The sequence below is a fragment of the Eupeodes corollae genome, chromosome 2, assembly GCF_945859685.1.
Source record: "Eupeodes corollae chromosome 2, idEupCoro1.1, whole genome shotgun sequence".
NCBI lineage: Eukaryota > Metazoa > Arthropoda > Insecta > Diptera > Syrphidae > Eupeodes > Eupeodes corollae.
Window position 1 is genome coordinate 7152674 of NC_079148.1, and position 144179 is coordinate 7296852.

The following is a 144179-nucleotide window of genomic DNA, read 5'->3' on the forward strand; positions in this document are numbered from 1 at the left end:
TATTTCTCTGTATATTTCGATGCAATTTGTGTAATAAATTAAAAAATCAATCGACACATTATTTAATTTAAATTAAATGTAAAAAATTGCGGCCAAATTTTTTTAATAATTGTAAAATATTATAATTTAAATATCAATTAAAAAAAAAAAACAAGAGAGTGAAAAACAAATAAACACAAAATGTTTTAATATTAATTTTCAAGTTGTGTACTTGTTGAGTTTCTTAATATAAACAAAAAATATAAATTGTATAGAATTGTTTTGTATATTTAATTTGAATTAATTAATTATAATTATAGAATGGTATTTAAAAATATTTTTTAGTTTAATTTTAAAAAATAAAACAAAAAAATGTGTCATTTTGGTTAAATTAAAACCTAACATTATTATTCTGTCCATGTCACTCTCTTATACAAAAAAGCCAACATAAAAATAAAAACTAAAAAAAAAAATTAAATTAAATTAGGACAAAATAAAAATGTGTTCTTTTTCAATGTTCACAACTGTTTTAATTATTTTTATTTTTAATAATACTTTTTTTATTAAACATAATGTATTTTGTAATATAAAAAAAAAAGAAGATTATACTGAAAAGTTAGATATAAAAAAAAAAACGAAGTTAATATAAGAAATTTAATTATAAATATATACATACAAACAAATAAAAAACGAAAGAAAAATAAATAAGAAAAATTAAAAAATTAAAAAAAAAGTAAATTGAATAAGTTTTAAGTAGCTGTTATATTCTTTTTCTGTGTTGTAATAATTTAAAATTTTTGCAATTACTTTTTTTTAAATATTTTTTTTTGGTAAATTAAAAATAATTCATCTGAATGATTATGTTTGTTTTATTTAAATTGTGAATTTTTGAATTCATGAATTCGATATCGACGATTCCTGTCAGTTATTAATAAATAAAGAGTAACTGTCATTTTTGATTTTGATTAATTCATAAGGCAGGCACTGAGTGCCGCCCGTTACAATTTTCAAATCAAGAAAAAACTTATAAGTTGCTCTGTTACATGCTTAACGAGATTTTTCCTACAAGCATACAGTGTCCAAGTACACGAAAATGGACCATTTGAATTGATTTTGTTGGTATTTGGGGCAGTTCATGGTTGCAAAGTAAAAAAAAACGATATCATGTATGTGTGCACTCAGTGTCCATATGAGTTTGGAGTGTTAGATGAGAATTATTCTTTTTCAACGGTTTTTATGTTTTGACAACGGTATTTTCATCAAGTTTGCTTTGATTCTTATTGTTAACTTCCCATAGGAAGTTATTGTAATGGGTCCGATTTGTCAAATTGAAAATTTTGACATTTCTCGACGTTTCAAGGTCCCTAGAGTCGAAATAAAAGATTTTTATAAAGATGTCTGTGCGTGCGTGTGTACGTACGTACATGATACCAAACATGTATATTTTTTGAAAACAATCAATATAACGGTTTTTTTATAAATCAATAAAACTGAAAAAAAAAGTTGTCACCTCCAAAATTTTACTACTGTAATATGATTTCATCTCTTAAACAATTTTGTGCAACGAAGAATAATGTTTTTGACACCTGATAAAATTTTGAGAAAAATCGAATTGACAGTCTTTTTTATAAAAAATAAAAATCTAAAAAAAACATTACTCAAAGTTCGTTAAAATTGAATATCGATTCAAATATTTTTACAAAAACTTGAAATTTAGGCTTTAAGCTTATTTTATCTTATAAGAAATATTTTTTTTTAACATTTTAAAAAATGTTGAGAAAAATCGAATGGACAGTTTTTTTTACAAAAAATAAAAATATAAAAAAAAAATTCATAAAAGTTGGTAAAAAATGATTTTCGACTCAAATATCTTTTAAAAACTTTGAGATAATAGGTTCTAACTAATTTTTTCTTATAAGAAATATTGTTTTCAACATTAGGATAAATTTTGAGAAAAATCGTATTGACAGTTTTTTTTACAAAAAATAAAAACCTGAAAAAAAAATGTATAAAAGTTGGTAAAGATTGATTTTCGACTCAAATATCTCTTCAAAAATTTTAAATATTGGCTTCAAACTAATTTTATCTTATAAGAAATATTGTTTTCAATATTTGATAAAATTTTTAAAAATTTCGAATTGACAGTTTTTTTACAAAAAATAAAACTAAAAAAAAAACAATACTAAAACTTGGTAAAAATTTACTTTCGGCTCAAATAGCTTTTCAAAAATTAAAAATATTGGCTTCAAACTTATTATATTTCACTGAAAATATTGTTTTCGATATTCAGTAATTTTTATATAAAATTCCAAAATTTCGTTTTTTTCATAAAAAATAAAATCTACAAAAAATACTACGCAAATTTGGTAAAAATTGATACAAATCGACAGACGGGATGGGAAGTTATCAGTGTGGGTCGCATCCCAGCCTCTTTTTTATTATAGATTTAAGGCCCAACTATAATAGACATAAGCAAACATAAGCTTATGTCAAAAACCCAACAAAAATTCATTTAAGGTTGTGAAATTACTGCGGATAGCCATAATGCAATTTTGCTACAAGTCAGATTTTACTTATGCGGCGAGCGACTGGGATCGCTCTTGCTTAAATTTGCTTAAGTTAACGAAACTGAGAAAAATTGAACGAAACGGAGCTAGACTCCATTATGTTCACTCGTATTGAGATTCTTTGTATTCGCACGTTTACTTATGCGCACATATGTTTACAGTTGGGCCTTTAGGTAGGCTGCAAATAAATCAGTCAGTTAGTTGTTGCTATAGTAAGAAATCGACAAAAAATTGTTTTACGTTTTTTTTTATAATAAAGTGATTTTTTTAGATATCTAATAAGTAAAAAAATTGTGTAAAGTGAGTTCATTATTAATGGAATATTTTTTGAATATGGATGATATGAGTCGCATACTATCCCTGCTAAATGCATCATCAAATCGGGATTTGACTGATGCAGAACAGGAAATTTGACAAAAATTATGGTCGAGTAATGGATGAAGAAGTTGATGAAGGAGAAGGAGTTTATGCAAATAACTAAATTCAATGACATTTGGTGGTCAATGCTAGATGAAATAGAAAAAGGAAGAGCAAATCGAGATCGCAATGAACAGTTGATTCATGAGGGTGGTACATGTTCGAAGACATTTTCTTCTAAAGCTGATTGTTTCAAGTCCTTGGTGACTCCAGCCATTGCGGAAAACATAGTCTTGGAAACAAATAGAGAAGCAAAAAGAGTGTATGAAGAATATCGATTATCCAACGAACCGAAGGTAATGCGTCGGTTGTATGATACAAACTGAAGATGAGATCTTTGCCTACATTGCCATACTGCTGTACGCTAGAGCTGAAAAAGCTTATGGTTTAGATGTAAAGGCAAAAGATCTTTTCCATGAGAGTAATATGGCCTTTTACCGTGCAGTTATGTCTTTAGAGAGGTTTGAGCAAATAACCAGATTTATTCGATTCTATGACGGAAGAACCCGAACTTTTCGACTCCAAAGTGATAAGCTAGCTGCGTTTCGGCATGTGTGGAATTTGTTTCAACCTCATTAGTTTTTATCAATCTTTGAAAGAGCTTACCATCGATGAACAACTCGTTGGCACAAGGGGAAGATGTCCATTCAAAATGTACATGTCCAATAAGCGTGGGAAATATGGAGTAAAAATATTTTGGATTGTGGATGCTAAAACCAACTACCCTCTTCAAGGAGAAATATATGTTGGCCAACAACCCGGTGAAAATCGATCTGAGGGAATATCTCATCAACTAGTGATGCGACTAGCGGAAAAGTATCTGGACAAGGGTTATAACATAACGACGATAATTATTTCACCTTTGACAAGAAAAACAACAACAGTCAGTACAATAAAAAGCAATAAGCCGAAACTACCTAAGATCTTTACACCAGCTGATAAGGATTTCAAAAGGACCAGGGACAAATTTTCTTCAATTTTTGTTAGTCTCAGTGCATTCAATTATATATTATATACACACTAAATGTGAGAATGTGTTTGGTTTTTGCATCATTTCACGCACACTTTCTCACATTTAGTGTGAACTTAGCTTGTAGGCAAACCGAAATGTCATTCTGAGATTCCGATCTTGGTAATGGAGTATTTTTGCTCATTGGTTACGAGATTCAAACAGTAGATAACTATGTTACCCACATCTCGACCAAATACTCCAAAACAACGCTGCGAAGTTTGTAAAGTTATAAAAAAAGATAACAAGACTACAGCAGTTTGCGATTTATGCTATACAGATAATATGTAAGAGTGTGCGAAAAATGCAATGTGGCTAAAGATAGTCATGGTGACGAAGATGAAGATGGTGGCACTTTCTACCTTTGACCTCTGCTGGACAATCAGCAAAATGGCGAAGAACACACAGTCCAACTAAGTTATACACATTTCAATTACACACATTATTATTATTATTCTTATTCATTATTCTGTTCATTTGTAACATGTTTATCAAAACAACTTGTAAAATATTAATTATCATGCTTATACATTCCATTTGTATTATATATTTCAATTAATTTTTCAATGAACTTTATCAATTAATTAGTTTTTTTTTTAAATTAAAATCGGCTTTTCAGCACAACTGTCTCACATTTTGTATGAAAATTACACTTGGGCACACAGTCCCCAAGTGCACAATAAGTAGAAATTTTATAGAACACGGGTCTAGGGTTAAGGGACCAGTTATAGCTATCATTGAAAACGTTCCGGAATTTTTGAATCGATATTTGACGGCGTTTGCCTTTGATTAGAAATTAAAATTATATACAGATGGATCGGAAATCACACAAAGTGTAATTACGCATTTATTTTTCTCTGAAATGTATTTTTTCTGTTTTCCGGACGGACATTCATTTTCCTGAACAGCTGATACTTTTATGTTCAAAAGTGAAACGAATCATTCCACTGATTCGTGTTCCAATTTCACACAATCCCAATAACAGATTTCTGTCAGTAAAAATTTGTGGGTGGCTTTCAATCAGGAATTTTTAATGAAAGCTATAAACGACCTGCCAAAAAAATTACAATGTTTGTTTTCAATGATAAAAACCAATGATAGCTATAACTGGCACCTTAACATGGGACGTGCGTTATTTCACCGCAGTGGGTGCGTTCAATAGCGTGTTGTATAGATTATCCTACATAGGCAAATTTCTAGATACCTTAACCCTGAGGCTCCACAAGAGTAAAATCCAATCCAGCTTCTCTTCCGCAATCTCATCCGCAATCCATTGTTTTTTTACTGGCTGCGTTCAATCTCAGACAGATAGGGTATCCGGATAACTTTTTGGTTCTGTTTTACGTCTAAAATAACAGCTGATCAAAAACAGGTGCGATGCCAAAAAACGAAACCAAATGGTATCCAAGAATTTCTGGGGTATGTAGGTATCTGACAGCTGATTCAACACATGGTTAAATTTCAAGAAACTTGAAAATTGATTTCAGCTTTTTGTATTTGTTGGTAAACAAAAAGACACAAAATGTTAGTTGAATTTGTATTTGAGGATGTTCTGTACATAATAGACGATGAAGAAGCTATTTGCCTGCGAACCTAACGAGGTAATTATGATCTATTTTGAATCTATTTGATCTATTTTTGAATCAGTTGAATTATCCATTAAATGTTTTATCTTACAACAATTTTGACTTCGAAGCTTAAATGTTTCTCTGCTTTTTGGGAACAGCTGAATGTTGTTTTTATTTTTCGACAGCTATCTCCATGCAGCTATCCAACTCGTACAACAAGGTATCTTAAAATCCATCTATCCAAGATAACCTATCCAACACGAGATTGAACGCAGCCATTATGTCTTGCCATTAGCAACTTCAAATGTCACAATTGACATTGAAAACAGTTAATCTCTGTTGTTTACTTTTTTTTATTTAACTTTAGTGTCGTTAGTTATTGATTTTGGGTAAATCAATTTCTCGAAGTAAGGGAACTTTATGATTTGGAGGCGCACCTTCTCAAGGATTTACTATGGGAGGACGGTGCAGACTATACAAATGTTCGTAGGATGTCGGTCGACAGCTTTGAAGCTGTTCTGTGGCTAGTAAAGATAACTTTTAATTAATGAATTTAGGCACTCTACGACATTTTGAATGAAATGAAATTTAATTTCAAAAAGACTGTGGAAAATGAACGCTCACTACTACATACAACCAGGGCCGGCCCAAGCCAAACTTGCGCCCTGTGCAAGATTTATAGAAACATAGCGAAGAAATGAGCAGAGGGAAAACGTTTAAACTTGGAAACTTACTTTTCTGGTCTTACATTTTGCAAATTCAGAAATGAGATACTTTGATGATCTAAAGAATTTAATAATTCCTTTTCAATGGACATTAAAGAAAGGCCTATCAATCTCTCTTGAGTCATAGTTGTCCTAAGATAATTTTTAATAATTATAAGTTTAGAAAAACTACGTTCTCCTGAAGCTACCGTGACCGGGATTGTATTAAGGATTTGGAGAGCAATTACTAAATTCGGACCAAAATCTTCAAGGTTTTAACTAAAAATAAAATTTAACACATCTCAACTTGAGCTTTGTGGTGTAACAAGCGGGGATATTACGGTTAACTCTTAAAACAATTCTTCTCCATCTAAATCTTTAAAACTACATAATGTTATAACAATCTGCAAATTAAGGCATAAAGCACTGCATATAATGAGCATCGAGCAGCATCATTAACCACTAAATTTAGGGAATGCGACCAACATTTTTCGACCAAAATTCGGATCAACTTCCAACGGCATTTTAAGAATAATGTTTTATCATTTGCACGAATTGCTCGAACTTGCCAAGATATCTTTATCTTTAGTGACTGATTAAAAAAATGGTATTTTGTAAGAAAGTAAAAGAAAAAATATGGCCGCCACGAGCTGTCAAAGTCAAACCGTCCCAATTACAAACGGAGAATATTATGATCAATTAAGTCATAAGTTTTTCATCGTATTATTAAAATGTGCGCTGAGATCGGTCCTCTCTAAAGTCCATGGATATCTTGGGACGTCTATTTTCTAATATCATGAAAATAATATTGACGCAAAAAAGGGGAATGTTGTGTTCAGTTATTCTTGAAAATACAGGCCAAAACTTAGAGCTTGAGGAGTTAAAAATAAATTTAGACTTATTTGGTCACTAATATCTATTTTCTTTTTGGTCATTTCCAACGCTATAAAAGTCTTTAGAAAGGTTTCAAAATATTCGCAAAACTACATTAAAATTGAGATAAATTTTATAACATAAAAAATCTGTTGTTTTTTTTATTCCTAACATGTCTTTTACCCTTCGGATGAAATGAAATTGTATTTGTTTTTATTCTTCACGGCTCTTATTGAATTTGGAGGAGTACGAAACAAGACAAAGCAATTTAAAACGGTTAAAACCGTCAAAAATAGTAAAGAAATCTGCAAAAGTCAATCTGAGTGACACCCTTTTTTGATAAAGGGTGGCCCAACCATAAACCTGAAGTAAATTATAAATAAAAATAGAGCTTTCAGATAATTATCGGTATTAATGTTCTGTTTTAAAACTTCTTTTATTATCACAATGATCCAATACAGATTACATAAAGAAAATAAAACAGCTCGAATCATCATATTACCCGTGTTTTGTTGGAAAATTTATCCATAATATAGTAGGATCTTACACGAATAACAAAAACAATATCCAAAGTATGAATAACACCGATAAAAGTTAGAGTAGATGGATGGGTTTTTGGCATTTATACGAGTCTCGAATGGATCTTATGTGATTTTGTTCTCAAATGTTGGTACGATTGATATTACATCTGTATCTCGATGGCTGTGTTCGTTGAGTAGTTTTACAATTGGAATCATGTGTGTTTTCCATTGGGGAAAAAATCAATCTATTGTTGTTGATATTATTTAGTTTTGTTAGTGAAAATAGACTAACTGGGCTTATTTTGCAAAAGAAAACATTAGAAAAGATATTTATGTTTTGCTATGTTTTCACCAAATGTTTATCTCAGCTTAGATTAAATAAATCTTTTTGGTGTTTTCACCGCATAAGAAGATTTAAAAATTATAAGGTATCACAGCACTTTCTAAAATACAAATGGTGTTTCGATGTGTAAAGTGCAAGTGAGATACATAGTTTGATTCGTGTTAAACAATGAAGAACTGATTAGTTCAGCACCATATAAGAATATGCTACCTACTCCAAGTCCATTTTTTTTGTAATTTGATTAAAACAAACATGCAAATAAATAGACCATAATGCATTATCTTTTAAACCAACAGGTTTTTCTTCTAAAATGTTGACTCGACTCGAAACCTTACAAGAAGTATGTATGTTTTGAATCACAAAAAAAAATCCAAGCATGAAGCAAGATTTCGATTTGTTGTTGTAAAGCAAATAAGTTGATGAACTGATCTGGATCACGGGGAAAATAAAGCACGGCTTATGATAGAAAGATGTATGACATTTATGTTTTAGAAAAAAATATCGCCTCGAAGGTGAGTAACTCTGAGGCATAATTGATGTATATTGTCGTACTAGTTTTGAAAATGTATAATCCTTATCATAGTTTTACATTAATTTCTACTCAGGGTTGTTCTGTAATTGACTACTACTTAGCCAAAGGTGACTGGCTTGAAATTGTCTATGATTTCGAGGTGATTACTGCTACCTATTCATCGCATCTTTCTTGCAAATTTAGGACCCCTGAATGCGATTTGCGACAACGAATTGAAAACGGATGCAAAAAGCTTTATTGCATTGATACAAAATCTGATATCTATAGAAGTAATCTACTTCAACACTCAATCAATCCTTCAAGTCTGGTTTCAAACACAGTGGGTGTCTCAACATATTTGATTTTTGACACCTCATCAGAATATCATCTGTCAGGAGTTCTCACAATGGAGCAAATAACTATAAATCTTATTGGTATAACGAAGAATGTAGGAAGTTCTAAAAAAAATTCCAGCTCACAATTTCTAGAACAAATTTTACTTTTAATAAATAAGTTGTTTCCAAGCTGAGTTTCGAGCAAATCTCTACAAAAGATCAAATTTTTACTTTAACGAGTGTTGCTAGACGTTTTTTTGATAAAAAAAGTATCTCTATGCATTTTTTGTAGATTTCAAAGCCGCCTTTAACACTATAAACAGAAGGTTACTACTTTTCAAACTTACAGATAAAGGTTTGTCTACAAAGTTCATAAGAATATATGACCAACTTATATCTAATACAAGTTCAGTAGTAAAAATTGGTATGAGATTGTCAAATCATTTGCATTTTGGTTGCATTTTGTGTCCCTTGATTTTTTCCCTCTTCACCAATGACATGGAAGATCAAATTCCAGGTGGTGTTAAAATAAAAACTTCAAAGTCAAAGATAATGATTTTTAGATCTCAAAACCGCAGTAATAGGACTAAATGCAACTGGCACCTTGACGGCTCACACATAGAACTAGTGACTGGTTACAAATACCTAGGATTTACTATAACACATAACTTAAATCTTGGATTTTAAAGACAAAGTGAAGGTAGCAAAAACGGCTATCAATTGTATGTGGTCAAACTTCTTCAAAAGTAACTCTATAGATGCATCGACTAAATTTAAAGTATTTGACACAGATATCAAAAGTTCTCTCTTATACGCTAATGAAGTTTATGCATACAAGAAATTAGAAGAAATCGAATTAGACCAACGGTACTTTTTGAAACGTATTTTCAGACTCATTGAATCAGGCCTGCCTCCAATTTACTTAAAAAAACTCAAAGCTAACCCAGACTATATTGTTAAAGTCATGCGTAGACCTAATAATAACATTTAAAAAAATATTATTTTGATAGCTCTTCGAGGTCGGTACTCACCTTTTGAAGACTGGTTTGATTTGGCATCAGAATATAACTATCCGTTGTCACTAAGTATTGATAATTTAGAAGCACTTAGAAATTAACTTTATGACCTTATTTCTATAATAGATGAAACAATGTATCGAAAATCAATAACCCGGGCAAGAGAATCTGTTACAAGAACAACTTACTCTTAACTCAACTTATGTCTCGGGTATGACAATTATTTCCGAAACGACTTTACTGTCAATGAGATAAGTCTGATCTTTAATATGCACGTTGAAATGCTTGAGCTCAATTATAGACCTCACAGAAATGATTTGAATCCGAATTGCTCACTATGTTACCTTAAACAGATTAAAAATACTTAGCATTTCTTAGCTTTTTGTCCAATAATAACTCCGAAATCCGAATTTTATATTTTAATAAAAGTTTTTTTACAATTGAAATTTTAAATAAATAAAGTGGATGGAAAACTCTCATTAGATTTGTTTCAGAGGCTCTAGCATATAGTAACATGTTAATAACTATTAATACATGATAAACTTTGTTTTAGCCTAACTAAAAGCCCAATTTGTGTATTAAAACACTTTAACCTATATTTTAATATATAAGCAAAATCCTTAAATAATTAATTTTCTTAATGTAAAAACAACTGAATGTGGCTAACGAATTATAAAAAGCACATAATTTAACTCTCTCAAATAAATTATCTACCAAGAAATGTTGCCAAGGATAATGAAAGATTCCATATGGATTTATCAAAATGCTAAAAGTTAAACTAAGAACTCCGTTATTTTCACATTATCCCATTTGACATTTAATTCCTTCAGTACTCTTCTCATTGTATTATGAACTCGGTGCGACTAAAATTATTTCAAATGTTATCATTCAAATAATGATTTATAGTTTGCAAAATCATTTCATTTTTCTTCAGTGTAATCTAACCTCAAGTTTTCCATTGTGAATTAACTGCCTTATCTATAAAAACTCACCACACCACTGTGTTGACTTGAATCTCGATGACAAAAATATTATGTCAACATGACATTTCAGTTTTACGTGTTGCTTGCTTCAGTTTTGTTTTGCATTTTCTGCTCTCCAAAAAAATAAATTTCATCAGTTTAAGTAATTTTTGTGTGTGTTTTGCATTTATAATCAGATGTTTAAACTTCTTAAACAAATAAGTACGAGTGTTCCAAGAGATTTTATAACAATATACATAGTTAATTGATAAGTTGAATCATTTTAATTAAGTTAAAGGTTATTTTTTTAATGTTGAAAGACAAAAAACCAAAATCTAAAAATAAATAATTCCCCGTGATAAAGGACACGTTTTGCTATCTTCAATTCAAAACGGGAAGTGTTCATTAATTTAATTCTTTATTTCTTTGAAGAATCTCCTTTTGGTAAGTCAAAACAATAATGATTTATCTTTTTTCTAACAAATGTTTTAATCCACATTTATGTAAAGTACATTTGCTTTTTTTTTTGTAGACGAATAAATTAAAATAGTTTCGTTAGTTCAGAACTATGAACATAGTACTCTTGACCATAATCCAAAATCCAAAGTCTTTCCATACTCGAGGCTATTCTCAGTTGGTTATGATAGAATTTAGAACGATGGTCCTTATATGGAAGGTAATAGGTTTTGTCCGATATGGTAGATAATAGATAGATCCGAAGAAGGCCATCAGCATGTCTTTAAAAATAAATTAAAAACGACCGAATTTCTTTAAACTGACTGACTACACTGGGATTTCATTTATCACGAAGGCTTTTTGTTTGCTCTTGGCACTTATACAGATCCAAGTAAATGAAATCTTTGGATAGTTCCCAAAGTGCTGGATTTTTTTGCGATTTCTTTAAATATAATCGTCCGTTGGTTTAAATTGAAACACAGATTTTATACAGTTAAATGCAGAAAAGTGCCTCTCGCTTGAGTAGCTTTTATTTTTCAGAAACGCGTAGTTGTACAAATAAGACACAAGTGTTCCAAGAGATTTTATAACAATATACATAGTTAATTGATAAGTTGAATAATTTTCGTTTTAATGCTACACCTAAGTATATTAAATTTCATTTATTTATTGAATTGAAATACCACCAACCTTAATATCGCTTTTGTTACTTCTCTCACTCAGAACCATTAGTTTCATTTTTCTGATGTTTAATTTATGTTTATTTCCCATAAGCCACTGATTAATATGATCTAAGTCTTCTTTTGATTTATTTTTTATATCAACCTCGTTATCACTGGACATATTTAAAACCGCATCATACGTAAACAGAGAATTTGCCCATTCTTACAACACTCTTAAGATCATTAATATAAATAGTTAATAAAAGCGTTCCTAAAACCGAAGCTTGAGGGACACCATAGTTTCCTTCAATAGCATCAGAGTATCTGGTCTAAATTCTTCACATTTCACTGTATTTACTATTTTTTCTATTGTTGTTAGCAAAGATTCTTTCCAGAAGTCAATGAACTTGCTTGTGAATAGAAGGCGGTTAATCATTTTGCATACAATAAGAAAAGAGAAACATTATGCAATCGGGCAAGTTGAGTCCATTCCTTACATGGCGATGCTTGTGTTCGCAAAAGAATGATGTGTGATTGATGTGTGAAGATTCGAACTTGGTGTACTCTTGTTAGAAAATCTGCATGCAAATTTTTAATATAAATGGGCGCAATTACAGACTCAACATGAATTGTAGGCTGGAGTCGAATTAGGTAACCGAAAAAATCTTTTTAAAAAGAGGCGTTGTTTCATCTCAACGAGACGAGCGTTGCTGAGAATTGTAGGGGCATATCTATCCTAAATACGCTACGAAAAGTTTTTAGATCAATTCTCTATGAAAGGCTTATCAGATGGATTGAGTCAACAAACCGCTTAAGTATTTTTCAAGCAGGGTTTCAGTCAGGATTCTCTACTATGGATTATATCTCCGCGCTATCTAGTATTAAAAATAAATAAATTGGGTCGCGCAACAGTCCGTTTGTGAACTAGGGCCTAGTGACTTACAACTCTCAACCATTCCTGTGTGCGAGTACTGTTGTCAAGGATTTATCTAGTATTGCATCAAAGAATTCTAAGAGGTTCTACGTTCGCTTTATAGATTTTAAAGCGGCCTTTGACACGGTAAATAGGCAAGCATTGATCTACCAGCTATCATCTATAGGTGTATTCCTGGATTCAACAACTGCGATAGTTTGGAATGGAAGCAACTTATCGGAATGGTTTGAGACGTCTACTCGTGTTCCCCAAGGATGCATTCTGAGCCCAATTTCGTTTGCTCTTTATATCGATGCTGTCACTGACATTCTTCCGGGAGGTGTATTTTTTGCGGGCTCCTTAGTCAAAGTCTTACAGTTTGCTGATGACCTGGTGCTATTGGCTGATATACCATGTGCTCTGCAACTGCAAATGAAAAGACTTCAAACCTACTGTTCAAGACTACGGGGGCCTAAAAATCAATACAAGTAAAACAAAAGCTATGATTTTTGAATCTAGGCACCGAAGAAGGCTACCTAAGGAATTATGGACAATCAACAATGAGCGCATCGATGTAGTAAAGGAGTTCAAGTACCTGGGAGTGTTGATAGCATCTAACCTTAACTGGAGTAAACATACAATGGAGAAAGGTAGGGAAGCCAAACTAGCTATATATCAGCTAGCTATATACCGAGTGTTCAAAGCAACAGTCATACTTGTATGTGTTATGAGGTGCAAGCATTTGGGTACGCACAACATGAGGAGTTCAAAATTATCCAGAGGTTCTTTTTCAAATGACTATTCCGATTACCTAACGCAACACCAACGTATGCTTTACATTCAAAATCTTAAACCGCATGCCAAATATCTGACTACAGAAGTGAAAAGAGAAAACGGACTACATAAGTCAATTCTGTTAAGGCAACTTCGAAGAAACGCAACACCCCTTTCAAAGAATGGAACAATCTTGCTGCGGCACAAAATGTAACGCTTCCTTTAACTGAAAATGACGTTATTATTGCATGGCAGAATTTACTTGATGAACTGATTGCTAAAACTGATAATGCGATATATTTACAATATCTAGAAAGGGCATCCTCTTCAGAAAGTAGAAACATTTACAGGAATCTGAACCACCAATTTTATGACTGATATGAGTTATTTTTGGAAGGAACTGACTGCAGAAGCTATCGGTATCATCTTTAGGGCTAGAGTCGAGGGCAGTAAGATGCGTTGGCCTCGTTTCACCAACGCCTTAGCGAGAGAACTTCGTTCGAGTGACATAGCCCCACCAAACAACAGAAACCTGACAAATATAGAAATTGACCAACATTTACAACAGATGGACGAAACAATAAAACGAACGATGGAACGGACAATCCCAAAGTACAAAGAACGGGACCAAATTGACGCTTACAGAAACGCGACTATTGACGCACTACGTAGGCACAAGAGTGGCTTACTAACAAGACTCAAAAACTTGTACAGACGACTTACAGACCCACACGACTTGGAGGTTAGGACACTGAAATCGTCAATAAAAAATGTCAATCTGTTGATTAAGGAGAACTACAGGCTATCAATTAACAAGTACTGGGATCGCAAGATCCGGTCAGTTAATTCTAGTGACCCTAGTATATTCCCTAAAATCAACAAGATATTCAGGAAAAAGAACGACAATGACCTTCCGTGTATGAAACTCCAAAGAACCGAAGAAAACAGAGACGTACTCATGACAGCGCAAATGGATCCAGAAGAAGCCATCTTCGACGATGACTTTTACATAATTGAAGATCCGAAGGAAAAAGTGGAGGCGGTGGGAGCTGCCTTCCAGCAAGTGTACAAGGTGAATGTAAGCATTCGCCCCAACCACGACCTGGAAAACAGAGCCCTACTTAATCACTTTTACCTTCAAAATGATATGACACAATGGCGATCTGAGAACCGCGGTTTCATGCGGTTCAATGACGATTCCTTGGCAAATGCCATAATCGCCGAGCTAACGGGAGCAAGTCCCTTGTTAGTGACGAAGGTTGAGCTGCAGCTCATCTTCAATTCAATAAAAAATAAAAAGTCAGCAGGTGTCGATGGTATATCCAACGTTGTACTAAGACATTTACCGATGGAAGCAATTGACATTTACACCACGCTCTTCAATAATGCACTGAATAATGCATATTATCCAGTGCATTGGAAGACCGCTGTGGTTCATCCTCTTCCGAAAAAGGGAAAGGACAACTCCAACCCGTCAAATCTTCGGTCGATAAGTCTTCTTCCGAGCATCAGCAAAGTTTTCGAAAAGATCATTAATAGGGCTCTGACTAAGTGGGCTGCGGACAGCAAAATAATTCCGGATAAACAGTTCGGGTTCAAGGCGGGTCATGACACAATTCATGCTGCGTCTAAACTCGTTTCTGATATCCAATGGAATAAATCAAAACAACAATGCACAGGTGCTGTTCTGGTTGATTTGGAAAAGGCCTTTGACACCGTATGGTTAGAGGGTCTTTACCTAAAACTGAGCAGGCTTGGTATAAGCAAGCCACTATTGTATATACATTATGATATGCTTAACGGTAGAAAGTTTGTTGTCAAAAGTGACAATGTAACTTCTACCACAACTTTCTCAATTAAAAATGGTCTTCCACAAGGAGCGGTGAATTCGCCGATTCTCTTTAGCATTTACACCAGCGATCTGATAGGTAGTCTTACAAAGGCAATTGCGTACGCCACCGATCTAATTGCGTACAGAACGGCCCGAAAGGTTGAGGTTATTAGAATTCTCTTGCAGCGTGATTTCGACAAGATTCAGCGATATTGCGACGACTGGAAACTGAAAATAAATGCCCAGAAGTCAGAGACAATTCTGTTCCGGACTCCGTTGGCTAGGGCCACAAGGGATACGTGTAAGAATTGGCGCAAGATGGTCATCGTTGATCTTTACGGGCAGCCTTTAGCGAGCAAAAGTGTAGTGAAGTACCTCGGTATCTGGTTAGATCAGTATTTATATTTCGACAGACATATAAATGCTGCTCTGACCAGGGCCAGACGAGCCTTCGCTCTGACGAAACGGCTGTTTTTTAGCAGTCGGCTTGACCCCAGAGTGAAGGTAATTTGCTATATGGCCCTCATACGGCTAATGATTGTTTATGGATGTCCTGTGTGGTTCAACGTTGCCCCTTCCCAGATGGAGAAGTTTCGGGTGTTCGAGCGGCAGTGTTTACGACGCTGTACCGGCTTCATTCCCCCAGAGGCATTCCTCTTTTCAGATAGATGCGGTCTGATACAGGATAGATTGGCTGTTCGACGAACCGTGGATAGGCGACTCCTGTACAATCGGGACGTCATGGCACAAGGCGGAGCGGAGCTCCTTCGGTTCAGTAGGGCTGTGTCCGAACGGGACCGAACTGATAGGGTGAAGCAGGAGAACCAGTTTTGGTGGCTTCAATCGGCACTTGATAGTGGGTAGTCTGGATGGGGTTTTAAGCCTTGGCCGGCTTACATACTTGTTTTATAGTTTTTGGGTTTAGTTTTTAGTAGAATAGGCATGGTGGCACAAAAAGAAATGGAAAAAAAAATACAAAAAAAAAAATTTAAATAAAAAGAACATTAAAATTAAAAAAAAAGAAAATATGGAATACAAAAAAAAAATTAAAAAAAAGACAACAAAATATGAAAAACAAAAATGTTAGATAGTTAGATTTGCTGTTGTGGTTGTTCTAGTTTTAAGTAGTTTATAGGTAGAATAGGTAGTTTAAGTTAGTTTTAAGTTTTATATTAAGGACCTTATTTTAAGTAGTTTTTAAGTAAAAAAAAAGGATCTTGATATTAGTTTTTTTCAAAATTTTCTAATAAATACAGAAATAAATAAAATATAAATTGAAGTAAAATAGATCTTAGGGCCGAAAGGCATTAGTATTAAGTGTTATAGTTTAACTTAGAGTGTCCGTATGGGACCATTAAGTTAGTTGTAAGTTATGGATAATTAGGCTAGTTTTATGATTTTTTGTCTAGCTTTAAGATAGGTTTAAGATTGAATAAATAAAAATGAATTTAAAAAAAAAAAATAAAGGGCTAGATTCGAAATACTTAATCTTAACTTTGTGCCTTATAGATCCGATTTATCACAAATCTGCACTCTCTGCAATTTAAGAGAACTTGAAGGTACTCACCATTTTAAAGCAGTTTGCCCAATATTGCAAGAAATAAAGGGATTATATTTCCAAGCCAGTTTTTTTACTTTGAACGAGCATATTGATATTCTCAACGGATCAATTGGTTGGGTAGATCTCTTTAAATTTTGTAAACATGCGTTGTCATATCTGAATAGTTTTTGAATCTTAAGAAATACTCTACCAGTTAAAAACAAATACAAAGATTCAATTTCCAATATTTGTGTTTCAAATCACATGAAAATTGAATACAAGCTATTTAGGTATGCTCCAAGTCATTAAAATTGCTTAAAAGTGTAATATCTTTAAAATTTTAAATATAAAATGTATCTCAACATTATCTATCATTACTATAAACTAATTGTATTTTAAACAAAAACTACTCCTTTTTTAAGATTCGCTTTTTCTTTAAAAATGTTATCTTTAAAAGTGGAATAAGTTGATAAAATAAATGGAAAATGTAAGAAACTGTTTATTGAAGATTTAAAAACTTTTATATTTTACTTATATGTATTTTAGTTTTAAAAAATTACGGCAGCTTTGCCATGTCCTTATGTTCTTAGTTTTAATAGAAAGTAAAACTTATATATATTGTAATAAAAAATGTATCTATCTATCAACTCAAATTCATCAAAATAGGTGTGACCAAAAACTTGAATACCGTAAGACAAGCAAGTATTTAAATCCTAAGTCTATGTTTTTGTTTAAGAAGAAAGTTGGTCACATTACGTTGAGAGCTACTTTAGCTTCTTTACTCTTACGCTGAACATGTTTATTGAAGCTTCCGTTAGCAGACATCAACACTCGTAGATATTTAAATTCCTGTACTATTTCAAGAGATTGGTTGTTAAGGAACCACCTTTTTTCTCTCAACATTCTACAATTCCGTGCCTTAAATACCATTATCTTTGTTTTCTCTGAGTTTATTTTAAGGTCCCAGATATTGCAGTACGTTTGGACCCAATTGATTTGTAGCTGGAGAGAAGATGGGTTATCCGCATTTCGCAAGCATAACCAAGTCATCCGCGTAAAGAAGTACTTTTATACGAATATCAGAAAAACAAACTCCACCGGGTTAATTATCTGAAATATCATCAAAGTAAAGGGCAAACAATCCTTGGGGAACACCTGATGTCGTTTGAAACCTGGTCCCCATCCCCAACTGTAGCATAAGTTTTACATAAACATTTTTCGAAGATATTTAGAAATTTTCTAGATATACCAAATGAAAGCTTTTCGATTGACGGTATCAAATGCAGCTTTTAAGTCGATAAAGCAAGCATACATCTTATAAATTTGTTATCAAACATATCGCAAGAAAAACCAACCAAAATTATCTTAGACGGCATTAATCGGAAGTTATCAAGTTATCAATGTGGATCTTAGCCTTTTTTTTATTAAATTGCGAAGGTCTAAAAAATCAAACAAATTTTTCAATTGGTGCACACAAATTTTTCAATTGGTGCACACAAATTTTTATTTTTATTCGGCTTCAGTATGGTAGATTTAAATCTCAGAGCCATGCAGCTAGTACCAAAGGTTCAATTGAGATGTGTCAACTTTTTATTTTAGGAATTTAAAATTGTATTCAAATTTTGATAAGAGTTTTTCTTTTAATTATTCACTAGCTAATATAAGTTTGAACAAGTGATAAAAAAAACAATAAAATTTTATTAATTCTGTACATAATACCAACATAATAAATGTATGTTTGTAAATATTTATATTTCTCACTTGTTCTTTAAAGATAAGGTAAATAATCTTGTTGATAGATTAAAAACTTATATTTTGACTCAGAAGAGAACAAAGTTAAACATACTTATGTGTATGAAGATATTGAAAATATTAATCACAAAAATTTACTAATCAAGGTTATCATAACTATTTTTGCTGAATGTCATTTGTATATATGTATCTACCTATAAAAATATACAATAATTATTATTACTTGCATGTTTTCATTTTGTTTTTGTAAATGTCAATGTTCGGTTATTTAGCCAGTTCAAGGTCTTCCAAAATCAGCTTTATCATCATGATTACTATCAACATAATGTGAGAAATCAATATTTTGATACCTGTAGTTTTTATATATGTACATATATGTATAAAAAAAACGATGACAAATTTCTGTTGAAGTAGCTTGGATCGGTTGTTTCTGTAGGGCAAACAAAAAAAAACTATAGTTCAGTGAATCACCTTGATCAACTTCTTTTACCACAAAGTAAAGTTTTAAATGCAAATTATTTCATTTTAAATGCAAATTATTTTATTATTGGTTTTTTTACAATGGTCAATCTGAACCAATAAAGACGTTTTTTTATTTATTCTTTTATTCTTGGTCTAAAAGATTCTTCAACAATCACACAATAAGATTTAAATCTTTTAGAGTATTTACAATTTAAGTAACATAGTTTTCGAGAATTCAATTGTATGAAAAATATGTATTTATTAAAATTTCTTAAGGCTCAAATGAGAAACTTATTTCACAAATAAACGGTGAATTTTTAAGAGCTTGAGAACTTTAAAAAAAAAAATCGCATAAAATTTGCAAAATCTCATCGATTCTTTATTTGTAACGTTAGATTGGTCCATGACATTTATTTTTTGAAGATAATTTCATTTAAATGTTGACCGCGGCTGCGTCTTAGGTGGTCCATTCGGAAAGTCCAATTTTGGGTAACTTTTTCGAGCATTTCGGCCGGAATAGCCCGAATTTCTTCGGAAATGTTGTCTTCCAAAGCTGGAATAGTTGCTGGCTTATTTGTGTAGACTTTAGACTTGACGTAGCCCCACAAAAAATAGTCTAAAGGCGTCAAATCGCATGATCTTGGTGGTCAACTTACCGGTCCATTCCTTGAGATGAATTGTTCTCCGAAGTTTTCCCTCAAAATGGCCATAGAATCGCAAGCTGTGTGGCATGTAGCGCCATCTTGTTGAAACCACATGTCAACCAAGTTCAGTTCTTCCATTTTTGGCAACAAAAAGTTTGTTAGCATTGAACGATAGCGATCGCCATTCACCGTAACGTTGCGTCCAACAGCATCTTTGAAAAAATACGGTCCAATGATTCCACCAGCGTACAAACCACACCAAACAGTGCATTTTTGGGGATGCATGGGCAGTTCTTGAACGGCTTCTGGTTGCTCTTCACTCCAAATGCGGCAATTTTGCTTATTTACGTAGCCATTCAACCAGAAATGAGCCTCATCGCTGAACAAAATTTGTCGATAAAAAAGCGGATTTTCTGACAACTTTTCACTGAAAATTCGACGTTGTGGCAGATCGTTCGGCTTCAGTTCTTGCACGAGCTGTATTTTATACGGTTTTACACCAAGATCTTTGCGTAAAATCTTCCATGTGGTCGAATAACACAAACCCAATTGCTGCGAACGGCGACGAATCGACATTTCACGGTCTTCAGCAACACTCTCAGAAACAGACGTAATATTCTCTTCTGTACGCACTGTACGCATTCGTGTGGTTGGTTTAATGTCCAATAAAGTAAACTGAGTGCGAAACTTGGTCACAATCGCATTAATTGTTTGCTCACTTGGTCGATTATGTAGACCATAAATCGGACGTAAAGCGCGAAACACATGATTTTGGTAATAAAATTCAATGATTTGCAAGCGTTGCTCGTTAGTGAGTCTATTCATGATGAAATGTCAAAGCATACTGAGCATCTTTCTCTTTGACACCATGTCTGAAATCCCGCGTGATCTGTCAAATACTAATGCATGAAAATCCTAACCTCACAAAAATCACCCTTTATATGGAAACATGTATTTATTAAAATTTCTTAAGACTCAAATGAGAAACTAATTTCACAAATATAATAAAACATTATGTAAACATCACCGCCATCCAGGAAATACGATGGGATAGGCCGGGCAAAAAGAGGATAAAAACTGTAACATTTACTATGGTGACTGCTACCGAGAAAACCAACAGCGCTTATTTGGCTGCGGGTTTGTCATTAGAGCCAGACTTAGGCAAGAAGTCTTGAGCTATAGGTGCATCAACAAGTGCCTCATGATCATCCGCGTCAAAGCTAAATTCGGCAACATTAGTCTGATATGAGCGCACGCCCCCACAGAAGAGAAGGATGTCAACACCAAAAATACACTCCGCTGCACTTGAATAGAAACCAACTGTTTTTTTACTATCAGACCGTGCAGCGCTTTGGTAAATATATAAATTCACCTTTTTGTTTTAGTTCTTATAAGATGGGTCTATTGCAAATAAAACTACATACACAGAATAATTCAGGAAAATATCATTAGATGATTTTAACCACTTTTCTAATTACTTCATTAAAAACACTGTTTTTTTTTGCGCCACTTGAATAGAAACATTCGCTTAAATAAGGAAACAAATATTGAAAATAATGCAGTAAAGAGGGTATTTTTTTTATTAAAAAGGATATTTTAATGTGTGCTACCACCTTTATTTGAAATAACTTTAAAAACCCTGTTGGGAAGTGAATCATACAGTTGTTTTAAGTAATTTAGTGAAATTACACTCCATGCCTCTTTGATAGCAGCTGTAAGGGATTCATTGTCATCATACCGTCGTCCAGAGTCGTACACTCTACGAACCATCCATCCCCATACGTTTTCTATAATATTTAGGCCCGGGGAGTACGGTGGCCATTGAAGTTAGGTAACATTTTTCTCAGCTATCCAGCTTTTAATGATTCTTGCGTTGTGGATTGGCGCGTTGTCTTGTTGAAAAGTCCATGGTATTGGTCCAAATACATTGGTAACCTTAGGGAAAGCTTTTGGCAATATTTGCTTGTAGGTGTTTGCCGTCATTTTCAACGTGGGAAACTCCAGATCAACTGTTTCAAACCAGAAAATTGCTCCCACACCATTACACCGCCTTCTCGGCTAAGGTGGCGCTCCAAAAACCTTGGTTCCTTTCTCATGTCATGAAAATTAAATTTTTTTTGTCAGAAAATACCACTTTTGTCCACTCTTCCTTCCACGTCATATTCCTTCTGCAAAAGTCTATTCTATTTTGTCGTCGTATTGGATTTAATGGTAGTTTTTTCTTCAATATAAGGCGCTTCAAATGTTGTGACCTACGAATGACACGTCTAATAGTGTTAAGGCTAGCTGCAATACCACTGTTCGCCTTGATTTTAGCAGCAGAGTCGCTTGAATTGGAGGCCAGTCTAATTATCTTTCTTCTGTCTGCTTCTGTTGTGCTCTTGTTTGCCTGCCCTTCATATTTGTTCCATAGCTGTCTTTATTTTTAAGGTACGACCAAACAATTTTCACACTTCTTTCTATTTTGTTGGCAATTGTGCGTATGGGAAGCTTGTTTTCCGCGTATACTTCTATTTGTTAGCCTTTTCTGCAAGGTTTAATGGTTTTCCGCGGCCCATTTTTGCTTTGATCGAACAATTAATGCTTTTAATCTAAATTTCTATTACTAAAATAAGAATTTTTGTCGTAACCGTAACCAATAGAAACAAAACGCACACTGTTTCTATTCAAGTGGCGCAAAAAAAAAAGTGTTTTTTAATGAAGCAATTAGAAAAGTGTTAAAAAATAACCTAATGGTATTTTCCTGAAATATTCTGACCATGCAGTTTAATTTGCAATAGATTCCTCTTATAGGAACTAAAACAAAGAGGTGAATTTATAAATTTACCAAAGTGCTACACGTTCTGATAGTAAGAAAAAAGTTTGTTCCTATTCAAGTGGAGCGGAGTGTATGTTCTTCGAGTTCTTGGACAAAACATATGAGCAGTGTCCTAGCTACGATATTAAAATTGTCCTGGGTGATTTTAATGCAAAGCTACGAAGGGAAGACATCTTTTGTGGAATAATCGGGAAAAAACAGCCTGCACGACAACGGATTCAGGGTCATAATTTTGCTGCGGGGCGAACCGTCATGGTAGCCAGTAGCGTTTTCCACACCTCAACATCCACAAAGGAATTTTGAGTTCTCCAGATCAATCTAATGTATACCAGATTGACCATAATGGGATCGACGCTAGACTCGCTTTCTAGCATGATGGATGTCCGAACTTTTCGAGGAGTCAACATCGACTCGGACCAATACCTCGTTGTAGCCAAGGTAGCACTTCGGATTTCCAGACCCAAGGCAAGACAGGGAGGTGCTGGGAGAAGATACAACGTCGAACGGCTACAATCGCCAGAGATCGCCAAATCCTTTTCCGACCGAGTTACAAGTAACCTCTCTCGAAGTTCTCTGCCGCCAACACAATGTATCGAACACTAGTGGCAACATTGCCAAAATGCAATCAGAGAAGCAGCCTCTGATGTGCTGGGTTTCAAGCAGCCACCCACAAGGAACCCCTTGTTTGATGAGGAATGTCGGCAGGCAAATGCAGCCAAACAACAGGCACGCAAGGCGGCACTGCACAAAAGAACGAGAGCTGCTCATGAGCTCGATGAGCAGAAGAGGCGAGAGGAACACCGACTTCTCAGAAGGAAAAAGAGAGGGTACGAGAAGCGTGCGATCGAAGATGTTGAGAGGTTTCAAAGCGGGAATGAAGGTCGAAAGTTTTATGAACAGGTGAAACGAAATTCACAGGAACATAAACCTAGAACCGAAGGCTGCAAAGACGAAAGTTTAAACATCATAGTGGAACCGCAGTCAATGGTGAGGATATGGAAGGACCACTTCTGCAGACTGTATAACGGCGACGACGAACCGAATTCCGCTGTCAAGCAGGATGATCCGTTCAACATAGACGACGAAATCCGATAATCCCGTCCTCCCGACTTAGAGGAAGTAAAGATTTCCATATCTTAGTTGAAGTCTTACAACGCTCCTGGAGCAGATGGCTTGAATGCCGAGCTCTTCAAAGCAGCTGAATATAATTTGGTTAGGAGCATGCATTAACTTATCTGTAAGATATGGTTGGAAGAAAGCAATGCCTATGACTGGTACCTCAGTTTTGTTTGCACGATCCTGACAAAAAGGAGACCATCTAAACTGCACCAATTATAGAGGAATCAGTCTACTTAACATCGCCTATAAAATCTTCTCTGCCGTAATATGTGAACGTCTAAAGCCCATCGTCAACAACCTGATAGGTCCTTATAAGTGTGGTTTTAGACCAGGAAAGTCCACAGTCGATCAAATATTCACATTAACGACAGATCCTGAAAAACCCAAGAGCACCAAATTGACACCCACCATCTTTTCATCGATTTCAAGGCCGCTTATGACAGCATCTACAGGGACGAGCTGTAAAGAGCCATGTTTAGTTTTGACATCCCTGCCAATCTAGTCCGTTTGTGCCGGATGACCATGAAGAATTCACGCTGATCCATAAAAGTTGGAAACAACTGAATAGAACCTTTCGATGTCAAAAAGGGTTTTAGACAAGGTGATGCGCTGTCATACCATTTTTTTAACATTGTGCTTGAAAGAATAGTGCCAAGCTCACACGTCAACACTAGAGGCACTATCTTTTAAAAGTCTGTCCAATTACTAGCATATGCTGATGACATTGACATTATCGGAAGAACTTAGCGTAATGTCAATGGGGCTTTTGTGACTATTGAGGCAGAGGCGGCAAAAATGGGTATAACGGTTAATGAGGGCAAAACAAAGTACATGCTGTCGTCTAGAAAGGACCTACAACACCGACGTCTTGGTCAAAACATCACCATTGACAGACGTAACTTTGAGGTGATGAAGGACTTCGTCTACCTAGGCTCCGCTATAAACGCAGAAAACAACACAAGCGCTGAGATCAAACGCAGAATAACTCTTGCTAATCACTGTTTCTTTGGACTAAGAAAGCAATTGAGTGGTAAAGTCCTCCATCGAGGGACCAAAGTGTTGCTATATAAGTCCCTTATCATCCTTCCTGCTATACGGCGCAGAAGCATGGAATATGACAAAACAGGATGAAAGCACCTTGGGTCGCTTCGAGAGAAAAGTTCTTCGTGTGATCTACGGTCCCGTATGCATCGAAGGGGAGTGGAGGAGAAGATGGAACGACGAACTGTACGGGCTGTACAGCGACGTAGACTTAGCAAGAAGAGTAAAAGTCCAACGACTAAGATGGCTGGGTCACGTAGAGCGCATGGAAACCAATGTTCCGGCCCGGAAAGTCTTCGAACCCACACCCTCAGGACAGCGCAGTAGTCTAAGACCGCGGGTCAGGTGGCGCGCACAAGTGGAAGGTGACCTCACCCAACTTGGGGCGTGAAACTGGAGACATCTAGCTAGGAACTGAGCTAGATGGAGAAGTTTGTTGGGTGAGGCCCTAGTTCACGCAGGACTGCCCCACCTTAAGTTATTAAGTAAGTCATCATGTAGGATGTTAGAGTAGTGAGTGAAAAGTTGTTTTATTATAATGAACGTCCTTTAATCATCATCAGTTCTTGTTTGATTGTACTTTATCCAAGCTTTGTTCCTTTTGTTTTTTAAAAAGAGCATATGGTTCCAGAGAAAAATAAGAGACCGAGTATTTTTCCAAAACAGTTCTTCACACCGTTAAGTTGACTTAAGCCGCATGAAGACAAACCATCTGTTAATAAAAACTCGTTTGAAGATGACGCGTTTATTGGAACGTAGAAGTTATCGTCGTCAATTTGAATCCAATGAGATTGGGTAAATAAAAATCACCAACAACCGTCACCCAGACGCATTTTTTGTAAGTGAATTAAGCGACGTTTTGCATTATGACCAGTTATCGGCACCAGCATTTTCGAAACATGATCTTATTTATTTAAGATTTGATTTTAGGAACCATACAACTGAAACCCCATATGTGTATCGTGATTTTCACAGGGTAGACTATACTAGCCTTGAACTAAATCTGCAGAACATTGATTGGGACAGAGTCTTCTACCTCCCCTCACCTAGTGACCAAGTTAAGTTTTTGAACTCTAATATTTTAAACATGTTTAACAACCATATACCAATCCGAAGAAGAAATGCTATAAATTATCAACGTCCTTGGTTCTCCAATGAAATTCGTAGGCTTCTATTTCAACGGGATCATGCTTACCGTGAGTGGAAGAGATATAGACTTGTAATACACTTCGAAACCTATCGTACTCTTCGTAACCAAGCAAATGCTAAAATTAGATCCGCTAAAATCGAAGCGTACAGTTCAAAGTTAGGAACAGCCAACAAACGCCAATTATTGAAAAATTTAAGGGAATTAGGGGTAGGTAGATCTAATTTTGAGTATAATGGGAACGTAGATGTAGATGTATTAAACCAAAACTTTGTTTCGCTTCCTTTTCCACATCTCTCTCATAACTCATCTTCATCACTTACTCGGGAATCTCTTAATACTTCTCACCAAGGTATGTCATTTGACTTTGTTGGTATTAATAAGACAGATATCGTTAAAAGCTTATTTCACCCACACCTTCAACACTATAATTATGACAGGTGTTTACCCTGATGATTGGAAAAGGGCAAAAATCATTCCAATTTCCAAGGGTCGAAACACAGATGAATTCAGGCCCGTCTCCATATTACATTTCCTGTCTAAGGTTTTCGAGAAAATTCTCCAAAAACAGCTCAATGTCCATATCAGAACACAGAACTTGTTGTCAAGTAAACAATATGGCTTTCGTGAGAAGCACAGTTGTACTACAGCAATAGTCAATGTAGTTGAAGAAATAAGATTGGCATTAAATGATAACCTTGTATCTTTTTTAGTATTACTAGACTTTTCAAAAGCCTTTGATACGGTGGACCATCACGTTTTATGTCAGAAACTTTCTAGTTATTATGGTTTGTCTCCATTGGCGGTTAAGTTGATAAAAACATATCTGCAAGATAGATTTCAGGCGGTGTCGGTTAATAACAAAATGTCGTCATTCCTTCCCACAACCAGAGGAGTTCCCCAGGGTTCTATTTTGGGTCCCCTTCTCTTCTCTCTATACATTAATGAAATACCAACTCAGATTTCGGGATGTGCGATTCAAATGTTTGCTGATGATGTACAGTTGATTTATAGCTGTCCCCTGGGGCTAATAGAAGATGGAGCTTGTACTATCAACCAAGATCTCGAAAAAATATCAAACTGGTCTCAGAATAATGGTCTTTTTTTAAAGCCTACCAAGTCAAAATGTGTTATCATCAATAAATCAGCAATTAACCTCAAGTATTTTCCAAGCATCTGCTTGAATGGTATACCAATTGAATTAACATCGAATGCGCGAAATCTAGGCATGTTGTTTAGCAGGAGACTTACTTGGGACAGCCATATCAATGTGGCGGTGGGTAAGGTTTATGGGGTTCTTAGAATGTTATGGTCGTCAAAACATTTTACACCCTTGAACACTCGGATGATGATTGCCAAAACGATTGTGATCCCAATATTAACTTATGGTTGCGAAGTTTTTAGCAACTGTGATGCCAACAGTAGAAAAAAATTGAATGTCGCCTTTAATAACATTCGCTACATTTTTGGTCTACGTCGTTTTGATCGTATTTCGGAATTTTCACGCCAAATTTACAACTTTTCCTTTGATCATCTCATGCGGTACAGGACTCTACTCCTACTCTGTAACATAATAAACACGCAACAACCTTCTAGTTTATATAATAGGATTCAATTCAGTTCCTCAAGCAGATCCTTAATGCTTATGCACCCTCATTATTCCTGTCGTACCTCTGAACAACAATTTTTTGTTTACGCTATTCGTCTGTGGAATCTTCTGCCTAGAAACTTGAAAACTTTAAATGGAGAAACTAGGTTTCGATTAGAACTCCGAAGTCATTTTCAAAGTGCCTAATTTTTAAAGAACCCCGCATAAAGTTGAGAGTTGAGATTAATATGTACGAATTTTATATTATATGATTTTAAATAACGAACTGAACTACTAAAATTTGTACAAATATACATAGAGTACCGAGCGAAAAAAATGCAACCGAAAAAGTATGGTACTATCTTTAGCAAGAACTAAGTCATTTTAAATTATAATACTTTGAAATTTAGCATAAAATGTTTAAATCATTTTTTTTTTTAAACAGATTTGATTTTTACCCAATCTTACTCCAAGAAAATAGTTATTGTAAAAAATGTTCCTAAACTTGGATTTTAAGCCAAGCAAAAAAAATGCAAATTCGTGGAAAATTTTTAAAATAACGGATTTATTCATCTTCTTTGAAGAAATGTTGTAGGTTAAATATTTAATTTTTTTGTTGCGAACCCTTTATTGGCAATAATGGCGGCGCGTCACCTATTAGGCATTGAGTCAATCATCGACACCAAAAAGCTCGCAGGTATTTGTTACTATTCAGTCCTTATTTGTTCCATCAACTCGGTACGATTTGAATGATTTCGCTTTCTTATCTCCCGATCTACATGATCCCATAAATTCTCTATGGAATTGAGGTCGGGAGATTGTGCTAGCCAGTTCAAAACATGGACCATCTTCTCTTCTAAGAAGTTTCTTACCAAACGGCTGGTGTGTTTTGGGTCGTTGTCGTGTTGAAATAAGCTGCTTTCAGACATATTCGTCCGCAAATGTGGAAGCATTATGGTCTTCCAAAATGCCCTTATACATTTGGGCATTCGTCCGGCCGCTTACTTGACAAATCGAGCCCACGCCTTGACGAGAAAATGAGCCTTTGAAAAAGCCAAACTACAAATTTGATTTCATGAATATTTTAAATTGCTTACCCCACACCATTACTGACCCTCCCCCATGTTTAATTGTTGGAACTTGATATCTAGGGCTGTACTTTTGTCCCGAGGGCCTTCGCACATACCTAATGCCATCTGACGAGAACAAGTTGAACTTGCTCTCATCACTCCATAAAACTCTTGTCCATTGCTCACTTGTCCAATGCATATGGCGCTTTGCAAAGTCTAGCCGTTTCTTCCTATTGATGGAACTGATGTATGGTTTTCTAGCTGGTCGTCTTGCATTCAGTTTTGACTCCACTAATCGTCGCCTAACTGTGTGTACCCCTACGTTAACATCAAAATGTTCATTCATGTCCTGAGTAACTTCCACTGCAGTTTTAAAGGGATTAACTTTAACCTGTCTTATGATCTCACTATCTAATCTGGAAGTTGTTTTGCGTGGACGGCCACTTCCCACTTTGCGATTGATGTCCCCTTGTTCCCGATACCGGGATATAATACGCGATATTGTTGATGTTGCTACACAAAACTCCAAAGCGATATCCTGCATTAATCTTCCGTTGTTAGCAGCGTTAATTATTGCTTTTTTGCATCCAATCGATAGTTGCTTCTATTAACTGCATATTCTAATTAATGGAAACCAAAGAATAAATTTTATGTACCAACCTTCCCAGTCATATTTGCCATTTGCATTTTTTTTTGCTCTCAGTAAAATTATGTTTTTCTTATTAAATGTAAATTTGCAAATACTAGAGGGAGACCAATTACATATTGCTGTTATAAACAGAATGCCTACACAATGGGTACACATATCCGAAACGGAAAAACAAAATTTTACCGTTACGAAAGATAAAGCAATAATAATTGAATTAGGTGTGACCGTTTGCACTTTTTTTGCTCACTACTGTATGTACATAAATATTATATACTAATTGTAATTTTAACTGAATAAATCAATTTGAATTTAAAGAATGAGATTATTAATTAAATTAAATTACATTTTGCATAAACTCAAAAATTTTATATAAATTCACCTTTGAAGTAGTCTGTTTACTATTTTATGTTTTGTATTTTAGCATATCACTAATATTATAAGATGTATGTCTTACTGTGTATGCATTCAATGAATAAATCTAAATCTAATCTAATCTAAATCAATCAGGTAACCAGTGAGAGTATTGTTGATATCGACAAGAATTCCGCCAACAACGGCGTTTGAATCGTCTATATCGTACGATCACGTCTAAATACTTGATAAGAGATAATTTAAGAAAAATATAAAACAAAGCAAAATTGTATTATTATGTTTCGCAATTAAAATATATGAATTATACTTCTTATAGCCTCGTACGTGTTTTACTCTTTCCGGTTCGTGATGTCTATCCTAATAAGACTTTTAAATACAAGGTAACAACGTTAGTGGCGTAAATGAGAATCATATTCAATATTTTGTTGGAAAAATCTAAGCGAAAGAACAAAATGTATCTTAAAATATTAACTAAATAAGAATCAAAACACAAAAACTTTCAAAACCAATCATTCATAAGTCAATGAAATTGAAAGTTTTATTTTTTTTTTCTTTACGTACCCTTACTTAATTCAAGACACGGTTGCATAATTATTTGTATGTTTATTGTTTTATTAGATTTTAAGGTCAAGATAAAAAAATAAAAATAGTAAATTGATTGCAAATATAATCTTAAGTACCCAATTAAAAAAGATTTTAATATTAGATAATCATTATTCAAGTATTCAAGATTAATAAAAATAAAAACAATAAATTTCAACAACTTTTTCTTATGAAATATTTTATCTTTTAGAGTAATTGTCTTACTTCAAATAATTATAGTGAGAATGATTTTTACATTCTTGTTTATAACAAATTAAAGTGATGAAATTTTTGTGAAAATGGAGAAAGTAAAAATTCAGAAAAGATCAGAAAAGGATCTTAAATCTAATTTTGTCTATAATCATAATTTTTTATAAGACAATATTTTCTGAATTTGACTGAAAAGCTTGATATCTTTTAACAGATTCGGTTGAATAATTTTTCTCCTTTCCCTCAAATTACTGTTTCCGCAATACGAAGTGCCCATTGCCATGACATTAAAACAAATACTGATGGTGAAACTTAAGTACATCATCACTCGATTGTAAGAACTTTTAGAAGGCCTAATTATCAGACAACTATACACATTTAGACTTTTCATTTTTCACTATCTTTATCTTGAGAAATTATACATAATCACAACTTCTCTGATGACTTGAAGAAAGTGAAAGTCTAATTATCCAATTCTTGCAATTAGGTGACAAATTGTGAATGTTTGTGTTAATTTTAAGTCAAAGAGTTCTTTTCTTTGTTTTGACAGTTCTATAATTTTTGGTGATTAGAGATTTATATTGTGGACGCCATGTAAGAGTTACAAGAAAATTAGAGAGTTACCTAAAGGAAATGCAAGCTGAAATAATTTAGTGATAAATCTAAAAATTCTTGAGTATTTTTTTTACAACTCTTTAAGCACTCTTAAGGCTTCAGGTCATAAAGGCCCCGAGGACTTCAAAAACGATATCCCAAAAGATAATGGCTGGGAAACAAATTTAAGGACAGGACATTTGTTGACCTGTCAATAAAGTCGTGAAAAAAAGAGCTAAGCCAAAAAAATAAAATAAAAACTTAATAGAAAAATAAAGTTTAAGTTCGAAGTGAATAATTATAACCTCTGCTCTAGTAGTATATAAATATTCTGAGTAAGTTGTAGAGAATAAGACTAAAAATCACTTAAATAAATACTACCCTGAAACTAACCTATAAATGAGCAAGAGAAGTATAGAAGACATCTCCCCAGAAAAAAAAACACTGAAAAAAGAAGCTCTAGCTATTTTAATAACAAACCCAACGAAAATATGAGTATTACGCCAGAATTACTGAGAGAAATCCTACGGGAAAATAAAACTGCGCTTATCAAAGAACTCCCGACCAAAAACGACTTCCAGCTCTTAGTCACGGAAATATCAACACTAAAAGCCAAATATGAAGAAATCACAACTAAAGTTGCTCAATTAGAAGATCGAAATAAACAACTAGAATCACAAATGGATAAAATACTGCAGAAAAATTCTGAAAAAAATTTGGTTGTCCGATTACCTGTTGAGAAAGATGTTGACATGACAAACAAAGCGAAGTCTGTTTGCGCAGGCCTTGGCAATTTGGACTCAAGCAGTGATATCGAAAGTGCATACACCATTCGAAGCCAAGATCCTCGTAAATCATCAGTGATCGTCCAAATGAAGACGCGCGACATACCATCTAGTGTACTCCGCAACTGTAGACAACTCAAGAATTCAGGTACATATATCCATCAATAAAGACCTGCCATTGAACGTTCGGCAAAGGAGATCTAAATTGATCAGGCTGATGAAACCGCTGCGAGATGAAAATCCGAAGAAAAAGTTTGTTTTGAGGGACGATCGGTTGCATATAGAAGACAGAGTTTTTACGTGGGATGCTTTGAAAGGTTTGCGCTGTGGGAATGAAGATGGAACTCATATTCTGTGCCAAATTCTTGGAAAAGTCTCAACAGGTGTTAAAAATACTATTTAAAATTTAATGAATGAAATAAAAATTAGCAATACGTCAGAACAGCTGTCAAACTATGGCCAAGCTTCGAGTTCAGGCATGGCAGGAGTAAACAATACATCACAATCGCAAAAAACATCCGCTGTAAAAGCTAATGGGAGTTCAGATGGGCACTTTTTCTGAGGTTCAGCCGTCTACCCAAATCAAGAAAATAAATTAAAAATTTTAAGTTAAAATAAATTAGCAATTGTTGAATTTTTTAACTATTAAAGAATTCCACATATTTTCACTATATGAAACACATTTACTTAATATAGAACATAATAGGTACACTTATATTTTTAAGAATTATGAACTCATATGGATAACTGGTATTAAAAGAAGTACTTTTGGAAGAGCAAGTGGAGGAGAACTATTAGCATACCGTGGAGGAGTAAAATTAGAATTTGAAGAAAAGAACGATTCATATATTGTAAAACTAGTAATAAAAATGCAAACTTTTTATATAATTCCTATCTTTCTCAACTGCAACTACTGGCAACGTGACTTTGATACACTTATCGACCTTCTAAATAATATTGATTCCACCAACTTGATGCTTATTGGTGACTTCAACGGCCGAATAGAGCTTTCTCAGAATAATTTTGTGTCGGGTATGAATACAGAGCTTTTAAATCCTCAACGCCAGTCGAAAGATGAATTTTGCGACACTAAAGGAATTAAAATACTGGAATTAACAGATTCTTTCGATTGCTCAGTTCTAAATGGAAGTTGTTATGGAGATCTTAGAGGCGAATATACTTTTTTGAGAGGGACATCATGTTCAGTTATAGACTTCTGCTTCGTCGCTGGAAACTGACAAGACATTATTTCCGACTTTCGAATAGGGCAGCAAACGTTCTCGGACAATATGCCGTTAGAAGTTCAATTTGAAGTGGGATTTAATGAAAATTCAAATAATTATAATGAGCTTAGTCCAATACCGAAACTTTTCTGGAACCAAAAAATGGCAAATACTTACCGCACCAAGGACTTATGTATGCTGACGATATTGTTTTTCTTGCTAGTTCAGTTACAAGTTTGCAACTTATGATCAACAGACTTGAAAAGTATTGTAAAGCCTGGAATTTATCTGTGAATCTTGAAAAGACAAAAAGTCTCGTATTCAGAAACGGTGAAGGCAGATTCTCTAGAAACGAAGCATGGACCTTCCAAGGGCAATCTATCTAAGTTATAATAGAATATAAGTATCTTGGAGTTCTGATAACAGCTAACCTGAATATGGAAAAACACCTTAAAGTTAAATTATCAGAAGCTAAACGGGCTACTAGTTCAGTCTGGCGTCCCTGCATCCAAAACAAATTTGTATCCCATAGCTCTAAGCAAAAAGTCATTCAAGCTACAGCTCAGTCGATTCTTTTGTATGCTGCACAAATTTGGGGACAAAGCTATTTTGAGCCAGTAGAAAAATACCGTTACGTTACTGCATTAAACGAATTTTTGGATTACCTAATAGCACCCCTAACTACATGATTCATCTGGAGACAGGTTGCCCACCCCTTATCTTAGTAACGTTGAGGTTACACTTCAAATATGTACTTAAAGTGATGGAAATGGAAGAGCACCGCTTACCAAAGATCATTCTAAAGCACATGATAACAACTAACTCACACTACATTCAGGAGTGGCAAGAACTTGCTGATTGCTATGGATGTGACATAATTTTTGACCGTTGTGAGGGAGCCTCTTCACTGAGGGTGAAATTTGAACACATTCTTGAAAAAGGTGGAAAATATCTATACAACAAAAACAAGAATGAGGCACAGTCTTCCCAACACAGAATGTACTAGAGTAATGTGAAATATGATCTTCAAGAAAACACTTACTTTCTGGATAAGAATAAAACTGGGATGATAAGAACAATCTTTATGTTAAGAGGTGAACTAATCCCACTAAATTACTTACCACATCGACCCGAACTACCAATCTTATGTGATATCTGCAACCGCGCTGATAGAGGATATTTTTCATTTCATTTCTGTGTGTCCGATGCTTAATGAAATTCGAACGATCTATTTTGGAGTAAATACTATACCAAAAGACGATATAATGAGTATTTTGAATGGTGAGAGAGGATGGGAACCAGTTAATTAATTAATTTTGATTCAAATTACTTATTTATATAATTAATAATGTTTATATAAAAAACATAGTAATATTATAACACATTGTATTAATCAAGTTAAATCAAAAAGTTATATAAACTAAACTAAACTAACTACTCGGTTTTGGAATTTTAGTACAGTCAAACTTCCCTATAACGAACTTCTACATAACGAAGATCTCTCTATTACGAATTGATTTTGAGTACATATGTTTTTGGTTACGTTTTTGGTGTGTTTTGATCTCCTCATAACGAATTTCCATAGAGCGAATTTGTTTCTACAACGAATAAATTTAGTTGCTGGAAATCCAAATCTCATCAATTTTGTTTCCACATAATGAGTGTTTTCAAATAATTTTCTGTTAAAAACAACAGCATGAAGAGAAAAAAAACCTCATAAGGGGATTTCTCCAAGATTTTAAATCCAAGCGTTCTATGTTCAGGAATATAATGGAAAATGGCTCGAAGAAGCATTTCTCTTGAGAAAAAGTTGTTGATATTTAATAAACTTGAAAAACGATTAACTACAAAAACAGATATTGACGTGTTTGGAACCTTTCTGGAGATGAAGAGTAACGTACCGACTAATTTATTTGAATCCATCAATTTATTAGAAAACAAAAATGGAAGAATTTTATCCAAATCAATGACTTCTTTAAATAAAAGTAAAAACAAACATTTCTGTATAACGAATTGTCTATAAAACGAAATAATTTTCTGGTCCCGTGCAAATTAACTATAGGGAAGTTTGACTGTATTCAAAAGTTGAACTTGAGTTTCTACTGCCCAAAAATTTCAATGTGTTTATTTCAATATTGCCGTTTTTAAGGTCTCCGGCCTTAAAGCAATGACAATTCTTAACCGATTGAATTGAAATTTTGAACATATCTTGAAAAACACTAGATTTGTCGTTGTTTTATACAATGCCCGGAAATCTATGTTGTTTTTCTTATGATTTGGAGCTTAACCCTTTGCTTCCTAGTAGTTTCTTTGTGAAACCAATGAGTTAATATTCTTGTTCGAATTTTATGACGAAACCAAGTTTATTTTTACCAACTACAATGGCGACAAAATAAATAGCACATATATATCTGTTTAATAAAAGTTTTTCGCACTTTCTTAACTTCAAAAAACTGTTTATTATTGATAAAGTAATAACAAAGATATATTTGATTTATTAAAAAAAAAACGTTAATTGAACCCTTATTTTTAATCACAGCAGCACACCAGCGGCGGTTCATAGATTAAACAAGACTCCGGCATCGTTCAACAGGTACTGAGTACAAAGCTCGTTGAACTTACTGCCAAAGTTTGTCCAAATTTGAAATATCAGATCTATTTATCGTCTTTTCCACGTCACTCAATAAGTTCTCAATAGGATTGAGATCTGGGGACTGGGCTGGCCATTCCATAGCAATGATTTTTTGGGCGGGTAGCCATTGCTTAACAGACTTAGCCGTATGTTTAAGGATCGTTATCTCGTTGAAATGTCTACTTTAAGGACATATCCTCCTCAGCATTGTATCCCTTAGGATTTCCTTGTATTTAATCTGTTCCATTATACCGACCTTGACGAAGTGAAGATAGGTATATCTAAACTTAAGTCAAACAAAGCTGCTGGAGCTGACGGCATCGCTGCCGAATTATTCAAAGCAGCAGGCGATGACTTAGTACGGAGCATGCACCAACTCATCTTGAAAATATGGTCGGAAGAAAGCATGCACGATGAGTGGAATCTCAGCATAGTTTGCCCGATACATAAGAAAGGAAACCCTCTAAACTGTGCCAACTACAGAGGCATCAGTCTCCTTAACATTGCGTATAAGATCCTCTCTGCCGTATTATGTGAACGTCTGAAGACATTTGTCAACAACCTGATTGGTCTTTATCAGCTTCAGACCAGGAAAGTCCACTATCGACCAAATATTCACTCTACGGCAGATCTTGGAAAAACCCCAGGAGCTTCAAATCGATACCCACCATCTCTTTATCGATTTTAAAGCCGCGTATGACAACATCTATAGGGAAGAGCTCTACAGAGCAATGTCTGGCATCCCTGTCAAACTTATCCGTTCGTGCAGAATGACGATGGAGAATGCACGATTGCACGCTGCTCTATCAAGGTCGGAAAAGATCTTACCGATGCATTTGATGTCAAAAAAGGTTTTAGACAAGGCGATGCACTGTCATGCGACTTCTTCAACATCGTTCTGGAAAGAATTGTGCAAAACTCAACCGTCAACACTAGAGGCACAATCTTCCAAAGATCCATCCAATTACTCGGATACGCAGATGATATTGACATAATTGGAAGATCAGTGGACCGTTTTTGAGCATTGCGACGGAAGCGAAGAAGATGGGTTTAGTGGTCAATGAGGGCAAGACCAAGTATATGCTGTCATCAAAAAATTACACTGAATGACGACGTCTTGGAAAAAACGTCACCATAGACAGCTATAAATTTGAAGTAGTTAAGGACTTTGTCAAACGAAGAATAACTCTTGTAAATCCCGCTTCTTTGGACAATTGTAAAGTCAAGAAGTAAAGTCCTCTCTGGAGGAAGTAAAATCACCATAGAGCGGATGGACATCAACGCTCCAGCCCGGAAGGTCTTCGAATCCAATCCCGAGTTACGGCGCAGTAGAGGAAGACCGCGACTCAGGTGGCGCACCCAGGTGGGAGAGGACCTCAACCAACTTGGCGTTCGAAACTGGATACAGCTAGCTAGGGACCGAGCTTGCTGGAGACGCTTGTTGGTTGAGGCCCAGGTCCGCCCCGGACTGTACCGCCACCTTAAGTACGAGTAAGTAAGTAAGTATTATACCCTCTATACGATGAAGTGGCTTAACACGCTTTATGGTATATTTAGGGTCACATTCTCGGTTGATTTCGCCTCGCACATATTTTTTACCATATGACCTGAAGTGATTGAATTTGGACTCATCGGTCCATAAGATATTTCTCCACCAATTTCGATCTATTGAAATATGCACCTTTGCAAACTGCAGTCGACGAGAGAGATTGACATGTAGTTTTTTGCTCGCAATTCGTTCAAACAATTTATTTTCACGCAAACGATTTTTAACTGTACTTACTTACTTAAGTTGGCACTACATTTCTGTGTGAACCCAACAAACTTCTCCATCTAGCTTGCTTTTGCAGAGGAGCCTAGGTAGAAGAAGTCCTTGACTACTTCAAAGTTACGTCTGTCGATGGTGACGTTTTGACCAAGACGTCGTCGGTGTTGTAGGTCTTTTTCTGACGACAGCGTGGGCTGTTAAGGGACCTAACATTCCACGTGCATATCCGAAGTTCGTTGTCCTTATTTCGTTTGCGTGGGTTGTCAACAATGAATCCGTCCGTATCCGAGGCTTGTTGGTGCTTCGCAACTAAAGGTATTTTTTACGTGGCCAGGAAGTCACCCCGACGGCACAACCCCCAACCTGGAGGGCCAGATCCTTAGTATAACTCCAAGGAAGGGGACCCGGATAAACCGCTCCTTACAGGCCTGGGCTCCGAATATGTCGAAGAAGCCCTATAAGGTGTTCACTAAGTAGTTCAACCTGACTGGAACTGTAGACGCCACCGTTGATTCCATCTCGAGAATTCGTCTGCTGCCGCCTGGATAAGGAGAGGTGCCTTAGTGGAAACACCTCTCCCCCCTCTCTCATTTGTTGCCCCCAACGACTTTCCACTGGGGTTGGAAGCAATCTCCAGTTAAAGTACTAGGCACCCGATGTTCACTGCGGGAAGGTGAGAGTAGGAGTTGATAGACAGAGGTGGGTTTTCAGAAAAAACTGTAGATGCTTGTGTCCTCTTGAATGCACATGTCTACCATTTGAACTTTCCAACTATTAAGCAAACAATTGATGTTAAATTTCCTCTTCTTTATATAAATCTGAAATAGAAGTCTTAGTTAAATAATTTGTATTCAAATTCTGAAATTATTGTAAAGGCTTGCAAAACTTTATAAGACTCATGTCCTACCTTGTAAGGGATTTTTGAAATAAATAAAATACAAATATTGCCATCCAACTACGTACTAGGTCTTGAGCACAATTAGTCTAATTAAAAAATACATAATGTAAATTTCACATTTTCAGCAAGTCATTTTTAATACTCTATTACAAACTAGCAGATCAACCACCTAAGTAATATCTACCCCGTTATGAATAAATATGAATATCAATAAATCAATTCATCTTTCTTCCTTGGCCTTGTCGAACCATTTCAAAAATTCTAATAAAATATACTGCATACGTGTTCTGTGGATGACGTTAATTTTTATTTAACTGCAAATATACCGACTTGCCTGTTTAGTTATTCCAATGTTAATAGTACAGTACTTGCTTATTACTTGAACATGCAAAATAAACTTAAACTTAACAATAAAAAAATCAATCTAAACAGTCACGTAGTCATTCCGGGGTCAATGAAAATTCAAACTTATTTCTAACAAAAAAAAAAACGTACCTACACAGAAACCAATACAATAAAGTAAGGGACAGAAAAGAAGGAGGTAATTTTGTGTAAAATTAGATAGTGAAATTGATTACATAACTAAAAAAAACATGTTCCAATACATAATAGTAGGTTTAAAACGGGATACAGTAAAAATAATATGTACCCAATATGTAAAATAAAATATAGGTAGGTTAGGTACCCAAAGAAAGTCTAATTAGTAGTCCAAAGTCAATGTGTTTCTTATTTCCTTCTCATGATATTGCGACGTTGAAGTTGAAGTCTCGTCGGTCGCTCGGTCGACGACGATATGGGATTCATGATGTCGTGAACATGAACCCTACTCTGAATTTAAATAAACCTAACTAGGTACACCAAAAAGTATAAAAAGTAAAAAGAAAATAAAGCAAAATCCAAGAATAGATCTTTTTTCTTTAAAATAACTTTTATCAGGTTTATGAACACAAAATCACTTTCAGACTATCAATTACACCAAAATGAAAATCCAGTGAGAACAACTGAAAATCAACAACAGACGTTGGAGCTGCGTGGTGGAACGACAGAATGATTGTGGAATTTAAAAATAAAACCTGTTCAGAAGAAGCAATAAATCGTTAGAATACATAACACCAAAGAAGCAACAGAGATGAAAAAGATGAACATAAAGAAAGTGGACACTCTCATTCTCCATCACATACTGTCAGTTCAGTCAACAATCCAGCCAGTCTAGCTCATTGCTGAAGTTTCCAAGCCTACATATCCGAGAGCTGAAACTGAGAGCTCAGCTACGACCACGACGAAGTAGACACACGACCCAAGCACCCAAGTAGCTTCTTTCAAATGGGAATCCAAATCAGTATCAGTCGTATTTCATCATTCCGTCCGTAAACAACTCCTAATACCCACCAGAAGTGTAACTTAACCAAAGCAGCCTTATTTCCAATTCACATTCTTGAATTGTTCAGATTGGCGTCTCTGACGTGGATTTGTATTCGAATTCGAAAATTCGAAAATATACACAAGCTTCATTTCAAAATATTATAATAATCTATTATCTACTTTTTGTTGTTTTTGTTTTGTTACAAAATCCCAGAATATTGTATACATACCTACTAGTTTGTGCTGTTTCACTGATTACACTTCTTATCGGGCGCGGGAGCTCAATTTCTAAAGCTACTTCTTCTCTTCTGCCTGCTTACCCGTCCCCTAGCCGTCGTCGTCGCGTCGTCTGTCTGCCTTACTGACTGTGTCTGTGACTGCCTGTCTTACCGCCTGCCTGCAAAAATAAAACACAACGATTAAATTCAAATATTTTTGTGCACATCACGGTGTCTATGGACTTTCTAAGCGTATTCGAAGCGGCCAGTCTCAGTTGTTCAGTCGTTGGTGCGTTTCCGAGTCGGTTTGACGTTGGTCCTCCTTTTTATTTCTCTTCAGTTTTGTGTTTTTATTAAGTGAAGTCTTTCGGGATTCGGTGATTCAAACGTCGTCGGTCTTCTTGTCTTGTTTGAGACCAATTTTTATAACTTTCTTCATGTGCGGTTAAAAATATACATATCTAGAAATATTAAAAGAAAATTATAAATAATTGCAATAAATAAATTATTGTGTATCAGCAAACCCAACTCTGGATATCGTGTCGCTTTTATTTTGTTGGATAAAATTACATTAAAATTCCCCTTAACCTTCTTTAGGTAAGTGTGACGTTTCTCTTTTTTTCCTGTCAATCAATAACCAAGTGTCAAACAAAACTTCTTGATCTTTTTTTGTCCAATTTTGCAACTTCAACATATGAGTGTAGGTACCTAAATTATAGGTTTGAGATCGTGACCACAAAAATAAAAAAGACGACGACAACGTTCGTTTATTTTGTAAAACAAAAAAAAAATAAAAAACTAATTAACAAAACAAAGGTCAAGGTTGCTGCGAGTAAAGTTGATTGCTAAAAAATGATTTCATAATGTGGGTTGTCAGGTTGAGGCTAATTCGTAATTCGGCTGCACGGAATAATAATTTGTGTGATTTTCGTCTCAATACTGAATTCTTGTGGTGTGTGGTGGCAAGTTGGCGCAAGTTGGAGAGTGGTTATGGTTTTGATGTTTCTTTTTTTTTCGTGCCAACATATGACTTAAGTAAATTCATTGATATTCTCTGTGTTATCATTTTTGTACACCTTTTTACTCTCTTATCGACTTTAAGTACCTTAACTACTTACCTGTTTTATTGTTGTTGTTCTGCTTGGTGCTGCGTATGCGTCTGAAGCTGGTACATGTGAATGGAATTGAATTTGATCTTTGATTTATTTTTTTTATTAAATAATTTATTCGAGTTTATTTCATCGTCAAGTGGGTAATTTTGTATTTGCTCTGTTACTTCCCTGTTTGGGTACATATCAGGTACCTACCTAAGTATTTGATTATGGATATCTTTTTTGATAACACAGGAAGATAAATATTTTTGTCCTTGAAATTAATGAAACCAAAAAAAAATATATAGAATACTGATTAGATGGGATTAGTTCCTCGTTTCCTAAAATCTACATATTGATGGTTAAGTAGCAGCAGGTACCTACATTATTTAAGAGAAGATTTCTTGTAAGTTTGGATCTCTCGAGAAATCTAAGGAAGAAACAAGTTTTTACTTTTTTTGTTGGAATGTTAGAGAATCTACTTAACTTTTGATTTGTAATTGTTACAAAACAGGTATTGGAAATTTTTATAAGGATAAATTAATATTTAGTAGAAAGAAATTTAGAAATAAATAAAATTGATGACATGACAACTTGAATTAAAGAACCAAGGTCTACTTTTTTTGTCTGGGAGTTTTTAGAAGGAATAATTTTCAGAACTTGCATTTGTCTTTTTGTTGAATTAAGATGGTTTCGATTTGAGCAGCTTTGTAAGACAAAAGAGTTTGTGGTAATTATGTGGAATTGTAATCGTGGAAAGAGCTTAAACAAAAAGAACTTCTCTTTATACAGCTACTAACTGACCGAACGAACTTTATTTTGATTTCATTAGGATGATTGTTTTAATTATTGTTCATGTATTTTGGTGTATATGGGTTGTACTTTTTTACCACCTAAATATTTAAAACTATTAACGAATTCGATTTCAAAAAAATCATTGGAACAAGGAGTGGACAACTAATTGGAAACACAAATTGAATTCACGTTTAAAGCAGTGTCTGTATTTTTTTTTTTGAAAAATATATTTTTTAAATTTAAAACAATATTTCCCAAACATAACATTTATTTCATATGGCAGTTTCTGCGAAAACAGCGTTTATTGGTGGAGAACTTATTAGAAAAAAGAGAAAAATCATATCATTAACCTTATATTTATCTTTAATACCTTGTTGCGAAACCTTTTTGCTTCAAAACTTCCCGACATCTTCGTTCCATTGATGAAATAAGCTGCCTGCACTGCTCTTCGGGTATAGCCTTCCAAGCAGCTTATTATTATCTTTAATACCTTCGAAAGAACATCATTGCTGGAGTTATTTTTCAGAACAACATCGCTTTTAACATCCCCAGATGCTCTATCGGATGTACGAGGTAGGTCGTAGGTCTGCACTTGATGATGCCAATTCCAGAACTGTTATCGATTGGTCCCTGAAGAACTGTTTCGTAATGCCAGCAGTGTTATGGCGTCGTTGTCTTGCTGAATCTTCCATATCACTTGCATGTTTTCATCGGCCGAATCCACTAATCGTTCCTTAAGAATGTCAATGTATTTAACGGCTGTCAGCGTTCCATCGATTCGATGGATTGGGCCAACTCTACACCACGAGAAACAACCCCAAACGTTAAGCGAGCCGCCTCCATGCTCAATTATTGGCAAAACGTATTTAGGGTGGAATGCTGTTCCTTTTGGCTTCGGACATAACATGCACCATCTTGGCCGATCCTATTTATTTTAGTTTCGTCACTCCACACTCTGTACTTCCATTCGTTTGTTGTCCAGTTGACGTGTAATCTTGCGAACTCTATTCTAAGTCTACGTTACCTTGCGGTTACTAATGGTTTCTTCCAAGAAACACGACCATGCAAACCAACTTCCACCAATCTTCTTCTGATTGTGCGTAGCTCTATCGGGACATCGAATGCAACCGAGAGTTGGTGTTGTATCTCTGTGGAGCTAATTTTTGGCCAGCCTACTAATTGCTCGATCTATTTGGCAGCTTGTCTTACGGCAACGTTTTTTACGAGGTACATTTTCAGCAGTCCCGAAGTTTTGAAAATGCTTAATTGCATTGAAAACTTTCTTTACAGAACAGTTCATTTGAGATGCAATTGCTCTATAGGACATTTTAAGCTTCCAAAGCTCAAGAATCGCTTTCCTTGTGGGAGGATAACAACTCTTTACTTATTCCTATTGGAATTACCTCCAAGATTTAAAATTATTCTTAAAAAACGTTTGGAGACAATTCAGAATTTTCTACTCAACAATGCAAAATAAAAAGATTATTTTTATTTCACCGAAATCAAATGTAATTTAACTGTTTCTAAATAGGTGACCAGTTGAAACGAACACTTTTTACTCTCTACCTTGATTGTATTGTGTACTTTGCAAAGACTTATGCACAAATTATGCTTTTTCAAACAATTATGTAATAACACTTGCATTACACCGTTTTGGATACCGCTATTCTGGTCTCACTTGATAAAGTGAATGTGGAAATGAGAAGCAAGTAATGTTTTTAATTAGTTGTCCACAGCTGTATGTTCAAAGCTGGATTTTCCACAAGAATGTGTAGCTAAGCTAAGTTTCTTACATGTTCCTAAATGGAAGATAACATTACAGTCTAAGATTGGAACTGTTTGTTTTAAATTGCAGACCATTTTTTTTTGTTTTTTTTTCATTTAAAATGAGCTTATGCCTAGAAAACAATTGTCTTGTTACATTTAAATCTTTTTGTAACATAGCGATCATTTCAAGTAGCGAATTGTTAACATATGTCAGAGCCATATCATCAGCGAACGCTGTTATTTTGCTAATTGATGTTTGTTTGAAAACAGAGTTTATGTATATCAAAAACAATATTGGACCTAGCACATATCCTTGAGGAACACCGGTAGTAAGCTCCTGAACGTCGCTAAATATTCCATCCATTCTAACTCTTTGATATCTTGCGGATACATACCGATCGAAAATCGGACCTCTAAATCCAGCTTTATAAATTTGTCCTAAAAGGATCTGATGATTGACCAAATCAAATGATTTAGTCAGATCAATAAATAACGCTAGAACACTTTTATTGTTGTTGAAACCTTCACTCACCTCACTGCCAAACTTTAATATGGCATCGTCAATACCCCTAACTTCACGAAAACCAAATTGGTCGTTGCTGAAAAACTCATTTTTGTCAACAAAAAAAAAAACACCATACCATCCTTTATGAGTGTTTCAAAAAGTTTAGAGAACGTTGGTAATATGGAGATTGGCCGGTATTGACTCATAACACTACGACTACCCTTTTTAAAAAACGGAATGACTTCAGATTCTTTCAAAGACGATGAAAAATTCTAGAGGTCATTGAATATGAAGCAAATCACGTCAACTATATAGAAGGCAATTCGCTTAAGCAGGCAATTGGTTATATCATCAGATGTACTGGAGCATTTGTTATCGAGAGATACCGTTTACATTTTTACCAAACCGAATTTTTCTTTCTAATTAAAGTCACTTAGTTCTTGCTAATCCATGGCCTAAAACGTGTAAGATTCCAAGCATTGTGAAGATTAGTACGAGAAGAGGTTGATTCATTAATATGTGCTTTAACAATGCTTATAAATAAGTCATACGCATCCGAAGGATAAGTTTCATTGTAAACCTGGTCCCCAAATTCGAGCTTTAATGCCTCCAAAAGAGTTGGCAAATTGACAGCTTGTTTTAAGTTGACAAACTTGTGTTATACAACATTTGTTGTTTTATTATCAGGTGCAAAAACAAACAATTCAGATGTTCTTCTCGTGGCGTGAACTTTCCACACATAATTGACGACCATGAGGAAAATATTAATAGTCTAGATTCAAATCGCCATGACTAATGTAAGATGGATAGGAAATTGAAAGCTGTCTTTTAAACTCTTGGATCTTCTTCGCCTTCGAATTTTACTTCGGGTATTGTCGCGTAAATCACATTGTTCTTCAATTTATTCACCATGCAACGCGTACTGTTAAACAGTTTCACAGGTTGGAACAGTTATAGCTTTCATTGAAATCGATCCGGACAAATTTTCGAATCGTTATTTGACTTTGATTAAAAATGAATATTATATACTGATCGATCGGAAATCACACAAAGAATTTTTTTGAGAAAAAAAAGTGTAATTGCACATTTATTTTTCTCTAAAAGTGTATTTTTCAATTTTCCGGATGGACATTTATTTTCCTGAACAGTTTTGATGTTTAAAAGTTAAACGTATCGTTCCAATTTCACACAATTCCAGTGACAGATTTCTGTCAGTAAATATTTGTCGGTGGATTTCAATCAGGAATTTTTTCCAATGACAGAAATTTATAAGGAAAGCTATAAACGACCTGTCAAAAAAATTCCAATGTTCTTTTTCAATGATGAAAACCAATGAAGCTATAGCTGGCGCCTAAATATCTTGTTGTGCGTCAAAAATTATCTACTTGTTGATTTCCTCAACGATTTCGCATTGTCAACCGACTGGAAGAAGTACCAAAGACTATTGAATTTGCCTCTTTATTATTTCATCATCCTTAGACTATACTTAGGGTTGTCACTTAGAATGATAAAGAAATGTTTTGCCATCAGGTCCCAAACGGTTAAGTTTTGTTTTATTTCTACAAAGATGTTTCTTACTAAAGTTATTCGATCTCTAGGCTTGCCCATCCATACAGCTTTTCATCATTAAGCCCCCTTCAAATGACTATGCTTGACACGTTCAAACCGAATCCCTTCTGTAAATCAGGCATAATGGTGGAAGATGACTTAAATGCTTATTTAATTTACTTTTTTAAGAACTGGAATGAACCTGTGAAACAAAAAAAGAATTAAATAAGTGCAAGAAAATACAACCAAGATAACGGTACTTCCGAGACTTGATTGTTTCCATTAGATAAACTAGAGTCTAGCTTCTAGACAATAATCAAGACAAATCTTACAACCCCTTCACTTAGCCCAAATTTGAAACACATGGTTAATCTAAATAGTTTGACATTTCTTTGTCAAGTCTTTTGAATAAAATCGTACCATTTCAACGCGTATGTTATCATGAGGCATTCATTTTGAAGATTATTTTAAAAATTTTAAATTGATCATATAACAAATAAAAATCATTAAGTTAAGAGATTTTAAATCAACAAATTAAAACGGAGCCAAACTGACATTTTGACTGACAGATCCAAATAAAAAATAGTTTGATTTATTTTGTCAATGAAAATCACATGTGGATACTATCAGTTATTTGCAAAAATATCATTGGGAATAAAAAATGTTTATGTTTTAGTTAGAGTTATTAATTTAATAACATATTTACACAGTGTATGAAAAGTGTAAGCGGAACTTAAGTTACTAATTCAAATCAAGTATTATCTTCAATACAAAATTGTATGGCAAACCTTTTAAGTTCAATTTTCTCGTTCAATTAAGCGGATTACTTTGGTATAAAATAAGTGGCAATCAAGAGCGATATACTGTACCTTTATGTACGTATTTGAAAGGTTCCCTTGTAGTCTATTTAAAGAAATAACAAAAGTTATCATTTATTATGACGATGCGCGAAAAGATAAATGTAATTTAACTTCCGTGCTAAAGTTAATAATACATTTTTGTGTGCTTAAATTAAAAGTGATATTTCATCAGAAAAGCCTTGCAAAGAGTTTTTAATTTGTTTAAAGTGTTTTGTTTTTGTTTAGATTATGAATTAAAGTTGTTACTTTTTTTTAGATCGCTTATTTGTTTTTTATTTTTGTGCTAATAGGTAGTTATGTGTCATTCAAAACTTTATGTAATTTAAGTGCCCTTTTATTATTTTTAATTGTAAAGCTATTGTACGTGAAATAGTTTAAGTATACAAACAATAACAAATAACTTATCTGTCAAAACCCTAACTAACATGGGGCAGGTAAAGACAACCAAAGAAACTTAAAAAGAAAGCGAGTTTGTGGAGTAACGAGCTGCCAAAAAATGCCTTCCAATTAAGGCAACTAAATTGGAAAGGTAACTGAAAAGTTAATTGAGAAAAATCTTCCTTACTTTCAAGCCAAGTCTACTTATGTCAAAATGACAGTTGATCATGTTTATTCATTCAGCTGAACTTTATTTCTCTACTTTATAATTTATTTTTATTTTTCTTCACTATTCCATTTAATGTCTTGTGTAAAAACGTTAATTTCCAAAGGAATACTATTTCTTAGGCGTTTTTTTTTTTTAGTTCAGAGCTGAGCTCTGAGCAGAGTCTGAGCGAGCAGAGTAGAGTAGAGTTCTGAGCATAGTATGTGCAGAGCTCTCTGATTTAATAATGAGACAACTTGAGCACTAAACTGTCATGATTTAAATGTCGTCTGTTTGAAGGCGTTCAAAATTTTCTTTAATCAAATTAATTAATAAAATAGTCATAGAGTTGGTCCATTTGACTCCTGAAATAAATTTGATTCATAAAAATGCTATATGCAATTAACTTTTTCTAAATTATTTTCCCTTCTACACTAAAGCAACTAGCCTCTTCCGCTACTTTTATTGTTTTGACGGCTTTCAAATATCAAATTGTTTGTGTTCAGCATTTTACTCCGTTTACTCTGTTATTTTATTCTGAGCTCACAGAGCGTGCTCTGAACATGTTCAGAACTAAAAAAGAAACACGAATTCGAAGCTCTGAACGATCAGAGCTCAAAAAGAAACACAAATATTTTTTTGACAGTTCGAGCTCTGCTCTGAACTAAAAAAGAAAAAGGCCACTTGACAATACATTGGCTTGGCAGCCTTCAGTCAAGAGTTGCTATGCGGATTTATATGTACATTATTGCAGAAATTGGATACCTAAATGGAAACAGACAAATATTTAGATATCGAGGTCCAAAATTTGTGTACCATAAAAAGTTCAATGGATAGTTTTAATAACTCACAGGATCTTTACCAAAAAACATACAAATTTTGAATTAATTTTCGGAACTCTTTAAATTTAACTATGTATATGTTAAATCAGCTGTTCTGTCAGATACCCATAAATTCTTGGATACCATTGAATTTCTTTTTTAATAGTCCAGTTGTTTTGGATCAGTTCCTCGTTACACGTAAAACACAACAAAAAAATATCCGTATACCATATCTATTTGAGATTGAACGCAACCATTGCTACAAATTATTGAAATTGGTTACAATTATTTAGGAACGATCATTGTCAAACACTGTTAATCTGTCAATATACCAATGTGAGAAATTTAATATTTATTTTCTTCTAAGCCACAAAAAAAATAAACAAAAATCACTCGTTTGTAAACAAATCATTCACTTTGACAGTTCAACACAACAAATCTCCCAGAGTTGAGTTGTGGATCGTTAAAAGATGGTTTTTATAGATTCGAACCGCAAAAATATTGTTCTTTTAGAACAACAAAAGTTAACCATTGTTTACTATAGTTAACCTGCATAGTGCACTCAAACCATGTCTTAACAAAACATCAAACAAGAGTATTGGCTTCAGTTCAAAATCTTAATTTACGATTGGTTGTCAAAGCTGAATTTATTTTAATTTTGACATTGTTAAAAACGTCAAGTAACAAGTATGCAACTGGTATTGGGCGCATTCACAAAGCTAGTGACTACGTAGTCAAAATTCAACTAGCTTTGTGAATGCAAAATTGCACTACAAAGCTAGTCAATCCGGAACTGTCATATTAATGACAAATACAAATATATAAAATAAGAAATATTTGTGTTTTCAGAACCTTTAATAGTTTTTTTTTTCTTTTTAAATTCAATAAAACCAAATAGAAGATACAATATAAATGATTTGTATTTAAATACCGAATTTTGAATTCTTGTGTCGTTACCGAGCAGCTGATTTGGAAACGTCAAAACCAGTGTGCTTTGTTACTTGGTAGCCGAAATTTATACACTACGTCGGAGGGGAAATCTCAACTATATAAAATACGCTTACTTTTTGACAGTACAATAGTAGATTTTTCTTGACTTAACTTCCTAGTCAACTTTCGACAGTAAGTTGACTTAATAGAAAGCAATTTTGTACAACTAACCGGTCAAATAATAAAAAATTACATTACATCAACTATTTCATGTCTTCTAAACCTTTCCAATAACAAAACATGTAACTGAGATCGTCTAACAGTTGGATTCAAGCTGCCGCTTAACATTATAAATACTAAGCTAAATCTATTTGAATTTTGACATTGTTTATAACGTCAAGCAGCAAGGATCCCGCTATACTTTTGACACAAGGAGATTTGATGTCCTAAAAGTGGATTTACATGTACCTATATCTGCATAATGCAGTAGGAGACAGATTTATGTCCAAACCCGAAAGTAGGTTACTAGTTGCAACTTTTTTTTACTTCCTATAAAATACTATGACTTTTTAACAGTGCAGTCAAATATTTTAGATTTCTAAGATAATTTTCCAGTCAACTTTTTAAAATAAGGTGCCTCTATTGGAAGCCATTTTTTGACAGCTTACTAGTCGAATTAAAAAAAAAAATTTGCATTACCTTCAACTATTGTACGAGTATATCGTCTAAACCTTTCCAATGACAAAACACATAATTGTCGTCATTCAGTTGGATTACAACTGCCGCTGTCATTTTGACACAAGGAGATTTGACGTTATAAAAGTGGATTTACATACATACATGTACCTGCATATTGCAGAAGGCACATTTATCCAGATACGCGAAAGTCGGTTACTAGTGGTGAATCTTTCTTACTTCCTATAAAATACACTGACTTTTTGACACAGTGGGAGTGGATTTTTCTTGTTTAACTTTCCAGTCAACATTCCAAAATAAGTTGCCTTTGTTGGATGGCATTTTTTTGACAACTATAACCGGTCAAATAATAAAACTTGCATTACCTTCAACTATTGTATGTCGTCTTAACCTTTCCAATGACAAAACACATAATTGTCTTCTATCAGTTGGATTACAACTGCGGCTGTCATTTTGACACAAGGAGATTTGACGTTATAAAAGTGGATTTACATACATACATGTACCTGCATATTGCAGAAGGCACATTTATCCAGATACGCGAAAGTCGGTTACTAGTGGTGAATCTTTCTTACGTCCTATAAAATACACTTACTTTTTGACAGCATAGTGGGAGTGGATTTTTCTTGTTTAACTTTCCAGTCAACTTTCCAAAATAAGTTGCCTTTGTTGGATGGCATTTTTTTGACAACTATAACCGGTCAAATAATAAAACTTGCATTACCTTTAACTATTGTATGTTGTCTGAAACTACCAATGAAAAAACCTTATAACTGACGTTGTCTATCATTTGGATTAAAACTGCGGCTGAATTTATTTTTATTTTGACATTAATCAAAAAGTCAATCGGCAAATATTGGTTTCAGAGTCCAGAAGTATAACATTGAAAGTTATTGGAAAAGAAATAAATAATCAAAGCAAAAAGTCAGTAAAATGACTCACTTTACATCTTGATAGTCAAAGCCCTCCATATCGCACATAAAAAGAAAAAACACAATAAATCAAACGTCAAAATGATAACCCCAAGTTATCGTTAAACACCTCTAAATTATGACATCTCCTTGAGTCTTGAGATAATTTACATACCTACTTAAAAATAATATCATTTAAAAGTTTAATTATTTTAATCAACAATTAATTATGACATTGACCAATAATACAAAATAAATAAAAAGAACGAAAGAAACAAAAAACTAAACACAAATTATCACGGCATTCACATTGAACTTCGTCTCAATGAAAACATAAATTTATTCATTAAGTTGCTGTAGGTACGAAATTTATTTAAAATTTTTTATTATTTTTTTATTAAACTAAAGCAGCAACAAAATGCATAATATCAAACTTGAAACATTCAATTTATAAGTTTCCGCATTAAATTAAAAAAGAAGAAAAAAAACTTACAGGTTACTCGCATTACTAGAGTACTACATGAGTATAGTATAGTTTAGTTACTCGTGCACAACTTGTTTTTAGTTTAATAATAAATAGTGACTTGTTGTTGTTTTTGTTGGCTTGATAGAGTAATATAAGTATTTTTGTTAAATTAAATAATTTCACCGCACGATCAAGTTATGTAAGAGTTCATATTACTCGCACGGCTGGTTTTCATTATAAGATTCGTTTTCAATCTTTAAGTTTATTTTATTCGCATTTAAGATGCGAAAGATTCACCACATCAGAATATGATTAAAAAACAAACACTTTTGTAGGTTATTAATTATAAATTTTGTATCATCAGCTGATTAATGTATTTTTGTTGATTTAAAATTGATGATATAACAAAGAAATAATAAATAAATAAGTTGTTGTCTTCAGGTCAAGAGTACAAGGTTCATTTGGACTTGGTGATTTTTTGAGTCTTGCCTTTTGTTTGGTCAAGAAATTTGTATTCAAAGTGGTTGAATAGGGGGACCTTGAATATTGAAAACTTCAATTATAGAAGGCCACTGGCTTCCGGAAACAAAAAAAATACAGAGATCAATTATAATAAGAAGCAACCTATTTCTGACTTTAAGCTATTTTCTAAACTTATAGGTAAAATTAAATAAGTTATTTTTGATTGAAATACGTCAAAAATACAATCTTTGTTTGTGTTTCATTGGATAATATATTGAAAATGATTTGTTTTTGACTTAAGGTTTTTACCATTGCATCCAAGCATTGGAACATAGTTAAAAAGTTGGCTGCAGCCAGCGGCCATGGAACATTTCTATCACTGGAAATATAATGTTTTTGGTTACAATCAAACATTTTAGGTTACAATTGTACATTAAAAGCAAAAGTGACAGGTGTGTAAACAAAGATAATTGGCCGCTGACAATTTGACATTAGTAAACTTGACTTTATGGCCGCGTTCAATCTTAGACAGATAGGGTATTCGTATACCTTTTTGTTAGTGTTTTACGTGTAAAATAACAGCTGATCAAAAACAGCTGAGATGGCAAAAAAGAAATCCAAAAGTATCCAAGAATTTCTGATATTATGTAGGTGTCTGACAGAACAGCTGATTCAACACATTGTAGAATTTCAAGAAAATTGATTTCAGCTTTTTGTATTTGTTGGTAAACGAAAAGATACAAAATGTTAGTTGAAGTTGTATTTGAGGATGTTCTGTACATAATAGAGGATGAACTAGCTATTTGCCTCCGAATTTTATCGAAATTCGAATGAGATCGAAATTCTTCCAAACTATATCGAGGTATTGTCACTTCTAACAGTCCTCATTTCTGTTAGGATAGTTTTCTGTTAAAAGTAAATCCTTTAAAACCGGAGATTTCGCAAGTAAATTATTAATCGTATAGAATTCCAATTGAGCTTAGAGGAAATTTAACATAGATTACAGATTAAGGTTATCTCTTATTTATTAAATTGTTAAGCACCTATCAATTCATCATCGTCCGACGAATCAGTTGAATTATCCATTAAATATTTTATCTTACAACAATTTTGACTTCGAAGCTTAAATGTTTGTCTGCGTTTTGTGAACAGCTGAAAGTTGTTTTTATTTTTTGACAGCTATCTCAATACAGCTATCCAACTCGTTCAACAAGGTATCTAAAAATCCACCTATCCAAGATATCCTATCCAACACGAGATTGAACGCAACCATTGTAATGGAAATTTGTCTCGACTAACTTTCCAGTCAACTTTCCAATTAAGTTGGAAAGCAATTGTTTGGCTTTAAATTATAGTTCAATTCAGATTTCCTTCAAAAATTGATTTTTCATGGGGCAATTTTATGTGTTTAGTGTAACTTTGTGTACGTATTAATGAGTGTGGTAGGGCTGTCAAATTCTCAAATAATAATTTTATAAAATTGTATTAGTATTGTGTTCAAACAGAGGCAAATGTACCGAAAAATCCAGAATAGCAGATAAATACATAAATAATCAATTTATTTTGCTCAATGGATTTCGAACACAGGGGAAATGTGTGCTTTGACAGATCAAAAATAAATTGATTTATTTTATTCATAGAAAACTCCATTAAAGTTCCCTTGCTATTGAATAAACTTTACTTGTGTCAACTATTCTTGTTTTTTAACTTAAAGTTTAGAGTGAAGTAAAGTTTGAAGTTTGATATTAATGACAACTGAAAAATTAATCTAACTGCCTTGGTTTTATGTTGTCTGGATCTGCCCAATGGAAAGTCTTAAGTAGAAAGATTTTGTTCCGAATTATAAAATCAAAAATCAGTCGTTTATTGAAAACGATTTAATCATTAAAGAAGCAATAAAAAAACCTTGTTTTGTTGGAAAATCTATCCATTATATAGTAGAATTTTACACGAATAACAAAAACAATATTCATAGTATTTTTTTGACATTTATACGATTCTCGAATGGATCTTATGTGATTTCGTTCTCAAATGTTGGTACGATTGATATTGCATTTGTATCTCGCTGGCTGTGTTCGTTAAGTAGTTGTGCATTTGGAATCATGTGTTTTCCATTGGCGAAAAAATCAATCTGTTACTGTTGATATTATTTAGTTTTTCTTCACAAATTTCGATTCAGTTATATAAAAAATTGATACGAGCTTCAAGCTCGCTTCAATACCACATGTTAATGTAGTAGTCTACGAATAAACCCCCTTCTTGAAGTTTTTTTTATTTCAAAGCTGCAATAAATTGTTAAATTAACTTTTTTATAGAATCTTAATTTCCAGATGTTTTCTTACCATTTCTTCTTGAAAATTGTCCATTTTATTAGTTTAAGTTCGTTTTTTTTTTTGCTAAGTTAATTTTAACATTTGATTTCCACAAAACATTCTTCTATTTGTTGTTTTTTTAATTATTATTCTGACACATCAGATCAGTTTCAGTTGAACCAATTTTCAAATACAAAAATCTGTGTACTGCGGATCGGTTTGTTGGCAATTTCTTACTGTGGTATGTATGAAATACCAAAAAAACGCACTTAATCTCAAGCTAACCCAAAATTGGCGGTTTACTCAGCTATTCCATTTGACAAACAGCTGATTATGTTCTTAGTTCATGTACGTGGTTTTGGTCGTTTACAAAAATATGCGATACTAAAGTGTCACAAATAGAATATCGGATAGCACATGGAACGTGGCCAATGATAGTTATAACTGATCCCTAAGGCTCCAGTTATAGCTAGCATTGGTTTTCCTTATTGCAAACAAACTTTGGAATTTTCTTCACAGGTCGTTTATAGCTATCATAAAAAGTTTCTGTCATTGTAAAAAAAATTCCTGATTGAAAGCCACCGAAAAATGTTTACTGGCAGTAATCTGTCATTAGAATTGTGTGAAATCGAAACCTAAATCAGTGGAACGATTTATGTTTCACTTTTGAACATACAACAGGAAAATGTATTTCAGTCCGTAAAATAGGAAAATACATTTTTAGAGAAAAATAAATACGCATCTACACATTTTTTACCCAAAACAAAATTCTTTGGGTGATTTCCAATCGATCAGTATACCCTTTATATTCATTTCTAACAAGGGGAAACATAGTCAAATATCGATTCAAAAATTATCCCTATTATTAGCCCCTAAGAAACAATTTTGAAGATCTATATTTTTTGACACTTGCACTACAACTTCTGCCTGTCAGTTTGACGAATTTGGAAAATGGTTTTATTCCGTTGCAAAAGTAACACAAAATATCAAAATTGTTCATGAATCTAATTTTCTTTTTCCGAAGTGCATTAAATAACAAGTTAATAATATTAACACTCGCAGCGATATTATAAAAAAAATAAAAAAAAACTATTAAATACCGTAAAATGGATGAAGTCTTCTATGGATTTTATAACCAGATTTATTTTCTTCGAAGTTAATTTCTAAAATTTGGAATCTTTGTTCTGGCGTTAAACAGTTGCCAAACCTTTAAAACAAAAATGTGACATTCTCAACTGTCAAACCACAGACATCGAAACTACACATGCAGTTAAAAAACACTCTTTAGGTAGGCAACTTTGAAATTTTAAAACTTCGATAAGTAAAAAGATATTTTTATCACTTTATACAAGTATAAACCTACTTGCAATTTTTGTCAGGAGATAAACAAGTCATCTGTCATATTTGTCATGCTGAAGTGAAAAAAATCGCATTTCACTCTTGTTTTAGTATTCTAACTCTACAAAACATTAGTCATGTGGATGTGCTAGTACTTTTTTGCTTCTGTAATATATTTAAATTTTGACATTTCTACCATAGTAAAAGTGTCAAAAAGCAATACGAACTTAGTCATCGAATTTTATAATCGACATGAATTACTAACTCCACAAAAAATGGACCAAGGTGGTTATTATGGTATAGTTACACGGCATTATGTAAAAACTTGGCTTAAGTCTCGTTTAATGTCTGGCGCACTAGAACATTTTTTAAATTTGACCTCTAATTAAGCATGGGACAAACAAACACAATATAAAATGTCAAATACTATTGTAAAACAGATGACACTGTCCAACTGTCACTTTTAAATGCTTCTTAAGTGGCATGAATATTTTACATTTAAATAACGGATGTTGCACTCAGTTAGCCCATCTGTAAAGTACAATTGGTAGACCTTACATCAAAAACTAAAACGCAAATGTCGGGCATATGCAATTGACCGCATATTTACTTCTTTTCATTTAAAAAGTATACAGTAAGCAATAATAAATTAAAAATCAATCATAACAACGCAACTTTCCACATCATCGTCATCATCATAATTATAAAATAACGTGCGCCTTAACCGCCGTTAACACTACAAAAAAAATGTAAATGTCAAAAATAAAAATAAAAACAAAAATCAATTAAGAAAAATTCTTATTGCGTCAAAACATTAAATACACATGCGTGTGTACGTATTTGTGTGTATGCGTATAAATAAAGTATAAAACGTAAATTCTTTCATTTTCAATATTTTTCGTTCTGTCATTTTGCATTAATTTTATGAACTCGAATACCTTATTGTAGTTTGTATATTGCGGTTTTCGACGCATAAATAAATATAATTATTAAGCTGTAACACAGAGCTTTTAGAAAAAAGAGTAGTTATGGGGGGGTACACAATATCGTACGGTATACCTATGCACCGTACCTACTATATACATATCAAACATAAAGCTTCGATGAGACAATCATTTACATTTTTTTTTCTAGCTATTTAAATATTTATTTATTTGGCTTTGGTTGACCACTATTGATACTTTTTTTTCCCAATAGTGTCGTTTCTCGAGTCTCAAGTTCTAACTGAGAAAAAAACTAAACTTTTTTTCAACTAGAATCAGCACGTATGTATGTTAGGTTAGGAAGGTGTTAAGAGTAGCCTTAGCTTAAATCACATATTGACAAGGTGTTTTTTTTTCGTGGTCACATCTTTGAAAATAAAATAGAATATTTAACAATATCGGTCAAGTTATTCTCCATTAACATTTTTGCTAAAAACAGAATGCTTAAAAAACGTGGTTTGGAATTCCTACCTAAAAGAACTTTGAATTTGATTTGGATTTGTTTGTTATACTTTTAAATTATGTTAAACACGAATTGAAAACAACAGACAGAGCTTCAAATTCAAGTGTATGTATATTTGATAGTGGAAAAATTTGCGCCAAAGTTCGATTCATTCTATGAAGAGGTCATTGTATCAATTTAGGTTATTCAACCATATCTTACTTGGTTCCTTCTTTTCTTCCTTTGGACTTACAATGTAGATAAGCTCATATAAGGAACATTTTGGAAGATTTTTAACTAGGCTAACCTACTTATTCTGGATTTTGAATACTCTACCACATTATAATAATTCAAAATTAATTCCAACAATTTTTCTGACATGTATTTTTATTTAAAATTCTAAAACACCCAACTTTAATTTACAATGCGTAGAATGCCTCCCAAAATCATCAATGAAAACTTCTCGAGTCAGTTATAACTATCATAAGCCTTTTATAAGCTTAAAGCGGACCTTTAGGCTTTGAGCAGAGTTTGTTCAAAGCTTTTTGATTTATTTATGAAACACACTAGAAAACTGAACTGTCAATCATTTTAGAAATTGCCACATGTCTCTTTCATACCACACAAAACAAACGTGAAGTCAACCACGCTCATCATTTTACTCCATTAGCTCGGACATTTTATTCAGAGCTCATAGAGCTCCGAGCTAGGTCTGCTTGAAGAAAAAAATAAACAAACCTAGCGCTCTGATATATCTAAGCTAAAAAAGTTCCATATATCTTTTGTTAACAGTTCAGTTCCGCGCTCTGAGCTTAAAGCCTAGTACATTCTTGTGAACCATCTCGTGAACCCATACAAATTTCAGTTTTTGGTTCACCCGTGAAGCTGAGTGGAGAACAAAGTGGAGAGTTTTCGTTCACGGGCAATTCACGTGCAAAATGTACGGGAACTGTTGGTGAAGCTGAAGTCAAATGTTCACAACGTGTACTCACAAGTGTGTACCAGTGAGCAATGTCAAAAGTTCACTTTCTCCACTGGCGAACGTTCACTTCACGAGGAAGTATGTACCTACTAGGCTTAAGCCTAGTACGCAGCTGAAGTGAAACGAATTTTTCGGCGGTCTCCAAGTGCAGAGCAAAATGAAAACGAAAACCACTGCGGAAAAATATTTGTGGAGAGTTCTGTCAGCTGACAAAAAACAATTGACAAGTTCTGACAGTCTGCTGCTGGTAAACAAAAGTGGAAAGAATTCTATTTATTGACATTTTGTTGAGCAGTTAGTACATAGTTTTTTCATTTCTGCAGCTATATTACTTCAGAGGCTCGCAACGGCTGAATTGTTTTTGCTCCAACTTTCAAATAGCTTCTTTTTTTTTTCCGAAGAGAAATCAATTATTTTTTCTTCCGTTATTTTTTTGAAAATTGAAGTTCACTGCTCGTCTTCATCACTTCTTGCACATCACCAATAACAAATGACATCTTCAACATCCTGAGTTTCCGATTCAGAAATGTATTGTTGGAACACATTAGACAAATTCATTTTATTTGAAATCAAATATAAATCAAAGGCAAAACGACGAAAGTCACGAGTAAACGATTTTTTCTCAATAAAAAAATTAAACGTCAAAATTTCGCAAGCAATCAATATGCCGGGCAATTAAATGACACATTCGTCGTTCAGCAGCGTTATGATTTCGTCATGTCATTTTTGTATGGGAATTTTCGTTTCGCATCAGCAGCATACTAGGTCTTGGAAGGAAAAGCCCTATTGAAACCAATCTTTGGAGTTTTTTGACAGGTAGTGTATAGAGAAATGTCTGTCAATGATTAAAATCTACAGTAAAATTTTTCGTGACAGAACTGTCATTGAGAGCATTCACTAATCTAGTGGATACGCAGTGCAACTGCGAAAGTAGTTATAAATTCCCTTCCAACGTAGTGTAAACATTTCGGATAAAGTTAAAGTTAGTGCACACTGGTTTTAACGCTTCACAATCAGCTGCTCGGTAAGGACACAAGAGTTCAAAATAAAATGAATCTTTCGGTATTTAAATACAAATATAAATCAATCATATTATATATTCTATTTGGTTTTATTTTATTTAAAAAGAAAAAAAAACTTTTTAAAGTTTTGAAAGCACAAATGTTTCTTATTTAAGACATTTGTATTTGTCATTAATATGACAGTTCCGGATTGACTAGCTTTGTAGTGCAATTTTGCATTCACAAAGCTAGTTGAATTTTGAGCACGTAGTCGCTAGCTTCGTGAATTCGCCCATTCTGCATATCAGTAGAATGATTCGCTTTATATTAGAATCAGCTGTTCAGGAAAATTAATTTCCATCGGAAAAACAGATTGTAGGTATTCAATTACAGCTATAACTAGCCCCTGAGCTGAATTTATCTGTAAGGATCTCCCTATCAACTACTCCCATTATGGTAGGTAATGAAATCTTTAAGGGTGTAAAACTTGTTTGCAAGGTATTTTACTGATAACATACTTAGGTGCTCTGACCTGTCACGTTAGTGAAGTTCCCTTTACTGGGTATAATGTCTTAACTACTTCTTCGCTCTATCGTGTACGATTTCTGAAAATGTATGTAACTAAGCTCTTTCCAACTATTCCTCAGTAGTGCAAATTCCTGTTCGGTCACCTTGTCTGCCCTCCTGTGTGAGTAGATTGCACTGGATTGCTTGACCCACAATTTCGCCTTTTCAAGGTGTATACCGAATCAACTACCGTTCCTTGCCATACGATTGGGCCTACAAAATGTTCAATAAGTTTCCGTACTGGGGTGCCAGCACGTAACTTGATACAACCGAGTTTAGTCGATACAATTAAGCATTGGCAGGACACATTTTGGTTCAATCGAGTGTCCTCGATTGTTTCGCCATATTTGGCAGCACACAAACTTCAAATTGACGTTTGAAACAAAAGTTTTCACTTCACAGAAATTAGTTATCTTCAAGAGTGATTTTTGTGTTAGAAAAATTGAAAAACAAAATAATATATCAATAAATAAAAGATAGATTGAGATTTTGACCAATTTTATGAGTTCTCACGTTGATTTAGCGAGGGGAATTCTTAAAACTTCAAAAGGGAGGAAAAATATGACTACCATCAACGCAGCCAACTGTCGCCGGTATTTTAAATTTAGTATAGTAATTATCCTTGCTGTCTCCAAGTTTAGAGCTATCAAATTTATTCCATTGCGGACAAAACTTATTTTCCAGGAGACTCAACGTTCGGCGAAAGAACTTGGAAACTGTTGTCTGTGCCATACTTAGTAACACATTTGTTCCAACATTGGTTTGTCCCCACTGGCTATGAGATTTAATTTTGCACAAAGCTGTAGAACTGGTGAAACTGATGTTCTTCTTCTATAAGATCTAACGAGCTGAGTATCTTGTGAAAACATTGATGTTTGAGTCCCATTCAGTTTGGGATCCCGTAGAGAAAATACTCTAAAAATATTGGAAATCTTCTACAATCTCTACTGGTTGTACAAGAATATTTACTTGGTTTGGTAAGGAAGTCCTTAGGTCGATCATTTTAGTTTGTGCTGAGTTTTCATGTTTGCTTCTTTCTCCACCACTGTTGATGGTGATCCATAGAGTTCAAAAGTATGAGGTGAAAATGCAGTGTTCACTGAATTTATCAAGTTCCATTTTGACAAATCTGTTGAGAATAAGAGTATTCAACTTTGCCTAACTCCACACTATGAATCACTTATTTGAGGTGTAATCAGCATTTATCAGCCGTATAATCTGGTTTGCAGATAGCAATGCATACTAACTTGGCTTCTGCCAAAAAGTAGTTGATTTCTTTTACCCAGTTTCAAACTGGATACAAACTTTAGGATGTGATTTTTTAGTGACATCAAATTTTTCAACAAAAAATGTTATGTCGAGCGATTCAGAACTTATAAGTCTAACAGTCATACAATATTATAAAACCTACGTAGAGTAAAATTGCAAACAAGTTAATCCCAAAAAGTCATCTTAATAACCTCCACTTTCAATAATAGAAGTTCGTACTTACTTTGCTTTTTTTCCGGCCTTTCAAACAATGGACAAAACTAAAAACTATTTATAGCATTTCCAACGTAAACAATGATTCGAGGCCGATCGAAATCGAATCGATTTTAAGGAAGCAACAAGGTGCAAAGTGTAACCTAACAACAAATTTAAAATTATGCCTAAATAAATAAAACTAATGAATAAAACATTATTCGATTTAGTCTTATCTCAATCTTCAAATAATATTGATCTTATTTCTAAAGACTCCTAAAACTTCAGCTAACAATTGCTCTATTGTATTTCTCTATTATAGCAAATATGGAAAAAGAAATTGAAGTCGATGCTGCCGCTGCTGCTGCTGGTGCCGCCGCGGCAATTGCTGGTGGAGACGAACCATTCCTTGGAATATTAGACATAATTCTGCTGGCAGTTTTAATGATGGGTGGAGCTTGGTATTTCATGAAAAACAAAAAAGAAAAACCTGAACCACTTCATACATATTCCATACAGTAAGAGTCAATTATATATTAATTTCTTTAAATTAACTTTTAAAATTTTATTTTGTTTTAACCAAAAATAGACCAACAACAGTGACGACAGCAGTTGCAGCAGAAAACTCATTTATAAAAAAATTAAAAACTTCTGGACGTAGTTTAGTTGTATTTTATGGCTCACAGACAGGTACTGCTGAGGAGTTTGCTGGTCGTCTAGCCAAAGAGGGTATAAGATATAAGATGAAGGGAATGGTTGCTGACCCCGAAGAATGTGATATGGTATGGACATTATTTTAACTTATTGTATGTATCGTGAACTTTTGTTTAGATTTGTTTTTGTTTGCTATTTTTGTAGGAAGAACTTTTGAAAATGAAAGACATTCCAAACTCATTGGCTGTCTTTTGTTTGGCAACATACGGTGAAGGAGATCCCACAGATAACGCAATGGAATTCCACGATTGGATACAAGGCGGGGATGCTGATATGACTGGTCTAAACTATGCAGTAAGTACTTTTTTCTTCTTATTATCTTGGTTTGTGTTCAAATATTTTAACTTAATTCCTTGGGGAAAAACAAGAGTATTTGTCGATTGGTTTGAAACTGGATTCTAATTGGAATTGAAACCGAGAAAAGGAGTTATTTAAACCATTTGAAACCTAGAAAAAGAGTTTAAAATCGTGTAACAGGGTAGAAGGGTATAAAATCTATACATTCCGTGTCAGTGAGCAAAATTGCTTGTATAGTCTAAAGCTCCAAAAAACAACATTAAATGTTAGTTCTTCATAGGATATCTTTCGTTTAAGCCCCTCGCTCTAAAATGTTATAAATTTAAAACAAATTATCGCAAAATCCTTGTCACATAAAGAACACTTTATTTATTTTAGTACATACTTAAATCGAAATTAGTTTTGGACAATAAATCGCATTTTATCGTTAGCAGCTATTGATAAATTTAATACCGATAAAAGTACCTTTTATCTTTTTATATGTGGTTTAATTAAGCCAAAGTATGTACTTGACAGTCCCATTCAAAATTTCTTCAAGTTTATTTTCGAAGATTTAAATATTTTTGATTTTTTTTCGTTATCAATAGCAAGTCGAGTTGCTATCACTAGTGAACACACTATTTGTCACCATTTGCTTGGCTATCATTCATTGAAGTAAAAGACCAATTAAATGATGCATTTGGAACTACAGTATGGCTTTCGGGGCAATAGGTTCACTAGTGATCTCGTGGTTTATCTCACCGAACAGTGGAACTAATCTTTACATCGTTTCGGAGAAAGTAAGATTATTACTCTTGATATTTCAAATGCATTTGATGAAGTTTGGTATTAAGCTCTCTTATCGAAATTGTGTGGATTTAGTATTGACGAATCTCTTTAAAGTTGGATTATAAAATTACCTTTCGGTTCAATTCAAATTGTATTGCACGGGTTTACTTGATGTCCATGAAATAAACACTGGTGTGCCCCAGGGCTCCGTTTTGCCTCCGTCACTCTTTCTAACTTTTATAAACTTTTTTTTGTAATTCCTAACCAACTTAATTGTTTCGTTGATGACAGTATCCTCAGCTTTAGATTATCAGTCCTTTCGACACAACGACAGCTTATGATAATCTCGTTAAATTCTGATCTTGATAGTATTGTCCGATGGAGAATCATAAACTGTGTAGAGTTTAGTGCTTCGAAAACTCAATGTTGTCTTCTGTCGCAAAAGCGAATTCTCCTCCAATACTACCATCAATGTTTGGTACTTACATCGAGTTTTAAGTATGTGCATCACTAATTATCTGACATCGCCAAAAATGCTGCTAAGTATTTAGGTCTTACCTTTCCTGATTTGGCTATAATTTACAAAGCTTTTATTAGTCCAAAACTCGAGTATAATTCTAATATAACGTACTTGAGGTTTTTGGATATAATTGAAAAGAGAGCTCCAAAAGCAATCGTACTCATACTGGTTATTTGCTGCTCATGAGCATGGCCCTAAGGCCTAAGGTCTCATGCCTATTATTGTCTTATTGTTATTTTCACAAAAACGGTCTAGTGAAATACCCAGTTGCATTCATTCTCTCAAGCAATTCAAACGTAATACCCGTACTTCTCTTGAGCCCAATTTCTCAAGTACTGTTAAGTACAGGGATAGGTACTTTTTTACTCATTATGAAGGTATTCAAAACCCCTTGCGCAAAATATAAAAAAATATGTGTTTCATATATCTACTTTATTTCCCGTTGTTTTGATGGCATTTTTGGCACTACTTTTACTCGTTCCGCTGAAACCTTTATTCATGTCCATTGTCACTCTTGTGGTACCCCATCGGAAATATTTCTATGGCTATGGCTTATATGCAAGCACATTTTTTCTTATCATCTTTATGTCATCCTCCACAACCGCACAATGTCTTTTTTATTATAAATTACTATAATAATAATAAAAAAGCGGCATTACACATACAACACATGCAATGAAGAGAAATAGATATAATTTTGAAACAATTCTAGGGCCATCTACAAGTAAATTAAAGTAGCAAAAATTCCCATTCCTTTGGCATGATAAAGAATCATCATGGCTGAGTGGTCGGTTCAGGAATATTCGTATGCCGTTAAACAGCTTATTCACCATAATCAGTGGCGTCTTTAGGCATGGGCCCGGTAGGCCAGGCCCAGCGCCCCTCAATTATTTGGCCCCCAAATCCACCAAGAATTATACAGAAAATGAATATGGTTAGTAGACAGTAACAGAAAAACAAGTTTCATTTTATTCTCCGTTCCGTTGAAATTCTCCTCCTTAATGAAAACTTCTGGCAACATGAATCTTTAATCATACACCTGCACACGCTGTCAACATGATTTTAACAAGTCTGCTTTCGTTCTACTATACAGTTCTGCACACGTGTTGACTTTTCAACTCACTCCATAAACAAATACAAAATTCTCCCATGATGATTCATTCATCGCAGATCATTTAAAAAATGTGAGAACTCAGGAAAGGGATACACTTCCTATTTATCAGCAACGATTTGCAACGAATTCATTGATATAATGGGAAAACAAGTCCTAATGAAAATTGTAGGTGAAATTAGATCGGAAAAATATTTTTCCCTAAGTGTTGACAGTACACCCGACCTTTCTCATATCGACCAGATGAATTTTGTAATTCGGTACGTTAAAAATTGTGTTCACATTGAAAGGTTCTTAAAATTTATATCTATTCAAGAGCATAAATCTGCTTATTTGGCTGACACAATCTTGACATTTCTAGAAAATCATGATATTTCAATAGGGGATTGTAGAGGACAATGCTATGATAATGCGTCTAATATGCCGGTAAAATATTCTGGTTTGCAAACAAGATTAAAGGAGAAATGCGAATTTGCTGCCTTTGAACCTTGTGCAGCACATTCTCTTAACTTAGTAGGCCTTCATGCGGCTGGTTATTGTGCAGGAGGCAACACATTTCTTTCAAGTAGTTCAAAAAATATACAACCTTTTTTCTGCCATCGCTACCATCCTACCCATCGCTGGAATAAATAAATTGAATGTATTTTTAGGTTCACATAGAGTTTTTAAAAGCCTTTCTTAAACAAGATGGTCTGCACGAACTGATGCAGTTAACGCGCTCCATCATGGTTATAAGCAAATTACTCAAGCCTTGACATCTATCTCTTGGGTTCCAGAGCAATCTCCAGGCACAAAAAGCGAAGCACTAAGCCTGTCTAAGAAAATGTCAAAACTAGAGTTTCTCATTTTAACAGGAATTTGGAGCACAATTTTAGAAAAAAACCATAAAACCAGCAAGAGCCTTCAAAAAGAAACAATAACCATTGACGTTGCTGCCATTTTGCTTACTTACTTACTAACTTAAGGTGGCGCTACAGTCCGGGGCTGACCTGGACCTCAACCAACAAGCGTCTCCAGCCAGCTCGGTCCCTAGCTAGCTGTCTCCAGTTTCGCACGCCAAGTTGGATGAGGTCCTCTCTCACCTGCGTGCGCCACCTGAGTCGCGGTCTTCCTCTACTGCGACGTCCCTCGGGATTGGATTCAAAGACCTTCCGGACTGGAGCGTTGATGTCCATTTGCCAATTTGCTTTGTTCTTTCATAAATCATATAAATTTGAAGCGTGTGCCAAAATTCAGAATCTGGATGCTAATTATTAATTGCAAAAATTATTGCAACGAAAAATAGTACGTGCCACATATTTTGATGGGCCTGCACCATCTGTCCAGCTAATTGGGAAAAAAAGTCTAAAATATAAATCATTGACACTATTACTTTGCAATTAAAAATACGATCCAATGGATATCAAGAAATTAATGCTTTGTTTGGCATTTTTTGTCGATTGCAATATTTGACTTCAGTAGATTTGCAAAATTCTTTCGAACGATTTTCAAAAAATTACAGAGAAGTTAATGCAGAAGAACTTGAGGTAGAATGCCTGCACCTCGAACAGTATTTAGAAAATCGAGTCAAACGAAATTCTAATACAGGTGATAATGGTAACCGAAAATTCCCTTTTTTATTGTCTAACTGAAATGTCCATTGACAAAATCTTCGACACTGGAGCCACGAGAATCCTTCTCTTTACAAAAAGCCCGTTCCGGATTTAGCACGCATGCTATTTGATGGAAATGTCACTATTTTTAAGATCGATAAACTTTCAAAATAAATTAATTCCTACAAAAAAATGTTCGTATTCTAACTTCATTGCATTTTCTAAAATATAATCTTTTTCTATGCCGATCCCCCGTCTATAAGGTAACATGAACTTTGGGCAGATATTTCCGATCGAGATCATCAACTAATATCAAGTCGATCCAAAGTCTTTTTTTCTTATTTTTAATAATACTCCTTCAATAAAAATGTCTCTTCCCAGACAAGAAGCGCACTTTGCTATTATTTTTGTCTCTATCTCTATTAATAACAATATAAATATTTTAAAGGCATACAACTTATTTATGTATATTATGTGTATCAGGAAAAATTATTTATTTAAATTTGTATTATCTTTTCGCAAGGCGAGACGAGAGATAAGAAGAAATAATTAAATTAAACAATGTTTAAATGGTTGTACATATTTTTGTGTTTTTTGTTATCGTATCAATTTGGCTAACAACCTTTTTCGATAGAACAATTTGCTATTCAATAAGATTAAGATAAAATTTAGAATCAAATTATTAGAACACGTTTAGGTAGAGTGAAAGTTAGGTGATTTAGAATTGATAAGAAAATAAGTAAAAGTCATTATCATAAAAAGATATAAAAGATAAAAATTACTATTTTTCCTGTACGCGTAAAGAAATATTGTTCGTTATTTTCTATAATAGCATAACCCATTTAAAGAAATTTGTTTTAATTTAAATGTCAATCTTTGTGTAGTTAGTCTTTTATTATTAATTGCATGGTACTCTAATAGTAATACTTCGTTAGAAGTTTCACTAATTTTTCTTAATTGAAGAGTGAACAAATATTTCAAAATAATGTCATACTTTAAGTTTTCACCGGAACTTGCTGGTTGTATTTGTTTTTCAATTTAGAGCGAGTTGTGATGTGAGATATGACAAGGTGCGCGAAGTCTAAAGTCTCCGCAATTATTCTTAAGTTTCTAGGCTTATCAAAAAATTATTTACTTCCGATTTCCTTTGTCTTCTAAACAAAAGCAGGGAAATTAAGTGATTAAAGTCTACAAAGCTTTATAATAATATAGTCTTACAGTTTTAATCACAAGTTTTTAAATCGCATTCATTAATTTTGTATTGGATTGATCGAAGCATGCCTACAAATTAAATAATGTTGATAAGTCTATCAACCATGAAACTCTCAATACCGGATAAAAACAATTTAAAAAGCTCTAAATGGAAGTTAAGGGTAATAAGTAACTCTTTAAGCGATTCCATAACCAATTTTATCAAAAATAAATTTGTTAGGTTTTGTTTTCTTGTAAATACGTGTTAAAATTTACTTTTGTTATGTTTTGAAATATTAACACATAAAAAGTGGCTTTGATTACCAAATTATAATTATTTATAAAAAAAATCACAATCAATTGAGGAACACTATTAAAAATATAATTATTTATTTTGTTAAGAGGCCATTAGGCTTAGCTGATATAGTTATCTTCGTTTAGATTGGAAAAGGCGTTTCTAGCGTGTTTAAAATTACTTCCTTTATATTTGTTTATTAATTTTTTATGTCATTAATTTCTCATCTTAAATTTTTATAAATAAAGTTTAACGAGGGAGAATTGCAATAAAATTAATTGGTAATATCAAAAAATCTAAGGTTCCTCGATTTGCATGAACTCAGAACAGAAATAAGCATTCCAGAAATTCCATGAGATGGTGTAATCAAAAAATACAATTTCGAAGAAAATTTTTAAACAAAGTTAAGTTTAAAGAAGAAAAAGTGAGCAGTTGAAAATGTAAACGTCGCTCACAATTCAAACATTAACATGAAGTGGTAAACTGATATATCTAAAACATCTGAAGGTACTGGTAAGAGTCCTTGGGTATAAAAGCAAATTTTCGTTATCTATAGAGTAGGCTACTAACATCTTCTAGGCAAGAGTCAACGTTTTAGAAAAATTGTGAAGAATTTAATATCAAAATACGATACAAAATGGCGGACTGAGTGGACAAGGCAAGTACAATGAAGACTCACTTTATTAGGTACAGAGGAAAGTTAGGGTCCATGGAAAAAGAATAGCAAGTTTCTTAGCAGAAGAAGGAACAACTACACCCATTAAAGGGGCCAGGGACATATATGAAAAAAATGAAAATATGATAGAAGCAAGAAGAATTAGTAAAGAAGGCCAAAAGGTCAAAACTATGGAATAAACTGCCCATACTTAGCTTAGGCAGGCAAAACTAGTACTTATGAATAAGTACAAGAAGTAACGACTTTTATCTTGTACCATTTGGAGTAGAAATAATCTAAGATGGGTAACATGTCTCCTCACTGGTCACTGCAAGCTAAATAGGCACCTTAATAACTAAGAATTGGAGAGTTTTGTCATCTGTAGGTTTTTTAAAGGGCACGAAGATAGGTTTGGTTAGGCGATTGAGGAATAATTTCTGCCTGAAACACGCTTCAGTGATTGAAAATTATTGTAGTTCAGAGTACACTCCTCCACCAACCCCCTCATTAGTTTTTGAAGTATAAAGTATAAAAGTTCATTGACTCGTTTTGACTCGAACGCCAGAAAGATCTGGAACGTATAGAAGTCTGGAAATTATATGGAAGTGGGGGTAGTTGGGGAATGCTGTGTGCTTTGAAATTGATTCTAAATAATTGAGAAATTAAAAGCAGAGCTTGCAGATATTTGTTTGCTGAGCATATCTAATGGCGTCAGAAGGAGTACGATGTCTAACGCCGCAGATAAGAGTGTTACGAAGCGATCCGCTTATACATACACATCTGAGTGCTGGACCTTGTTAAGTTTGTCGCCACACTGCCGTACATATGCAGCCCATTGTGTAAGCTTGTTTAGAGCGTTTTCTAAGAGTTGGACACACGTTGTTAAAGGCGCCTTCAAGGCAACCATAGTGTATTCTTTATGATGGAGGAAGTATTCGATGGTGCATACTAGACTGTGTAACGACATTTCAACCGATTTACCATTTCAGTAGGCATGTTGCGATAGAAATCTCATATCAATTTTCGCTCTGAGGTGAATATACATCCGTATTTCCGAAGCCTTTACAAGGAATAATGAAAGACTTATAGGTCTTCGATCTTAAGGGTTAAATTAAATGCATTTACCCACCTTGGGTATAGAGACAATGGGCAGGTTTAGACGAAATAAGAGACTTGAAAGTATGTCAAGTCTCTAGCATCTGATTGGCCAGCTGTCAAAAAATTGCATTCCAATTAAGGCAACTGTGTACCCGTGGCATGATGGTTAGTGCGATAGACTATCATGCAAGAGGTCTTGGGTTCGATCCCTATGCCACCTAAAGTTTTTTCACGGGTACTGCCTCTTGCAGGGAATTGACAAATTCTACAAGAGTAATTCTTGGATTCGGTTTAAAACTGTAGGTCCCCTCAATCCCTGACAACAGTACTCGCGCACAGGAATGGTTGAGAGTTGTCAGTCACTATTTATTGGAAAGTTAGCCAAGAAAAATTTCCCTAACTATCAAGTCAAGTCAACTTATGTCAAAATGACAATTGATCATGTTTTTCATTCAACCGAAAGCTGAACTTTATTATTCTATGATTTATTTATTTTCTGCACACCTTCATTTAATGCTTTCTGTAAAAAGCTTCCTTGTAAATTTGGAAAAGAAATAAGTAATATTTCCTCACTGTACAAAATACAAATCGTTGTTGAATGAAGTTGACTGCAAATGAAGCCCCTTATGTTGTCAGATTTTTACATTAACAGCTGTTTATTTGAATGTCATTGCTTTGGGATAATATAATTCACCCGATGGATAGCAGAATGCAAAGGGAGTTTGAAAGGGAATCGAATAGATGAATCCAATATACGATCCACGTGAATAGCAGAATAGGGCTGTTAATTTATCAAAGGACACTGTATTATGAGCATTATCATCTAGTCCATTAGGGGAGCACAATAGATCTAAAAGTATAGTAATGAATATAAATATCTGTATTAATAAGGAAGAGCTACTTAGATTTCATCAAGATACAAAGACTAAACAAGGCTAAAATTGGTCTGATTTAGTAAACAACATGTCTTTATATCTACTATACTAATCCAATTTTGTGTTTAGTTGTTTGATATCTTTTATATGTTTTTTACTTGTTCATATCACGTGAAGCTGAATCATTCGCATGATTTAAACCATGTATTTGTTTGATTATCTAAAAATAAAAACAAAAAAAGGTTTAAATTTATCGCCCATCACTCTAAGCGTAAAATAATTCAAACCATAATCATTTGAAAGTTGAGCTTAACAATAATCTAGTTAAACCAACTACTCATGCTCTTATGTTCGGAAACCGCAAGTTGATAAGATTTGAAGTGAAACAAACACTTTGTCACCTACGATTAAATGTGCCAATTAATGACCAACAATAAATTTAAACTCTTATTACAATTAATGATGATAAGAAGCAATTCCGATCAGATCAAGTCATTCCTTTATTTATCTTCTTTTTTATTATTTTGTGTTTATAAAAATCAATCATTAAAAAATATTAAAAATAGCCAACAGAGTTTTTGTATATAGATATGTGCAGTACATAAGTATTTATTTATTGTCTCATTATTCACTTATCTGACTCTGAACTTTTTATTAAATAATAACAACCACGCCAACACGTGTATGCAATTCACATTTATTTCAAAAGCGTAAACAACTTGATTCACAGAATGTGGATAATAGGCTACGCCATTGATTTCGATCAAATTTAAGTACAAGTTGAAGAAACTTAATTACAATTCAACACACATTTTCATTTTTTTTGTTGTTTTCTATTGAATAATTCATAACGCCGACCGTTTTTTGAGCTATAATTTTATTTGTTATTTTATAGATCCCTAATTAAATCATCTTTTTTTTTGTTGTAAGACGATCAAAATAAATAGATTTTATCAGGATTTTCTTTTAAACAATTGTTTTCTATAAATATAGAATATGTTAACTTGATAAATAATATTTCAGCAAAAAAGCATGAAACTAATTCGTTGCAAAATGTATCAATTTGTATCTAATAGTCATATTTATAGCAAATATTTTATCAAAATATTTATTAATATTGAGTCACTGTCTAACTAGAGTAAAGTCTTATTGATATGATTAAATGTTTACCGAAAAGACTCAAAAATAAATGTTTTGATGCCAAAGTCCAATTTGCTTCATCTTAGCATATTATTTGGTATTCTTTAAGCCTAACAATATTATAGTATAATAAGATCTTACTATGGATGAGTTTTTGACATTTATACGAGCCTCGAATGGATCTTATGTGATTTCGTTCTCAAATATTGGTACGATTGATATTGCATTTGTATCTCGATGCCTGTGTTCGTTGAGTAGAGTAATTGTGCATTTGCAAAATGTATGTGTTTTCCATTGGCGAAAAAAAAACAATCTGTTACTGTTGATATTATTTAGTTTTGTTAATAAAAATGGACTAACTGGGCTTATTTTGCAAGAGAAAACAATAGAAAAGATAATAAGATTTGCTATGTTTCCACCAAAGGTTTATTTCAGTTTAGATTCCATAAATCTTTTTGGTGTTTCCACCGCACAAAAAGGTTTAAAAATGATTAAATATGACAGCATTTTTAAAATGCAAATGATATTTCGATGTGTGAAGTGCAAGTGAGATAGTTTGATGAGTGTTAAACAATGAAAAACTGGATAGTTCAGCAAAATATAAAAAATATGCTACCTACTCCATGTGGAATTTTTTTTGTTTAGATTTTGATTAAACCAAAACTATATTTTTGTACACAAACATGCAAATAAACAGACCATAACGCGTTGTCTGTAAAACCTCCACACAGGTTCTTCTTCGCAATTGATAAATGCACTTTTTTATAGAATCTCAATTTCCAGATGTTTTCTTTACATTTCTTCTTGAAAATTATCCATTTTATTAGTTTTAGTTAGTTTTTTTTTGCTAGTTAATTTAAATATTGGATTTTCACAAAACATTCTTCTATTTTGTACCAATTTTTAAATACAAAAATCTGGCTACTGCGGATAGTTTTGTTGGGAATTTCTCACTGTACTATATATGGAATACCAAAAAACCGCACTTTTTGGTATTCTTTAAGCCTAACAATATTTGATCTAACATTTTATATAGATGAACATTATTAATCTAGGTTTTCCGATTTAGACAGCTGTCATCTTTCGACATTTGAATTCATTGCAAAAACGGTAAAAATTTTGTAGTGAGTCAAGTTTCCTAGCGATGTTATTTCTCCAAAAGGAAGAACTTTTTATTTAGTTCATAGGCCAAAGAAAATTTCATGAAAGTTCTTTGGTGGCCATTTGACTGTTATCGTGTTCTTTTTGTCCTTACAACAAAATAAAAATCCAATGATATTTGTTTAAAAATATTCGTTTTTTTTTTTAAATAACAAAATAGAAATTTAGTTGGCACTACTCGTACGCAGTAAGTCCCAAATATTTTAATTTAAGAGTTTAACAACCAACAAAATCAGTAACTGCCATATCTGTCATTGCACTTTCATTGGGTTGTTATTTTTGTGGACTTTTAATTGTTAAAAATTGGAAAATTAAATTGAAAAATGTTCTCCCAGAACATTTTAAAAAGTTACGCACAATTCCTCGAGATCTCTTTTTGTACTGCTTCCTGCGTAATGCTGGATTGCAAACCAATCCACGTCTAAATCATTTAAAAAATTTGCTCAGTTACTTGGGGTCTCCATTGAACATTTCCGATGACACGGCTATCGGCCTGTCATCAGATAATCCAATAGAGACCAACAAAACAATCCAACATCCAGTCCATGAGCCGGTCATCGCAGTTTGGATTTTTCGAGCGGATAAAAATCCTGTCATCAAATTTGACGTTTGTGTTGTATGTAGTGGTGAGCGTCAATTTTCCACAGTCTTTATGACATTTAAATTTCATTTCGTTTAAATTGATGTCTAGTGCGGTCATACCTACGTATTTTTTATATTAAGTATGTTTCCAAATCATGAAGTTCCCTTACTTCGAGAAATGGATTCACCCAAAATCTATGTTTTCTCTTATCCTCTTGAATAATTAGCTTTTTTAGTTCCTCCAGATTCTTAACCAGCATTAATTTATTTAAATTTAATTTTTGTTTGTTTAAAGGCATTTTTTTTTAATATAATTTGTTTGAAATTTAATTTTGTAAAAAAAAATAACAACTACCGACACCGAAGGTAAATATACAAAAAGTGAGCAACCAGATTAACGATGTGTCAAATGTGACATTTTGGGTTGCTCATGGCAAGACATAATATGCCCAGTCAAAAAAACACTGGATTTCGGAGCTTCAGGGTTATTATTGAATCAATTTCTTATTAATTGGATGTCGACGAAAACAACATTTTCTACAAGTGTAACCAAACAGACCTAATATTTGCAGGAAGTATTTTTTTTATAAATATGGTTTAATACATTTTTGACGAATTAAAACCAAACATTACAAATATCACTTCACAATGTATCCCGACAAATATCCCTGTAGAAAGCTGTCCGTAGTCCTGTATTTTTTTTTTCTTCAGGTTTGACAACTATGCAAATGCCAAAGTAGAAAAAAATATCAAAATGTTTCAAATTCCATATATTTGTCAAACATTTTGATAAAGCGTTCACAAATACATTTGTCAAACATATTTAAAAATTTGAACCAGAGTCAAAGTTTCATCCGCTCAAACTATCCCAAATCCATATATAAATAGAGCCATGAAAATACATTTGGGCAGTTCCGTATAGGTTTTTCCATGGGTTAATTCAGATCTCCTACAAAAATTTACTTTTTTTTCGTGGAGCATGTAACACGATTACAAAAGTTTTTTCGTTTTGTTACTGTATTAGAGTAACTTCGTGTACATTTTAACGAGTGCGGTAGAGCTGTCAAATTCTTAGTTAAAATTTTTTCAAAAATGCCAAAAATCCAGATCAGCAGATTTTATCTTAAATCAAAAATAAAACAATTTACTTTTTCCCATGAAATGCAAAAACGAGAAATTTGTGTTTTGACAGATCCGAATCAAAAATAAATTGATTTCTTTTACACATGGCAAACCCCATTTTTAAACTAAACATATAAACTATTCTTTATTCATTCTCACCTAGCAATTAAGTTAGATTTGAATTTCTTTTCATCATAAAGAATGCTTGAGAAATAGAATCATGTAAATTCTGTTCTCAGATTTCTGACAGCAAAAGTGAGAAATTTGTATTAAAAAAATGCATTTATATTTCTGAGAATAAGAAATTCTCTGCAAAAAATACGAAAAATTGTAATTGAAACCAAATAAATGTATATGTCATTATTATCAATTGATAGTTTCCAGAAAAAATTAAACAATCTTTTGTTGGTATTCATTAATTTATTTGATATTTACAATCTTCTGCATAACTTTCAATTATTTAAACTCATTAATTGGTTTGGCAAGTGATAAGACTTGATCAATTAATATCAATTATTTGCAGATGCTTTCAGAAAAACAGGTTTTGTTTTAAATTAGAATGACAATTTTAAACCTAGTTTAAAATTTCATGAAGTGAAAAAAATCTAAACATATCTAAAATAAAGTGAAAATAAAACATGACTATTCTTACGTTTTCACAATTGTGCAAGCGTGTGGCAGAAAACTATACCCTTATGCAGCCGAACTTTATGTTCTTACGTGAATAACCACAAGGGCCAGTTATAGTTAACATTGGTTTTTATAATTGTAATTTTCCTGAAATGTCGGTTTAAAAAAATCACAATATCTAACTGAAATCCAGTCGTTAAATTATTTCAAAAAGAAATCTATCAGTGAAATTGTTCAAACACAAATCAGTCTTACAATTCGGTTCCTTTGTCAAAATAAGATCAGCTGTCTAGTAAAATGGATTGTCGTCAAGAAAACAGAAAAATGCATTTATAGCAATAAATAATTCTACAACTGAGCAATCACAATATTAAAGCTCATTAATATAAACTTATTTGGTAAACTTAATGTTTTTTGAGATTATTTATATTTTTCTCTTATGAAAAATACATTGAAAGTAAAATCGGGAAATAATCTAACTTCTCTCTTTCGTGACTCAGTGCCAATAATTTGGGCTTTACATTTTTTGTATTAAAAATGTATCATAAAAGGCATACCTACATTTAAACAGTTTCATATTCATACAGTAGCGACATCTATATCTGAAAAATTATGCGAAGATTGTGTCTAATACTACAAAATTATGTCATTATCTGTCACCAAAGTTATTAGAGATGATAGATGGGGCGCCACTTTCCATTACCGCAGCATGAATTTTCTCCTGCTTTTTACAGTTAGGTAAGGTTCTTAATAAAACATATTTAAAATATTAAGGCGAAGAAACACTGTTAAGTCGTTAAAAAAAAATATTTTCTTTTTCGGCCTTAACCCTACTTTTTCTATATATTTTGTTTTTTGAGACACTGTACACAAGTTGAAAACATTGAAACAAAAAACAGGAAAGAAATGTCAATTCTACTATTCTTGTGTGAGTTTTTTGTGAAAAAGTAAATTTTTAAAATTAATTCAAAATAGGAGTAAATGTTTCCTTTAATTGCGATAATTATTATTTATTTACACATATCTATCAAATTAAAAAAAAAAAAAACATGTTAAAATTAGTGCTACGGTAAAGGAAAGTTTTATTTAAATACAAAGAATTTATTCATTTTTGAATGGGAATGAAGTTAAGCCTTAAATCGTTTAGTATACGAACATACCCAACTAGATCCCAACAATCTGAACTGATCCAATACCATCACTTGTGTTTCATGCTTAAAACACATGTTCATCTAGTACTTTTTTTTCTGTTAACACAAATCTATTCGATTCACACCGATTTCCGGTGTGAAAAAAAGCCACCGCCATTAAAAATTCACCAATCACATTTCTTTTCTTCTTCATTTTCTGTCAACCATTCGAACACGCATGACGTAAGTTGTGATAAAAATGCTGAAATCAAAAGTGATTTTGCAAAATGTGCCCAGTAATTTACTAAATTACAATACTACAGGTCAGTGTTTTGTTATATTTAGATAAAATAATGTAATTAAAACCTTTTTACTACAATCTACTACACCATTACGTATCATAATTCATAAGAAAATTAATTAATTAAAATTAAAGAATAATGTTAAGTAGATTTATTATTTTTCGGCGACGCTTTTCGCATCTTGTCGTTGCCTCGCACACGACGACGAACAATATTTATGCGTTAAAGCATCGTTCACATTTAAAATTAATAAATAATTTAAGATCCAAGGTAACAGAAAAAATCGACGATAAATAATTAATGGCTAACTAATTATGTAATCTTTTCCTTTTCTTTCTTTTAGGTATTCGGTTTGGGTAACAAAACCTATGAACATTACAACAAAGTTGCCATCTATGTGGACAAGAGGCTCGAAGAACTCGGTGCTACCCGAGTCTTTGAATTGGGACTTGGAGATGATGATGCAAAGTAAGTATCGATGAAGAAAATGTTCATCTAGAGCCAAAAATTTACTCCTTTCCTCTTCTTTCATTAATTTAGCATCGAAGATGACTTCATCACATGGAAGGATCAATTCTGGCCAGCTGTTTGTGATTTCTATGGAATCGAGGCTGGCGCTGAGGAAGTGTTGACTCGTCAATTCAGGCTGCTGGAACAGCCTGAGGTCCAGCCAGATCGCATTTACACCGGAGAAATCGCTCGCCTCCACTCAATCAAGAACCAAAGGCCTCCCTTCGATGCCAAGAACCCCTTCCTGGCGACAATTACGGTCAATCGGGAGCTACACAAAGCTGGCGGTCGCTCATGCATGCACATTGAACTGAACATTGAAGGTTCAAAGATGCGTTACGACGCAGGTGATCATGTGGCCATGTACCCAGTAAATAACAAGGAATTAGTTGAGAAACTCGCAGAGTTGTGTTCTGCTGATTTGGACACCGTGTTCTCTCTGATCAACACAGATACGGATAGCAGCAAGAAACATCCGTTCCCTTGTCCCACGACATACCGCACAGCTCTGACACACTACTTGGAGATCACTGCCATTCCTAGGACGCATATTCTCAATGAACTCGCCGAATATTGTACGGATGAGAAGGACAAGGAACTTTTGAGGAGTATGGCTTCGATCACACCCGAAGGCAAAGCCAAATACCAGTCATGGATTCAGGACGCGTGTAGGAACATCGTTCACATACTCGAGGACATCAAATCGTGTAAACCGCCAATTGACCATGTGTGCGAGTTACTGCCAAGGCTACAGCCACGTTACTACTCTATTTCATCATCTGCCAAGGTAATTTTTTCTTTTTTTAATTTCTATTTGCGTCTGTTTTTTCACAAATTTCAAGAAGTTGATGCTTCAAAAACGTGAAATTTTGAAATTTTAACAGAAAAAATGTCACTTGGGTCTATGCTGTTCTTAGATAGTCAATTTTAGATAAGCTTATTTAATTGTAGGTTATTATTATGTTTCCAAAAATGATAACCTATTAAATCCCGTGAACGCAATAAAAAAAAAACAAATAACAAGTTAATGAATGTAACCTAATCAATGTTCCATTCGTTAATAGAGCACAGTATCATACAGTATTTGACAATAAAAAATATATACCTTATAACGCAATCGATTCAAATCAAACGCATGAAAACACAATAGATCATGTCCAATAACCGATTGGTCTATTTCCCAAGCCGTGCGATAAAAAATCTGTAATGGTAAAACAATGGATGCTCTCATATCAATGAGGTATTCATTACCTGTTCCGTTACACAGCTTCAGTTAGAAAATTCTAAAATAAGTATGTACAAATAAAATAGTTTCGCGTATTTCCATTAAAAGCAACACAATTATTCAAACACCGCCCCATAGAGGAAATATATTATCTAGAGTCCCGACCGGTACCCGTCCTACCTGAAACACCCTCAAATTTTATTCGAGGTGAACTCTCTCAAATTCGCTATCGGTGAATACATGTGAGTGGAGAAAAAAAACCAAAAAGGGGGATTGGGCTAAAAAGAAACTTATGGGATTTTTGTGACCTGTCAAAGATGACAATCAATTTTGCAAAACAAAAATGGGTTTCGGATTTCGCACTACCGTTTTAAGAGGAACAGAATATAATTCATTACGATTTCTTGTAGTTTTTATAAACAATTTACAACTTATTAAACGTTGTCTGGAAAGTGATCCTGAAAGAATCCTCTATCAGCTAGAGCCAATAGGTTACGTTGGGAAATACTTCTTCGGATATGATGGAGGCACGTTTTACATCATTGAAATAGTTGACTTTGGATCATTTTGTATGAAATGAATAATCAGGAATACTATTACAAACTTTGTTTTTATTAGTTTTGACTTTTGTATTTTGTTTTGATTTATTTAAATCTCAGAAATTGTATTTTGTTTTCCTTTTAATTTCCGTTGTCAATATACTCACCCCGCTGTTGATCTGTCAAAACTAGGAACAACTTAAATTGGGCCACGTTCGCATTGCAGTTCTAGGGTGCGCCTATACTTTTGGCATTATTATTTCTGGTTTTAGCGAAACTTTTCATAAAAATCATAGAATTTGTTTGCCACAAGCAGTCAAATATTATTTTTAGCACAGTTTTCACTAAAAAGAAGTTGCAAAATTTATTTTTCTTATAATATTGCATTAATTTTTAAATTCAACGGATCTCTTTTTTTCTCAAATCCGAGAAAAAGAACAATGCAAAAAGTGGTTTTTAGAAGAGCTAGAGTGAAAAATAAAGGGTGCTTAATACTTTTGGACAAGGGAGAACTTTAGTTAAACATTTAAATGTAATAACTCTAAGACATTCATGCTCGATAACAAATCGAATTGGAATGGTTCTAAAATTCTAAGCCTAATATCAAAAAGACTTCGAAAAAGTTACGCTGCACTTCTCGCACACGGTATGAGTGAATCCAGAACATTTTGAGAACTTGCATCGTATTGATCTTGGCGAACTGCTTGTAATGGTACATGTTGGGCAGGTCCTTTATGTTTTTTGCTAGAATATCAATTTCTATAGATCGGCGTGTTGTCAAACCGGTTTTTGAGCCCATCTTGCATAGAGTTTCAGCAACTTCCAGGCGAAAATCTGCGGATGCCATGACAGCCTTGTGAGGAAGATTTTTATCTTTGATCAATCTTTTGTAGAGCGGCCATCGTAAGGTCCAAGTAGTGGTAGAACAGTCACATCTACCATCGTTTGCCCCTTAGTCGTATCTTGTAAATACCCATAATGTTATCGATAAGGTCAACGCGGTTTGTTATACTCTTTCACAACATTGGGTCACGGGATGTTGATACATCTCGAGTCCTTTTTATCATATCTGCGTACCTCAGATATGGGATTTTGCCCAGTAAAAGTGAAAGCTAATGTAAATAGCTTATTATCCTTCCATACAAACATCGATTCCGTTGATGTTAGCTGCATATTCCTCTGAGTATCCTCGATCTTTCTTCATAATTACTTTTTCGTAACTTGCAATCTGGAATTCTATTCCTTCTTACAGTACCTAGACCATGAAGACCATTTTTGGCTAAATATTTCAAAAGATGCAAAGAAGTGAAGGAGTTATCAAAGAAGATCCTGTAATTGTGGTGTCGAGGAATCATGCGCGATAATCTTACTTCGACATTGGAAGATGCTCCCAAATCTGGCTCTTCAGCTCTCACAATGCTTTCCTTTCCAGTTTCAACATCTGTCTTATAACCGAAACCCGAAACACAACTCAAAACATACAATTTGTAGCCCCATTTATGAGGTTTCTTAGGGTTATACCTTTTTAGAATATTCCTTGCTTTTGTGGACCACATTTGTTCGTCCACAAAAGCGGAACATCATTCAAAGCCTCAACAACTGGACGAATTTTAAAAATTCTATCAGCATCAGGATTACTCCTGACTTTAGTGTTGTCGTTAAAATGGAGATGCTGTCTGATCTTTTCGAATTTATTTGATGACATTGTTGCGCACTTAGCTCTAGATCCTTCTTTTTCCAGAGCAATGTAAGTTTTTCAGGCTTTCTTCGTTTTGCGGGAGGTCCTGAAGGAACTTGAATGTCTGAACTCGATGGGGTCGGTTCTTCCTCGGGTTTCGAATTACTGATGTCTTTATCCAAGTTGTCTTATAATTTCTCAATATCAAACTCGTATTCAAAAGACTTCTCAAGAAAGTCTCCAAAATCTGGCTCGAAATCAGGATCCGCTAAACTATCTTCGTCAAAGTCGAGACCATCTTCACTATCGAAATCTTGAATTGAAAAGCCAACATGGTCATGGCGTCGGTAAGCCATCCTAAAATAAAATAATATCCAATCTAAATTCACATGGTTCCTTTACAATAGTTCCCCTTTCTTCATAATGTAGCCTTCAAGCTACAAACACTAAAAATCGCCAAATGCCAATATATCTACAAAATTTCCAGACAAAAATAGCAAAAGAGTTAAGAACGATCTATTTTGTATTAATTGTTGTTCTCTACCACACTCACGTAACTTGAAATTTTTCACTGCACTCTAGCAGTATCCTGTTAGTTTGAACAAAAAGTTTCGGATAGGCTACTTTGATTGTTTTGGATTGAAAGAACGGAGTGTAGACAATATTCTACTATTTGTTAAAAGCTAAAATAATAAAAGGTTTGAAAATTATGAAGGGTTAAACGCAATGTTGCTTGAGGTCTACTATGTGCTATAGAGGGTTATACATACTAAAATTACCACCAGGAGTCAATTTATACCGAAATTTTCAACTGTTGCAACTTCGAGACATATTTTATTTCACATTTCCTTCCTTGCCTGTGCCATGTAAAACGTTTTTTTCACGGGTACTGCCTCTTGCGAGGAAATTCTCCAAGGGTAATTCTTGTCATGAAAACTGCTTTCTCAAATTAGCCGTTCGGATTCGGCTTAAAATTGTAGGTCCGCTCCATTCCTCGCACACAGAAATGGTTGAGAGTTGTAAGTTAATAGGTCCTAGTTCCCAACGGACTGTTGTCTAATTTTATTTTATTTTAATCTCTGAGAAGAAAGTTAGGAAATGTCACACTGTGCAACACTTTTATCTCTGAGCAAGAATTACTGTTTGTTAGTTGTTACCTTATTCTTTTGTTATCTTTACTGTCATCTAACTCACGCAACTCCACTTTTCGAACATTCAAACTGATTTTGTGAATGTTTTTCAAACGTTTTTTGGTGTTACCACTGCGTGGTTCTGCATCATCTCTATGACTACGTTTGATGTCATCAATAGCAATTTTGAACCCATTGCTTTGGTTGAATAGTATTTTTTCCCATCAAGAAACAAAAAATGCTTAATATTTTCTTTTATATTCCATTTTTAAAAATAAAACTAAAACCTTAACGCATGAAAACACAATAGATCATGTCCAATAACCGATTGATCTATTTCCCAAGCCGTGCGATAAAAAATCTGTAATGGTTAAAACAATGGATGCTCCCAAATCAATGAAGTATTCATTACCTGTTCCATTGCACATCCACATTCAATTTACTTTTAAATCTAATTTTTAAAAAACCGACAAAACAATTGTATTTTTTCGATGAAACTAAATTTTCTATTTAATTTTTTTCTTCAGCTTTATCCAACAACAGTTCATGTGACAGCAGTTCTTGTGCAATACAAAACACCAACAGGACGAATTAACAAAGGTGTTGCCACATCCTACTTAAAGGAGAAACTTCCAATTGATGGTGAATTGCCGAAGGTGCCAGTGTTTATCAGAAAGAGTCAATTCCGTTTGCCAAATAAAACAGAAACACCAATTATAATGGTTGGACCTGGTACAGGTTTGGCACCATTCAGAGGTTTCATCCAAGAACGATCATTCCTTCGTAACGAGGGTAAAGTTGTTGGTGATACAATTTTATATTTCGGTTGTCGTAAACAGAGTGAAGATTATATCTATGAGGAGGTAAGTTTTTATTTTATAAAGATTGTTTATGCCAGATTCTATAAAATGTCTTTCTTTTCGTTTTGCTGTTTTCTTTTTAAAGGAATTAAAAGAATTTGTTGATAATGGCACATTAACACTTAAAGCAGCATTCTCAAGAGATCAACAAGAGAAAATCTACGTTACACATCTATTGGAAAAGGATTCCGATTTGATATGGGATGTGATAGGCAAAAACAGGGGACACTTTTATATTTGCGGGTAAGTTTTAAAAGCAAAGGTTTTATTTATTGGCATACAGTTGCGGTAAAAAAAATAGCATCACTGGTAAAGGAGTAATTTTAGTTTTTCCAAATAAGTAAAGGACAACTTCTACAAATTTATTGCGGAGGTCCTAGGAAAATCTCAAAATTTAATAACAAATTTTCTCAAGCCCCAAGGAATACGCGAAAATGGAGGTCGGCCGCCCATACTATTTCTAGCTAAATCTTATTCTTTCATTTCGTCAAGAACTATAGGGACTACCACACCCGCTATACACCGAAAACTATTTAACACTCAGGACGGAATATAATGGTTTGGGGTTGTTTTTTTCTGGTAGGGTGTAGGTCCTATATTTGAATAACATCTCAACAAAATACGGATACAGTGATATTTTGGATTGCACCTGCGATTGCACTTTCACCAAGACAACAATCCTAAACATACCGCGAGTCTTGTGAAAGATTGCTTTCGAGAAAAACAAGTATCCGTTGTCCCATGGCCAAGTCAATCCCCTGATAATCCTATTGAGAACTTGTGGAATGAGTTTTAGCATTAGTTAAAAATAAATAAATAAATGACAACTCTCAACCATTCCTGTGTGCGAGTAATGTTGCCAGGAATGGAGCGGACCTACAATTTTAAGCCGAATCCGAACGGCTAATTTGAGAAAGCACTTTTTCATGACAAGAATTACTCTTGGAGAATTTGTCAATTCCTTGCAAGACCTATCGCATGACAGTCCATCGCACTAACCATCATGCCACGGGGTTTAGTTAGGGGGTCAATATTTCACTAATGAAAAACAATATGGGAAACAGTTCAAAGAGAAAGGTATTCCGTACCCCAGCAAACATGCCGAAAGTTAATAGCGTCAATGCCGTGACGACTTTTAAAAGTTTTGGATAATATTGGAGGATACTCAGGATACAGAAATTATTGTTAAAAACGATAATATTAATTAGGAAGACGCACCTATTTTTTTGTCCACTTGAAAAAACCTCCATCTGTAGTTTTAGGGCTATATTATCATTTTATAACTGTACGCATTGATGACTTAAAATCTGGCATCAACCCTTGTTTTGCATCCACTTTCCAAGATGGCACCCTAATTAGCAAAGTACTTGTACCAAAATGTTGTCTCAATTTTTACTGTTGAATCAACCGCGACAATAGAGGCAACAAAGTCATTGGTGGTGAACTAAAAAATACCTAGGGACGGATTCATATCAATATACTATTTGTAATTTAAATCATAAATAAAAAGAACTTTATTTTTCAAAAAAAAAAAAACACTTTAATTCTCCTAATGATGCTATTTTTTCTACCGCAACTGTGGTCTCAAGTTAAACATTTTAACTAATAATTTATTATCATCACATTCTTAAAAATAAATAAATTTATCACCTATTGGGATTTCCCAATTCAGTTCAGCTTCAGTTATATTAAATAATATCATTTTCAATATAATTTGTATTTTAATAATTAAAATAAGCATTTTCGTGCCTTGGTCATAATATTTTACCATTATTATGATTTTAAAAGGATTACGCAATTACATTTAAAGAAATTTTAAACCACGTAATGTGCAAAGAAGTGACCTCAAAATCTACGTTTTTGCGATTCGCAGGTCATTAGAAATACTTTAAGTGCCATTCAAAAGAGATGCTAACTGCTCCTGAAACATGGCGAAAATTCGGTGAATTTGGTATTTCATTCTCATGAGTGGTCGTATAGAGTTGCGCAGTGCCATAATTAAGTAAAATAATAACAAACAACAAAAGATTGTTTTTGTTTTTGGAAAACAAAATGACAACTAGAGAACGAAAACATTTGAAAAAAAACATGGGGAACTCTTAAAGCGGACATTATTAAGCTCGAAATCGCCTTTATGAAAGCACTGAAAAGTTTAAACTTCTAGACTTGATTGTTATCTTTACGAATCCAACCACTTGCAACTGATGATAACATTTTCTTCTTTCAGTGGCGAATCTAGAAGATGTTACATAATAGAAACATTCAACAAAATTGTCATATTATTGTTCTTGAGCTCCTAGATACATAATCAGTCCATAACAAAAAAAACATCTTGGGGTCTTTTTATTTGTCCTCGTTATTGGATTTATATTCTAAGCGAATGTTTTCCTATCTCGAATATTGGGAACAGTGCTGATAATCTAAAGATTCCCTCTAAAATGAATTGATACATCGGGAAAGAAAGGCAAAGAGAGAAATTTAATTTGTTTTCATAAAAGGAATGATTCGCATAGAGGCAAGATGCAGCTCATATGAATGGCACTTTAGGAACTAAACAACATTATTTTTTGTATTTAAATTGGAATGAAAGACAAAAACAAAAACGCATGAAAACACAATAGGTCATGTAATTTAACCGATTGACCTATTTCCCAAGCCGTGCGATAAAAAATCTGTAATGGTAAAACAATGGATGCATTCTTATTAATGGAGTATTCATTACCTGTTCCGTTGCACAAATTTATTTCTCATTATTATCAATTTGTTCTTTTGGTAAAAACAAAGAAATACAAAAATTAAATAAAAACTGTAAAGAAAACACAAGTCTTCGAAATTCTCAAGTTACCTCGTGCAGGCAGGTGGGGAACAACACACTTAATTTTTTGGATTTAAGATAGCGCTATAGGGGCCTGATTATGGGAATTCGTTAATAAGAAAATCCGACGCCAGTCGAATTGAAAGCGATCCGCCGTGATCCTCATAATCGGGCCCCAGTTGAGGAGGGATCACAGTAGTGAACACTTAACTCTAATCTGTTCAGTAAAAACAGTGAGTACAGCCTTTGGGCAATCTTTTTTTAAAGCAGTGGCACCTGATGTACCCTGACTACATTGCGTCGAGAAAATTACCCTAAAAAATAACAGAACGCCGTTGGCATTCCTCAAAGAATTTTTGTTGAAATTTTTCGTTAAAAGTTGAACACCCAACATAACCGTTGTATCCCACTGCTTATGAGTGGAATACTTTCTAAGCAATCGTAGGTTTGTTATCTACATCTTAGCAGAGTTACCATTACCGCTCAATTGAAAGTAAAAAGCTTATTCAGTTAATTTCATTAAGGAGCTTTTGAGAACAAAACTCTGTCAGAGCTTTAAAAAACGACACGCTTATGCCAATTAATGCAATCAGACTGAAAGGCAAACGCCACGCCCTATCTTCATTGTACTGATTATTTTTGTTGAACAGAGTATAATTGTTTTATACAACACTTTATATTTCGATACTTTACACTTGATTCCCACAATATGCAATGCATTGCCTTAAACAGTGTATACAGGGTGATCAAATCTCGTTGTCGATAAACAACCAAAAGTGTCATATTTTACAAATGGCATAAATAAACACAGGGTAATTTATTGTATAAATAGGTTGACGTTTTTGCTGACAAAAGTTCTAAGTTGGGCTGTGTCACATTCCACATGTAAGCCATCTGATCCGCTGCCGGGCTCTACTTCAACTTCCTGGCTAGTTTTACACAAGCTCATCGTTAAATCTACTCAAACTTTGGTTGGTTGAGGAAGTTTCGAGACACAATTGGCTCTCTATACAGTCCCTTCCCTGTAGATACTGTCATTTGCTGCTTTGAAATCAACGAAAAGGTGGTAGATGTGAATATGATGTTCTTGGGTCTTTTCCGGGATCCTGTTGCTATGTAAATATTTGATGGACTGTCCTGGCTAAAGTCACACCGATAAAGACCTATTATGTTGTTGACGAGGGGTATAGGCATTCTCTCATATTAAGGTAGAAAACATCGCGTATGCGATGTTGAAGAACTGATTCCTCTATAATTGGTGTAGTTTAGAGTTTCCTTGTCTCGGGGAAACGACACTTAGGTTCCATTCATCGTGCATACTTTATTCCGCGCATATTTTACATATAAGTTGAAAAGCTAGACATCAGCTTAGATATGTCAATTCTCATTTGTTTTTTCTTGCTTTAGAAAAGCAAGAAATAAAACTAAAACCTTAACGCATGAAAACACAATGGATCATGTACAAATAACCGATTGATCTATTTCCCAAGCCGTGCGATAAAAAATCTGTAATGGTAAAACAATGGATGCATTCTTATTAATGGAGTATTCATTACCTGTTCCGTTGCACAAATTTATTTCTCATTATTCTCAATTTGTTCTTTTGGCAAAAACAAAGAAATACAAAAATAAAATAAAAAACTGTAAGAAGAAGAAAACACAATACACAAAAGTCTTCGAAATTCTCAAGTGACCTCGTGCAGACAGGTGGAGCACTAGGAGCCTGATTATGGGAATTCGTTAATGAGAAAATAAGACGCCAGTTGAATTTGAAAGGTCGAATTGCACTCCGCCGTGATCCTCATAATCGGGCCCCAGTTGTGGAGGAATCACAGCAGTGACCACTTAACTATAATCTTTTCAGTAAAAACAGGCAGAATAGCCTTATGGCCAAGCTTTTCTAAAGCAGTGGCGTCTGATGTACCCTGACTACATTGCGTCGAGAGAAAATGGCCCTAAAAAATATGAGAACCCCATTGGCATTCATCAAAGAATTTTTGTTGAAATTTTTCGTAAAAAGTAGTACACCCAACATAACCGTTGTATGTGAAATTCGTTTCATGACAACTTGAAGTGACGAACTATCTAGATGATCTGTTAGTATGGACATGCAAACAAAAATTTGGCAATGATCTTATAATGAATGCCATCTAATCAATGTTATATTCATTATTATAAGCACTTCTTCATTTCACAAATCAAATCAAGTTAGAAAAGCAAGAAATACTTAATGTTTTCTTTGGTATTCCATTTGTAAAAATAAATCTAAAACCTTAACGCATGAAAACACAATGGATCATGTACAAATAACCGATTGATCTATTTCCCAAGCCGTGCGATAAAAAATCTGTAATGGTAAAAACAATGGATGCTCCCAAATCAATGAAGTATTCATTACCTGTTCCATTGCACAAATTTATTTCTTATTATTATCAATTTGTTCTTTCTTCTTAAATTTAAATGAAAAAAAAAACTTCAAAATAAATAACCTAAAAAGAGAACACACACAGTACAAGAAAAATTGAAAGTCTCCTAAATTCTCAAGTGACCTCGTACAGACAGGTGGGGCACATATCACTTAAGGTTTTGTATTTAAGATGGCGCTACAGTTGTGGAGGGCTCACACACTAGAGACTACTTAACTGTATTCTGTTAAACAAAAGATATAGTTAGTACAGGCTTTATGGACAATCCTTTTTCCAAAATTCCCCTAAAAAATAAGCAAACTGACACTCCTTAAAGAATTTTTGTTAGCATTATTGTTAGAGTTACCACATTATCACACTCAAAAGAGCTTATTCTGTTCATTTTGTATAAATATCAAAAGTAATTTAAAATAAAATTCACTTCGCCTTTAGACATCAAAGATAAAAGAGAGAGCTCTCAAGCTTTAAAAGTCTTAAACGATGATCAAAACCTCAAGTGCTCTAGCAAGAGATCTGGGCTGAAGCAATCGTTTGCAATTTGATCCGAGCCCCCATTTAGGCACTGCGTAAAAAGTATTAACCTGTGTAAAAAACCAGACCCATTAAGAGGGTCCTTTTATAGCAACACCCTGGTTGCTCGAGAGAGTTGTGTTGCTCAATTGATTGCTTAGCCCAAAGAAACAGCGGTAAGCAAGTTATTTATGCTTTGTTTGATCTCCAGAGTTCAAATGGACACCTTAAAGTCGAATCAATAGATAATGACGGTGCACATTTTTCTCGACTTTTTGCTTTCTCCGTCTCAATGCTTATTTCTTTCGACTACATCAATAACATTTGAAAGATAGTGCCTTTAGTGTGTTCCAAAGAGCTAGTGAAGACATTGTTAAAGAAATCACATGAAATAGCGTCAAATTCTCGCTGGATTGGAAACAATGGAGTGATGTTGAATGTCGATTTGATTTTAAGGAGACTGATTCCTGTATAATTATTGTCTTAGGTTCTTAGTTTTTTAGGCTCGGGCAAACCATATTTAACAAATAAATTGCTACTTATTCGCAACCAAAACATCGCCCGAGGCTTTGGAAAGATCGGCATTTTTAGGCGATCAGGGTTGATATGTGGCAATTTCGTCAAGACAGGTTTACTAGCTTGAGTTGTCTTCATCATTAAATGGATCATCCGACTTGCAGCGGAATTCATTTTGTTTACGACCGCCACGACGACGAACAGTCTGCAGAAGTGTTTGTCCCACTTCCTCAGAATTGATGTATTTGATGATTTAAGTTTCGTCTTTGCAGCAGCCTTCGGTTCAAAGTTTATAAGCGTGTGAAATTTGTTTCACCTGTTGGAATAGCAAAGGACCCTCATTTCTGTTTCTGAGAACGTCTCAACACATACGATCGCGCGCTTCATTTTTTTTTCTGTCTAAGAAGTTGATGTTTCTCCCAACTCTTCTTTTTTCTTCCCGTAGAACTTGTGAGCAGATTTTATCCTTCCATTGTAACATAAATTGGAAGCCAAGTAGTTTATAGTCTTATTTAATTTCAAGAGATTGTTGTAGAATGTACCTCCGCAAAACCATCCTTATAAAAATAGTGAGTTATGTTATAAAACTTGAAAGTAAAATTTTTAAAAATGCATGTTTCTTTAGAATAGGAAATTGCAATGATCTCATCAATGAATGCCACCTAATCAATGTTACATTCATTATTAAAGTCTGCTTGCATTACACAAATCAAGTTAGAAAAACAAGAAATGCTTAATATTTTTTTTGATAAAGTAAAAATAAAAGCCTTAACGCATGAAAACACAATAGATCATGTCCAATAACCGATTGATCTATTTCCCAAGCCGTGCGATAAAAAATCTGTAATGGTAAAAACAATGGATGCTCCGAAATCAATGAAGTATTCATTACCTGTTCCATTGCACAAATGTACTTAAAAGAAGGTTTCACTAATTCTTTCTAATAAACATATCCGCATGATATCGTAGATTAAGTTGATTTACTTCATAGAGTTTGTTCGACTTCCGATATTATGCAATAAAAAACTGGTATGGGAAAACAGTGGAGAAGTCCCAATCAATGATTTCTTCATTACCTGTCCCATTGTACATTATTTTCTAAGCTTTAAAACTCAAGAATTCAAACACTTCACACTTTACATTATAATTTAAACACTTTTTTGTTTACTCTTTAGTTTAATTTATTATTTTCTTTTATATTTACAGTGATGCTAAGAATATGGCTGTGGATGTCCGGAATATCTTGATTAATGTCATCACAACCAAAGGTGGCATGTCCGAAATAGAAGCTGTACAATATCTAAAGAAAATGGAAGCACAAAAGAGATATTCAGCTGATGTGTGGAGTTAAAATAGAAACAAATAGAAAACAACAAAGTCCTCCTCTCACCTTCTTTTTTTTTGCTGAGGGTAGTGTTTTGTTTACATTCTTATTGAATTGCCTTAAAACACCTATCCTATTAAATATATTTACATACATCTTTTTTTTAATTTAATTTAAAAAAACAACACGTACAGTACATATAGAAATTTGTTATTGTAATAATATTTTACAATTTCACACACATACATTAAGTTGCTCTTTTGTGGGTAGGTTGTTTTATTTAAATTTCTTTCTTATTACTTACGAATAAGTTAAAAGTTTTTCATCAAAAAGTGCAATTTTTAAATTGTTAAATTTAATTATTTTATAAATTTGGTTATTAAATGAAAATAATACAAAAAAAATAAAAACAATTTTCTTCCTTGTGTTAGAAGAAAAAAGAAATAGGAACACAACCGGTATGGCTATAAGGTCTTGTTAGTTTAAATATGTTATAATAAATAAAAATATTAATTTAAGTTATATTTAAATTAAAGAAAAAACTAAAAAGATAAATCAATTATTAAATTACTTGACTTGACTTTGATGCGTAAAAGCATACAACAACAAAAAACAAAAATATGCTATGTAGAAAATTACGATAATAAACAAACAAAAAACTGTGTATAGTAAAGAAAAAAAAATAATTATATTTTTTGTAACAAAGGAATATTTTTTAAAAATAAAGAATTTTAAAGAAAATAGTGTTTGTTTTTTCTTTGGGTTTGGTTCTTCTTCTTTCTCGATGGTTTTTATTGAATTGTAAGGCATTTTACGATTTCTGAAAAACCGTTTCATGAAATCCGTTCGTAATTAAAAATTGTATGTAATTTTCCACTACGAACGTATTTGCTAATAGCTTTTTTCGGGATTCGTAAATATATCCCGATTAGGATGGAATTCGTGACACGGCTGATAAAATAAGAAACATTGTGTTTTCAGAACTTTAAATAGTTTGTTTTCTTTTTATATTCAATAAAACCATTTTGAATTCTTGTGTCCTTACCGAGCAGCTGATTCTGGAACGTCAAAACCAGTGCACTAACTTTGTAGCCGAAATTTTTGCACTACGACGGAGGGGAAATTTCAACTGCTTTTGAAGTTAGATTTAGCAAATCAGAATCCCTTGGCTACGTATGTGAAACTTGATTCAAGGTAAGTAATATGCAAAAGTTTTCAAAATCAGGATTGTGGAATGTGTGCGTAAGACGATAGTTGATTGTTAATCAAGCACTTCAGATTATCATATTCAGCCCTATTGTGAGTTTCACGTGAACAAGATTCCACCCGAAAAAAATCCCTTTTTTCAATTCGCCTATTGTGAGTTTCGGGCGAAACAAAATTCATGTTTGAAAGATTTCTTTATTGGGAGCATTCACAATTCGGGCGGAATGAAATGTCATTTGGCGCTAAAATGTCCACTTAGTTTTTAGAGGTAACAGAAGAACAACAAAGAAAAAATAAATGCATTTTGGAAGCAGATTAAACATGAGCTAAGGATGAAAAATTCATTGCGAACTCAGTTTTCTGAACACGATAATTATTCGAACTGTCAGTTCTGAATTCTGATTCGAATTGAAATTCTATTCGGGCGAAACTCGCAATAGCTTTTTCAATTCAAAGCGACCAAAAATATTTCTTATTTATTTATTTATAAAAATAATAAAAATTATTATTATAAATATGCTACACGTAAACTTCTGCTAAAAGAAACAACTTTTTCTAGGTGGCACAATTTACCAACATGCACAGCCACAAAACTCATATGGCCTTCCCTGGATCTAAATCGCTCTAAAGACTTGTTATCTCAAAGCAGACTTCATATAGCTCCCTAATAGGTGTCCTTACAGGACACTGTCTTATAGGCAAACACGCAATATGACTTGGTGTAGCCTCAAATGACCTATGCAGGAGCTGTATGGATGGGGAAGAAGAGGAAACAATCTCCCACCTTCTCTGCACTTGCCCTGCTCTTTCACTAAGACGCTTTATAAAAAGCTCAAAATGGTTCGACTAGTAAGAAGTAATTCTCTAGACTCATGTGGTATTACAATGGGCCTTTTCTTTTGGCCTAAGTACGTGGATTCTGAATCTGCAGCCACTTTAACCTAACCTAAAATATTTCGGGAGAATGATTTTCCGGACGAATCTCACAATAAGGTTGATTGAATCAGTTTTGAGATAAAGTGTGTTGATAATAGCTTGGTATTTAAAACCTGATATTCGAGGTTTTGTAAACAAGTAAACAAAAATGACAAAACACAAGTTTTGCATCAATGTGACACGTAGCACAACGTTGTGGGCACAACATGCATAGACAGGCTCTAAAGGCCCAACTATAGGCATAAGCTAGCATATGCGCGCAAAAGTAAACGTGCGAATACAAAGAATCTCAATACGAGTGAACATAATGGGCGCATTCACAAAGCTAGTGGCTACGTAGTCAAAATGCAACTAGCTTTGTGAATGCAAAACTACACTACAAAGCTAGTCAATCTGGAACTGTCATATTGTTGAGAAATGTAAATATATAAAATAAGAAACAATTTTGATTTAATAACTTTAACTTATCTTTTGTGTTTTTAAATTCAATAAAATCAAATTTAAGACTCAATATGAATGATTTATATTTGTATTTTAATACTAAACGATTTATTTTATTTTGAATTTGTGTGTTTTTAGGGAGCAGCTGATTGTAAAACGTCAAAATGATTCTCCACTAACTTTGTAGCCGAATTTTTTACGCTATACGTCGGAGGGGAAATTCCAACTACTTTTGTAGTTAGATTTAGCCAATCAGAATCCCATGACAACGTAGCCACTATCTATGAGAATGCGACCAATGGAGTCTATTTCCGTTTCGTTTAATTTTTCTCAGTTTCGTTAACTTAAGCAAACTTAAGCAAGAGCGATCCCAGTCGCTCGCCGCATAGGTAAAATCTGACATGTAGATACGTGAGCAAAATTGCATTATGGTTATGCAGTAAGTCCCCTATTACACGTTGACTCATGACTCACGACTCACTTTTAACTTTTCTTTTAAATTTGTATTCGTTGAAGCAAGCGCTATTACATGTTGACTCGTGCCCCAGCCTCAAATTTGACAATTACTGTTTGTTTTGTTTTGAATGCTCCTTCTCGTTGGCTTTAATTTTTCTTTAATTTTTGAAGTTGAGTAAAATTTATAAAACAAAATAAATAGGATTTTGGAAATGGATTTCGAAAATTTGTTGAAGCTGTTGAAGTTACACACTTTTCTGGTTTTCAAACAAATTGGATGTTGTTTATCCCAGCAACAAGAAAATCGAATGAAAAAGAACAGCATAAAACGAATATGAGAAAAAAGAAACGTAATAATGAGTCTACTAAAAATTTGCCCGAGACTCACCGGACATTTTTTTTTTTTGCATCTCATTTTCTCATAGTTGCTTTCTTTTTCGTACTCATGTGAGTCGTGAGGCATCGTGTAATAGCAGACTAATTTCACAAACTTAAGTGAATTTTCGTTGGGTTTTTGACATAAGCTTATGTTTGCTTATGCCTATTATAGTTGGGCCTTAACATACTCATCTGCAAATTTACTATTGACAAACAAAATTGATACCTGACAAGAAATGGATGAAAACTGTTGTTCACAATACCGATCTATTTTTATTTATTCACAATATATTAATAAAACAAAAATTATCAATGAATCAACAATATTTATCTTCTAAAAAAAATTATTGATAACTGTCAATTGTCAATTGATAGTTGAACTTCGCAATAAGGGTAATATTGTACATTATTGAAAGTAGCTAGTAATATTAATTTCTTCAGGCGATTTATGTAGGTATGTACATACATTGGCTACAAAATAAATAGCAAGGTTATGTTAAAAATTCTTTCTATAACTCTAACAGAAAGAGCAGTTATCAATGCCAATATCGTAAGAGGTTTTTTGCTATGTATAATTTCAATGTAAAGTAACGGTAAATCAATTATGTACAAATAATTTTATAAACAAAGCTAAATGAAAGTCAAATGGTACCAAGGTGCAATCAAGCTAAGTCATTTTAAATAGTCCACATTGTTTTCGTTGCAAATTAAGTAAAGTTTTTATACATATTCTTACTTTTTAAAAGGTTAGTGATAAAGTTCAGAATTTCTTATACATTTTTTGGTAGATTCTTTAATTTGAATTAACAGAGCCCTTCAGGCTAAGAGCTCTTAATTTCAAGAAAGAAGGACACAAAAACTCGAAGGTAGCGCGGAAATTAGAATGTTCAAGGAAGAAGGTAATTAATGCTCTTCACCATTGCCGAGAAGAAGGGAGTGTTCTAAATAAAATTCCAAAGAATCAGACAAGAAAAACCACCCATCGCACTGATATTGCCATTGCCCGCCTGAGCAAAGCTGATCCATTTATGACTGCTCCAAAAATAAAAAAAAGCAATTGACGAAGATCTGGGTATTAAAGTATCTGTAAGTCAGGTTAAAAATCGTTTACGTGAAAAAAAATTGTTCGGACGAACTGCGAGAAAAAAACCGCATTTCTCTATGCGTAATCTCTCTCGTGGGCTGCAGTTTGCAAAGGAGCATATTTCAAACATCCAAATTGGTGGAGAAATATCTTATGGACCGATGAGTCCAAATTCAATCGCTTCGGGTCAGATGGTAAAAAATATGTGCGACGCGGAATCAACCAGGAATATAACCCTAAATATACCATTAAGACTGTTAAGCATGGTGGGGGTAGCATTTTTGTTTGGGGATGTTTTTCTTGTCATAGTGTGGGACCACTTCATCGTATAGAGGGTATAATGGACCAAATTAAATACAAGAAATCCTAAGGGATACCATGCTACCGTGGACATTTCAACAGGATAACGATCCTAAACATACGGATAAGTCTGTTAAGCAATGGCTCTCCGGCCAAAAAATCAGTGCTATGGAATAGCCAGCCCAGTCCCCAGATCGCAATCCTATTGACAACTTATGAAATGATGTGGACAAACTTTGGCAGGAAGTTCAACAAGTCGGAGTACCTGTTAAACGATGAGGGAGTCTTGTGTGCTGCTGTGATTAAAAATAAGGGTTACCCAACCAAATACTAGCTATTTTCTTTAAATTGTGTGGAATTGTTTGTTATTTTGTTTCGTTATTTATGAAATGTGCTATTTATTTTGTCCTAGAAAATCTTGAATTGTATAAATGAGGTTGTTATTTTTTTTGTATAAATTCAACACTTTATTTTTTTTTAATAAATCAAATATATCTTTGTTCTTACTTCCTCATTAATAAACAGTAGTTTGAAGTTAAGAAAGTGCGAAAAACTTCCATTAAACAGATCTTAGTGTATGTGTGCTATTTATTTTGTCGCCACTGTATGTATAAACTGGGTACAATAGTGCCTTGTAAATTGATGTGAAGGTAGATGATCGTTTACAGCAGTACGTTGCCCCTTCTCGGGTTACATCGAACACCCGATTTTTTTTCACGTTCATTACTATTTAAAATGCTCCTAAACAAATGCTCGGAATCAACAGAATTAATATCTAATCTTTAAAACACGTCCAAGCCTTAATTGACCATCAATTCAATTTTGTAGCATTCTATAAGAATGACAATAATTTTTAATTAGCATGCTTGAGCGGCTTAATTCCACCAGAGGTATTCCTATTTTTGGATAGATGAGGTCTGATTGGCATTTCTGCTAATAAACCAAGTGGATAGGCGACCCATTTACAATCCGGACGCAATGGCACAAGCCGGAGCAATAGCGCTGAGCCCGAACGGGAGCAAATTGATTAGGATGAAGCAATATAACCAGTTTTTGTGGCTCTTTTACGGGATACCCCGTGCTCCCACTTCAATTCAAATTTTTTTTTTCAGTGTAAGTTCTCGATTTTCCCTCTATTTCATGAAATCGCATACCTGAGTCCAATATAATGATAAATATCTCGCTCGGTAATAATTTTCTTTCCCAACATTTTCAGTGCTACGTGATTTTTGAATCATCAACAAACAAAAAGACAATCTACCTTTCGGATGTACCTTACACTCAGCCCTACCATAAAACCATATTCAAAAATTAATAGTAGAAAAGATACTCATAAAAGTTGCAGCCTATCAGGAGTGGAGCATGCATAGTTTGTTTATTTATGTATTCAGACTGTCGTCGTATTGTATTTAATTTCAAAGCTTTTTAATCGCATTCCACAAAATTCAAATAAATCTACAATCTACTCTTAAAGTGGGTGGGATGGATGAATAAGACTGAATGCACAGTTCCTCATTTTTTTTCATACGATAGCCACTTCAATTCATAATGACCCATTAATTGAGTTTTTTACAGTTCCGACTTAAGTCACCTCATCACATCGTACCACCCCTCGTATCTCTCTTGTGGAATTCTATATAATACCTATGTGTGCATTTAACTCAATTATTTTCAAAATAAACTCCTGATAAGATTAAGTTTAATTATTTACTCGATTGTAACTCAATTAAAATTTTATATAGTTTGTTGGTTCATTAGTATTAATCCAAAAATCACAAAAAGAACAATTTCACAGGCAATAAAAAAGATAATATCTCCTATCTCAAGTAATGCATAAAATTATAAAAACAAATTCAACCCAATTCAACCAAAAGGTATCTAAGTCCATATTCAAAACAAAATTAGTTTTCTTATCAAAAGAGATATTTTTTCGTAATCTGTTTATTTTGTTGGTTGGTGTTGCTGCTGCTTTTGTTGTTCTTTCCGTTTCTTCAAAAGATAAACTCAAAATGATGACTGATAAGAAGCAGCACCGAATTAATAAAGAAAACATGATTTATACACGAGTATTTTTCTAAAGCCGGCGCGGCGCAGCAGCGACGAAAATAAATTTTAGTTAGTATCGCTTTGCACTTGGATAGTATAAGTTGGTTGTGTTGGACAAAGATTAATCAACAACAAAACGTAATCATATCAAACGACATCAATAAAAATAAATAACGATTATTTTAATTGTAGATTAAATTAATTTTCCACTCAAAATCAATCATGGCTCAAATCAGGCAACTTGGCAGACTTGTGTTGAAGAAAAACTTCCATACAGGCACGCCGGCACGTAGTACTTCTTATCTCATCGATACTCCTGAATACTCATTCCTTAAGGACATCGGCTTGGACCGAACAAATCCCGGGGTCTTTAATGGCTCCTGGAAGGGCTCTGGGGAAGCAGTACGATCTGTGGATCCTGGAACTGGTGAAGTCATCGCAGAGGTGCGAATGGGAACCGTAAGTGAGATGCAAGAGACTATTGGCTTCGCTGCGCACGCCTACAAGGAATGGTGTGCTGTCCCAGCACCGCAGCGGGGTGAAATCATCCGGCAGATCGGTGATGAGCTGAGGAAGTACAAGGAACCTCTAGGCAAGCTGGTCAGTTTGGAAGTGGGCAAGATCTACAGCGAGGGCCAGGGCGAGGTTCAGGAGTTCATTGACATCTGTGACTATGCGGTTGGACTCTCTCGTATCTATTCGGGCCAAATGATTAACTCAGAGCGAGCGAATCACACAATCTTGGAAGCGTGGAGGCCTGTGGGTTTGGTAGGGGTCATCTCGGCCTATAATTTCCCCAATGCTGTCTTTGGATGGAATGCCGCTATCGCCTTGGTTAGTAGTCCATTTATTGTTGTATTTTAAGAATTTCTCTTCTCACGAAAAAATTCAATCTTAGGCAACTGGAAATAGTGTTCTGTGGAAGGGAGCTCCCAGCACTTCCCTAGTCTCAGTTGCGACGACAAAAATTGTTGCTGAAGTCTTGAAACGCAATAATCTGCCTCCTATTGCAACCCTTTGCCAGGGAGGCGTTGATGTCGGCAAGAATCTAGTCCAAGATCCTCGAGTGAATCTGGTTTCATTTACTGGCAGTTGCCAGGCCGGTCGTGATGTCGGAGTGGAAGTTCAGAGGCGATTCGGAAAGAGCATCCTCGAATTAGGCGGCAACAACGCTCTCGTAATCAACGACGATGCTGACCTTGACATGGCCATTGATGCAGCTCTATTCGGTTGCATTGGAACTTCAGGCCAGCGATGCACATCCACAAGACGCATCATCGTCCATCAAGCTGTTTACGATGAATTCGTAGCCAAGCTCACAAGCAAATACGACTTGGTTATGAATAAAGTCGGTCACCAGCTCAAAAGCAATACACTCTTCGGACCTGTTCACTCGCAGCAGAATGTCGATGGATTCAAGGCAACTGTTGAGGAAGCTGTGAAGGCTGGTGGTAAGATAGCGTTTGGTGGAAAGATTATTCATAGGCCTGGTTTCTTCGTCGAGCCCACAATCATCACAGACCTATTCCATGATTCTCCAGTGGTCCTCAAGGAAACCTTTGCTCCAATTGTTTACGTCCTAAAAGCCAAATCTCTTAAACAAGCAATTCTTTGGAACAACGAAGCCGAACAAGGTCTCTCGTCATCGATATTCACCAAAGACGTTACAAAAATGTTCCAATGGATCGGCCCCCGGGGATCCGATTGTGGTATTGTAAATATCAACACAACAACAAATGGCGCAGAGATCGGTGGAGCCTTTGGCGGAGAGAAACACACAGGAGGTGGACGAGAATCCGGTTCGGATGCATGGAAACAGTATTGCCGCAGAGCCACAATTACCGTTAATCATTCTGGTGAATTAGCAGCTGCACAAGGTGTTGAATTTCAAGTTTAAAAACAACAACAAAACAAAAACGAAAACAAAATATTTTGTAATTTTAAAGTAAACAGCGACGATTTAGTTTAGATTAAGATTAAAATAAAAACAAATAATTTAGTTTACACAAAGAGTGAGAGGAGTAAAAAAGAAGAACAAATATTAAAACATTTATTTTGTGAGAGAATTATGTAGATAGAAAAACCAACATTTAACAAATTATTTTTAATTTTATAATTACTGTTTGTTTATAACGTCAAACCTCCAAAAGTCAACATCGATGTCGACGGATTGTTTTTTATGAAACTTGTAGCTGGATTCGATGTTGTATCTGAGCTCGGCCACAACTTCGCTCTTAACGCCCCATTCTTTGGCTTTTTTATTGATGTATTCCCTGGTTGGTTAAACAAGAAAAAAGAAAAACAAAATTAGGCATGCAAAAACTTAGATTAAAATTAGTTTGCTTTGTTTTTATAATAAACAAATTAAATACACATTATGGATTAGTAAACAAAATAAACAATTCATTGAAAAAATGGGGCTTAGTAATAGTCCAGTAAAATACGTCATACAACTGGGTCGACCCTGGAATATGAAGTTGGAAATTTGTTTAACCTCGTTTTGTTGTTCTTGAAAAATCTCATAAAATCTCTTGTCTATGTAGAAAATTCTGAAAGGCCAAAGATTACGGAAACTCAATTATTTTACTTTACCAAAATTTTCTAAAATGTGTGTCTCAAGCATTTTTTCATTTGTCAAACCGATTTAGACATAGAGCACAGAAAATATGCACTACTCAACAATGTTTTGAATATTCAATTTATAGCGACAAAATTAAAGCTAGTGGAAAAGAATAGAATTGTATTTGAAAATTTAATCTGCTTTTATCTCAATAACTAATTGGCAGAAAGGTCTATGATCAAAATTCTGAAGCAGCTCCCGACATATGTAGTAGAACCTTGAAATTTAGAACAACGTTAGGCCTTGTGGTTCAGTGAAAGGATATCGTCGAAAATTGAATTGATATCAACTAGTTCCTTATGTTGGGTATGACCACTTCGAAATATTGTAGAATAATGGAAATTATATAGCAGAGCTCTTAGTAAATGTTACATCACAAATTGTAATAAATCTAAATTTAAATACGCAAAAGCTAACTACACAGACATTGAGAGTTATTTGTCGGGTATTCCGTGGCACTTAGATTATAATTCTTTGAATTTGTTTGATTTTTATAATTTTTTCATTTTTAATCTAAAGGAAGAAATTGATATGCATGTCCCAAAAGTAAAAATTAATAAAAACTCAAAGCCTCCTTGCTTTAACAAGAGGCTTTGTAACTTAAGAAATAAAAAAAAAACAAGGCTTAGATAAGGATAATCACTTGCGAAAATATAATCGATTAAAGAAATAATTACATTCGGCTAGCGCGAGAATTCGATGTTCTTAACAAATTTCTATATAAAAATTACATTTTATCGATTGAATCAAACATAAAAACTAATGGAAAATGTTTTTGGCCATTAATTAATAGTAAAAAATGCCAAATAGTATTTTTTTAGCAGTATGAACTATATTGTTTCTACATTTTCGGATCTTTCAAATATTTGGAATTCGTTTGCCCATTATTCGAAATATAGTTCAGATCCATTTAGAATAACCGAATTATATAATCATAGCTATAAGGTTGACATAGGACAATTAGAAATTAATATTTGGGAAATTGAAGAAGGTCTTTTGAATTTAAATAACGATTGCAAGCAAGGCCTTGATGAAATTCCACCAATTATTTTGAAGAAATGTGCACTTGCTATAACTGAGCTCCTTTATTCTATCTTCAATGCCTCTCTTGGGAATGGTGAATTTCTTTTAGTGTGGAAAAAAGCATTTCTTTCCCCAATAAATAAAAATGGTTCTCAGCAGGAGGTAAATAACTACCGTCCTATTTGTAAATTATCAAGTATATCGAAACTCTTGAAGAAAATTATATGTGAAAAGTTGACGTTTCTCCTTAAGAAGCATATTTCACCTTTTCCACATGGCTTTATTGCAGGAAGATCCGCTACCACAAATCTTTCTATCTTTTCCAATTTCGTTTTAAATAAACTCGAAGAAGGCTACCCCAAATTGATGTTATTTTGCGACGGCTTTTTATAGCGTTAGTCCTACTATTTTCATTAAAAACTGAAACAATTTGGTTTTCACTCAAATATGTTGAAATGGTTGGAATCCAATTATTGTTGCCTTGGGTGTCCCGCAAGGAAGCCATCTTGGACCCCTTCTTTTTTTAATATTTATCAATGACCTGGCTGATATCTTCTTAAATTCTAGTACACTTTTATTTGCAGATGATTTAAAGTTTTTCAGTTGCATACATTCTTTAAATGATTGTATTCTTTTGCAAAATGATCTCCAAAAGTTAACAGAATAATGTATAACTAACCAATTATTCTTGAACGTTACAAAATTTAAATTTTTTTCCTTTTGTCGCAATTTTTCAAAAATTTCTTTTGATTACAAAGTTAATAAATTTGTTCTTGAAAGAGTTTTGGAGAAAAAGGACCTTGGTGTATTGTTTGATTCAAAACTAAACTTTAACAAGCATATAGAATATATTGTAGCTAAATTCAATTCAATTCTAGGTTTTATCAAACTAGTCCAGTCAAATTAGGTTTTCAGCTCGGAAAAATTCCCACCTAGCTGAATTTTGGTACACATCTTCTTTATGTTGTTGTTAACAATGTGTAAAAAGTCGACCTCGATATCATGTACGCGTCAAAGGTTATTCGAGGTCAAAGGTCACGGAATTAGCCTTTTTTTTAATATCTCGTTTTTTATTGGTCGTACAAAAAAAAGTTGTGGACACAAATTGTAGAGGAGGTAATTATCTACAAAAATGGTCTTATGACATTTTCACGTCAAGTTGATAGTTTTTCCGTTATAAGGCCAACAAAGTGTACACTTTTAATGAAATTTTAATTTTTCGCTAAAAACAAGTAGCCTTTGCGTTAATTTCTCGCTCCATACTGTTTGTACAATAAAAAGCCTCAAACAAAAATTGTAGAGGACAAAATTATCTACAAAATGGTATACATATACAATATATATCCAATCGCACTTGCGCTATACATATTTTAATGTTTACCATACAAAATTACAATAATATATAATATATCATATTATAATAACGATAATAAGAATGCATTCGTTTCCACACCACCATTGAGGTAGAAGCATGGTGCGTTTTTTTCATGGTTTCCCCGGTAGGCCTAGTCCATGTAGTCAACAATAATTGTTAAATAGTTATTATAGGTATCATAGTTATCGTCAAAACAAAGTAATAAATATTACATTTAAATTATTATTAACCATCAACATCGCTCTCGTCTTCATGCATTTCTTCTTCTTCTTCTTCGTCATTTTGATCTTCTTCATTTTTTTCAAAATTATATGTATTGTCTTCTTCCGTTAAATCCGCTGACAAAACGTCAAGTGTGTCTATATTTTTATCTAAAGCATTATCGGAACTTGAATTGAAACATGACAGTCCACGACAATGTCCACAAATAATCGAACATTTGATACTAATTTTTTTGCAACTGCAGTTAGTACCACAACCTTTTATACAGTTACAAAAAATTATATTCACCAATTCATCAGGTGCGGGTGGTAGCAATGTCATTATAGGTTCCAAAACATTGTTATTCATTATCCACCCCCAGTTTTCTGGGTTTAATTTGTTACCCAACCAAGTTTGTATCTGGTAATAAACTCGAAGCAGATGCTGTTGGGTGGCGCTATTTGTTGGTGGTAGAGATGATAATTTCACAGGAAACGTTGCAAAACTTTTCTACATCTTCACATATTGTGTTCGTAGCATACATTCCATAAACCCATTTACTCAACACGCTCTCTTGAGTACTCCTTCCTCGCGAAACTCCTCCTTCAGATTTCATGGATTTCATTAGGGATTGCTTGATTACCATATCACTACCAGGTTCCACAATTAAATTTATTACTGCGTCTAACTGTAAAAAATCCATCGGTAAATTTTTTAAACGCCTGTTCATCCATATTATTTTTTAATTTGAGCATATCCTGCAGGTATAAATGAGCAGATTTTGCATACAAAAAATGCCCAGAAGCGTGGAAAAAAGGAAGCATTTTTTTTACAACTTTTAAGTGTTCATTCCAATCTCCTAGTCTTTCAGATCTAATAAAATCTTTAACTATAGATACCATATAAAAATATTGTACCCATAACTTTGCAGTTGGTCCTCGATTTTGTATTTTTTTTCAAATACCATTGAACTGTTCTACATATGATTCAAGTATAATGGTAGAACCTTCTACATCTTCATATAAAACATTTTGTACGATTATTTGTTCAATACAACGTTGTATATAGTCGTCAGTATGGTCATCGATTTCCATGTCTTTAGCTACAAATGTCGATAACGCTAAATGTAATAATATGTGACCTCTAACTGCTCTTGCATAAGCGTGCCCATCTAACATTTTATACACAGAATTTGGGGCATAAACAACACTAAGAACTTCTTGAAGTCCACTACCTGCCATTAAGTATCCTATCGATCCAAGAAAAGACATGAGCAAATGAAAACCACCAAGCCGTATTATAATTTTTGAAAGTTCTGATCCAGGTTCAGAAGCTGCAACTATTTCACGAGCTTTTATAAACAGCGGTTGATCAAACGTCACGACACATGCTTCATGGCCATGAAAATTCATGTTGTCGTGAATTGAGTTCAAGGTTGTGTAAATTGTACTTAAATTACTTGCTGGATGATGAATAAATTGCTCCGTTCAAGACATTTTCAAACATGGAATTAAATTTATTATAGCAATGTATGGTGCCCAAAAACAAGTGGTCTCCATCGATAATTACAGATATATAACATTTGCTAAACTAACTAGAAATAATAAGCCTGTGAAATTATCATCTCTACCACCAACAAATAGCGCCACCCAACAGCATCTGCTTCGAGTTTATTACCAGATACAAACTTGGTTGGGTAACAAATTAAACCCAGAAAACTGGGGGTGGATAATGAATAACAATGTTTTGGAACCTATAATGACATTGCTACCACCCGCACCTGATGAATTGGTGAATATAATTTTTTGTAACTGTATAAAAGGTTGTGGTACTAACTGCAGTTGCAAAAAAATTAGTATCAAATGTTCGATTATTTGTGGACATTGTCGTGGACTGTCATGTTTCAATTCAAGTTCCGATAATGCTTTAGATAAAAATATAGACACACTTGACGTTTTGTCAGCGGATTTAACGGAAGAAGACAATACATATAATTTTGAAAAAAATGAAGAAGATCAAAATGACGAAGAAGAAGAAGAAGAAATGCATGAAGACGAGAGCGATGTTGATGGTTAATAATAATTTAAATGTAATATTTATTACTTTGTTTTGACGATAACTATGATACCTATAATAACTATTTAACAATTATTGTTGACTACATGGACTAGGCCTACCGGGGAAACCATGAAAAAAAACGCACCATGCTTCTACCTCAATGGTGGTGTGGAAACGAATGCATTCTTATTATCGTTATTATAATATGATATATTATATATTATTGTAATTTTGTATGGTAAACATTAAAATATGTATAGCGCAAGTGCGATTGGATATATATTGTATATGTATACCATTTTGTAGATAATTTTGTCCTCTACAATTTTTGTTTGAGGCTTTTTATTGTACAAACAGTATGGAGCGAGAAATTAACGCAAAGGCTACTTGTTTTTAGCGAAAAATTAAAATTTCATTAAAAGTGTACACTTTGTTGGCCTTATAACGGAAAAACTATCAACTTGACGTGAAAATGTCATAAGACCATTTTTGTAGATAATTACCTCCTCTACAATTTGTGTCCACAACTTTTTTTTGTACGACCAATAAAAAACGAGATATTAAAAAAAAGGCTAATTCCGTGACCTTTGACCTCGAATAACCTTTGACGCGTACATGATATCGAGGTCGACTTTTTACACATTGTTAACAACAACATAAAGAAGATGTGTACCAAAATTCAGCTAGGTGGGAATTTTTCCGAGCTGAACCCCTTTTTTCGTCTAATTTGACTGGACTAAACGTAATTCAAAAGACTTCAAGGACTCTTTTGTCCTTAAATCTCTATTTAACTCCTTTGTTAGATCAAACTTAGAATACTGTTGTATGATTTGGAATTCTTACTACAATATTTATTCAAATAGAATTGAAATGATCCAACAAAAATTTACAAGGTTTATAATTCACAAATTAGGTTGGAACATCGAAATCCCGTCGCAATCGACTAGATGTAAACTTCTTGGAACTCAGTCACTTGAAAATAGAAGGAAAATGTTTTCAGTAATGTTTATAAGTGACATTTTGTCGCATCATATCAAATGCCCTTTCCTAGCTGATCCTTTTATGTTCAAAAGTGAAACGAATCATTCCACTGATTTGTGTTCCAATTTAACACAATTCCAATGACAGATTTCTGTCAGTAAAAGTTTTTCGGTGGATTTCAATCAAGAACTTTTTTTCAATGACATACACTTTTAATGATAGCTATAAACGACCTGTCAAGAAAATTCCAATGTTTGTTTTCAATGATGATAACTAACTATAGCTATAACTGGCGCCTTAAATATTTAGGAAAGATCATTTATGAAAAGCACAGGGTTTAAAAATAAACTAACGATTACAAAGTTAAGTTACGAGCGCAAAAAATGGTAGCTAGAAACACCAATTTTACACTCTCAAAATCAATAACATCGCATACGCTACTCTGTCGAAAGCTTTATTTACAAAAGCGGATGTGTTATTTTCTAAACACTAGAGAACGTCCGTCGAGAACTGAGTAGTCTCAAGACTAGCCCTCGTCGGTCGTTAAGAACAATTGCTTAAGCTTTCAATCTGACACTATAAATCACTTACCGGATAATAAAGTATAATTCAAATTATCATCCTTAAAAATCTTACAAAGTGTGAAACTGGAGAGGAATTTGCGTTCCACCAGCCGTTGACAAAATAGTAGCAAAAGTTATACTGTAACGCATCAGAGAACACCTTGAGGCCACACTCGATGCCGAACAAGCTGGCTTCCGCGCTGGATCCTCCTGTTTTGATCATATCAACACCCTGCGATCATTATTGAGCAGTGCGTTCAATATCGAGCACCACTACACCTGTTCATAGCGTCAACAGGGCTAAACTAATTGTTATGATAAAGGCAACATATGATGGACCTGAGTGTCACTTACTACACGATGGAATGATAACAAGTGTGAAGAGAAACAGAAGTCGTGGGGCTCGGAACCGGACCATCCTCTTAAACAAATATTTCTTTGCAAAAGGTGGAAAAAGTGGAAGAGCTTTAAAAACCTTGGAAGTATCGTCTCCATCTAAGACGAAACCGAACAAGACCGCATCGGCAAAGCAAAAGCATCGTTCGGTATGCTGTTGAAAATTTGGAGGAATAACTATATCAGCTTGAGAACAAAGCTACGACTGTTTCGCACAAATGTCGAATCTATGCTTCTTTATGGGTGCAGCGCCTGGATGGTTACTTCAGCCATATTAGGAAGGCTACAAACCTTCGTGAATAGATGTCTTTGCGACATCGTAAAGATTTTCTGGCCAAACCGAATATCCAATGAGGTTCTTCATAGAGGAACAGGTCAGGAACCTATAGACTATATTATACCAAGGCGTAAGTAGCAATGGATTGAACATACGCTTCGAAAAGGTAACGATTGCATTGCAGTTTAAGCAATGCAGTGGAATCCGCTCACACAAGAATTAAGAAGAGCTGGATGACCGATAAGAACATGTCGCAGGACATCTCCGGAAACTGTACACGATGGCGCGAAGGCGTAGTAGAAGCCATATGCCGCTTAAGGGGCCTTTAACAGGTCTGAGGACCTAAGTAAGTAAATAAGTATCCTTAAATATTATGTGTAACCTAAAAGTTGAAGCCAGGTGATTATGGAAAAAAAAAACATTTCTACTGAAATGACACTCGATAAGATTGAAAATGAAATCTATTTCATTTAAAATTTTGAAGACTGACGAGGCTCACTTCCATTTATCTCGCGGCCTAATTAAACAGAATCATCCTTACTGGGCTACGACCGGTGATAATCCGCATGTTAGTGAATAGAAGCTTTAATAGTAGGTTTTAATTATTTTGTTGAAAATGTCAACACTGGGAGTAACACAGAGATGAATACGTTCCAGAGGAACAACTTTTTTACCAGGACGAATAAGATACATCTTTGGACCCGAAGAAACATGCCATACTGCAAATAAGACTTTTAACATTCTGCTCGCCGCATTTGGTTACCCCATAATTTCGAAAGCTTGCGGAAAAAGTGTGTTCACGTCGTCGATCGCCACATTTAACTGATTTGAATTTGTATGCATTTAAAGTCGAGAATGAACAAGCAGCGTCCAAGTAACTTGGAGCAGTTAACAACTCGAATGACTGAATAAATTTCGAACAGCCAAATGTTTTGAAAAAAGTGTCCAAAAATTGTATAAAAAGATTGAAGATCACGCTTAAAATTTAGCGGATATTACATTCCACAAATAGAATTAATATAATTTCGTACCTTGTTTTTCATTTAGTTTTTGTAGGGCTTATTCAATTTTGTAATCGTAAGTTTAGTGTGGAACAACTTGTAGAAACAACAGTGGGCCTAAGTAGGTACCTTAAAGTACACTAGAATAATTTAATTATAATTTATTTAATAGTTTGATGTAGGGTTAATTTTTAATAATAATATAAAATATTTATTATCAAATGATTATTGACTAAAATTTTTTGGGTTTACTACACAAATTTTCCGTAAGTTAACTATAAACAAACATAGTTGCGGAAACTTTGCCAGTGAACTCATTCAATTTAAGACAACAAAAGTAAATATTAGTTATTATTAAGAATTGCTTAGATAAATAAGTTGGCATTCAAATTTTGTAAATTTTGCACTTATTTATCATATTTTTGGATACATCAGAACTTGAATCTCTTTTTAACAATTATATTATTTGATATATTTATTCTGGGTGAACTTTTTGTTTTCTCCGTGAAAAAAAGTTGGATGATAAATAAGCCCCAAACTCAATAAACTATCTCGTCACAGGCACTACAAGTCGACAAACAGTCTTTTGCTACGTATCATCAAAAAATATGCAAATCAATGGACATGTAAGAAATCTCAACTAAAACCTTATCATCACCAATTTCAAAGAATCACCTTGTTGATGTTTTGTGCAAAGAATAAACTGAGTTAGAAGCAAGTTCAATGCCAGTTTGCAAGAAACGCATATCCATTCCGCTGTTGTTCTTTGTGCCAAATGGTGGGTTCATAACCACAGTATCAAATGCGTTATTCCATTTGGAAAAACTCTCTAAATGCAAAACATCCGACTGTATACAATCGACACCCGGAATTTCCATTTCAAACACATTCGAACGGAATGTCTATAAAAAGAAAATAAATGCTCTCACTTAAAAAGATACCTTTATCATCATCAAATTTCAACGTACCTCAATTGCACTTTCATCAATTTCGAAGCCAATGGTAAGATTCGCACCCAAAAGGAATGAACCAATACTTAACATGCCACAGCCGCAACCCAAGTCTCCAACAAATTTACCCTCAATATCCTCGTATCGAGATTGGATATTGTAAATCATGCAACTGGCAATATGTGGCGGAGTTGGGTATTGCTCAAGATTCACTTTGGGATTCTCGAAGCCATCCACACTCTGCAGGTATTCCTCGAGTTTCTTCAGCTTCATTCGTGCCATTTGGAGGTTTTGAAGTTAAATAGAAGGATGGATGTTATTTTTGTGGAGTGCCGGGAAGGGGTTCAAGACGGGGAAGGACAGGCAGGAAGCTGTTTCCATAAAATGAGTCCTGCGGCACGAAGAAACCGAATGTAGGTGCGTTCGAGAGATTAAAAGGAGCTCCTCGGATAGCCGAGATCTGGTTGAAGTCTGTGCTAGGCGATGGAATGAGTTGCTAGAAAAAAGAAGAACCTCATCTTTAGTATTTATGTTTTCATTTGTGTGTTGGAAAATAAAACTTACTGGTTGATTCATTTGAGGGACCGGACTGGGACCTGGGACTGGGCTTATTCCCGAAATAGCACTTGGCAAAACAGGTGAAACACCCTTCTGCAGGAGTTGCTTTTTGATTTGAAGGTCTTCGAGGATTTTTCGATTTGTTTCTGAGTGGAGTGGTAGAAGAGTATGTGTTTTTGTTTGTTTATATTTTATATTTTTAATTAAAATATGATGGAATGATGGATTTTTCTTTTACCTTGTTGAGCACTGAGAGTTGGAAAAGCCATGAAAGATGAAAATAAAATTGGATTACACAAAAGAAAAGTGGTCACTGTACAACAACACGCTGGAAATGTCAAATTATGAATAGGTTTTGTTTGTTTTATTTTTTCCAAACCAAAATCGTTTGTGTTTGAGAAGCTCTGGAACAGGAGTTCGTAGATTTGTTCGATTTTAAAACGAATTCTGTGATCAAATATTTTGTATTTAAATTTTTAATACTTGATTTAATAAAATTCACTAACGTCTATTCGCTATCAAAGCACAACACTCAGTGGAGTAGATTTTTAAGTGTAGTGTTCTTATTGTCTGCCTGGGTTGTGTTATTTCAACAAAAAGGACAAAACTTTGTAAAATATTTCACAATTCCTAGTTACCTGTCACATGTCATTAAACCTTTCTGAAGAAAAAGGTCATTCAAAATTAATTATTTTAAGATAAAAATGGAATTATGGTAGATTTACATTTACCTGCATCTGAAGTTATAAATAAAAAAGAAAGGGATAGATGCATACCTAAAACCCTTTTTTTAAGAGCAAGCATGTTTCTATAATCGGTATTTACAGTGGATTTACATTGATTTACGCACCAAAAATAAATGACACTTATTAAATTATGTTTGTTGGATAGAGAGAAGAGCAAAATGTAGAAGATTTTAATTTCTACATTATAGGAAATTCGCGGAATGTAGGAGCCAAGGTTATGATGAGGACGAATATGATCATATAATAGATTTGTGATGTTTTCACATTTTATTTACATTTCTTTTTGGAATTTCATTTTTAAATTTAAGGAAACGAAGGAATTTTCAATATAGCAATGGATTGTTTCGGAAGATAAAATAAGTATGGTTAAATTCGTCCCAGATGGGTCATGTGAAATAAACTTACAGGCAGTTTAATACACCCGCATAATCTTTTAAAAAGTTTTAATATGTCATAGACAAAGTGTAATTATAAACTGGACATAAAAGATTGAGCCAATTGGCTCCGATTTTCCTAGCCGGGGCCATTTTGGCAGATGGATTATTTTTATATTTTTCATTTCGAGATCAAGCAAAAATATGTTTATGATATTTAATAATATCCATTCATTTATTCAGAAAAATATGTTAAAATAACGAAGCAGAAAAATATGGTTGACAATGGTAACCATTTATAAAAATAAAGTTTGTTACTGATATGTACAAAATAAAAAGAGGGGAAGAGACATTAAGGTTTTGTTTCCTTGAATTTTTGTGTGACACAGACTGAGATAGTTAGTTCGGTGACGAGATTAGATTGTGTAAACAGACAGAACTGTTTGGCTCGTTGACTCCCTACACACGACAAAGCCGAGCCTTGGCTTGTTGGCACGGGCTCGTTGATTTTTGACTTGCTAAAAATCAACATGGATCGAGGGAGCCAAACCCGGGCATCACAATTTTCCCACCCACATTCGCTTTGGATTGGCTTGGGTCCATGAGTCATTGGGTCCAAGGGAGAGGCCATTGGTTTTGAGTTCTTGAATTTGATATTCCAGATTCGTGTAGTACGGCTAAAGAACCAATATCAGTACTTAAAACACTGACCGAAGTTGGACTCAAGGGTAAACTGATTTGCATTCCAGAAGCTCCAATATTACGGTTGAACTCTTTAAGGGAGGAACGCACCTGGCTATTGCAATAGACTATATGCCGTTAAAACAACTGCCCCCTTACGTATTATATTTGTAAGCTTAGCCAGCTTTCTTAACAAACTGAATCTATTGTACACATTTTTTTTAAGAAATCTCTGAAACTTAATTACAATAAGAAAGTGAACGTCATAAGAACTACCCCATGTCTGCCTTGGATGAGGAAAGTCGTCATAACTACGCAGGAAATCGCATCGATTAAGGAAGAGCCGTTTCATAAATAAGTTTAGAAACCATTTCACTATTAAGGCTAGGCGCGCACATGCAACTTTTAGTTTCGAAACTGTTTGGTTTCTAAACTGAGCACTATAGACTTATACGAGAGTCCGCGCACATGCAGAAACCATTCGGTGGCCGATTCGAGCAACTTTTTAGTTTGTGTTTTGACACAAACTAAACGATCACCCCAAACCAATTCCTTAGTTTGTGTCACAAGGAATTTTAGGTAACTGCGCGCACATTCAACTAAATCGTTGAACAATTTTCTTTAAGTGCAAGAGAGAGAAAAAATGAGTTAATGTTTTCCTTTCACAAAAAATTCTTGAGGGAAGAGTACCACCTTACATCTCAATTTCACTAGTTTTCTCTTTCATACATTGATTGCGAAAATTTATTAGTTGCTTAAACATAAAAAATATCTGTATCCTACTATGATACACGTAACTGCGCGCACATGCAACTAAATAGTTTCTTTCGTATGTTTGTATTAGTGCATTTCAGTTGAATGATTCTTTAAAGTGTGACGAGGTAAGTAGGATACTTCCAGACGCGCAGAATAATATATCCTTCTCGTATGTTTGTTTTCATAATTCAATTTGCTACTTTTTAAACGTCAAATGTATTTATGTACTGAAAGGAGGTGGTTATTATTATTTGTAACTCAAAACAAAACATATTTTTTAATTTTTTTTTATTTTCAGATTATTATGTACTTCAGTCGTATCAAAGTGCGTCATCGTTTTAAAAATGGAATAAAGCACAATTATTTCAAATGATGTTTCGCCTCTCACAAATGGGAATAGCAAGAGTAAAACAACGCTGTCGCCGTCGAATGCTATCAACCAGACTGCAAATGGAATTGTATACAATAAAGAGTAACATAAACAACACTGAAACGGAAAACCAACCACGAGAGCAGCAGTATCAGGAAGAGGAGAATTCTATGATGATCCTAATCGGAGCAAATCTTCATTCGAAAAGGTTCCTCTACACACAGCCTTCTAGTATATTTTGGCTTTTACCTGCTTATGATATTGGGCTACATCAATCAATTTATGTGTGCCCCAAAAGAGCTAAAGAAAATAATAGAGAGGTAAGATGACGATTTGAATCGATTTGAAATTCACGGACTTACAGACTGAGTCTGAAATTCCATTTGTTTCCAGGGCTATGTTACGCTATACGATACCTTCGAGAATTCTATTCACGGTATGTCTATCGGAAGGTCCGAGATTGCTGGGATTCCCCAATTTGCAGTGTCCCTGGGGGGAGGCAACTCTCAAAGATCGCATAACCAAGGATTACGGTTGGACATTTGAGTTCACTGGAAAGAAACAAGATGCTTGAACAGCGTTGCAGAACAGACGGCTAGGCTTTAGGCAGTCCCCGTTGTGAAGTGTGTTGGAGTATTCTACTGTCCGAAGTTATTGCATTGATGAAGAAATACAAACCTTATTTGTATTTGTATGAGACGCATAGTGTGGTAGCGATGAGAGCAAATGGTCGCGGTATTGTCGACTATTATGGCGCCGATCCGAAAGATGTTGATATTCTAATGGGAATATTTAAAAAGAGCTTTGGCAGTGCTGGTGGTTATATTGCTGGAACAAAGGTAAAGATTTATTAATAGGCGTCAATCGTTTTCAAAACAATTTCCTTGTTTTTAAATATTTTTTTTTTCTTGGCGGTCTGTTAAATATTTGGTTTTATAATAAAAAAATATAATTCAATAATACAATTCTTTAACAAAAACATTTCTCTTTTTGCAGAAACTAATTGATTGAAACAACTAGCTCGGAATACACCATATTTCCGACGACGATTGGCCCAATTAGGTGCCATTACCTATGACCATGAAGATTCTTCTGTTGTACCGATGCTCGTCTATCTTTTTTCCAAAATTGGGTAAGTAATTGTTAAACATTTTGTATAAATAGCTATTAGAAGGTTCAACTCAAAGATACTTTGCTTCAAACGGAAAAGTTTCTCTTAACTTATATTAATTATCCCAAGCGTTCACTTTGAGTCGAATATTATTTGATTATTTATTTGTAAAATGTGAATTATATAAATTGTATTATTTTATTTTACAGAGCTGTAAGTCGTACACAAACTTTCCGTAAGGTAGCGGTTGTTGGAGTTGGGTTTCCTGCCACTCCAATTATGGAAGGACGTACATATACGCTTAATAGCAGTTTGATTATGCCTTACAAGTGATTCAGTAATCAGATTGCCTAAAGTATTCATGTAAAGTAAGAGATTCTAATCCGATTATTTATTAAGTTAAAAGTAATAAATAAATAATAATAAATAAATGAATAAGGTCATTTTATAATTCGTTTAATACGAATTTCATTTATTTGATTTATTTTCCCATATACATATATATAAGTATAAAGTTAGTTACTAAAGATCTATTATAATATTTCTATCACTAATAATAAATAAGTAAAGCAAACTTGAAAGATGTTTTATTTTCATCGCAGTGTTAAAAAGCGTTTTGGTAACCGAAAGGAAACCAAATAAAAGGAGAAATCGCAGTCGTGTAGTAGGCATTATATTGTGGGTGCATTTTGGTTTCGATATTCGTTTAATATGGTTTTAGAAATAACCAATGATCATCATGATCATCAAAACTTCTGTTGCTCATTCGGAAGTAATTGAAGAACTTGCTTGGGTGGGATCGGAGGTCTAGATAAATTTTTTGGAATTGCCCTTTTACAAGGCGTTGTTAGTTCAACGGGTGAACCCAATATTGCCTTTTGATTGCAGGTTTATTCCTTCTTTTTAATTCAAACGCACATATCAATGCCATTTCGTAAAAATCCATGCCTTGAAAATTTTATTGACATTCAAAAAACAAAAAATATATTTTATATAATTTTGTATTGCAACAATATATCTGCTCTTTTCTTTCATAAGCAAAAGAGTAGGACAAATTTGAAACTATTTTGTTTCGTGTATATGAGATAGAAATAGTGAATAAATGTTTTCTGTGTATTGGTTTATTTCGTTGATTACTTTTGGAGTTGCTTATGTGCGCGATGTTTGGGCAACTGACGATCAAACTATTTGGTTTCGAAAAAGTTGCATGTGCGCGCCTAGCCTAAGTCTATACAAATTGAAAAGGTATATAATAAAGCAATAATTAAATAATTGATTGTGTCTGAAAAAGTTAAAAACTTAACAAGGACCACATAGTAAGGCTGACCTAACCGTCTTTGCTATAACCTTCAAACATATGGTTAATACCATTATCGAATAAGCTCTTCATGCTTTAAACATTAAATCATTTCAAGAATATACTTTTAAGTTGATTGTGATTGGGTTAGTTAGAATGCAAAGGGCCTTCAGTCAGATATTGAGAAAACGAAGTGTTTAATGATTTTAATATCCAAACAATACTTCAAAATATAATATTGGCAAAAAATTAAATTTTGAATAAAAAACAAATCAAGGCTTAGAACCTATAGCTTATACAGCTTAAAGGCAAAATAATAATAATTTTATTTTAACAACAAAACATACGTTTGTGATAGCTATCAACAAGTTATAGCAGTTTATAGGAAGTAAAAGAGATTTACCATCTACAAATCCACATTTAAGAAGAACTTTGCATATTTGGTCAACTATCTTTATTCCAATAAAGTAATTTCAATATTTTCCATCCTCTTGTAAATCCACAATTATGCGAAACGCAAAAACTACCTTCAAAATTGTTCCTTTACTTCTCAAAACAATTAATATCTTGTAGAAAGCTTTTGCAAAGTGGATTACAATGGAATAAATCCTTAGAGTGGTTTGAATGCATTTCAACACAAGTTGACATTGATGCTAATTGCGGTTTCGTGCTTTAACTCCCCGATTACAGTGGAAATTTTAATTATGGATAATGTTAAAGGCAGCAATAAATATAACGATACAGTTTTATCTTTTCTTTTCAAAGTTTGTGATTAGGTAACAAAGGTAAGATGTACAAAGTATTATTTTCTATGTAGGGTAATATTATAAAGTGTTCTGCATTAAGTAAGTAAGTAAGTAAAAAAAATGGTGGATCCAGTGCCCCATCATTTATCACACATTTCAAATATTTTGCTTTTGTTCAACTGTCAATTCAGGTCACTTACGGAACGATTTATAATTTCTGGCACCTTCAATTTTGATAGCCTATTCTTTGCTAATATGCACGAAGCACTCTATTACGAATTTAGTTGTGTGAATTTCACGATTTGTATTGATTTGGATTTATATCTAAAAAAAACCTATTTGATTTGATATAAAAATCAATTTGAAAAGATACTGGATCGCAAAAGTGTATATTGTGTCAAAAAGGAGATCATATTTTTGTATTGCTTCTTTTTTAATAAAAACAAAAATTGACAATGACCTCGATCAACTGGCCTAAAAATGCAATTGACTCAATTAACAAATTTTGGAAATATTCAAAACAATTTTCTTTACGTCTTATTTAAAAAAAAGGATATTAAAATAAGCCTTCAACAAGCCATTTTGCCATAAATGCTTCTGTTTTATTTATTTATAACTGATAAATCAATTAAAATAAATTTATAACAAAAATGAAAGCTATAAAAAAGATGTTAATATAAAAAAAAAACAATGTAAAAAAACAATCAATTAAGTTTAAAAGTTAATAATTAGGGCGACAAAACAAATTTAACAGTGCAATAAATAACTAATCTGTTTTTTGTTCGTGGAGTCATGTTTCTTTGCACCATCTTTGTCATTTTATGACTTATCACCGGTCAGACAGGTGTTTTTTTTTTTGGAAAAAAATTTAAAAATTTCAAAAAATACAGGCTGCAAAATATAATGTTCTGGTTTGTAATGTGAAATAATATTTACAATGCACTCATTCGTCAAGGAATGAAGTCAATTATTATTAATAATGAATATACAACGCAGAATGTCGTTAACATTAATTATATTTATAAGGCCGTTACACTAAACAAAATCGACTTGCTATAAAAACAAACCTGATTATTATGGGAGAAGACATCACACTATACCTACACTTTTTATCCTCGATTTTTGGAACAAAGATAATCTTTTTGTTATACCAATATATATATATATATATTATTGTTTTTGTTATTATGTCTCAAGAGAGACCAATTTGTTTACGTTCTACTAGCTTGAGTAATTAATAAGCAATTTAAAAATTCATTGAACCCTAAAATTGTCATTAAACAATAAATTGTTTTTGTATTTTTTTACGATTCAGCACCAGTATCAGCATCAGAATCCGACCGCAAAAGCCTTTGAATTTTGTTGGAAGTTAATTGATCTATATCGATTATTTTTATGAATAAAACATTTTCCTATAATCAGTTTATTTTGAATATCTATTAATTTCTTGCATAGAAGAGCACCTGTCGTTTGTGTGGATAAAGAAAGCGTGAGCACGCGTTTGATGCTCAGCTCCAGCTTTCGACCAGTTTAACAAATAGCTACTATTTGTTTCATTTTTTAATCAAATGAATGGTGAATAAATTATAGCTATTTTTAGTTTAATCTAAAAACCATAGAGTCCAAACAGAATTATTAATATAATTTCACAATAAAAGAACAAGTTTACAAAATCAGGGATAAGAGATTATTTATTTAACATAATAATGTAGGGACTTTCTGTAATTAGTTTGGATGCCAATTTTTTTGGTAAACCAGTTTTATAGTTACTTTTCTTTTTCTAAACCTAAATTCTCTTTAACATATTTAGATTTGCTTCGATATTTGCTGTGATGGTTTTAAGACAAAAATGATGCTGCTCTAGTTAAACACAATTTAAAAGTTACTTTAGCTTATTTTCTCCCAAGTTCTTTATTGTCAGATTTCATGGTAGCATAACTTTTAATATCTTTTTAGAAATTTCAATTGAATTAAATAATAATAATTAAAAACGTTAGAAGAATGGACTGTCAACGACCTGCAACATTATTCTTTTTAAGCTTTGATATCTCCTCCTTTAGGAAAGCGTGCGACCTTTTTTAATTTAATTGTGTGACATTTAATTTTGTGACATTTAGCCCCGGACTCTTATTAACACGTTGAGGTAGTGGTGAAATGACATTTGTCTGTGTTTATACGAAACCAAATTTGGTGAAAGAGTGCGACTCGTCTTCATATGTATTTGCATTATGGCACTTCCTATAATCTTGAATTTGCATCTCATTTATGTGTTGATTTTAAAGTGAAGCACAGTGTAAGTAATATTTTTTTGTGATTAAATTATTAAGGTTATTAATTGAATAACAATTACTATCATACCAAAAATCAAACCCATGTTAATTTCCATAATTTATGCAAATATTAATTGTTTTATGAGAAAAAGGGCTAAATTTAGATTCTCTTTCCGGCTTAATACATTAAAAAACTAAGGTATTAAATTAATAATGTTTTATTTTTATGATATTTTTTTGTTAATTGAAATTGAGTTAATTTTATAATTAGGTAATGAAATTAACATAATTTTATTTTCAAATGTTTTAAAACTTACAATTTAAATTAATAACTGGCGCCTTCTGGTATGAATAAGTAAATTTGGATTTATGTCTATGAAGAGATGTGGAGATAATAAGTCCCATAAGAAGGGTGTTTCATGCAAAAAAATGAGAAGTTTAGCGATTGACAGTTAAGAATGTCAAACTACATAAGTTGGGATTTTTGTTCAGGAACGTTTCATAATATGCGTTTTTGTTTGTTTAGTTCAGAGCAGAACCTGAACTGTCAAACAAGAAATTGTGTTTCTTTTTTACCTCTGCTCGTATAACGTTTTTAATTTGTGTTTCTTTTTTCGTTCTGATCGTATTTTGAGCTTGTAAATAAAATAACTGAGTAGATCGAGTTGAATGCTGAACGCAAGCATTTGACAGATGAAATTGATGAAAAAAAGGGCACAATAAAATAGACGGGCTAGTGCAGACGGTAAGTTTATATAAGAAATAACAAATAAAATATGTGTTTTTTAGTCTTTTTTGTATTTCAGAAGGCTTGAAAAACCTTGTAACAACATCTTCCACATATTTTTTTATTTCGAACAATATATACAGTTTCATAATCTTGATCCTCACCTTCTTCAAAAAACAAATCGAATAATGTTTGTTTGATTATAATTAGTTTTTCCATTTTAATTTGAGCATTGAATCTTATTTGTATTGCTTGTTTCTGAAAAAATGACAAATACATTGAAATGTCAAATAGTGATAGCTTAAGTGTTCAGGTATGTTTCAAAAATAGTTCCGCATGATCGGGCTCTGTTCAGAACTCTATTCTGAATTAAAAAAATAAGAACGCCTAATCAAGTATTTAAGGCAAAAACAACTTTTTCAATTTGTGTGAATATATTTTGAAAAAAGTTATAAATATGTTTCCGAAGTTAATAGAGCATTTTCTGCATTTAACGGTTTTTCGTGAAGCTCATTTCAAAAAGCAAAATTGACATCTATGGACTAGAGACAATTCCTCAGGCAATTAACGAATCACCATTACTTTAATTGAAATTGATTGCTTGGTGTGGCATACACGTTCAAAGGAGGGATGATCTTTATTTTCAAAATATAATTAGCTAGATATCGGTGACTTTAGTTTCAACAAAATGTCGTAACTTGTCATACAACGAGCTAAAGCCGTCAATTTATTGCAAAATCAAACTGGCGACAACTTTATTGCCAGAAGTGGTCTTGCGATTTAACGACTCTGTGTTACTTTTTATGAGGCTATGTTATGTCATTAACTTATACCAACGAACTAAGCAAGGCTTAAAAATAGGAAGCTAATATTCATCACTGACGCTATACCGCCAAATTTGTTTGGAAAAAGTAGTGAACATGCGAACTGATCGAATGGATTACGTATCTCGTGGCCGCAATATCACATTAAAATTGAATGCACCATTTTATCTACCACAATATCATAATAGATAATTTATTCCAAAAATACTTGTGTCTGGTATTATTATAAAAAAAATTCTTATTCATCCTAAAATGGGCCTCATGCTTAAGATACATTTTTCGTTTTTACTAGAGAATACACATTTTTATAGTTAAGTTTTATCATTTGCACGTATTGCTGGACGCTGTAACTAGCCATGTCTTTGTCTTAAGTGATTAAAAAAGATATTTTAACAAAAATTCAAAGAAACAATATGGCCACTACATTCTGTCAAAATTAATCCATGCAGCATTTTTGGAAAACCCTTTATATATTTTTGATGGGTACTTTTTGTTTTAAAAAAATGTGAAATATGTTTTTAATAATAAATAACCCAAATATAATTTGGTTTCACATCCTCTTTTATGTTTTGACAGCTGCGGTTTGGTTGAATCGAAGTTGAAAATATGAACGCTTCATCAAATGGCTTGTCAAATGGAATTCTGAATGGATATGAACATATTTTGACATTTTACTGGTTTGATAAGGATATTTAAAAATATAAACTTAAGACTTTTCAGTGAAAATTAGAATGGAAACTGTCATTTGACAGCAATGTGAGCGCTTTAATAATAGTCAAATATTTATCTAACAATATATGTCAAACATATTTGAGAATAATAACCTCCATAATTATTTTTGCGGTTTATGATTTCAGATTTTTTGAAAACGTAACCGTAACTTGCTGCTTCCCTATAGAGTTTAAAAGTTTTGCACTATATTTTATAAATTGTCTCATATCATAATTTTCAAAATGGCAATATATGCATTTTCTATTCGCCTTTCTTTATTATTTATAAACAATCATAACAATCATACTGATTTTAAAATTAATAAACTTGAATCACAGCACAGATTTCTTCTCTCTTCACTTATTTTCACTTGTTATGAACAAATTTCAGTAAAGGAAACAAATACTTCTACGCAATGGTTTCGTTTACCTACTTTAAAGTTCAAATAAACGTATAATATTGTTTATAATTAATTGTTTGTTAAGACCAAAGTTCAGTCTTAAAAAACATCTCAGAGCAAAGCCGGAAGCTTTAGGAAATCCCATTTTCATTGAAAACCGTATAGTGTAGAATTCAGCAATTCAGCAACGTAGAATGTAAGCAAATAAAATCTTATGCAACTTTCTGTAAAGAACCATAAATTACACAGCTTATAGATTTTTCATTTATTCTAAAGCTTCAATATTTTATATTCTCGCATTTAAAATTATTTGATGATTCACATAATATACAATATTATCTTCCTTTTAAATAAAACATAAAACTATAAACAACCACAGAATAAGAAGTGTCTAACGATTCCTCATTAATTCAGGAGTGTTTATAGCCCGCTTTATCTGCCATAATAATGTTGTCCCGTCCCAACGACGAGCGACAACGAACACCACGACGACGATACACGAAGCCGATGATATTTGACCAAGAATCAAGATTCAATACCAGAGAAAGGTGATAAAAGCCATTGCCTTGGCTTAAGCCAATTTAGATGGTTAGAACTCTCACTGACTACAGGAATAACCGGCCGTTGGCGTGGAAGTGGCCGTGACCGTGAGTTTAAACGTGAAAGTGTTATCATTATTTTAATTCCAACCGAAAATGTATTCGTTTAAATTAATTCTTGCGGTTTGTTGTGTGGCTGTTGGCTTTTTAGTTTGTGCGAAAGGTTATCTTCTCAAAGGTCCTTCGTGGTGTGACAGGGACTTATGTCCCAATGGCGGCAGACACATAGCTTGTAACAACGATGGGGTATATGAACGCGAACAATTAAAGTGCAACTGTCACAATTCTAATGCTAAGCATTATTTATAGAATTTCAGTCCAGCTTGTCAGCCGGATGTTGTCGTTCTCAACATCAAGCCCTTCAAATCGATGATTCTGCATGAGCATAATAAGCGCAGGAATTTCATTGCACTCGGTCTTCTGCCAGGCTATTACCCAGCTACAAGAATGGCAACTATGGTGAGTGGATATGGATATAATTTTATTTCTTGTCAATTTCAAGTTACCTTTGAGAGTGTTTTAATCGAAAAACTAATTTACATAATCGCGCTTTATCAGAAATTAAATCACAGAACAGCAAACTTGTTTGTTTAGCATTTTTGTTTGTTAATTTTTGTTATTCTGTTCCTTTCAATTACTTTATTTATGTGTTTATATCTTTTGCCGGTCTCTGTGTCGATGCCAACGCCACCGCCACTGCCGCTTTTTGATTTCAATTGATGCGATGAGTTTAGAAGTGGGATGATGAACTGGCATATTTGGCACTATTGAACTTGAAAACTTGCAATCTCGACCATGACGAGTGTTACAATACCTACCGTTATCGGAATTCCGGCCAATGTCTGTACGGGTTGTACTCGAAGAGGTCCCACATCAATATGACTAACTTGTTGGAGCAGGCCGTCGGCGGCTGGTTTAGTGAGTACAATCTGATTGACAGCAGCTACATTTCGAGTTTTCGCGTCGAGAAGCATTTGTAAGTGCGCGGTGTTTTTATTTTATTATTTGTTTTCATAAGTAATGAATGTTGATTTTAATTTTATGCATTATTTGATTGACCTTTTACAGCAAGGAGTATGGCCATTTCGCTGAGATTGTTGTTGATCGCAACACCCATGTTGGATGCGCTGCAATTCGATTTACAAGGCCTGATTATCCGCACGTGTATATTGTTAATATTGCTTGTAATTATGCATCGATTTATGCACTGGACACGCCCGTTTATAGGGTGGGGAAGCCGGTGTCAAAGTGTCGGACTGGCAGAAATCCGTACTATCCCGGATTGTGTTCTAAGAAGGAAAAATATAATCCTAACTATTCTTGATGTCAACATAATGATTTTTTTTGTTTGAGAAAGTACAAAATTTTATTTATTTTTAAAGGTTTCGTTTTTTTTATTTTGTTATGAATTAATTTGCGGCAGGAAGCGTAAATTTGAAAAATGTCTTTATTTGGCGCCCGAAAAAAGAAACGTCATATATGTAAGGACATAAGTTATGCAAATATACAAATGGAAATTGAAGACTTTAGAAAATTACTAAATTGTTTCCTTTCGAGGAAGGCTTTCAGTAATTATTGTAGCCCATACCAATGGCTGTCATTAATGACAATATACAACATTTATTTTAAGAATCAATAACATTATTTTTTGTTGAGTTCCTGTTTCTTTTGAGGGTGCGTTTATTTATTTGTTTTGTGTTGATATACAAATGTAAATATAAAATTTACTTGTATCGGACTACCAAAGTTGTCTGAACAACTAATCTGTATATATTAATTAATTGATTTAGGGTCAACTTTTGTGATAAAATATAAACATAATTCTTCTACAAGAAAATAATGTATGCAGGTTATACATTAATTAATGAAGTGAAGAAGTGTAAAATCCCATTTTTAAATTATTGCGTCTTTCTAACTTTAAAGTAAGGCTTTAGGTTTCTGTGTAAACTATACAGAAGCACTTTTTGACCTGTAAACCTATTTGCAAAGTTAAATGATACTTAAATGCTTTGAGTAAAAAAATTGATTTAATTATTCACATGAGCACGACCAACGATCAACGAATGAACGAATATTGGTCGGTTTTGACATTTCTTTCACATGAGAATTTTTAATTTGTCGCGAATGAAGTTTTACTTTGACCACCTAAACCAAAACAAGAATGATTTTTTTAGGTTAAATACGGGCGGTTAAAGTTTGACAGTTCGTATCAACTGTAATTTTTTTCGCGACGAATAAATTTGTTTTCTTAAATTTATTAATATATGATATTGAAAAGTAAAAGTGTGCATCATAAATCAAATAAATCTAAATTGCTATCGTTTTGTTAAGAATTTGTGTGAAAATATGTCTTCAAACGTATATAAACTCACATTTTGTAATTCATTCGTCGTTCGTTGGTCGCGCTCATATGAATTCTGCTTAAGGGCATGGTTAAACGGAACGCGGTCCGGTTGGACGGGAAACAATTTGAACCATCGCGTTCCCTGTTTTTAATAGATTTATACCTTGTTGTTCAAACAGAACGTCGTCCATACCAGTTTTTAAAAACGGAAAACGACGGTCAAATTGAACTTGTACATTTTTAAAAAGAGTCCGACGGTCAAACGTCAAAACAGAAGGAAAAAAACAAACAGTTATTTTTTTAATGCCAATTAAAGCTCTTAAATAATTCTTGATGGAAAATTCAATGTGTATGTTTTTTTTTTATAAATTTTAAAGGTATTAAGAAAAAATGGAAGGGAGAAGAAGAGGCATCCTGAATGCCAATTAAAGCTTTTAAATAATTCTTGTTGGAAAATTCAATGTGTAAGTTTTATTTTTATAAATTTAAAAAGTATTAAGAAACAAGGGAAGGGAGAAGAAATTACAAAAGCTAAGAAAAAGAGTTGCCTTGACTTTTTGAACTAGGTCAATTAACGCCGAAAGCTGATCGCGTACTGTTTGATGTACCAAAATGTGGCGCATTTTATGCACCTAGCCAGACCGTGTTCTGTGTGACCAAGACTTAAGTATGTTCTGTTTTAGCAATAAATATAATTTAACCACTATGTATTTATATATTTTATACTCACAAAATATATGGATTTTAAATTTTAATGTGATTTTAAGGAAATCAATGTTTAAAGACATACTTCTCAAGATTATACAAGCATTTCTTACAAAATAGGTGAGTACGTCAGTCAGTGAGAACAGTTCGTAATTATTCACCATATACTCCATATTCTCTACCATAACTAAAAATTACCCCAAATTCAATTTTGACAGGTGTTGCATATGTTTAATAAAAATTGCATTGTTATAACTTAAACCTAAGGGCTAGTTGGTCAATCGTGGTTTTTATGTTGTATTAATATTTAGCTGCTTTCGGTAAGTTAATATAGGTTCAAGTTTCATATTTGTTGAAAGATCGATTTATATACCTTAATCTAACCAAATTTGTCACAATATCAAATATTTAACCAAGTTTATACAATGATTTACAATCATGGTTCATTATCTAGATCGTGGTTCAGAAATTCGAATTCTTCAGTCAATTTTGGAAATATTCATGTAACTGTGGAAAACCTGAACTGTACAAATATATAATATATATGAGATTTCGTTTCTGATTATAAATTTATCCCACGAATTCGAAAGGTAAGCATAATAAAGTCGAAAAATTAATTTCTTACTTAGAAGTAAGACATATTGAAGAAGTCAATCATCAATTTTATAGAAGGATAAATGTTTAAACGAATAAGAATGTCAAACGGTTAAGACATTCAATAAGCAAAATTAAAGCATATAAACGAATACAATCCTTAAGTTATTTACGAATCAATATTATGTACATTTAAATGCCGCTAGTGGCATCATCAATCTTAATTTCTTAAAAAAAAGAAAAATAATAATAAAAATCATCTCATCAATGTTTTTGACTTGTATTATTATTTACAGTAGTCAAACTTTAAAATAAAAACTGGTATAACTGGTCCCTATTAGGGAACAAGATACAAACCTTATAAACCAGATACATTTTTCTCCACAGAAGCGAACTGTCAAACTCAATTAGACAAATGGTTGGTCTGTTGTGAATCTACATAACTATGGCTTCTTTTACTTGCTGTTGAAATATTGTCTTTTAATCGCTCATTAAAGACAAATCATAATGGCAATTTAATGCGTTGAAGCTCATGTAAATGACCCAATTGGTTGTTCTATAGTAGCAACGACGCGAGCATTGTGTCCCTTTTGAAGGATATAATTTTGTTCTTCCAACTTAACTATACAACGTTTGGTTTCCAAATTCGAGTCCACCGGCTCAGTGAATAATCCACTCGAGATTAACTGCTGCTGTCGAAGTTGCTTCCTTTAATCTGCATTTTTTGTGTTCTATCTTAAGGGGGTTATAGGTCTGCGTATAAATTTCGTTTTTTTTTTGTTTTATAAGGACATCAAAAATATTTAAAAAAAAAAATTAGAATTTAAATTTTAAAGAAATGGCAATATTACTCCGGATTTACTACTACTCAAACCTTCAAAACGTATTTATCTTATTAGTGCTTCATTTTAGTTGTTCTGACTTATAATTTAAACAACTTTCTACCGATTGAATTTATTTACAAGACAGGGTTTTTAAATTGGCGCAGGTAGATCTTAGCGCCCGTATCAGACATTTTGTTTTGGTGACATTTGTCAAATCTTTTGTTTATTATTCAGTTTTGTTGTACATTTCAGTTTATGCCAAATCATTAATGCAAGTTACACCATTATAGACGTGTTGGCCCTTCACAGTCGGCTCTTCAACGTTTGGAGACCAAATTTGAGACGACCGGTTCTGAAAAACTCTTTACACATAATCTTGGAAAATAAATTCTCTTTGATAGTTAGTGGTTTTCTTTTTAATGTATATTTTTTTTTGTTTTCTTTTGTTCTATTTGAAAAAAAAAAATTAAAATAATCACCAAAAAAATCCTCGTGCTAAAAAGTGAAAATTGGTATATCTATGTATATGCTTTTTCGCTATAAAATTGGGACAGTTAATATTTATTTGCACATATTTATCAAATGCAAATAAAATACGTTTTGCACAACTGTCATTTTAAAATAAATCGCTTACAAAAATTATCGTAAGCAGTCAATATTATGTATTATTAAATCCCGTTTCTATAAACTCGATTAATGTTGCAGTATTTAAGAAAAGAGTATTTTTTGTGGCCTTCCTCCATAATATTTTTTATCCTCGTTTTGTCATAATTTCAAAATGTATAACATAACAGTATAAATACCCCATAAAATAAAACGTCAAACTGATCTCAAAGAACTAATTCCTCATGTGGTTGAAAATTGTACAACAAATCAAACAGTCCTCGTTAAATTGATGCCGGTTTCGTTGAATTTCTGAAGTTGTCTAAAAAAAATTGACAGTTTGTTTTATCAACTTTTCTAGTTTAGCTTATAGCAGAAAACACATTTTTTCGTTAGCGCGGCCTTGGCCTTCGTTTCATGAGAAAAATTATTATAAAAAAGTTAAAATAATATAAAATCTAGACAAACACTTAACTAAATTACAAGTTTCTTAAAATGTCGGCTTCAAGCAAGCGTCGTGCAACATCAGATTTGAATCACGACAATTGGGATCGTGAAATTGAACCAGAAAATAAGGGAACCTTTCAAACAGCACCAGAAGATGAACTCAAGAACCGAGTCATACGTAAAGCACATAGAAAACTAACCGGCACAAGTGATGCTGCAAACAAAACGCAGGATTCTAGCGATGGAGGACAACCCAAGAGCGTCTTTAGCGGTTTTACGGGTGAGTTCATTTTGTATGATTCTTTAAAATATAATTAAATATATCAAACATTTCTATGATAACAAAAGGTTTCGGGAAGACACCATCAACTGCAACAACGGCATCAACGCTCTCCTCACTTTCTTCCCTTGATTCCACAAAGAAACCCGAAGAAACCAAGTCCTCTACAAACACGTTTTCTTTCCTCAACAAGTTCGCGCCTGCTGGTTCCTGTGGGTCGGAAGCAAAGGCCGATAAACAACAAAATAACAGCTCCATCCCGTCGGGTGCCGGCGCCGAAGACAAAGCCTCCTCAAACAACAACAAGTATAACTTCGAAAAATCAAACGACTATTACTCCAAACTCAAGGGACTCAATCAAGCGGTATCCTCATGGATCAAGACACACGTGGACAAGAATCCTCTATGTTTGCTGACACCAATTTTCAAGGACTACGAAAAATACCTCGCTGAAATCGATAAAACCGAAGGACTTGCGAAAACCGAAAGCGGATCCCAATCACAGTCACAGTCTTCTTTAAATAATTTTAAGTTTTCCGCCACTCCGTCGTCATCCGCCAACATATTCTCCTTTGGCAACAAGCCCGCTGCTGACTCAGTAGATTCCAGCCGAGAGCCCAAGAAGTCATCAATCTTCGGAAGCTCTACCCAGAGCCCCGAAGACAAACCCAAACCTACAACCGGAATTGGTTTTGGCTCGAAGAGCGACAGTGCTCCATCTGTCTTCAATACGCCTAGCAGCACAGGATTTATGTTCGCCGGAGCGAAGCCGTTCTCCTTCGGCAACATCCAGCCACCACCAGCTGCCGCCCAGCCTGCTTCTGCTGATGATAAAGAGAACGGCGACGAAGAAGACGAACCCCCAAAGGTGGAATTCAAGGCTGTTGTGGAGGAAGATAGTGTATATTCAAAACGTTGCAAGGTTTTCATTAAAAACGATGGCAATTTCACAGACCGCGGAGTCGGCACTTTGTATCTCAAACCCGTAAAAGATTCAGACAAAAAACAACTCCTTGTCAGAGCCGATACCAATTTGGGCAACATTTTGGTCAATCTAATTCTGAACGACTCAATTCCAACTCAACGAATGGGAAAGAATAATGTGATGCTGGTGTGCATACCAAATCCTGAAACTGAAAAGCCAACACCTATGCTGTTGCGAGTGAAGACATCTGAAGAAGCAGATGAACTTCTGGAAACCATTGACAAATATAAAAAATAAAATGTCTTAACGAGAGAATTTATTTTGAAGGAGAATGCAGGCGTATTTTTGATGCGCTTAAGCCCAACTTAAGATTGACATTTGTATTGTGCTTAATTTCAGTCCCACAGCCCACATTGAATTGTTGTTTTTTTTTTTGGTCCCTTGTATTTATAAATTTAAAACAATATAATAAAAATCGTTTTCAAAATTTAAAAAATATGTCTATGCTTAGAAAAGATATGTTACAACAGATGGTAGGTCTTTGAACGTTGACGTCGTCGTCCCCTCAGTAGACTGTTGGAAATAGAATAAGAAAAAACCAACATTATATGGGCATGATTTTTATTTTTCTGAGTTCCGATGCTTTGAATGTTTCTCTTAGTTTTGAATTCAGGACTGTGATGGAAATAAAAAAGCCGTGAGCCAAGTTTTACCGATCGTCTACATAACTCATATGGGAGACAAAAATTATATTCAAATCTGCGAAACATTGGTTAATGAAAACCAAATCTTTCTTGGGTTACAATGTTGATAAAAATGTACAAAATGAAAATTGCTTTAAGTGTTGTTATTATATAAAATCTAAAGAAGTTGGTCTTCATGATATGCACTCTTCGTTTCTTACAATTATTTTTTAGTTTTTAACTTTATATTCGTATCTGGTGATTATCTCAATCAATGGAAAGTTAACAAAATAATCCCCTTTTCTTAGAAAAGCAGAAGTTGAGTTTAGGGCGATAGCTGTTCTATCTTTTTTGTTTATGATTTTAGAAAGACTTATTCAGATACAATTTATTCTCAATTATAATAAACTTATTTCTCTTATGCAGTTTGTCATCCGTAAACAAAAATCGATGTGATTAAAGACCAACGGTCTATTTAGGTTAGGAAGGGTCATGTTTTATTTTCTATTCTTTTAGATGTCCGAAAAGCATTGATTCAATAGATCACAGATCTTCGATTCACAACGGCAGAAAATTTATTACAGACAGAACTCAATCTATCTTGTCTTATTTATTTCTTATTTTCTTCAAAATCTTAAAGGTGTTGCTGTTTTCTCTATATAATCTCTCTCGGAATTTATATAAAATACTTCACTTTGGCTATGTTCGACGATGATGTAATTAAAATTAAGTTTCAATCAACAGAACAAATTGGATAAATAAGGACCTTGAAGAAATTCAGATTTGGTCTAAAACGAATGTGATTTGTTATATCACAAACTCCATTTTTCCTTTAATCATTATGAATAATGTTACAATAGGATCAAAAAACTTAGGTATTACTGTTAGATATAATTGTATGTAGGATAACCATATTAATTCTTAATTGAATAAACCTTTTCTACCTTCATTTTAAGTAAATCAATATAAAAATAAAAAGCTGTTAAATGACTAAACACTCATGATACTAATTTTCATTTGTTAGACTCAATGATACATTTAACATTGCCGTATGTTATATTATTGTACTGTAAAGGTTTGACCGCATAAAGAAATAAATTTGATCGTTGATGCAAAGTTGAGTATCTTCAACGTGGTTGTGGACTTTTTTATATAGACCTGGATATCAAATGATTCCTTAAAATGAAATCTAAAAGTCTCTCATATAGTATTAGAACAGTTTTGCAGGGACCCGTCTTTTTGAAGCTACATATCGGCCAGGTAACATCAATATCATCCAATGATTGCAGATACCTTTTTATTAATGTTTTACATGTAAGAAAACAAATGATCCAAAACTGATTTATTTATCCAAGAAAGCCAATCCAACCCAAGATTGAACGCATCAAATTCCGCAGACATACTGTATTATCATGTATCATGTTGTAAATATAACCTTCGTCAAGTGCAGTCGCATTTTCTTTTCGCTCCCCAGTTGCCTTTTGCCACCTTTTTACCGACACCTAATAATAAATAAACAATTATCATACAAATACAAATTTAAAAAAAAAACTATCAACATACTCGCAGCGCCTGTGATATTCTAACTCGACCTGGCTTGGCCAGAAAGGCGAGTGTATAACTGAAAGACTATCTACGCAATTTTGCGTTTTATTGCGATGAATGCAATAAAATATCCGTGTCGGATATTATGATATGATTGAAATTCAATGTCTTAAAGAATCTCTGTCTAATGAACATTCCGTTTGCCAAAATCAAATTTCATATCTCTCCAAGAAATTTTATCACGTCTGCAATAGTGTTGAGGACTCCAATGTCAACAATCGTCCAACCAGTGCCTTTCCACGATACGTTCTCTGGAAAAACAATACTGTGACGTCATCGGTGGGTTGAATTCTCTTCGTTTAGACATTGACGATAAGTTTAAGGTGCTAACTTCGTCGGCAAACGATCTGACAAAAAAAACTTGTCTGACCAGGTAAACCTACTGAAATCGGATATTGATTGCTGTTTGCAAAGATCGTCATCCCGGCTATCCCCATCTTCCAATCAATTGAGTGGTGTTACAAACGTTAGACTCGTTAACGAATTTGAAAACATTAATTGTATGCTTTCTCGGGTTTCAACCGCACTCATATCTATTACTTACGACATAAGCAATCAAGAACAGAAATATACGAGTGTGTATCGCGAGCTTGAAATCCTAAATGTTAAATCACAAAAAGTTGAATAGCTTCTCTACGACATCATTAAACAACCCGGCATACAGTCGTGTGATATAACGTATATATTCGTAATGAAATTCATGCAGCAAACCTGGCTGCTGACCCTCTGCAACAAACCACCCCAGTAAATATCATTGCGAAGGACGAAATAATCAACAAATGTGGCCATTCCTGGAAGTTATCCGAATGGAGTTTTAGACTTAGCAGGCTTGAATCTGCAAATAACACATGGTTCGTGCTGAATAATTGTCCCGGATATGCTGACGCTACATGGATTCGCTCCTATTTTAAACGAGAATTGTGTGTCAATATCTGCGAATGTCTTGTCTGGAAGAAGATTCAAGTTCCTGATTCCCTCCAAATATAACTGGATGTTTCATCACCAAAGAGGGTATATACGACGTGGTCGAATGCGGCTTTCAAGAATGAGTAGCAATAATAATTTAAATAAATCTAAAAAGCCCAAACCTAATCACAAAAAAAATATTGAAACCAACTGGACTCTTAAAACACAAATCTTTCCAAACTTTTCTCTCTCTAACCAACTTTCGTCGCTTAAACGGAAAACTTCTCCTATCTCTGTAAAGCCTCCATACAAACAAATTTCTTTTAACCCTCTCATCCGGGTCTTGGTTTTCGAACTCCGATGGTTGATCCTCCTGCCAAAACACCCGCGTATCCAATTTTCATCCATTCTCACACTCTTATCCTTACTTTTATATTTATAAACGGATAACCTCCTATCTTGCGAATAGAAATTATAGAGTCCTTTTCCGTAACTCAGTCTCCAGTCTTATACATGCAACTTCTGGTAGTCACCTTGGCCCCCTTCTCTTCGTCTTATCTGTTAACTATGTCAGCCTTAAATTTAAAAAAAAACTCATATATTCTATTGTTTGCGGATGATAAGAAAATTTCTAAGGTTATCTTAACTCCATCTGATTCCTTACTTTTACAAAACGATCTTAATATATTTTTTGTTTGGTGCATGCATAATTTGCTTTTCGCGCAAAACAAATCCCATCTCATAGAGTTTACTTCTTCTTTAATGACGCCTTCAACGTGGTCGATTCTATTAGAGACCTTGGTATTATGTGTGACAAACACCTGAATTTCTATTCCCATTTTGACCAAATTATTAATAAAGCTAATAGATCTCTCGGTTTTATTAAGAGATGGTCAAAAGAATTTTCCTATGTAACTAAAGCGCTTTAAATTTCCCTAGTCCGTGCTCATGTTGAATATGCATGCCAAGTATAATCTAACTTTTATGAAAACCATTCACTCAGAATAGAAAATGTTCAAAGACGTTTCGTTCGATTTGCCTTACGTGGCCTCCCCTGGGATGATACATCCAACTTGCCTCATTATGCCGATCAACTAAAACTGATAGGTCCGCAGCACTCCAGAGTGATATTCATCTTAACACCAACCCTCGAAATCTGCGATCTGTCTCCCTTTTCTATATCCCTCATTACCGCACTAATTACGGGCACTTTGAACCAATGTTCAGAATTCTTCGTCACTGCAACGCTGCTATGCTAGTCTTCGACTTTAACATTTCCAAATCCCATCTTAAATTTATACTTTACTTTTTCCCTTTTTGAGTCCGAATTCCTCGTCCCTTTTAATTTTAAGTCTAATAAAATCAAAATTGTTAATTCTTGTACATTAAAGAGCTTTTATGTGGGCCTAGGGCCCACATGAATTAATGTTGAAAATTGATAACAAGAACTTAAAAGAAAAAAATGTTAAGCTAGTGTTAAGTTAAGTTCTAGCTTGTATTAAGCTGAATAAATAAATAAATCATATCACAATATCGATCAAAAGTAACAGTCACTGCTTAAGCAATTTCCTTTTCAAAAAAGTGTTGTCAAATTATTTCTCTAACCCAAAATTGACACCAAACAGTGATACGTTATAAATCCATTTGTTTTTCAACAATCTAATGTGAGATCTCAGTGCCCCTAAAGCGCCAATTTTGGCGATTAACAAACTCATCAAGATGAAGGTTACTAAATTTTGTATATAACTTTTTAACTGCGACCACCAAGCTTTCATTATTTTAAAATTACATATTTATATAATATGACACAACAGCGTGTGTAACGCTCCATTTTTACTAAGCCTAACCCTGAGGCTCCACCATAGAGAAATATACTTACTTATACTTATTTAAATATATATGTATCTCTACGGGATCCACAAGAGTAAGATCCAATCCAGCTTCTCTTCCGCAATCCATTGTTTTTTTTTTACTTGGCTTATTGGCTGCGTTCAATATCAGACAGATAGGGTATCCGGATACCTTTTTGTTAGTGTTTTACGTGTAAAATAACAGCTAATCAAAGACAGCAGAGATTTCAAAAAAGGTATCCAAGAATGGTCTCATTCACAAAGCTAGTGGCTACGTAGTCAAGCGATTCTGATTGGCTAAATCTAACTACAAAAGTAGTTGAAATTTCCCTTCCGACGTAGTGTGCAAATTTCGGCTACAAATTTAGTGCACACTGGTTTTGACGTTTCACAATCAGCTGCTCGGTAAGGACAAAAGAATTTTAATTCAAATGAATCTCTCGGTATTTAAATACAAATATGTATATACATATCAATCATATTATATCTTTTATTTGGTTTTATTGAATTTAAAAAGAAAAAAAACTATTTAAAGTTCTGAAAACACAAATTCTGGGAACAGCTGATTCAACATACGGTTGAATTTCAAGAAACTTGAAAATTGATTTCTGCTTTTAGTATTTGTTGGTAAACAAAAAGACACAAAATGTAAGTTGAAGTTGTATTTGAGGATTTTCTGAAGAAGAAGCTATTTGCCTCCGTATTCTAGAAGGTAATTATGATCTATTTTGACTTCGAAGCTGAAAGTTATTTATATTTTTTTGTAAGCTATCTGAATACAGCTATCCAACTCGTTCAACAAGATATCTAAAAATGCACTTATCGAAGATATCCTATCCAACACGAGATTGAACCATGAGCAACCTTAAATGACACATTTGACATTAGAAACGGTTAATATGTTGTTTACTTTTTAGTTGATTTACCTTTAGTGTCGGTAGTTATTGTTTTTTTTACAAAACAAAAGAATGCATTTGAGTAAACAAAAATTAACCCTTTAAAAAAATGATTAATGCTGGTAAGAAGCTGGAGGAACTACAACAGCTATTCAAGAGGATTAAAGATAACACAGGTTTTGGGTGAATTCATTTCTCAAAATAAGAGAACTTCATGATTTGCGAACTTACAGAAGGACTTACTATGGGAGGACGGTGCAGACTATAAAAAATTTCGTAGGATGTCGGTCGAAAGCTTTGAAGCTGTTCTGTGCCTAGTAAACATAACTTTGAATTAATGAATTTAGCGACTCCACGACAATTTAAGCGAAATGAAATTTTAATATCAAAAAGAGTGTGTAAATAGACGCTCACCACTACATACAACACAAACGTCAAATGTGATGACAGGATTTTGATCCGCTCGAAAAATCCAAACTGCGATGACCGGATCATGGACTGGATGTTGGATTGTTGGTCTCTATTGGATTATCTGATGACAGTTCTGTCATCGGATATGTTCAATGGAGACCCCAAGGAACTGTCAACTGTCGATTTGTTTTTTTTTTACGGTTTAAAATTTAATGTCTGCAAATTTAAATCTTGCGTTCATTTTGGGACACCCTTTACTATACTTAACATTAGTTTGTAAGATATTATGCCTTGTTGTACAAGTAAATCAAATTTAAAATAAGTAAATGAAATTAATTACCGTGCCTCCTTTAGTGAATTAACGATTTTTTTCTAACTTCGACCATGTCGATACAATCGAGAACTTTTTTCTGTTATATATGAGAAAAAGATCAACTTTAGTAATAATTTCCATAATTTATTGAAAAAAGTTAATATTTTACTTACCTTTATTCTTAAATATATACAAACAAGTTTAATCAAAATATAATTGTTTAGTTTTGTGTCAGTTTTTGCTTAAAGCAAATTGGCTCAATTTAAATGATAAGTTTAAGAGAAACAAAAATGTATAATGTAAAATAGACCTATGAACCTACACACATGTTTATATTCCAAATTTCAAGGATTATTTTAAATTAGTATTTGCCTCTTTTTCGTAATTGGCTGCTTCTCTCCGCAGCACCGCATTCAAAAATTCAATCTGAATCGCAGTTATATCGACACTCGGTAGATTTTGTATTTTTGTTTTTAAAAACTGAAAGAACAAATCCAATTCGTCCTTCTTATCGCCTATTGTCAGACACTCACTCGAAGGCTGCAGCGGCTGCGAAGGCGATGCCAGCTGTGTATGATCTGCACTCAATTCCCCTACATAGACGGCTGTGCATCCGCTGCTGCTGGAGGGTTTTTTTAAGATATTCTCCTTACTATCTGTCGGCTGATTTGTAGGCAATACCAAAGAATCAACTGCAACACCATTAGTCTCTGTCTCATCGTAGAGATAAACTTCGCCATAACTAGTATCATCGCCTACGGCTTCAACATTCCTGGCATGTCCTCCATCAGTTACCTCACAGAATTGCATCTCATTCTCATCCATTTCGCTTACATGCTCGATGTCCTCATCATCGAAGTCATTCTGGTCAATTATGTATTCCTTGTGCAAGGACTGACTGTCCTGGGTGGTTTCCTCATCGAGTTCGATTAGCGACGAGATGTCTGATGTCTTAACTTCCTGAATTGTGTTGTGATTGTTGTTGGTCTTGGAAGAATTCAGATAGTTGGCGCGCTCGGATATCAATTTGGGTTGATAGATATCTGTGAGGAATGACAAATCAGCAGTGTATCGCCACTTCTCTAGGCATTCTTTGTATTTGAGCTTTCGCAGGCGATACTGGTGGTATGTGTCGCGAAGATTCTTCCACTTCTTTCGGCATTCAACAGCTGTGATATTACCTAACAGTTCGCCCATTACAACCTCATCAAATTTATTTAAATTTAAAAGTTTATACTTACCAATTTCAGAAGCAAGTTCCTGCCATATCCGGGCGACATCCGCACGTCTACGCTGCTCTCTGGGGAGTTTGTAGTTGTACAGAGCTGGTCGCTTCCTGACGCACCAAATGAAATGCGACACAGCATCGTGGTCTTCTTCTAAGACCTTTTTTCTTCCTAATTTGATTGGATTGTTTTTTCAAAATGATTAAATACAGTTTCGATTTTTAAATACCTTGCATTTTCATGGTTTTTTGAAAATTAGTAGCAAATAAAGTAAATAGTAATTTTTACTCGATTCTAATCGTGTGTCGAGTTGATGTTTTTCTACTCGTTGTTGATATTTCCGTATTCGGTTCTCGTTACTGGCGGTTTTGGCCGTTACGCTCCGATTCAAATGGATTTTACTTGTTTTTTGTGATGTGATTAAGTTTATTTTCAATTTATTTTTATTTATTATTATATTTATTGTTTCATTTGAAATGAAAATTATCAAATTAAAGAATTTTGTTTGTGAAAATTTGTGATTTTGACGGTTCGTATGAGTGAGGAGGTTCCATTTTTCATATCGTGACGTTACGTTTTGACAGTTGTTAACCTTGGCGTTGGATGCAGATTGTAGAATCATTCACAATAGTTGATGCTGTAATTTTAATATTTCCAAAATAACGAGACAAAAGTTATAACCATTTATTCGGTTTTTATCAATTATGGATATAATTAAATTTTATCCGGAATTAGTACTATCTTTCAGTCTCCATAAACCCGAGACTTAAACACATGAAGTCACGGCACCTGACAGTCAACCTTTGGACTTTCAATTGAAGATAGATTTTTTTTCGATTTGACGTTAAATGTATTTCCCATAAGAGGAAAGCAAAAAGTGTCTCAATATATTTTTTTACCATATATTTTTTTTATCAAATGGTACCAGTATTAGGATCATTAAAAAATAATAATATGTGTTTATTTTTAAATCAACCTGTGCCACCTGATCCGCGGTCTTCCTCTACTGTGCAGTCCTGTGGGTGTGGACTCGAAGACTTTCTGGGTCGGAGTATTGGTCTCCAACCTGCCAATTAATCGTTGGACTTTAACCCTTCTGTTCTGGCTAAGTCTACGTCGATATACAGACCGTACAGCTCTTCGTTCCATCTTCTCCTCCACTCCCCTTCGATGCAAACTGATCGATTCGTAGATCACACGAATAACTTTTCTCTTAAACCGACATAAGATGCTTTTAGCAGGATGGGGATGATAAGGGTCTTATATAGCTACACTCTGGTCCTTCGAGAGAGACCTTTGTCACTCAATTGCTTTCTTAGCCCAAAGAAACAGCTGTTAGCAAGAGCTTACAGCGGAGCCTAGGAAGACGAAGTCCTTGACTACCTCAAAGTTACGTCTGTCGATGGTGACGTTTTGACCAAGACGACAGCATGTACTTTGTTGTGCACTCATTAACCGTTAAACCCATTTTAGCGTCTCTGCCTCAATACTAACAAAAGCCCCATTGACATCACGCTGAGTTCTTCCGATTATGTTAATGTCATCAGCTTATGCTATTAATTGGACAGACTTTTAAAAGATAGTGCCTCTAGTGTTGACGTGTGAGTTTTGCACTATTCTTTGAAGCACGATGTTAAAAAAAATCACACGACAGCGCATCACCTCGTCTAAAACCATTTTTGACATCGAAAGGTTCTGTTAAGTTGTTTTATGGAGCAGCGTGAATTCTCCATGGTCATCCTGCCATCCGCTCCAGCGGCTTTATTAGACAGCTAAGATATCGCAATCTTTACTTAGTCTAAGTCAGGAGGACGGGATTGTTGGCTTTCTTCGTCTATGTTGAATGGATCAGATCATGCCTAAATTGCTATAATTATTATTTATTTGCACATATCAGAATAAATAAGGTGGGGCTACAGTCAACTCTCAACCATTCCGATGTGCGAATAATTGCAGGGATGGAAGGGACCTACAGTTTATATGCCGAATCCAAACGGCTAATTTGGGAAAGTCCTTTTTCATGACAAGAATTACTCTTGGAGAATTTGTCAATTCCTCGCAAGAGGCAGTACCCGTGAAAAAAACTTTAGATGGCATAGGCAGAGATCGAACCCAAGACCTCTCGCATTGCAGTCCAACGCACTAACCATCATGCCAAGGGTACTATTTGCATATATATACATCAATTAAAAAAAAACGCTTGCCGAAATTCGTGCTCCGGTAATGGAAAGTTGAGACTTTTATTATTTTATTCTTAAAAGAATTTGACCAGACGATTCAAGACAGATTATATACAAAATTTCTAAATACCAATTAGAATTAAAATTCAAACAGATTTTTTGTTAGTTTGTGTTTCTGTATATGAGAATTCATGACAGAATAGAATATCTCCCCAAATAGGCCCAAAACTGGTTTATATACTCGAGATTCTACTGTATTATTGTTTTCAAATTAGAGAAATCCAAACAAGAATGCGTTATTGTGAATGACAGTCATAAACGAACTTCTTCTTCCACTTCTATTACAACCAACTACATTAATTTACACACTAAAAATACCCCATGTCAGACAGAGAAGAATATATTTTATCCAAGGCAAACAATAACAAAATGGACGAGAATCATTCACAAACATCAATTTTCCAACAAATGTCAATAAGAATGGAAAATTCTATATGTAAAAATATAAATTATAAGAAGAAGAGCTAGAGCACCCGTTTCCCAAAGAAGTGTCATTATTTTGTGTGCTGATAACTTTTTGTTGTAACATTTTCCTTTTTCCTTTTTTGTTTAACTTAAAAAAGAAAAAAGAAGGAAGTCCAACTTCTTCCGAGTGAATTCAATTTAACAACAATTTTATCAATTACTAACGCTATCAACAAAAGTGTGGTGAAATAATACATAATATTATTTTTATTTTTGTTTATTTCAATATTTTTGTTTGGTCACTTAAAAACACTAAGCTTGAGACATTGAGACACCGAGAGAGAGCTACAGCGACAACGACAGCGACACAGAACCGAACCGAACCAAAAATATCCAACTAGAGAACTCTTCCAAAAAGTGTATATTATTTCTTTTTGTTTTAATTTTATTTTATTATTATTCTGAATTGTCGCTCCTTTTTGCTGTTCTATCCTGTCCTCGACTCGAGTCGTGCTAAGTTAGATAAAGAAGAACAAAAAACGAGAAAGTTTCGGGCGATAATTACACGCAGTAAGTGTGCGAAATTTCTTTGTCTATTTTACATTATATATTAGAAAAATGGAAATTCTCAACAAAAGAATGTAAATTACAGATAAGTTAAGGTTCTAGCGAACAGAAACAAAACACACACCAAACCACACAATAAAAGCAATAAAATGGACATAAGCGAGAGTTATGACCCCCATCAGCAACAGCAACAGCAGATACAATCTCAAGAACAACAACAGCAGCAACAGCATCCTCCTCAGTTGGTGTTTCCTTCGGTGCAGCCGTTCCCAATGAATGGATTCAACGATACCACAGCACCGATGCAAGAGTTAGTAAGGAGGCCGGTTGGAGCGATAGAAGCACCGCCACCAACTCCAGTATCGACAGAGGTGGACATTGATTCGTGTTTGCTGCAGCAGTTCAGTTGCTTAGGCACAACGGATCACGAGGATCTTATAAATCAATTCCAAACATTAATGAACAATCAAATGAACAAGGAGTCAGCAAGGTTCTTCCTCGAGATGAGTAATTGGTAAGTAAAAAAGTGAAGATTTATTAAAGTACTTACACAAAGTAATAGTTGAATACATTGGACTAGAAGAACAAACAATGGCAATGACTTGCTTAAAATGTCAGTGACTGACAATAAAATTTATCACTTCCAAATAACTTGATGCAAATTATGCAAGTCGTCGTTGATAAAGTTTTCCAAGTTGTGTAAGATCAAGTTCAATATTTTCCAGTAAAATCACAACAAAAATGTAATTTGTTTGTCATTTGAACAAATTAAATTAAATTAAAATTGAAGAATAGGCAGAATTTCAGCATTCTGAAATGTCGAAGTTTCCGCAATTTTATACTTATCGATTCAAATATTTGATACCTCTCTCAACAATCATTTAAGCTTTAAGTCTGCATCTGTTGGAGGTGGTTGAGAATGTACTTACTGCCCACAAATGAGATACATGTCGTTGGAAAGCTTAGCCCTAGTGATTGTATTGGCACAAAGCTGTAAAACATGGGGTCTCGTCAGGATATAAGCTGAGATACCTAGTTTACCATCAAAATGAAAGTATTGGTTGATTTTCATGTAGTCAATAGATGCCAAAATACTTCAACTTTTACATCAATGACCAATGACCGACTATTTAGTACCTAATAATTTTTATAAATCGTGTTCTTGGGCGCTAGCTCGACCAAGGCTAAGTATGTAATTGCCGACTTTGTTGCCCATGCCCTCTTACCTTAAATATGCTCAATTGTTTTAAATGATAAAGGAAACGGTTACAAAATGAAAAATTAAATCATTTGTTAAAAGCTTTTGATTTGATAATTAGTATCTAGATAAATTGAAAAAATGTCTACATATGTCAACATATATTTTAAAACATATTGTTTTAAGCTTTGCGAAAGAAACCGCTTTTGAAAACATGGAACACAATGGTCACATTCACAAAGCTAGTGGTTACGTAGTCAACTTGCTTTGTGAATGCAAAACTACACTACAAATCTATTAAATTTGGAACTGTCATATTATTGACAAATGCAAATATATAAAATGAAAAACATTTTTGATTTGATAAATTTAACTTATCTTTCGTGTTTTTAAACGCAATAAAATCATATTTAAGACACAATTTGAATGTATTTAAATACTAAACGATTTATTGCATTTTGAACTCGTGCTATTTTACCGAGCAGCTGATTGTGAAACGTCAAAATCATTCTCCAATAACTTTGTAGCCGATTTTTTTACACTAAGCCGAAGGGGAAATTTTTGCAGTTGGATTTAGCCAATCAGAATCCCTTGACTAAGTAGCCACTAGCTTTGGGAATGCGACCAATTTAGCAGAAATTAGCAAACCCGACGAACTCCGTTTCGCCACCAGATGGCTTCGTTTTTTGTAACATTTCGTTTGGGGATTAAAAGATGAAGAAAAATTATTTTTTTGTTTTATATTAGTAAAGGTAAAATTTTATTTCATTTCACAACAGTAATGAATTCATTTCGATTACAAATATGAAATGTAATTTAGTTGAACTTCTGTAAGTAAAAACACGAAAACGAATCCAAAGTAAGTACTGAATCGAAGCGTTATACTTGTCCGCAAATTATCTGTTTCATTGAAGTGCTCTTTGGTAAACCACATTTTTTGTTTTTTTTTTTTTCTTACGTTAACACAAAAAAAGCGGATGGTTTCCCAACTCGTGAACACGCAACGCATAGCTGCCCATGTGAAAAACAATGATTTTCTAAATTTATCCCTTCGTTTGGCCTTAAAAACTGGGTGGCGCAACAAACAGGTGAGAACTAGGGCCTAGTGACTTACAACTCTCAACCATTCCTGTGTGCGAGTAATGTTGTCAGGAATGGAGGGGACTTACAGTTTATAATTATGCCGAATCCGAACGGCTAATTTGAGAAAGAACTTTTTCATGACAAGAGTTACTCTTGGAGAATTTGTCATTTCCTCGCAAGAGGCAGTACCCGTGAAAAGAATAGTTGGCATAGGCAGGGATCGAACCCAAGACCTCTGGCATGACAGTCAAACGCACTAACCATCATGCCGAGGGTAGCGTTTGGCCTTGCGACTTGTTAATTGTTATAATCGGTTGAAGTCAAACGGAAGATCAGCCAGAATCATTACTATTCGAGGAATACATACATTTTCACCTGCGTACTTTCCGTTAATAATGATTGCCTAAATCAAATTCGGCATAAGTCGCGCTAATTGAGAGTCTACAAATCGGCAAAAGTCTTTGGTACTTTTCCATTTCCAACAGCTAACAATAGTTTGGAAAATTGTGCAGCACTTTGATCATTTTGAAGTTGAACTTTCATATTAGTGGTTAGCGATACTGTTTTTACGTTATTCCACAAAAGTGATGTCTTCAGTCAAGCTTGAAAACCTGAAATAGCCTGCCAACAATATTATCAAGCCGCCAAAGGTGTTGTTTATTCGTCGAAGAACCTTCAGTGTGAAGTTAAATGCTTCAAGTTCAATTTCTTATGTGCCATTGTGGACTCATCCCAAACAATGAGCTTGCATTGCATCAACAATTTTCCCATTGCACTGGAAATAATGCATGTTGGAGTGTCAATAATGTTTAAATTGAGTGACAACTTAAGCGGAGAATGTGCAGTACGACCGCCATCTAGAAGAGTTGCCACAATTCCGACTGATGATGCTAACGCCAAAGCTATGTCACATCTTGATCGAATAGTGGCCAAAATCAAAGACATGACAATTGTGTTCCCTGTTCCTCCAGGTGCGTCCAGGAGGAATAGACCACCAGTATTATCGTCCACCGCTTGCATTAATGTTTCGTATTGTTTTTGCTGTTTATTCAGCAACGGCACATTATTTTGAACGAATTCCTTCAATGTATCAACATTGTATTGCAGCTCTCGATAATTCTCGATAATAATCAGTAGCTTGTTTTCAATAGTCAAGCATTGATCCTCAATCAGAATCATTCCTGCATTTTAGATTTCATCGGTTATTTTTATGTCGGGATTATAGGTTCGAATGCGCAAGCGATGTAAGACATCTTCACATATGTCGTGTTTGTATTTGTTATAAGCATTTGATAAAACAACTGAATCCATTATATCCTCGAGTTTTTGCTGAAATACTCTGGCGGTTATTTTATGGCCAGAGGTTCCCAAAAGTAAGCTATGGTTTAGAATATAGGGCCCTTGAAACGTCAAAAAATTTAAAAATTTTCAATTCCACAAATCGGAATTTTAACAATAGCTTTCAATGGGAAACTAAACGGAGTTCACCGCTTTTCTGTTGAAATTTTACCTGAATTTTGTCTGCTCCTCACGGGGCCCAAGACCTTTCCAACGAATTCAAAACCGTGGAATCGGTTCTCGGTTCGTGCGTTCTGGAGTTATAGCTTCAGGAAGGAAAACGCGACTTATTTTTATATTATAGATGAGAAAATAAAAAAAACTGAAAAGAAGGAACATTTGTTTAAATGAAAACCTTTAGAACAATGTTTATAATTTTTTTTTTTTTTTTTTTTATAATAAGCGCACACTCAAGGGGATATATTACCCTTATTATGTAGACACAGTGTGAGCACTAGGAAAGGGAGAGAGGGGTTGAAAGGAGATGTCGGTGCACATTGGTTTTGAATTCCTGAATATTGCAATAGCTGGGAAAGACAGAGTGTGGTAAGGCATTCCATATTCGCATAGTACGGCTAAAGAACGAATCTCTATACTTGACAGTACGACCGAAGATGGGCTCGAGGGTATATTGATGAGCATTCCTAGAAGCGCGAGTATTACGGTTGAACTGTTTAAGGGGAGGAATGCAGCTGGCTATTTCTCTAGAGCATAAACCATTAAAATAACGGTAAAACAGGGTGAGACAAGAAACATTTCGACGATGTTCAAGTGACGTAAATGATCTTATGATGGTAATATCACCAATCAATCTAAATGCTCTACGTTCAATACTATCCAAGAGGCTTAAGTAAGTTGCAGGAGCACCAGCCCAGATATGGGAGTTATACTCAAGCTTTGGACGTATATAAGACTTGTAAATAACAGCCAGATCAGAGGGGGAGAAAAACTTCTTGCATGGCCTTAGAAAACCCAAACATCTTGCGGCATTTTTGGCGACATCGCGTATGTGATCGTTCCACAAAAGGTGGTTGGTGATACACATACCAAGAATATCCAGATGTTCAGTTTCCTCGATGCAAGTGCCATTTATGGATAATGGCAGGGGGGGTATATTTCGCTTTAACGATACAAGACAGCATTGCGTTTTCGAAGCATTAAATTCCACGCGGTTTCTTTTTCCCCATTGTACAATGCTGTTTAGGTCGGAATTTAATGAGCTTATCATATTTTGTCGTTGCAGTTCCACATCCGAAGAAGAGGGGTGTGAATCTGAAAACGAATATGAAAAGCTAAGAGTACTATCGTCAGCGAAACAATGTATTGGATTAGATGTTGCAGACAGGAGATCATTAATAAAAATGAGAAAGAGTGTTGGAGATAGAACAGAGCCCTGAGGCACACCAGCATTTATTTTGTGGTTTTCAGACTTGAATCCATCCAATACAACTTGTATTGAACGATTCGAAAGGTAATTACTAATCCAATGAAGGAGGGATTCATGCAAACCGAAAGCACGCATTTTCGATAAGAGAGCCTGATGCCAAACCCTATCAAATGCTTTTGAAATATCTAGTGCAATAATCTTACTTTCTCCAAAGCTATGTAAAGATTTGTTCCACTGTTCGGTGAGATGAACCTTGAGATCAACAGTGGACCTATTGCTACGAAAGCCATACTGTCGGTCATTGAGAAGCTTCCGTTCTTCAAGATATTTCTTGAGCTGATAATTAATCAGCGTTTCCAGATTCGCCTTTTTTGGGAATAGGCTGGACAAATGCGGTTTTCCATCCGCTCGGAACGAGACCTGAGGAGTAGGACAGATGAAAAAGCTTACGCAGTGGTTTTGCCAGCAATGGAGAACACCTCTTCAGAACAATAGCGGGGATACCATCCGGACCAGCAGATTTGTGTATGTTAAGATCTTTTAGGACCCTCGCGACGGTACGAGTGCGAAAAAAGATTTGCCCCATAGAATCATTAACTCGCTCAAGTACAGGCGGAGTCATAACACTCACTGGCAGAGTTGAATTGGCGGCGAACTGCCTAGCAAAGAGATTTGCTTTCTCTAAGGAGCTAACAAATGGAGTGTCATTCACAACGAGCGTAGGAACCGAGGAAGAGGAAGAATTCCTCATATTTTTTACAAATGACCAAAAATTTTTACTGCCTTTGGGACATTGCAGTATTTTTTGCCGTAATTTTTGGTCATGCAAAAATTTGGTCCGTCGAATATGGGCGTTGCAGGCCTTCCTGGCTTGCTTGAACTTATTCCGGTTTTCCTCAGTTGGATTGGCTTTAAAACAACGGAAACTTACCTTCTTAACCCTAATAACCTCTTTAGAGCTCGCATCGAACCATGCGTTTTCCTTAGGTCTGATGCTTTTAACCCTATTCGGGATAAAAGTTCTCATTCCCAGGAGAATCAAACTTGTGATCATATCAGCGCTGGCGTCAACGTCACTATCGAGGAAGCATAGTGACCAGTTAAAGATCCTGAAGTAATTATTGAGACCGACCCAGTTGGCTTTCTCGTATTGCCAAACGGTTCTCTTAGGAGCTCTTTCTTTAACTGGAGAGTTTTTACACGAGAAATTTGCTGATATGACACAATGGTCAGATTGCCTAGAGGAGCTAGGACACTAATAGTGTACTTACCAGGGTCAGAGGTAAGAAACAAGTCAAGAGTGTTTTCTGCTCGACCTACCACGTCCGATATTCGAGTGGGCTCGTTGACCAGCTGAGTTAGGAGGTTTAACTCAGCGAAGATCTCAGCACACACTCCTTCTGGTGTTGACTGGCCCGAATGTTGAAGCCATGAAGAATTGTGTACATTGAAATCGCCCGTAATAACGATTTCAGTGCGAGGATAGGACGAAACAATTCTTTGGATGGAATCAGACAAAGCATCAAATTCACGAGAAGTTGATACTCTGTCTAGATTTGGGCTTCGATAAAGGAAGCAATAGTGAATGTTGTGATCTCTTGTGATCACACAAATTATTCTGTTCAAAAGAGAAAATAAATTATTAAGAAATGCAATATATTTAATTCACGTGTTTTATTGCGTCTAGCTGGTACAAAGGTTCAGATTAAAAAGAAAAAATAAGAAGTAAGAATGA

The 144179-nt window shown here is 34.0% G+C and overlaps 8 protein-coding genes and 1 long non-coding RNA gene across 12 annotated transcripts in view; 6 read left to right on the plus strand and 3 right to left on the minus strand.

Moving 5' to 3' along the window:
• The first annotated feature begins 10943 nt into the window (after positions 1-10943).
• On the plus strand, positions 10944-89895 carry LOC129948332 (NADPH--cytochrome P450 reductase). 2 transcript variants are annotated; one of them, XM_056059291.1, is made up of 9 exons: positions 10944-11249; positions 60759-60954; positions 61026-61218; positions 61295-61444; positions 75963-76087; positions 76160-76916; positions 81229-81564; positions 81647-81804; positions 89035-89895. In XM_056059291.1, exons 2-9 carry the CDS (start codon positions 60764-60766, stop codon positions 89177-89179), a joined length of 2055 nt encoding a protein of 684 aa, XP_055915266.1. In that variant the 5' UTR covers positions 10944-11249; positions 60759-60763; the 3' UTR covers positions 89180-89895. The 2 variants fall into 2 exon arrangements, with proteins under 2 accessions (XP_055915266.1, XP_055915264.1); XM_056059289.1 differs by lacking the exon at positions 10944-11249 and adding an exon at positions 39722-40512.
• Positions 89896-95862: 5967 nt separating this feature from the next.
• Positions 95863-98068, plus strand: LOC129944582 (putative aldehyde dehydrogenase family 7 member A1 homolog). Its single transcript, XM_056054111.1, has 3 exons — positions 95863-96137; positions 96192-96833; positions 96898-98068. Exons 2-3 carry the CDS (start codon positions 96222-96224, stop codon positions 97894-97896), a joined length of 1611 nt encoding a protein of 536 aa, XP_055910086.1. The 5' UTR covers positions 95863-96137; positions 96192-96221; the 3' UTR covers positions 97897-98068.
• On the minus strand, positions 98036-107726 carry LOC129944583 (rRNA N6-adenosine-methyltransferase Mettl5). The gene is made up of 3 exons (XM_056054112.1): positions 107463-107726; positions 107170-107396; positions 98036-98272 (listed from the first exon to the last, which is right to left on the minus strand). Exons 1-3 carry the CDS (start codon positions 107724-107726, stop codon positions 98116-98118), a joined length of 648 nt encoding a protein of 215 aa, XP_055910087.1. The 3' UTR covers positions 98036-98115.
• A 34-nt stretch (positions 107727-107760) lies between these two features.
• LOC129944584 (SOSS complex subunit C homolog) lies at positions 107761-108404 on the minus strand. Its single transcript, XM_056054113.1, has 3 exons — positions 108241-108404; positions 108009-108148; positions 107761-107940 (listed from the first exon to the last, which is right to left on the minus strand). Exons 1-3 carry the CDS (start codon positions 108269-108271, stop codon positions 107761-107763), a joined length of 351 nt encoding a protein of 116 aa, XP_055910088.1. The 5' UTR covers positions 108272-108404.
• Positions 108405-110664: 2260 nt separating this feature from the next.
• Positions 110665-112995, plus strand: LOC129944585 (uncharacterized). Of its 2 annotated transcripts, XR_008781465.1 has the most exons (5): positions 110665-110796; positions 110858-111249; positions 111323-111768; positions 111926-112061; positions 112250-112995. It is a non-coding gene; the product is annotated as an uncharacterized LOC129944585 (long non-coding RNA). The 2 variants fall into 2 exon arrangements; XR_008781464.1 differs by having other exon boundaries at positions 110673-111249.
• A 6577-nt stretch (positions 112996-119572) lies between these two features.
• LOC129945797 (antigen 5 like allergen Cul n 1-like) lies at positions 119573-120995 on the plus strand. Its single transcript, XM_056055717.1, has 4 exons — positions 119573-119860; positions 119924-120073; positions 120349-120590; positions 120683-120995. The coding sequence occupies exons 1-4, from the start codon at positions 119711-119713 to the stop codon at positions 120936-120938; spliced, it is 798 nt and encodes a 265-aa protein (XP_055911692.1). The 5' UTR covers positions 119573-119710; the 3' UTR covers positions 120939-120995.
• Positions 120996-125025: 4030 nt separating this feature from the next.
• LOC129947562 (nuclear pore complex protein Nup50) lies at positions 125026-126820 on the plus strand. Its single transcript, XM_056058172.1, has 2 exons — positions 125026-125411; positions 125480-126820. Exons 1-2 carry the CDS (start codon positions 125180-125182, stop codon positions 126631-126633), a joined length of 1386 nt encoding a protein of 461 aa, XP_055914147.1. The 5' UTR covers positions 125026-125179; the 3' UTR covers positions 126634-126820.
• Positions 126821-133140: 6320 nt separating this feature from the next.
• LOC129945847 (uncharacterized) lies at positions 133141-134800 on the minus strand. The gene is made up of 3 exons (XM_056055780.1): positions 134456-134800; positions 134242-134397; positions 133141-134181 (listed from the first exon to the last, which is right to left on the minus strand). The coding sequence occupies exons 1-3, from the start codon at positions 134466-134468 to the stop codon at positions 133352-133354; spliced, it is 999 nt and encodes a 332-aa protein (XP_055911755.1). The 5' UTR covers positions 134469-134800; the 3' UTR covers positions 133141-133351.
• A 2107-nt stretch (positions 134801-136907) lies between these two features.
• Positions 136908-144179, plus strand: part of LOC129947291 (protein ILRUN) — an 11946-nt gene continuing 4674 nt past the window's right edge. The window contains exons 1-3 of one of the 2 annotated variants that reach the window (XM_056057801.1): positions 136908-137114; positions 137189-137441; positions 137524-137952. In XM_056057801.1, coding sequence (XP_055913776.1) covers positions 137588-137952 — 365 coding nt within the window. In that variant the 5' untranslated portion in view covers positions 136908-137114; positions 137189-137441; positions 137524-137587. Of the gene's footprint in view, positions 137442-137523; positions 137953-144179 lie in introns of both variants that reach the window. The other variant, XM_056057800.1, reaches the window with a different exon arrangement.

Coding starts and splice junctions, on each gene's coding strand:
- LOC129948332 (XM_056059291.1), top strand. CDS start 60,764: ATGGAAAAAGAAATTGAAGTCGATGCTGCCGCTGCTGCTGCTGGTGCC. Junction 76,088..76,159: donor CTTGGAGATGATGATGCAAA/GTAAGTATCGAT, acceptor TCATTAATTTAG/CATCGAAGATGACTTCATCA. Junction 81,565..81,646: donor AAGATTATATCTATGAGGAG/GTAAGTTTTTAT, acceptor TTCTTTTTAAAG/GAATTAAAAGAATTTGTTGA.
- LOC129944582 (XM_056054111.1), top strand. CDS start 96,222: ATGGCTCAAATCAGGCAACTTGGCAGACTTGTGTTGAAGAAAAACTTC. Junction 96,834..96,897: donor GGAATGCCGCTATCGCCTTG/GTTAGTAGTCCA, acceptor ATTCAATCTTAG/GCAACTGGAAATAGTGTTCT.
- LOC129944583 (XM_056054112.1), bottom strand. CDS start 107,726: ATGGCACGAATGAAGCTGAAGAAACTCGAGGAATACCTGCAGAGTGTG. Junction 107,397..107,462: donor TTGATGAAAGTGCAATTGAG/GTACGTTGAAAT, acceptor TTCTTTTTATAG/ACATTCCGTTCGAATGTGTT. Junction 98,273..107,169: donor TTGCACAAAACATCAACAAG/GTGATTCTTTGA, acceptor TTAACCAACCAG/GGAATACATCAATAAAAAAG.
- LOC129944584 (XM_056054113.1), bottom strand. CDS start 108,271: ATGGCTTTTCCAACTCTCAGTGCTCAACAAG. Junction 108,149..108,240: donor AACTCTCAGTGCTCAACAAG/GTAAAAGAAAAA, acceptor CACTCCACTCAG/AAACAAATCGAAAAATCCTC. Junction 107,941..108,008: donor TCCCTCAAATGAATCAACCA/GTAAGTTTTATT, acceptor TCTTTTTTCTAG/CAACTCATTCCATCGCCTAG.
- LOC129945797 (XM_056055717.1), top strand. CDS start 119,711: ATGTATTCGTTTAAATTAATTCTTGCGGTTTGTTGTGTGGCTGTTGGC. Junction 120,074..120,348: donor CTACAAGAATGGCAACTATG/GTGAGTGGATAT, acceptor CGATGAGTTTAG/AAGTGGGATGATGAACTGGC. Junction 120,591..120,682: donor TTTCGCGTCGAGAAGCATTT/GTAAGTGCGCGG, acceptor GACCTTTTACAG/CAAGGAGTATGGCCATTTCG.
- LOC129947562 (XM_056058172.1), top strand. CDS start 125,180: ATGTCGGCTTCAAGCAAGCGTCGTGCAACATCAGATTTGAATCACGAC. Junction 125,412..125,479: donor CGTCTTTAGCGGTTTTACGG/GTGAGTTCATTT, acceptor TGATAACAAAAG/GTTTCGGGAAGACACCATCA.
- LOC129945847 (XM_056055780.1), bottom strand. Junction 134,182..134,241: donor GGAACTTGCTTCTGAAATTG/GTAAGTATAAAC, acceptor GCGAACTGTTAG/GTAATATCACAGCTGTTGAA.